The sequence below is a fragment of the Populus nigra genome, chromosome 7 (assembly GCF_951802175.1).
Source record: "Populus nigra chromosome 7, ddPopNigr1.1, whole genome shotgun sequence".
In the NCBI taxonomy this organism is placed as follows: Eukaryota; Viridiplantae; Streptophyta; class Magnoliopsida; order Malpighiales; family Salicaceae; genus Populus; species Populus nigra.
Genome location: NC_084858.1, coordinates 10,846,600 through 10,990,778, shown reverse-complemented (window position 1 = coordinate 10,990,778; position 144,179 = coordinate 10,846,600). Strand labels below are relative to the sequence as shown.

Genomic DNA, 144,179 nt, shown 5'->3' with positions numbered 1-144,179 from the left:
CTTTAAGATTGTTAAAATTGCTCATCAACAAACCCTTGGACTGTTACTCTCTCATTTTTGAACTGTCACTGTATGACCTCTCCCCAGATTTTTAACTATATTTAGAGTTATAGAACTCCGATTCAACGGAGATTAATCTCGTTGTCAAAATTGCTCATCAACAAACACTTTGACTGTTACTATCTCGTTTTTGAACTGTTATTGTCTGACCTCTCCCAGATTTATTACTATATATGGAGTTATAGAACTCCGATTCAAGGGAGATTAGTCTCGTTAGAAAGCTAAGACATGAGGCTACAAGTTATATGATTAAGAAGAACCTAGTTCTGCCTCTAAGATTGTCAAAATTGCTCATCAACAAACACTTGGATTGTTGTTGTCCACCTGTTACTGTCTCCTTTTTGAACTGTTACTGTCTGACCTCTCGCCAGATTATTAACTATATTTGGAGTTATAGAACTTCGATTCAAGCGAGATTAATCTCGTTGTAAACCTAAGAAATGAGGCTACGAGTTCTATGAATAAAGGATAACCGAGTTCTAAGTCTAAGATAGTCAAAATTGCTCATCAACAAACACTTGGATTATTACTATCTCGTTTTTTAACTGTTACTCTCTGACCTCTCCCCAGATTTTTAACTATATTTGGAGTTATAGAACTCCGATTCAAGGGAGATTAGTCTCGTCGAAAAACTAAGACATGAGGCTATAAGTTATATGATTAAGAAGATCCCAATTCTGCCTCTAAAACAGGCAAAATTTCTCATCAACAAACACTTTGACTGTTACTGTCCACCTGTTACTGTCTCGTTTTTGGATTGTTACTGTTCAACTATTACTGTGTTGTTTTTGAACTATTACTGTCTGACCTCTCCTCAGATTTTTAACTATATTTGGAGTTATAGAACTTCGATTCAAGCGAGATTAATCTCGTTGTAAAGCTAAGAAATGAGGCTTCAAGTTCTATGAATAAAGGAGAACCCACTTCTAACTCTAAGATTAATCTCGTTTTTGAATTGTTAATGTCTGAACTCTCCCCAGATTTTTAACTACATATGGAGTTATCGAACTCCGATTCAAGAGAGATTACTCGCATTGGAAAGCTAAGACATGAGGTTCGAAGTTATATTATTAATAAGAACCTAGTTCTGCCTTTAAGATTGTCACAATTTCTCTTCAACAACCACTTGGACTGTTACTGTCCACCTGTTCATGTCTCGTTTTTGAAGTGTTACTGTTTGACGTCTCCTGAGATTTTTAACAATATCTAGAGTTATAGAACTTCGATTCAAGCGAGATTAATCTCGTTGGAAAGCTAAGAAATGGGGCTACAAGTTCTATGAAAAAAAGAGAACCGAGTTCTAACTCTAAGATAGTCAAAATTGCTCATCAAAAACACTTGGATTGTTACTCTCTCGTTTTTGAACTGTTACTAACTGACCTCTCCCCAGATTTTTAACTATATTTAGAGTTATAAAACTCCGATTCAACAGAGATTATTGTTGTTGGAAAGCTAAGACGTGAGGCTACAAGTTATATGATTAAGAAGAACCCAGTTCTGCCTCTAAGATTGTCAAAATTGATCATCAACAAACACTTGGAATGTTACTCTCTCATTTTTGAACTGTTACTGTATGACCTCTCCCCATATTTTTTAACTATATTTGGAGTTATAGAACTCTGATTCAATGGAGATTAGTCTCATTGTCAAAATTGCTCATCAACAAACACTTGGACTGTTACTATCTCGTTTTTGAACTGTTACTGTCTGACCTCTCCCAGATTTATTACTATATATGGAGTTATAGAACTACGATTCAAGGGAGATTAGTCTCGTTGGAAAGCTAAGACATGAGGCTACAAGTTATATGATTAAGAAGAACCCAGTTCTGCCTTTAAGATAGTCAAAATTGCTCATCAACAAACACTTGGATTGTTGTTGTCCACCTGTTACTGTCTCCTTTTTGAAATGTTACTGTCTGACTTCTCCTCATATTTTTAACTATATTTGGAGTTATAGAACTTCCATTCAAGCGAGATTAATCTCGTTGTAAAGATAAGAAATGAGGCTACGAGTTTTATGAATAAAGGATAACCGAGTTCTAAGTCTAAGATAATCAAAATTGCTCATCAACAAACACTTGGACTGTTACTCTCTCGTTTTTTAACTGTTACTGTCTGACCTCTTTCCCAGATTTTTAACTATATTTGGAGTTATAGAACTCCGATTCAAGGGAGATTAGTCTCGTTGGAAAACTAAGACATGAGGCTAGAAGTTATATGATTAAGAAGAACCCAGTTCTGCCTCTAAAATTGGTAAAATTTCTCATCAACAAACACTTGTACGGTTACTGTCTCGTTTTTAAACTGTTACTATCTGACCTCTCCTTAGATTTTTAACTATATTTGGACTTATAGAACTTCGATTCAAGGGAGATTACTCTCGTTGGAAAGCTAAGAAATGAGGCTTCAAGTTCTATGAATAAAGGAGAACCTAGTTCTAACTCTAAGATAGTCAAAATTGCCCACCAACAAACACTTGGACTGTTACTTTCTCGTTTTTGAACAGTTACTTTCTGACCTCTCCTCATATTTTTAACTATATCTTGAGTTATAGAACTCCGATTCAAGGGAGATTAGTGTCGTTGGAAAGCTAAGACATGAGGCTACAAGTTACATGATTAAGAAGAACCCAGTTCTGCCTCTAAAATTGGCAAAATTTCTCATCAACAAACACTTGTACTGTTACTATCTCGTTTTTAAACGGTTACTGTCTGACCTCTCCTCAGATGTTTAAGTATATTTGGACATATAGAACTTCCATTCAAGGGAGATTACTCTCATTAGAAAGCTAAGAAATAAGGCTACAAGTTCTATAAATAAAGGAGATCTAGTTCTAACTCTAAGATAGTCAAAATTGCTCATCAACAAACACTTAGACTGTTACTCTCTCATTTTTGAACTGTTACTATCTGGCCTCTCCTTAGATTTTTAACTATATTTGGAGTTATAGAACTCCGATTCAACGGAGAGTAGTCTTGTTGTCAACATTGCTCATCAACAAACACTTGGACTATTACTCTCTCGTTTTTGAACTGTCACTGTCTGACATCTCCCTGGATTTTTAACTATATTTGGAGTTATAGAACTCCGATTCAATGGAGATTAGTCTCGTTGTCAAAATTACTCATCTACAAACACTTGGACTATTACTCTCTCGTTTTTGAACTATTACTGTCTGACCTCTCCCCAGATTTTTAACTATATTTGGAGTTATAAAACTCCGATTCAAGGGAGATCAGTCTCGTTGGAAAACTAAGACATGAGGCTAGAATTTATATGAATAAAAAAGAACCGAGTTCTAAGCCTGAGATAGTCCAAATTGCTCATCAACAAACACTTGGACTGTTACTCTCTCATTTTTTAAACATTACTGTCTGACCTCTCCCTAGATTTTTAACTATATTTGGAGTTATAGAACTCCGATTCAAGGGAGATTAGTCTCGTTGGAAAACTGACACATGAGGCTAGAAGTTATATGATTAAGAAGAACCTAGTTCTGCCTCTAAAAAAGGCAAAATTTGTCATCAACAAACACTTGGACTGTTACTGTCACGTTTTTGAACTGTTACTGTCTGACCTCTCCTAAGATTTTTAACTATATTTGGAATTATATAGCTCTGATTCAAGGGAGATTAGTCTCATTGGAAAACTAAGACATGAGGCTAGAAGTTATATGATTAAGAAGATCCCAGTTCTGCCTCTAAAAAAGGCAAAATTTCTCATCAACAAACATTTAGACTGTTACTGTCTCGTTTTTGAACTGTTACTCTCTGACCTCTCTTCAGATTTTTAACTATATTTGGAATTATAGAACTTCAATTCAAGGGAGATTACTCTCATTGGAAAGCTAAGAAATGAGGCTACAAATTCTATAAATAAAGGAGAACCTAGTTTTAACTCTAAGATAGTCAAGATTGCTCATCAACAAACATTTGGACTGTTACTCTCTCATTTTAAAATGTTACTGTCTGACCTCTCCCTAGATTTTTAACTATATTTGGAGTTATAGAACTCCGATTCAACGGAGAGTAGTCTCGTTGTCAAAATTGCTCATCAACAAACACATGGACTATTACTCTCTTGTTTTTGAACTATTACTGTCTGACGTCTCCCCAGATTTTTAACTATATTTGGAGTTATAAAACTCCGATTCAAGGGAGATTAGTCTCGTTGGAAAACTAAGACATGAGGCTAGAATTTATATGAATAAAAAAGAACCGAGTTCTAAGCCTGAGATAGTCCAAATTGCTCATCAACAAACACTTGGACTGTTACTCTCTCGTTTTTTAAACATTACTGTCTGACCTCTCCCTAGATTTTTAACTATATTTGGAGTTATAGAACTCTGATTCAAGGGAGATTAGTCTCGTTGGAAAACTGACACATGAGGCTAGAAGTTATATGATTAAGAAGAACGTAGTTCTACCTCTAAAAAAGGCAAAATTTGTCATCAACAAACACTTGGACTGTTACTGTCACGTTTTTGAACTGTTACTGTCTGACCTCTCCTAAGATTTTTAACTATATTTGGAATTATAGAGCTCTAATTCAAGGGAGATTAGTCTCATTGGAAAACTAAGACATGAGGCTAGAAGTTATATGATTAAGAAGACCCCAGTTCTGCCTCTAAAAAAGGCAAAATTTCTCATCAACAAACATTTAGACTGTTACTGTCTCGTTTTTGAACTGTTACTCTCTGACCTCTCTTCAGATTTTTAACTATATTTGGAATTATAGAACTTCAATTCAAGGGAGATTACTCTCATTGGAAAGCTAAGAAATGAGGCTACAAGTTCTATAAATAAAGGAGAACCTAGTTTTAACTCTAAGATAGTCAAGATTGCTCATCAACAAACATTTGGACTGTTACTCTCTCATTTTTGAAATGTTACTGTCTGACCTCTCCCTAGATTTTTAACTATATTTGGAGTTATAGAACTCCGATTCAACGGAGAGTAGTCTCGTTGTCAAAATTGCTCATCAACAAACACTTGGACTATTACTCTCTCGTTTTTGAACTGTTACTGTCTGACATCTCCCTGGATTTTTAACTATATTTGGAGTTATAGAACTCCGATTCAATGGAGATTAGTCTCGTTGTCCAAATTACTCATCAACAAACACTTGGACTATTACTCTCTCGTTTGTGAACTGTTATTGTATGACCTCTCCCCAGATTTTTAACTATATTTGGAGTGATAGAACTCCGATTCAACGGAGATTAGTCTCGTTGTCAAAATTGCTCATCAACAAACACTTGGACTGTTACTATCTCGTTTTTGAACTGTTATCGTCTGACCTCTCCCAGATTTATTACTATATCTGGAGTTATAGAACTCTCATTCAAGGGACATTAGTCTCGTTGGAAAGCTAAGACATGAGGCTACAAGTTATATAATTAAGAAGAACGCAGTTCTGCCTCTAAGATTGTCAAAATTGCTCATCAACAAACACTTGGATTGTTGTTGTCCACCTGTTACTGTCTTCTTTTTAAACTGTTACTGTCTGACCTCTCCTCAGATTTTTAACTATATTTGGAGTTATAGAGCTTCGATTCAAGCAAGATTAATCTCGTTGTAAACCTAAGAAATGAGGCTACGAGTTCTATGAATAAAGGATAATCGAGTTCTAAGTCTAAGATAGTCAAAATTGCTCATCAACAAACACTTGGACTGTTACTCTCTCGTTTTTTAACTGTTAATGTCTGACGTCTCCCCAGATTTTTAACTATATTTGGAGTTATAGAACTCCGATTTTAGGGAGATTAGTCTCGTTGGAAAACTAAGACATGAGGCTATAAGTTATATGATTTAGAAGAATGTAGTTCTGCCTTTAAAAAAGGCAAAATTTCTCATCAACAAACACTTGGGAGATTACTCTCGTTGCAAAGCTAAGAAATGAGGCTTCAAGTTCTATGAATAAAGGAGAACCTAGTTCTAACTCTAAGATAATCAAAATTGCCCACCAACAAACACTTGGATTGTTACTTTCTCGTTTTGAACAGTTACTTTCTGACCTCTCCTCATATTTTTAACTATATCTTGAGTTATAGAACTCCGATTCAAGGGAGATTAGTGTCGTTGGAAAGCTAAGACATGAGGCTACAAGTTACATGATTAAGCAGAACCTAGTTCTGCCTGTAAGATAGTCAGAATTGCTCATCAACAAATACATGGACTGTTACTGTCAATATGTTACAGTCTTGTTTTTGAACTGTTACTGGTTGACCTCTCCTCAGATTTTTAACTATGTCTAGGGTTATATAAATTCAATTCAAGCGAGATTAATCTCGTTGGAAAGCTAAGAAATGAGGCTACAAGTTTTATGAATAAAGGACAACCGAGTACTAACTCTAAGATAGTCAAAATTGCTCATCAACAAACAAATGGAGTGTTACTCTCTCGTTTTTGAATTGTTACTGTCTAACCTCTCCCCAGATTTTTAACTATATATGGAGTTATAGAACTCCGATTCAAGCGAGATTACTATCATTGGAAAGCTAAGACATGAGGTTAGAAGTTATATTATTAATAAGAACCTAGTTCTGCCTTTAAGATTGTCACAATTGCTCTTCAACAACCACTTGGACTATTACTGTCCACTTGTTCATGTCTCGTTTTTGAAGTGTTACTGTCTGACCTCTCTTGAGATTTTTAACTATATCTGGAGTTATAGAACTTCGATTCAACTGAGATTAATCTTGTTGGAAAGCTAAGAAATGAGGCTACAAGTTCTATGAATAAAAGAGAACCGAGTTCTAACTCTAAGATAGTCAAAATTGCTCATCAAAAACACTTGGATTGTTACTCTCTCGTTTTTGAACTGTTACTATCTGACCTCTCCCCAGATTTTTAACTATATTTAGAGTTATAGAACTCCGATTCAACGGAGATTATTGTCGTTGGAAAGCTAAGATGTGAGGCTACAAGTTATATGATTAAGAAGAACCCAGTTCTGCCTCTAAGATTGTCAAAATTGATCATCAACAAACACTTGGAATGTTACTCTCTCATTTTTGAACTGTTACTGTATGACCTCTCCCCATATTGTTTGACTATATTTGGAGTTATAGAACTCCGATTCAACGGAGATTAGTCTTGTTGTCAAAATTGCTCATCAACAAACACTTGGACTGTTACTATCTCGTTTTTGAACTATTACTGTCTGACCTCTCCCAGCTTTATTACTATATATGGAGTTATAGAAGTACGATTCAAGGGAGATTAGTCTCGTTGGAGAGCTAAGACAAGAGGCTACAAGTTCTATGAATAAAAGAGAACCAAGTTCTAACTCTAAGATAGTCTAAATTGCTCATCAAAAACACATGGATTGTTACTCTCTCGTTTTTGAACTGTTACTATTTGACCACTCCTCAGATTTTTAACTATATTTGGAGTTATAGAACTCCGATTCAATGGAGATTAGTCTCGTTAGAATGCTCAGATGTGAGGTTACAAGTTATATGATTAAGAAGAACCCAGTTCTGCTTCTAAGATAGTCAAAATTGCTCATCAACAAAAACTTGGATTGTTACTCTTTCGTTGTTGAACTGTTACTGTCTGACCTCTCCCCAGATTTTTAACTATATTTGAAGTTATTGAACTATGATTCAACGGAGATTTGTTTCGTTGTGAAAATTTCTCATCAACAAACATTTGGACTGTTACTCTCTCGTTTTTGAACCATTACTGTCTGACCTTTCCACAGATTTTTAACTATATTTTGAGTTATAGAACTCTGATTCAACGGAGATTAGTCTCGTTGGAAGGCTAAGACGTGATGTTACAAGTTATATGATTAAGAAGAACCCAATTTTGCCTCTAAGATTGTTAAAATTGCTCAACATCAAACACTTGGACTGTTACTGTTCACCTGTTTCTGTCTCATTTTTGAACTGTTACTGTCTAACCTCTCCTCAGATTTTTACCTATATTTGGAGTTATAGAACTTCAATTCAAAGAGATTAATCTTGTTGGAAAGCTAAGAAATGAGGCTACGAGTTCTATGAATAAAGGAGAACCGAGTTCTAACTCTAAGATAGTCAAAATTGCTCATCAACAAACACTTGGACTGTTAATCTCTCGTTTTTGAATCGTTACTGTCTGACCTTTCCCCATATTTTTAACTATATTTGGAGTTATAGAACTCCGATTCAAGGGAGATTACTCTCCTTGGAAAGCTAAGAAATGAGGCTTCAAGTTCTATGGATAAAGGAAAAACCATTTCTAACTCTAAGATATTCAAAATTGCTCATTAACAAACACGTGGACTGTTACTGTCTCGTTTTTGAACTGTTACTGTCTAACCTCTCCTCAGATTTTTAAATATATATGGAGTTTTAGAACTACGATTTAAGAGAGATTAGTCTCGTTAGAAAACTAAGACATGAGGCTACAAGTTATATGATTAAGAAGAACCGAGTTCAGCATCTGAAAAAGACAAAATTTCTCAACAACACACACTTGGACTGTTATTGTCCACCTGTTACTGTCTCGTTTTTGAACTGTTACTGTCTGACCTCTCCTAAGATTTTTAACTATATCTGAAGTTATAGAACTCAGATTCAACGGAGATTACTCTCGTTGGAAAGCTAAGAAATGAGGCTTCAAGTTCTATGAATAAAAGAGAACCCAGTTCTAACTCTAAGATAGTCAAAATTGCTCATGAACAAACACTTGAACTGTTACTTTTTCATTTTTGAACTATTACTGTCTGACCTCTCCCCGTATTTTTAAATATATATGGAGTTTTAGAAGTCCGATTCAAGGGAGATTAGTCTCGTTGGAAACCTAAGACATGACGCTATAAGTTATATGATTAAGAAGAACCCAGTTCTGCCTCTAAAAAAAGCTAAATTTCTCAACAACAAACACTTGGACCGTTACTGTCCATTTGTTACTATCTCGTTTTTAAACTGTTACTGTCTGACATCTCCTCGGATTTTTAACTATATTTGTAATTATAGAACTTCGATTCAAGGCGGATTACTCTCGTTGGAAAGCTAAGAAATGAGGCTTCAAGTTCTATGAATAAAGGAGAACCGAGTTCTAAGTCTAAGATAGTCAAAATTGCTCATCAACAAACAAATGGAGTGTTACTCTCTCGTTTTTGAATTGTTACTGTCTAACCTCTCCCCAGATTTTTAACTATATATGGAGTTATAGAACTCCGATTCAAGCGAGATTACTATCATTGGAAAGCTAAGACATGAGGTTAGAAGTTATATTATTAATAAGAACCTAGTTCTGCCTTTAAGATTGTCACAATTGCTCTTCAACAACCACTTGGACTATTACTGTCCACTTGTTCATGTCTCGTTTTTGAAGTGTTACTGTCTGACCTCTCTTGAGATTTTTAACTATATCTGGAGTTATAGAACTTCGATTCAACTGAGATTAATATTGTTGGAAAGCTAAGAAATGAGGCTACAAGTTCTATGAATAAAAGAGAACCGAGTTCTAACTCTAAGATAGTCAAAATTGCTCATCAAAAACACTTGGATTGTTACTCTCTCGTTTTTGAACTGTTACTATCTGACCTCTCCCCAGATTTTTAACTATATTTAGAGTTATAGAACTCCGATTCAACGGAGATTATTGTCGTTGGAAAGCTAAGATGTGAGGCTACAAGTTATATGATTAAGAAGAACCCAGTTCTGCCTCTAAGATTGTCAAAATTGATCATCAACAAACACTTGGAATGTTACTCTCTCATTTTTGAACTGTTACTGTATGACCTCTCCCCATATTGTTTGACTATATTTGGAGTTATAGAACTCCGATTCAACGGAGATTAGTCTTGTTGTCAAAATTGCTCATCAACAAACACTTGGACTGTTACTATCTCGTTTTTGAACTATTACTGTCTGACCTCTCCCAGCTTTATTACTATATATGGAGTTATAGAAGTACGATTCAAGGGAGATTAGTCTCGTTGGAGAGCTAAGACAAGAGGCTACAAGTTCTATGAATAAAAGAGAACCAAGTTCTAACTCTAAGATAGTCTAAATTGCTCATCAAAAACACATGGATTGTTACTCTCTCGTTTTTGAACTGTTACTATCTGACCACTCCTCAGATTTTTAACTATATTTGGAGTTATAGAACTCCGATTCAATGGAGATTAGTCTCGTTAGAATGCTCAGATGTGAGGTTACAAGTTATATGATTAAGAAGAACCCAGTTCTGCTTCTAAGATAGTCAAAATTGCTCATCAACAAAAACTTGGATTGTTACTCTTTCGTTGTTGAACTGTTACTGTCTGACCTCTCCCCAGATTTTTAACTATATTTGAAGTTATTGAACTATGATTCAACGGAGATTTGTTTCGTTGTGAAAATTTCTCATCAACAAACATTTGGACTGTTACTCTCTCGTTTTTGAACCATTACTGTCTGACCTTTCCACAGATTTTTAACTATATTTTGAGTTATAGAACTCCGATTCAACGGAGATTAGTCTCGTTGGAAGGCTAAGACGTGATGTTACAAGTTATATGATTAAGAAGAACCCAATTCTGCCTCTAAGATTGTTAAAATTGCTCAACATCAAACACTTGGACTGTTACTGTTCACCTGTTTCTGTCTCATTTTTGAACTGTTACTGTCTAACCTCTCCTCAGATTTTTACCTATATTTGGAGTTATAGAACTTCAATTCAAAGAGATTAATCTTGTTGGAAAGCTAAGAAATGAGGCTACGAGTTCTATGAATAAAGGAGAACCGAGTTCTAACTCTAAGATAGTCAAAATTGCTCATCAACAAACACTTGGACTGTTAATCTCTCGTTTTTGAATCGTTACTGTCTGACCTTTCCCCATATTTTTAACTATATTTGGAGTTATAGAACTCCGATTCAAGGGAGATTACTCTCCTTGGAAAGCTAAGAAATGAGGCTTCAAGTTCTATGGATAAAGGAAAAACCATTTCTAACTCTAAGATATTCAAAATTGCTCATTAACAAACACGTGGACTGTTACTGTCTCGTTTTTGAACTGTTACTGTCTAACCTCTCCTCAGATTTTTAAATATATATGGAGTTTTAGAACTACGATTTAAGAGAGATTAGTCTCGTTAGAAAACTAAGACATGAGGCTACAAGTTATATGATTAAGAAGAACCGAGTTCAGCATCTGAAAAAGACAAAATTTCTCAACAACACACACTTGGACTGTTATTGTCCACCTGTTACTGTCTCGTTTTTGAACTGTTACTGTCTGACCTCTCCTAAGATTTTTAACTATATCTGAAGTTATAGAACTCAGATTCAACGGAGATTACTCTCGTTGGAAAGCTAAGAAATGAGGCTTCAAGTTCTATGAATAAAAGAGAACCCAGTTCTAACTCTAAGATAGTCAAAATTGCTCATGAACAAACACTTGAACTGTTACTTTTTCATTTTTGAACTATTACTGTCTGACCTCTCCCCGTATTTTTAAATATATATGGAGTTTTAGAAGTCCGATTCAAGGGAGATTAGTCTCGTTGGAAACCTAAGACATGACGCTATAAGTTATATGATTAAGAAGAACCCAGTTCTGCCTCTAAAAAAAGCTAAATTTCTCAACAACAAACACTTGGACCGTTACTGTCCATTTGTTACTATCTCGTTTTTAAACTGTTACTGTCTGACATCTCCTCGGATTTTTAACTATATTTGTAATTATAGAACTTCGATTCAAGGCGGATTACTCTCGTTGGAAAGCTAAGAAATGAGGCTTCAAGTTCTATGAATAAAGGAGAACCGAGTTCTAAGTCTAAGATAGTCAAAATTGCTCATCAACAAACAAATGGAGTGTTACTCTCTCGTTTTTGAATTGTTACTGTCTAACCTCTCCCCAGATTTTTAACTATATATGGAGTTATAGAACTCCGATTCAAGCGAGATTACTATCATTGGAAAGCTAAGACATGAGGTTAGAAGTTATATTATTAATAAGAACCTAGTTCTGCCTTTAAGATTGTCACAATTGCTCTTCAACAACCACTTGGACTATTACTGTCCACTTGTTCATGTCTCGTTTTTGAAGTGTTACTGTCTGACCTCTCTTGAGATTTTTAACTATATCTGGAGTTATAGAACTTCGATTCAACTGAGATTAATCTTGTTGGAAAGCTAAGAAATGAGGCTACAAGTTCTATGAATAAAAGAGAACCGAGTTCTAACTCTAAGATAGTCAAAATTGCTCATCAAAAACACTTGGATTGTTACTCTCTCGTTTTTGAACTGTTACTATCTGACCTCTCCCCAGATTTTTAACTATATTTAGAGTTATAGAACTCCGATTCAACGGAGATTATTGTCGTTGGAAAGCTAAGATGTGAGGCTACAAGTTATATGATTAAGAAGAACCCAGTTCTGCCTCTAAGATTGTCAAAATTGATCATCAACAAACACTTGGAATGTTACTCTCTCATTTTTGAACTGTTACTGTATGACCTCTCCCCATATTGTTTGACTATATTTGGAGTTATAGAACTCCGATTCAACGGAGATTAGTCTTGTTGTCAAAATTGCTCATCAACAAACACTTGGACTGTTACTATCTCGTTTTTGAACTATTACTGTCTGACCTCTCCCAGCTTTATTACTATATATGGAGTTATAGAAGTACGATTCAAGGGAGATTAGTCTCGTTGGAGAGCTAAGACAAGAGGCTACAAGTTCTATGAATAAAAGAGAACCAAGTTCTAACTCTAAGATAGTCTAAATTGCTCATCAAAAACACATGGATTGTTACTCTCTCGTTTTTGAACTGTTACTATCTGACCACTCCTCAGATTTTTAACTATATTTGGAGTTATAGAACTCCGATTCAATGGAGATTAGTCTCGTTAGAATGCTCAGATGTGAGGTTACAAGTTATATGATTAAGAAGAACCCAGTTCTGCTTCTAAGATAGTCAAAATTGCTCATCAACAAAAACTTGGATTGTTACTCTTTCGTTGTTGAACTGTTACTGTCTGACCTCTCCCCAGATTTTTAACTATATTTGAAGTTATTGAACTATGATTCAACGGAGATTTGTTTCGTTGTGAAAATTTCTCATCAACAAACATTTGGACTGTTACTCTCTCGTTTTTGAACCATTACTGTCTGACCTTTCCACAGATTTTTAACTATATTTTGAGTTATAGAACTCCGATTCAACGGAGATTAGTCTCGTTGGAAGGCTAAGACGTGATGTTACAAGTTATATGATTAAGAAGAACCCAATTCTGCCTCTAAGATTGTTAAAATTGCTCAACATCAAACACTTGGACTGTTACTGTTCACCTGTTTCTGTCTCATTTTTGAACTGTTACTGTCTAACCTCTCCTCAGATTTTTACCTATATTTGGAGTTATAGAACTTCAATTCAAAGAGATTAATCTTGTTGGAAAGCTAAGAAATGAGGCTACGAGTTCTATGAATAAAGGAGAACCGAGTTCTAACTCTAAGATAGTCAAAATTGCTCATCAACAAACACTTGGACTGTTAATCTCTCGTTTTTGAATCGTTACTGTCTGACCTTTCCCCATATTTTTAACTATATTTGGAGTTATAGAACTCCGATTCAAGGGAGATTACTCTCCTTGGAAAGCTAAGAAATGAGGCTTCAAGTTCTATGGATAAAGGAAAAACCATTTCTAACTCTAAGATATTCAAAATTGCTCATTAACAAACACGTGGACTGTTACTGTCTCGTTTTTGAACTGTTACTGTCTAACCTCTCCTCAGATTTTTAAATATATATGGAGTTTTAGAACTACGATTTAAGAGAGATTAGTCTCGTTAGAAAACTAAGACATGAGGCTACAAGTTATATGATTAAGAAGAACCGAGTTCAGCATCTGAAAAAGACAAAATTTCTCAACAACACACACTTGGACTGTTATTGTCCACCTGTTACTGTCTCGTTTTTGAACTGTTACTGTCTGACCTCTCCTAAGATTTTTAACTATATCTGAAGTTATAGAACTCAGATTCAACGGAGATTACTCTCGTTGGAAAGCTAAGAAATGAGGCTTCAAGTTCTATGAATAAAAGAGAACCCAGTTCTAACTCTAAGATAGTCAAAATTGCTCATGAACAAACACTTGAACTGTTACTTTTTCATTTTTGAACTATTACTGTCTGACCTCTCCCCGTATTTTTAAATATATATGGAGTTTTAGAAGTCCGATTCAAGGGAGATTAGTCTCGTTGGAAACCTAAGACATGACGCTATAAGTTATATGATTAAGAAGAACCCAGTTCTGCCTCTAAAAAAAGCTAAATTTCTCAACAACAAACACTTGGACCGTTACTGTCCATTTGTTACTATCTCGTTTTTAAACTGTTACTGTCTGACATCTCCTCGGATTTTTAACTATATTTGTAATTATAGAACTTCGATTCAAGGCGGATTACTCTCGTTGGAAAGCTAAGAAATGAGGCTTCAAGTTCTATGAATAAAGGAGAACCGAGTTCTAAGTCTAAGATAGTCAAAATTGCTCATCAACAAACAAATGGAGTGTTACTCTCTCGTTTTTGAATTGTTACTGTCTAACCTCTCCCCAGATTTTTAACTATATATGGAGTTATAGAACTCCGATTCAAGCGAGATTACTATCATTGGAAAGCTAAGACATGAGGTTAGAAGTTATATTATTAATAAGAACCTAGTTCTGCCTTTAAGATTGTCACAATTGCTCTTCAACAACCACTTGGACTATTACTGTCCACTTGTTCATGTCTCGTTTTTGAAGTGTTACTGTCTGACCTCTCTTGAGATTTTTAACTATATCTGGAGTTATAGAACTTCGATTCAACTGAGATTAATATTGTTGGAAAGCTAAGAAATGAGGCTACAAGTTCTATGAATAAAAGAGAACCGAGTTCTAACTCTAAGATAGTCAAAATTGCTCATCAAAAACACTTGGATTGTTACTCTCTCGTTTTTGAACTGTTACTATCTGACCTCTCCCCAGATTTTTAACTATATTTAGAGTTATAGAACTCCGATTCAACGGAGATTATTGTCGTTGGAAAGCTAAGATGTGAGGCTACAAGTTATATGATTAAGAAGAACCCAGTTCTGCCTCTAAGATTGTCAAAATTGATCATCAACAAACACTTGGAATGTTACTCTCTCATTTTTGAACTGTTACTGTATGACCTCTCCCCATATTGTTTGACTATATTTGGAGTTATAGAACTCCGATTCAACGGAGATTAGTCTTGTTGTCAAAATTGCTCATCAACAAACACTTGGACTGTTACTATCTCGTTTTTGAACTATTACTGTCTGACCTCTCCCAGCTTTATTACTATATATGGAGTTATAGAAGTACGATTCAAGGGAGATTAGTCTCGTTGGAGAGCTAAGACAAGAGGCTACAAGTTCTATGAATAAAAGAGAACCAAGTTCTAACTCTAAGATAGTCTAAATTGCTCATCAAAAACACATGGATTGTTACTCTCTCGTTTTTGAACTGTTACTATCTGACCACTCCTCAGATTTTTAACTATATTTGGAGTTATAGAACTCCGATTCAATGGAGATTAGTCTCGTTAGAATGCTCAGATGTGAGGTTACAAGTTATATGATTAAGAAGAACCCAGTTCTGCTTCTAAGATAGTCAAAATTGCTCATCAACAAAAACTTGGATTGTTACTCTTTCGTTGTTGAACTGTTACTGTCTGACCTCTCCCCAGATTTTTAACTATATTTGAAGTTATTGAACTATGATTCAACGGAGATTTGTTTCGTTGTGAAAATTTCTCATCAACAAACATTTGGACTGTTACTCTCTCGTTTTTGAACCATTACTGTCTGACCTTTCCACAGATTTTTAACTATATTTTGAGTTATAGAACTCCGATTCAACGGAGATTAGTCTCGTTGGAAGGCTAAGACGTGATGTTACAAGTTATATGATTAAGAAGAACCCAATTCTGCCTCTAAGATTGTTAAAATTGCTCAACATCAAACACTTGGACTGTTACTGTTCACCTGTTTCTGTCTCATTTTTGAACTGTTACTGTCTAACCTCTCCTCAGATTTTTACCTATATTTGGAGTTATAGAACTTCAATTCAAAGAGATTAATCTTGTTGGAAAGCTAAGAAATGAGGCTACGAGTTCTATGAATAAAGGAGAACCGAGTTCTAACTCTAAGATAGTCAAAATTGCTCATCAACAAACACTTGGACTGTTAATCTCTCGTTTTTGAATCGTTACTGTCTGACCTTTCCCCATATTTTTAACTATATTTGGAGTTATAGAACTCCGATTCAAGGGAGATTACTCTCCTTGGAAAGCTAAGAAATGAGGCTTCAAGTTCTATGGATAAAGGAAAAACCATTTCTAACTCTAAGATATTCAAAATTGCTCATTAACAAACACGTGGACTGTTACTGTCTCGTTTTTGAACTGTTACTGTCTAACCTCTCCTCAGATTTTTAAATATATATGGAGTTTTAGAACTACGATTTAAGAGAGATTAGTCTCGTTAGAAAACTAAGACATGAGGCTACAAGTTATATGATTAAGAAGAACCGAGTTCAGCATCTGAAAAAGACAAAATTTCTCAACAACACACACTTGGACTGTTATTGTCCACCTGTTACTGTCTCGTTTTTGAACTGTTACTGTCTGACCTCTCCTAAGATTTTTAACTATATCTGAAGTTATAGAACTCAGATTCAACGGAGATTACTCTCGTTGGAAAGCTAAGAAATGAGGCTTCAAGTTCTATGAATAAAAGAGAACCCAGTTCTAACTCTAAGATAGTCAAAATTGCTCATGAACAAACACTTGAACTGTTACTTTTTCATTTTTGAACTATTACTGTCTGACCTCTCCCCGTATTTTTAAATATATATGGAGTTTTAGAAGTCCGATTCAAGGGAGATTAGTCTCGTTGGAAACCTAAGACATGACGCTATAAGTTATATGATTAAGAAGAACCCAGTTCTGCCTCTAAAAAAAGCTAAATTTCTCAACAACAAACACTTGGACCGTTACTGTCCATTTGTTACTATCTCGTTTTTAAACTGTTACTGTCTGACATCTCCTCGGATTTTTAACTATATTTGTAATTATAGAACTTCGATTCAAGGCGGATTACTCTCGTTGGAAAGCTAAGAAATGAGGCTTCAAGTTCTATGAATAAAGGAGAACCGAGTTCTAAGTCTAAGATAGTCAAAATTGCTCATCAACAAACAAATGGAGTGTTACTCTCTCGTTTTTGAATTGTTACTGTCTAACCTCTCCCCAGATTTTTAACTATATATGGAGTTATAGAACTCCGATTCAAGCGAGATTACTATCATTGGAAAGCTAAGACATGAGGTTAGAAGTTATATTATTAATAAGAACCTAGTTCTGCCTTTAAGATTGTCACAATTGCTCTTCAACAACCACTTGGACTATTACTGTCCACTTGTTCATGTCTCGTTTTTGAAGTGTTACTGTCTGACCTCTCTTGAGATTTTTAACTATATCTGGAGTTATAGAACTTCGATTCAACTGAGATTAATCTTGTTGGAAAGCTAAGAAATGAGGCTACAAGTTCTATGAATAAAAGAGAACCGAGTTCTAACTCTAAGATAGTCAAAATTGCTCATCAAAAACACTTGGATTGTTACTCTCTCGTTTTTGAACTGTTACTATCTGACCTCTCCCCAGATTTTTAACTATATTTAGAGTTATAGAACTCCGATTCAACGGAGATTATTGTCGTTGGAAAGCTAAGATGTGAGGCTACAAGTTATATGATTAAGAAGAACCCAGTTCTGCCTCTAAGATTGTCAAAATTGATCATCAACAAACACTTGGAATGTTACTCTCTCATTTTTGAACTGTTACTGTATGACCTCTCCCCATATTGTTTGACTATATTTGGAGTTATAGAACTCCGATTCAACGGAGATTAGTCTTGTTGTCAAAATTGCTCATCAACAAACACTTGGACTGTTACTATCTCGTTTTTGAACTATTACTGTCTGACCTCTCCCAGCTTTATTACTATATATGGAGTTATAGAAGTACGATTCAAGGGAGATTAGTCTCGTTGGAGAGCTAAGACAAGAGGCTACAAGTTCTATGAATAAAAGAGAACCAAGTTCTAACTCTAAGATAGTCTAAATTGCTCATCAAAAACACATGGATTGTTACTCTCTCGTTTTTGAACTGTTACTATCTGACCACTCCTCAGATTTTTAACTATATTTGGAGTTATAGAACTCCGATTCAATGGAGATTAGTCTCGTTAGAATGCTCAGATGTGAGGTTACAAGTTATATGATTAAGAAGAACCCAGTTCTGCTTCTAAGATAGTCAAAATTGCTCATCAACAAAAACTTGGATTGTTACTCTTTCGTTGTTGAACTGTTACTGTCTGACCTCTCCCCAGATTTTTAACTATATTTGAAGTTATTGAACTATGATTCAACGGAGATTTGTTTCGTTGTGAAAATTTCTCATCAACAAACATTTGGACTGTTACTCTCTCGTTTTTGAACCATTACTGTCTGACCTTTCCACAGATTTTTAACTATATTTTGAGTTATAGAACTCCGATTCAACGGAGATTAGTCTCGTTGGAAGGCTAAGACGTGATGTTACAAGTTATATGATTAAGAAGAACCCAATTCTGCCTCTAAGATTGTTAAAATTGCTCAACATCAAACACTTGGACTGTTACTGTTCACCTGTTTCTGTCTCATTTTTGAACTGTTACTGTCTAACCTCTCCTCAGATTTTTACCTATATTTGGAGTTATAGAACTTCAATTCAAAGAGATTAATCTTGTTGGAAAGCTAAGAAATGAGGCTACGAGTTCTATGAATAAAGGAGAACCGAGTTCTAACTCTAAGATAGTCAAAATTGCTCATCAACAAACACTTGGACTGTTAATCTCTCGTTTTTGAATCGTTACTGTCTGACCTTTCCCCATATTTTTAACTATATTTGGAGTTATAGAACTCCGATTCAAGGGAGATTACTCTCCTTGGAAAGCTAAGAAATGAGGCTTCAAGTTCTATGGATAAAGGAAAAACCATTTCTAACTCTAAGATATTCAAAATTGCTCATTAACAAACACGTGGACTGTTACTGTCTCGTTTTTGAACTGTTACTGTCTAACCTCTCCTCAGATTTTTAAATATATATGGAGTTTTAGAACTACGATTTAAGAGAGATTAGTCTCGTTAGAAAACTAAGACATGAGGCTACAAGTTATATGATTAAGAAGAACCGAGTTCAGCATCTGAAAAAGACAAAATTTCTCAACAACACACACTTGGACTGTTATTGTCCACCTGTTACTGTCTCGTTTTTGAACTGTTACTGTCTGACCTCTCCTAAGATTTTTAACTATATCTGAAGTTATAGAACTCAGATTCAACGGAGATTACTCTCGTTGGAAAGCTAAGAAATGAGGCTTCAAGTTCTATGAATAAAAGAGAACCCAGTTCTAACTCTAAGATAGTCAAAATTGCTCATGAACAAACACTTGAACTGTTACTTTTTCATTTTTGAACTATTACTGTCTGACCTCTCCCCGTATTTTTAAATATATATGGAGTTTTAGAAGTCCGATTCAAGGGAGATTAGTCTCGTTGGAAACCTAAGACATGACGCTATAAGTTATATGATTAAGAAGAACCCAGTTCTGCCTCTAAAAAAGACAAAATTTATCATCAAAAACACTTGGACTGTTACTGTCTCGTTTTTGAATTGTTACTATCTGACCTCTCCTCAGATTTTTAACTATATTTGGACTTATAAAACTTCGATTCAAGGGAGATTACTCTCGTTGGAAAGCTAAGAAATGAGGTTACAAGTTCTATGAATAAAGGAGAACCTAGTTCTAACTCTAAGATAGTCAAAATTGCCCACCAACAAACACTTGGACTGTTACTTTCTCGTTTTTGAACAATTACTTTCTGACCTCTCCTCAGATTTTTAACTATATATTGAGTTATAGAACTCCGATTCAAGGGAGATTAGTCTCGTTGGAAAACTAAGACGTGAGGCTAAAACTTATATAATTAAGAAGAACACAGTTATGCCTCTAAAAAATGCAAAATTGCTCATCAAAAAACACTTGGATTGTTACTCTCTCGTTTTTTAACTGTTACTCTCTGACCTCTCCCCAGATTTTTAACTATATTTGGAGTTATAGAACTCCGATTCAAGGGAGATTAGTCTTGTTAGAAAACTAAGACATGAGTCTATAAGTTATATGATTAAGAATAACCCAGTTCTGCCTCTAAAAAAGGTAAAATTTCTCATCAACAAACACTTGGACTGTTACTGTCTCATTTTTGAACTGTTACTATCTGACCTCTCCTTAGATTTTTAACTATATTTGGAATTATAGAACTTTAATTCAAGGGAGATTACTCTCATCGGAAAGCTAAGAAATGAGGCTACAAGTTCTATAAATAAAGGAGAACCTAGTTCTAACTCTAAGATACTCAAGATTGCTCATCAACAAACATTTTGAACTGTTACTATCTGACCTCTCATCAGATTTTTAACTATATTTGGAATTATAGAACTTCGATTCAAGCAAGATTAATCTCGTTGGAAACCTAAGAAATGAGGCTACGAGTTCTATGAATAAAGGAGAACTGAGTTCTAATTCTAAGATAGTCAAAATTGCTCATCAACAAATATTTGGATTGTTACTCTCTTGTTTTTGAACTGTTACTGTCTGACATGTCCCCAGATTTTTAACTATATTTGGAGTTATAGAATTCTGATTCAACGGAGATTAGTCTCGTTGTTAAAATTACTCATCAACAAACACTTGGACTGTTACTATCTCGTTTTTGAACTGTTACTATCTGACCTCTCCTTAGATTTTTAACTATATTTGGAATTATAGAACTTTAATTCAAGGGAGATTACTCTCATCGGAAAGCTAAGAAATGAGGCTACAAGTTCTATAAATAAAGGAGAACCTAGTTCTAACTCTAAGATACTGAAGATTGCTCATCAACAAACATTTTGAACTGTTACTGTCTGACCTCTCATCAGATTTTTAACTATATTTGGAATTATAGAACTTCGATTCAAGCAAGATTAATCTCGTTGGAAAGCTAAGAAATGAGGCTACGAGTTCTATGAATAAAGGAGAACTGAGTTCTAATTCTAAGATAGTCAAAATTGCTCATCAACAAACATTTGGATTGCTACTCTCTTGTTTTTGAACTGTTACTGTCTGACATGTCCCCAGATTTTTAACTATATTTGGAGTTATAGAATTCTGATTCAACGGAGATTAGTCTCGTTGTTAAAATTACTATCAACAAACACTTGGACTGTTACTATCTCGTTTTTGAAATGTTACTGTCTGACCTCTCTGCAGATTTTTAACTATATATGGAGTCATAGAACTCCGATTCAAGGGAGATTAGTATCGTTGGAAAGCTAAGACATGATGCTACAAGTTATATGATTAAGAAGAATCCAGTTCTGTGTCTAAGATAGGCAAAATTTCTCATCAACAAACACTTGGACTCTTATTGCCCACCTGTTACTGTCTTGTTTTTGAACTGTTACTGTCTGATCTCTCTTCAAACTTTTAACTATATCTGGAGTTATAGAACTCCGATTCAAGGGAGAATAATCTCATTGGAAAGCTAAGAAATGAGGCTACGAGTTCTATAAATAAAGAAGAACCTAGTTCTACCATTAAGATAGTCAAAATTGCTCATCAACAAACACTTGGACTGTTACTTTCTCGTTTTTGAATTGTTACTGTCTGACCTCTCCCCAGATTTTTAAATATATATGGAGTTTGAGAACTCCGATTCAAGGGAGATTAGTCTCGTTGGAAAACTAAGACATGAGGCTACAAGTTATATGATTAAGAAGAACCCAATTCTGCCTTTAAAAAAGGCAAAATTTCTCAACAACAAACACTTGGACTGTTACTTTCTCGTTTTTGAATTGTTACTGTCTGACCTCTCCCCAGATTTTTAAATATATATGGAGTTTGAGAACTCCGATTCAAGGGAGATTAGTCTCGTTGGAAAACTAAGACATGAGGCTACAAGTTACATGATTAAGAAGAACCTAATTCTGCCTTTAAAAAAGGCAAAATTTCTCAACAACAAACACTTGGACTGTTACTATCCACATGTTACTGTCTCGTTTTTGAACTATTACTGTCTGACCTCTCCTCAGATTTTTAACTATATTTGGAAATATAAAACTTCGATTCAAGCAAGATTAATCTCGTTGGAAAGCTAAGAAATGAGGCTACGAGTTCTATGAATAAAGGAGAACTGACTTCTAAGTCTAAGATAGTCACAATTGCTCATCAACAAACACTTGGACTGTTACTCTCTCGTTTTTTAACTGTTACTGTCTGACCTCTCCCTAGATTTTTAACTATATTTGCAGTTATAGAACTCTGATTCAACGGAGATTAGTCTCGTTGGAAAGCTAAGACATAAGGCTACAAGTTATGTTATTAAGAAGAACCTAGTTCTGCCTTTATGATAGTCACAATTGTTCTTCAATAACCACTTGGACTGTTACTATCTACCTGTTCACGTCACATTTTTGAAATGTTTATGTCTGACCTCTCCTGAGATTTTTAACTATATCTGGAGTTATAGAACTCTGATTCAAGGGAGATTAGTCTCGTTGGAAACCTAAGACGTGAGGCTACAAGTTATATGATTAAGAAGAACCCAGTTGATTGTGCATCAAAAGTATCATTAAGTCTCTTATTTTACATATGTATTTATTATTTTTATTTTGGTTTTTTATAATAATTGATGTGCTTTTTAGTAATGAAGCTTCTTTTAATGTTTCGATAGGTTTTTGGAGTTTAAATGAATTATTTCAGAAAATTCAACAACGGAATTCAGAACAAAGAATTGAAGAGAAATTTAGTTGAAGATTGAAGCAAATCTTGGTTCAAATAAGTGCTCCAAATTTGCCCCAAAAATCAATTCTAGTCCAATTCTAGAAAAGAATATCATATGATCTATTTCAAGCCCAAACATGCCTTATGTTGTGTGCAAACTTCAACAATCAAACACTCAAGGTTTCAATGTCAATCTTAGCCCAAATAATAGGTACATTTGTATCCTTATTTGATGCTTAAATTCAGCCCCAAATCAGCCCCAAATCACCTTCCAAATCAGGCCAAACACAATCCATGATCCTACATGTCCACACAACAAATAACATTTGATTTATTTGGGTAATTCATTGATCCAAGAGGGCAAGCACATGCATGGAAAGCTGGAGGGGACATTGTGACATTATTTTGGGTCAAAAGAAGAAAGAGACAACTCATAAAGGAGGAAGAAAAACGTGCACCAAAGTATTCTCCAAGCTGGCCTGGTTTGATTTTCCAGAACACCTTTCGGTGTTTTGCCCATAACTTTTGACTCAGATGTCCTAATGAGCTGTTCTTTAATGATCTGGAAAGCTAACAGAATTGCCTATAAATATGTCTCTAATAGCCATCTCCAGGAGAGGCTTCTAAGAGGGTCGAATTGCTGTCCAAAGTTAGAGTCAGATTTGTGTCTGAATTTTTACTGCAATTGTGTTGTGTTCTTCTTTATAAATTTTGGTTCTTTAGATTGTAAAACTTATTATTTCAGTTTGATTTAAGTTATTTCACATTTATTAAAGTGTTATTACATATAATCATGGTTGGCTAATCTCCTTCTTGGATCCAAATCAAGGATGATGGTGGTTGAGGTGAGTTCTTTAAAATATGAATAAATCTTAATGTCTATCTTTTCATTTTCTTCATGAATGTTTATTATTGCAAAGAAATTTTAGAAATCATTTAGGTAATGTTATAATCTTGAATTTTTATGCACAAACCTTAGTTTTGGTATAGATATTGCTTGATTCAATGTCTTACTAAATATGAAAGTACTTGTTCATTCTTAAGCAATAATCAATCTTCGTCTTTTTAAACTTCATTGTAATATCTTCCGATCTAATATCACCATCGTTGATATTAGGTTGAGTTATCTTATATATGTTGAAGGAATCACCAATACATCACTATTAAAATTGATTTGGACCAAGAATTACTTTTTCTTGTCATTCAAAATCTATTTACACTTTTCATCTTTGAAAACAAATCCATCAATTATTTTCAACCAAGTTATTCTTAATTTAATTTCTCTTGAGTTTTTTTTGTTACCTAGCTTAATTTCCAGATCTAGCTCTCTGTGGATATGACCTCGATCTTACTGAGTTAATTGCTACATCGCACACTCGTGCACTTGCGAGTTAAAACAAGCCGAACATAAAAAGCGGTTACTCATCAAACACTTGGACTGTTACTGTCTCGTTTTTAAACTGTTACTATCTGACCTCTCCTCAGATTTTTAACTATATTTGGAATTATAGAACTTCAATTCAAGGGAGATTACTCTCGTTGGAAAGCTAAGAAATGAGGCTACAAGTTCTATAAATAAATGAGAACCTAGTTCTAACTCTAAGATAGTCAAGATTGCTCATCAACAAACATTTTGAACTATTACTGTATGACCTCTCCTCGGATTTTTAACTATATTTGGAATTATACAACTTTGATTCAAGGGAGATTACTCTCGTTGGAAAGCTAAGAAATGAGGCTTCAAGTTCTATGAATAAAGGAGAACCTAGTTCAAACTCTAAGATAGTCAAAATTGTTCATCAACAAACACATGGACTGTTACTTTCTCGTTTTTGAATTGTTACTGTCTGACCTCTCCCCAGATTTTTAAATATATATGGAGTTTTAGAACTCCGATCCAAGGGAGATTAGTCTCGTTGGAAAATTAAGACATGAGGCTACAAGTTATATGATTAAAAAGAACCCAGTTCTGCCTCTAAAAAAAGCTAAATTTCTCAACAACAAACACTTGGACCGTTACTGTCAATTTGTTACTATCTCGTTTTTAAACTGTTACTGTCTGACATCTCCTCGGATTTTTAACTATATTTGTAATTATAGAACTTCGATTCAAGGCGGATTACTCTCGTTGGAAAGCTAAGAAATGAGGCTTCAAGTTCTATGAATAAAGGAGAACCGAGTTCTAAGTCTAAGATAGTCAAAATTGCTCATCAACAAACACTTGGACTGTTACTTTCTCGTTTTTGAATTGATACTGTCTGACCTCTCCCCAGATTTTTAACTATATGTGGAGTTATAGAACTCTGATTCAACGGAGATTAGTCTCGTTGGAAAACTAAGACATGAGGCTAAAAGTTATATGATTAAGAAAAACCCAGTTTTGCCTCTAAAAAGGCAAAATTTCTCAATAACAAACACTTGGACCGTTACAGTGTGACCTCTCCTCAGATTTTTAACTATAATTGGAATTATAGAACCTCGATTCAAGCAAGATTAATCTCGTTGGAAAGCTAAGAAATGAGGCTACGAGTTCTATGAATAAAGGAGAACCGAGTTCTAATTCTAAGATAGTCAAAATTGCTCATCAACAAACATTTGGATTGTTACTCTCTCGTTTTTGAACTGTTACTGTCTGACCTCTCCTTAGATTTTTAACTATATCTGGAGTTATAGAACTCCAATTCAAGGGAGATTAGTCTCGTAGGAAAGCAAAAACATGAGGCTACAAGTTATATGATTAAGAAGAACCCAATTCTGTCTATAAGATGTCAAAATTGCTCATCAACAAACACTTGGACTGTTACTGTCCACCTGTTACTGTCTCGTTTTTGAACTATTACTGTCTAACCTCTCCTCATATTTTTAACTATATCTGGAGTTATAGAACTCCGATTCAAGCGAGATTAATCTCGTTGGAAAGCTAAGAAATGAGGCTACGAGATCTATGAATAAAAGAGAATCGAGTTATAACTCTAAGATAGTTAAAATTGCTCATCAACAAACACTTGGACAATTACTCTCTCGTTTTTGAACTGTTACTATCCACCTGTTACTGTCTTATTTTTGAACTGTTACTCTCTGACCTCTCTTCAGATTTTTAACTATATCTGGAGTTATATTAAGTAGACAGTTTATATTGAAGTACTTCATTAACTATTTTCCTAAAAAAGGAGAAATTGTCTTGCCTGAAATCTTCAAGCTTTGACTTTAGAGGAGCTAAATTGATGAAATAAAAACTTAGATGTCGATTTAGATGCTTCAGAACACAATTTGGACTCATTTCTTCACAAAACCTGTTTGCTAGCAGAATTCAATTGTTATCTTTGAAAAATCATATCTCCCTCATATGACATCTTTTTTGGTTGAAATTTGGCGAGTGGATAGGTCTTTGAGTCAGGAGTCCAAAACAATTGACTTTGTGTCAATTGAACTTTTATAGCTCTAGCTACTCAAGTTAGAATGGCCAAAGGTCAACATTGATAAATAGCAAGATTTAACTTTGAAGTCTGCGATTTTCATGCTCTTTCTTATTTTATTTTCTTGCCTTAAATGTCCACAAAGGTATGGATGTAAGATTTTTAATGCCATTAGAATCACTTCAATTCGACCTCTAGAACTCACATTCTTCACCAAACATCGACTGAAGGTCAAATCTACTAATTACCTCCAATTTACTCCTTTTTGCATCTTTCATCCAAAAGTGCTTTCAAATTATAAAACAAAGAATAGCAAGGCATTTTACATATAAAACTTAGGCAAAACACTAGTTAAATGTGGGTGCAACTATTAAATAACATGGTTGCATTAAATACCCCCATACTTAGCTCTTGCTCATCCTCGAGAAATGATGTAACTATATTATTCGATAATTTCACCCACATCTAACTAATGTTTTGTCCATGTTTTATATATAAAATGCCTTGATATTCTTTGTTTTATGTTTTGAATGCACTTTTGGATGAAAGATGCAAAAAGGAGTAAATTGGAGGTAATTGGCAGATTTGACATTCAGTCGATGTTTTGTGCAGAGCGTGAGTTCTAGAGATTGAAATGAAGTGATTCCAGTGGCACTAAAAAGCTAACATCCATACCTTTCTGGAAATGTAATGCAAGAAAAATAAAAAGAGAAAGATCATGGAAATCACATCCTGTAAAGTCAAATCTTGTATTCTGCCAATGTTGACCTTTGGCCATTCAAAATTTAATATCTGGAGCTATAAAAGTCCAATTGATGCAAACTCAATTGTTTTGGATTCCTAATTCAAATACCTATCTACGCTCCAAATTTCAGACAAAAACAATGTCATATGAGGGAGATATGATTTTCCAAAGATGACAACTGAATTCTGCCAGCAAACAGGTTTCATGAAGAAACGAGTCCAAATTACATTCCTAAGCATCTAAACCGACATCCAAGTTTTTATATCAGCAATTTAGCTCCTCTAAGTCAGAGTTTGAAGATTTCATGCAAGGCTATTTCTTCTTTTTAGGGAAAATAGTTATTGAAGTACTTGAATGTAAACTGCCAACTTAAGGAAGGACTATTTTGTAAAATAGAGACTAGGGTTTCTTAGCATATAAAAAGAAAGAGAGAAGGGGCTAGCAGCCAGCAGAAAAGAGGGAGAGTAGAAGGAGGCAGCAGCCAGCAGAGAATAAACACAAATTCTCTCCTCTACAAACTCAAAAAAATCATGCTCTTTTAATTCTTTAGAAGTAGTTGTTCAATAGTTATGCAAGGCTAAGCTCTTTTTTTGGTTGCAAGGACACAACAAACCTTCGAATTTCAAGAACCGTGAGATTTATTCTTCCTTTTATTTTCAGTTTATGTTATGAATGAGTATGATTGTTTTCCTATGCATATTTCCTATTATTGTTGTTGATGATTGCTAGAGCGTACTCTAAGTTATTGTTGTAAACAATCTATTACTAAGTTTAATATCAAAACCGGAGTTGTGATATATGAACTTGTGAAGCAACTAAGCTTGATAATTGTGGCGGAACTACGTTATTGAACTTAGGGAGAACATTTGAACAAAGTGACACAAGCTGCGGACAACTTGTATGTTAATCTTGATGAAATTATCTAGTTCTTAAAGCTACCATTAAATTGAATCATTAGTGCGGACACTTTGATTATTTATTGGTTAGGATTAGTTATACGGCGGATTCGTTAATTAATCAACGTTAAGAAAAGAAAAAATTTTAGAACATAAACTACAATTTTCGTTTCAAGAATCGATTCTAATTTCCATTGGTGGATGTGTGCTTGCGACCAATGTTTTCTTGATAAGTTTTGGTTTTAATTGATTTTGTTTGCTAGTTTAATTGCTGCCATAGTTTACATAATCACAAACCAAATCCCCCCAATTACATAACGTACAACATAAAAATCTGACTTGAAACTTCCTCGTGGGATCGACCCCTTGCTTGCTCTATACTATCTTGTGTGTTTTAAGCTAGGGTAATTAATTTGTGCGACTGCGACATCGCAACAAATTTTGGTGCCGTTGTCGGGGAGGTAATTTTAGTTGATTCTTGTGCTTGTACTGTTATTTTTATTTGCTGTGATTCAAAAAAAAAAAGAGAAACAGAATTTTTGCTTGCGGCGGTACTATTCATTACAACAGCGGTACTATTCAAAACATATTTTTTGGTAGAATTAGGTATCAACCTTTTGTTTCCTAAAGGGAAACGAAGTTCTAAAAAGGACTAGTGATAACCACTAGCCCCACCCTATCGAGGCCAAATTCCGTTGTTTTCTAGTGTTTTTAGGCAGTTTTAGTTTTCTACCGTAGGATTTTCATACAATTTGCATTGTTTTCGATCTCTTGTGTGGTTACTTTCTTTTGAGTTTTCTTAGCAATTGATGCCTATGACTCGTTCTACTAATCAAATTCAAGTGCAAGTTGATCTTGAAATAGAAAGCACTTTATGTAGGTTAAGAAAGGAAGTTCGCCTCAACACCATGGCAGTTGCACGACAACAAACACTCAAGGACCTTGCTGCTCCTAACGTGGAAAATCAGCCATTGTGCATAAACATCGACAATAATGTAAACTTTGAGCTCAAATCTGGTTTTATACATTTGCTACCAACATTCAATGGTCTTGCAGGTGAAGATCCTCATACTCATCTCAAGGAATTCCATATGGTTTGCGTTGGCATGAAACCAAATGGAGTTGATGAAGAACAAGTTAAGTTGAAAGCTTTCCCTTTCTCTTTGAAGGGGGCAGCAAAGGCATGACTTTTCTCTATTCTTCCAGGATGTATTGGAACTTGGAATGCCATGAAGAAGATTTTCCTTGAGAAGTATTTCCCATCATCTCGAGTTGCCAACATAAAGAAAGAAATATGTGGGATACGACAATCTCATGGAGAGACACTCTCTGAATATTGGGAAAGATTTGAGCAACTCTGCATTCAATGTCCTCATCATCAAATACCCGATCAGCTGCTCATTCAATATTTCTATGAAGGATTGATGCCTACTAATCGTAGTATCATTGATGCTGCAAGTGGAGGCGCATTGGTGGATAAGACACTCGAGGCTGCACGCCAATTGATCTCAAACATGGCAGCCAACTCAAAACAGTTTGGCACTCGTGGAGACTTCTCTAACAAACGAGTAAACGAGGTAAGTATTTCTAACCTTGAAAATAAAGTTATGATCTTACTTCTCTTGTGCGTTCTTTGGCTTGTGGAAATGTGCAGCAAGTGAAAGTTTGTAGCATATGCTCCTTACAAGAACATGCTTCGGATATGTGCCCAACAATGCAAGAAGACTACATTGAACAAGCTCATGCAATTGATGGAACATTCAACGGACAGCCCCAGCGTAAATATGATCCCTTTTCCAACACGTACAATCCCGGATGGAGAGATCATCCCAACTTACGCTACGACAACCCATTCCAACAAGGCAATCAAGGCCGACAGTTCCATCCCCATGGATTTCAGCCCCAACAAAATTATCAAGCAAGACAACCCCCTCCATTCACAAACTCCAATGTTATGGGGTCATCATCCAATGATGATTTTCGTGAGATGATGAAAACTTTGGCTTCTAATACTGTTACCTTGCAACAAACTGTCATGTCTTTTCAACAGGAAACAAGGTTAAGTATTCACAACTTGGAAAAGCAAATGGGGCAAGTAGTTTCAAGTGTAAGGAAATTGGAAGCACAAATGAATGGAAAGTTGCCCTCCCAAGCATTAAATCCAAAAGAGAATGTTAGTGCTATCATGCTGCGAAGTGGGAAAGAACTTGAAGAGAAAAAGTTTAAACAAATTGAGATGGAGGAAGAAGAAGAGATAGAAACTGAATTGAGTACAAAGAAAGAACATCCTCCTCCTCCACAAACTGAAATAAAAACCAACACTCCAAAGGTAACTCCTCACTCAATTAATTCCAGTTTTAAAACAATTCCACCCTTTCTTGTGAGTTCTTCTAAGTCAAAGAAAGAAGACAAAGAAAAAGAGATTTTAGAGGTTTTCAAGAAAGTGGAACTCAACATTCCTTTGCTTGATGCTATCAAGCAAATTCCCAAGTATACAAAATTCTTGAAGGAGTTGTGTACTACCAAGAGAGCTTTCAAACTGAAAGGTCATGAAACGGTATGTATGGGTGAAGTTGTATCTACCGTTGTTCAAAAGAATCTGCCTTTGAAACAAAAAGACCTAGGTGCGTTTACTATCCCATGTGTTATTAGTAATGCTAGTTTTAAAAGAGCTTTATGCGATTTAGGTGCATCCATTAGTGTTATGCCCAAACATGTTTATGATTCTCTTAGTCTTGAGCCTTTGAATAAAACTAGCATTGTAATACAACTTGCGGATCGTAGTTTTGTTTACCCACTTGGTGTGATAGAAGATGTCCTAGTCAAGATTGATAGTTTGGTTATTCCATGTGATTTTTATATTCTTGATATGGAACATGATTCTTGTGATTCATCAACCAGCACTCCTATATTATTTGGGAGACCATTCTTGAAAACCGCCAACACAAAGATTGATTGTGGTAAGGATACCTTGTCTATGGAAGTAGGAGACGAAAAACTTGAATTCAATTTTCATGATGCAATGAAATATCCTTATAGCAATGTTTATTCTATCACATGCTATGACCAAATTGATAAGTGTGTGCAGCAAATTTGTGATATTGATTGCGAAGACGGATTAAGCATATCTTTGAGCTATGGCTATGATTTCACCAAGATAGAAGAGATGGAGAGGCACGTGTGTGTTCCCTAAAATGTGCACGAACCAGTATTGGCCTTACAAGCTTTGCAAACTGTTCCCTATGGTAATGTCTTTGTTGATTTAGTACTTTCACATAAAAAGCTATACCATGCCAAAGTGATAGGTCCTTTCATTGATATTGTAACATCCCTAGTTTCGGGATAAAAACAACAATCTCATATCCAAAAAACAGAGTAAATATTTTTTTTTCTATATATATATTCATGGTCTTCATATTAAAATCTACCGAAATTTCGACGGAGTCTCCCCTATACCGGAAGGTCCCAAGTTATCAACATGTAACCTGTTTACACTTCTAATAATTCGCATCTCCTGACTCAATCCCGACCCAATCATCCTGGGTTTCAAATCCATAAATATTATCACACCTATCAACCACAATATTTATGATATACATTATATAACAAAATATCATTATAGATGGATAAAAATATATATACACATACATGAAATATGGTTATATGAACTACAAAGTTAAGTTCATTTAATTAAGTTTAAACATTAATTATACAAATTAAGTTATACAAAAATTTTCATGTTTACAAAATACAAGGGTATACTCCCTAAAACCTAGATTACAAGAAGAGAACATAAGCTAGGATCTACTCCTGTCATGCATGTGATGGTCCTGAAACAAAATACATATTATTGAAACATGAATATCACAATAAATATAACAACACGAATATCTAACAATTTAAAAAGGGTAACATGCATTCATATTTTATTCACTTCTCCCTTCTGGTTTTCATTAGAATCTCTTGCTTGTTCAACTATTAATAATTGTTTCCTCTCCCATTATTAACCTCCATTTCAGATTTTATAAGATCAATCATGATTATTTTTGCTTAACGCATTACCAATACCACTTTCACTGGTATCATCATCATCACCCCGTAGGAGTCGATGCAAGATGATCTCCTTACTCGGGATCCTAACATACACTAAATGTTAGCTAGTTCACGCCCTAAATCACACTTCTCATATTTCCTTTGTCAGTGATAATTTCATCACTTGGCAATTCACACAACAACCTTTCACCTTGAATACATATATATTCAGTAACTCATATTTTACATCGGTAATATATTAAATCATGGAATTTAACTAGAAAGTATAGGTGCGATTCACCTACCTGCAATAGAAACTCTACTTATGCTCCCCTGCTGCTGCTGTTACACCACACCTGTGGTCCCTCCTGCAAATCACAGGTTTATCTCATAAATTTTCCTCACTCAAGGATATATTTTATAATAACCATATCAACAGCTAATAAGTCTATCTTTTATTTATTTTTTAATATTTTACATTTTTCACATTACACCCATTATTATTGTTGTTCTTTGTCCAACCATAGTTATCATTCCTTTCTTTATATTTGAATTGTTTATGTTTAAATCTTGAACTGTTACTATCTAGATATTGAATTGTTACTATCCAACCCTCCTCATATTTTTAACTTTATCTAGAGTTACAGAACTCCGTTTCAAGCGAGATTGGTCTCGTTGGAAAGCTAAAACATGAGGCTACAAGTTCTCTAAAGGAAGGAGAGCCCGGTTCTTCCTCCAAGATAGTCAAAATTGCTCATGAACAAATATTTGGACTGTTACTGTCCAACTGTTACTGTCTTGTTTTTGAACCGTTACTGTCTAACCTCTCCTTAGATGTTTAACTATATCTAGAGTTATAGAACTCCATTTCAAGCTAGATTGGTCTCATTGGAAAGCTAAGACATAAGGATACAAGTTCTCTGAAGGAAGGAGAACCCATTTCAGCCTCCAAGACAGTCAAAATTGGTCATCAACAAACATTTGGACTGTTACTAACCAACTGTTACAGTCTTGTTTTTGAACCATTACTGTCCGACCTCTCCTCATATTTTTACTATATCTAGAGTTACAAAACTCCATTTCAAACGAGATTGGTCTCGTTCGAAAGTTAAAACATGAGGCTACAAGTTCTTTGAAGGAAGGAGAACCCAGTTCTCCCTCCAAGACAGTTAAAATTGCTCTTCAACAATCATTTGGACTATTAGTGTTCAATTGTTACTGTCTGGACATTGAACTGTTATTTGCATTTAGTCCCCATTTTCTTTAAGTGTATTCTTTTTTCCTTTACATCTTTTTAGTTTAGTTTATTTTTTTTAATTTAATCCAGCCTTGATTTTTCCCGGGATTTACATTCTCCCCTCCTAGTAAAAATTTCATCCTTGAAATTCAAGTTACGTACCTATGTTGGAGAATAAGTGCAAAAACTTCTCCTTCATCTTAGATTCTCTTTCCCATGTTTCTTCTTCTATTCGAGAGCTTCTTCACAATACTATCACCAAGGGAACTCTCTTATTCCTCAACAACTTCTAATCTCGATCTAAGATCTTGATGGGTTTAGCTTTCATGGTTAGATCCCCTTTAATCTTCATAGGAACTTGTGGCAATACCCGTAAGGGGTCTATCTTGGCCTTTCGCAGCAATGACACATGAAACACATTGTGAATCTTATCAAAATATACAAGCAATTCTAATCGATAAACAACTGGCCCAATTCTTTCCTTTATCTCAAAAGGGCCAATATATTTCAGGGCTAATTTCCCTTTTACTCCAAATCGATTGATGCCTTTCCAAGGTGCCACCTTTAAAAATACCTTATGCCCCACTTGGAATTCCAAAAGCCTTCTTCGGCTATCTGCATAACTTTTTTGTCTATCCTAGGCTTCCTTCATCCTCTTTCTGATCACCCTCACCTTATGAGTTGTCAATTGCACCATTTCAGGTCCCAAAAGCTTCCTTTCTCCTGGTTCCTCCCAACAAATTGGGGTACAACATTTCCTCATACAATGCTTCATATGGAGACATACCAATAGTAATTTGATGACTATTATTATAAGTAAACTCCATCAATGGCAGGAGATCAACCCAATTCCCTCCAAACTCTAGCATACAGGACCTCAGGGGATCCTCAAGAGTTTGAATGGTCCTTTCAAATTGATCGTCCATTCGAGGATAAAATGTCATGCTCAGATGCCCGTTGTAAGCTAGGCCACAATCTCGATGTGAACCTTGGATCATGATCCGATATAATTGAAACTGGCACTCCATGAAGTATGATTACTTCATCAACATACAATTTTGCTAGCTTATCCACCAAATCAGTCATCTTCATAGAAAAAAACAAAGTAGATTTTGTTAGTCAATCCACGACCACCATATGACATCATTCCCCTTCTTTCCCCTGGGTAATCCCGTCACAAAATCCATAAAAATATCCTTCCATTTCCATTTTGAAATTGATAATGACTGTAATTCCCATGTAGGTTTTTGGTTTTCTATCTTTACTTGTTGACAGATCTCACAGTTCGACACAAATTCTGTTATTTTCCTCTTCATATTTGGCCACCAGTAGTATTCCTTTAAATCCCTATACATCTTTGTACTCCTAGGATGAGTAGTAAATCAAAATTCATGAGCTTCTCGTAATACTTCATCTTTCAAAGTCTTATCCTCTTGCAAATAAATTCATCTACCCATAGCTATTAGCCCATCGAATAACATTTGAAATGATGTCTTTATACCCTTGTTTACCCTCTTCTTGATCTCTTTTACTTTCCCATTTGCTTGTTGAGCCACCAAGACCTTGTCTCGAAGCACAAATCAGATCTTTAACTGAGCTAACAGTGATCCTTCGGGCCCTACACTTAGCCACAAGCCCATTTTCTTCAATTCCACTATACTTTCCTGTTCCTGAATCTCCATATCATTCAAAACTGTTTTTCCCTTCCTACTCAAGGCATCGGCTACTACATTAGCCTTACCAGGATGGTAGTCAATAACACAATCGTAAACTTTTATTAACTCTACCCATCTTCTCCGTCACATGTTCAACTCCTTCTGTGACATCAAATACTTCAAACTTTTATGGTCTGTAAAGATTTGAACTTATGTCCCATACAAATAATGTCTCCACACTCTTAAGGCAAACACCACCACTGCAAGTTCTAGGTCATGAACCAGGTAATTCACCTCATGCGACTTTAGCTGTCTTGATGCATAAGCAATCACACGCCCGTGTTGCATCAATACACATCCCAGACCCCTTTGTAAGGCATCATTATATACCATAAACCCTTTTATCCCTGATGGAAGGGCCAACATAGGAGCAGAAGTGAGCGTCTCCTTAGTTCTCGAAAGCTCGCTTCACACTCTTCCGACCAAACAAACCTGACTTCCTTGTGGGCCAACTTAGTTAAAGGTGATGCTATGGTGGAGAACCCCTCAATAAACCTTTAGTAATTTCCAGCAAGACCCAAGAAACTTCGGATTTCTATCACATTGGTAGACCTTTCCCATTTTAACATGGCCTCAACCTTTCTTGGATCCACAAATATTCCTTCTACGGATATTACATGGCCCAAAAAAATACTACTTCCTTGAGCCAAAACTCACACTTATCCAGCTTTGCATATAATTGATTCTCCCTTAAAGTCTGTAGCACAACCCTTAAATGTTATTCATCCTCCAAGTGAGAGTTTGAATACACCAAGATATCATCAATAAATACAACCATATATTGGTCCTAGTAAGGCTGAAACACCCGATTAATCAAGTCCATAAACATGGTCGGAGCATTGGTTAATTCAAAAGGCATCATAAAAAACTCTTAATGCCCATAACGGGTTCAGAATGTAGTGTTTTATGTCTTGTTCCTTGATTCTCAACTGGTGGTATCCAGATCTCAAATCTATCTTAGAGAACACTCTAGCACCCTTCAACTGATCAAACAAGTCATCTATTCATGGGAGGGGGTACCTGTTCTTCACCGTCACTTTATTCAATTGACGATAATCAATGCACAAATGAAGGGTGCCATCCTTCTTCTTTACAAACAATACCGAAGCTTCTCAGAGTGAGTTGCTAGGCATGAAGCCTTTATCTAACAATTACTAAATCTGGACCTTCAGTTCTGCCAATTCCATAGGTGTCATCCTATAAGGAGACTGGGCTTTAAGAGAAACTCCTGGAATAGCTTCTATGGAAACTTCAATTTCTCTAACTAGAGGTAATCCAGGCAACTTTTTTGGGAATACATCTCGAAACTCCCTCACAACAGGAATACTAGCCAAATCTATGCTACCCTTTTGCAGCTTTCTTACATGGGCTAACCAAGCAGAACAACCCTTCCTCGGTAATTTTCTAGCCACCAAGACTGAGATTTCACAACTTGGAATTACTTTTCTTTCCCCTTTAAACACTACTCTTTTATCACATATTCCTTGGATTGTCAGCGTCTTGGTGAAACAATCCACTTGTGCCTTATATTTACTTAGCCAATCTATGCCCAGAATCAAGTTAAAATCATATAGCTCTAATAGCGTAAGATCTACCCTCAACTTTAACCCTCCATTATATAGTTTTACCCCTCTATAAATATCATCAATATGTATATTTTCTCCTGGGGGTGTACTAATTGTCACTCCTACACCCAAGTTACTAGATAACACATGCAAGTTATTCGCAATTCTATAAGATACAAAGGAATGACTAGCTCCAGGATCAATTAAAGCATAAACTTACATTGTATCTAATTGTAAAGTACCTGCCACCACATCAAGTACAGCTCCCACATCCTCATAGGTCATGTGATATACCTGACCCTGAGTCCTCCCCTCCTAATTTCTGGGCCTCCCACGAGTAGCACTCATCCCTAACTGGGTAGGCCTGATAGGACGATCGATTGTCATTGATTATTGCTGGCTCTGAACCTCAATCCTCTGACCATGGGCTCCCTTGGTAGTTCTACGAGGACAATCCTTCTTCTTGTGCCTCGTGTCCCTACAATAGTAACAACCTCTACCTACATATGGGCACTCTCTCCATCATTGCCCCTCTCCACTACAAATATAACATCTCCCCGGCATCACAGAGTAATCTCCAGGGTGTCGCTGCTCACACTTCTGATAGAATGGATATACCGGTCCTTTTTGCTCTGTAGACCCTCTAACAGTTATGTTATTATCTATTTCTTTATTTGTAGTTTATACAGTTAACCTCCCTATGGTTCGACCTGGTCTTGCCGGGTTATTTATTACTTCGACACTCCTACACTTGGGAGAAGACATCAACTCTTTGGTTGTGTCAAGTTTTTAGCACCGTTGCTGGGGAGATTTTGAAGATACTCATGCAAAATTCACATCAGCTCTCAGTTTTCAAGAGAAAAGGATTTTGGCCAGCTCATAGCCTAAGCTCGCTATATGGGTTCAAAATACATTGTGTTATAAATTATTACTTGAAAAAAAAAGATAATCACCCCAACTCAAGGAAGTTAACCTTAAACATTAGAACAAAAATTTTTTTCTTCCAAGTAAAGCCCCATAACTATGTGTTGATATATTGAACACAAAAGAAAGGTTTATTAATATCTTGGTAAAGAGGTATTGAGCAGACATATAAATCGAATGAGAGTTTGTTTATCTAAATAGATTAATGGAAGTTGAATGATGAATGCATTGCTTTGTGGAACTTGGATATTGTTTTTCTATTTTACCGCTTTAATTACTAGGGACTAGTAATAAGCTAGTTGGGGGGGTAATTAGTACTTAAAAGTGGATTTTTATCAAGGTTTTATATCATCATGTTGCACTTGAAGTATCAATAACTCCTTAACTAGAGCAAGTTTTATAATAACATGTCTAATAATATAAGATACTTTTAATTATGGTAAATGTTCATCTTAAATGCAGGTCTATCATATAAATCAAAGGATTGATTGATGAGTTTAACTACTAAAATTGAGAAGACAAAGAGAAGGCTACGTTTCAAAAAGAGATGCTGGTTCAGTCCAAACTAGAACACCATTCGGTTATTAGATCCTAATAGAAGATGTAGAACTTAAATTTAGGGAGGACTATTTTGTAAAATAGAGACTAGGGTTTCCTAGGGATATAAAAAGAAAGAGAGAAGGATAGAACATAGAGAAGAGGAGAACGGTCAGCCAAGGGAAAAATGCATGAGAAAGGATTGCCTGGAATTATTAATCATTTTGGTTGGTGTACCTGGGATGCCTTTAATCAAGAAGTGACTCAAGAAGGGGTAGAAGCTGGGCTATAAAGTCTTGCTTCTAGTGGTACCCCACCAAAATTTATGATCATTGATGATGGATGGCAATCAGATAGTGGTGACCTAGAAGAGGAAACCAATGGTCAAGATGTGAAGAAATAAGATCAGCAAATGTTGCTTAGGTTGACTGGGTGATTAGTACTTAAAAGTGCATTTTTATGAAGGTTTAATATCATTTTGCAGTTGAAGTATCAATATCTCCTTAACTAGAGCATGTTTTATAATAACATATTTATTAATATAAGATATGATTAGTACTTAAAAGTGCATTTATATCAAGGTTTTATAGCATCATTTTGCACTTGAAGTATCAATAACTCCTTAACTAGAGCATGTTTTATAATATCATATCTAATAATATAAGATACCTTTAATTTATGGTAAATGTTCATTTTAAATACAGGCCTATCACATAAATCAAGGGATTGATTGATGAATTTAACTACTGAAATTAAGAAGACAAAGAGAGGGTTAAGATTAGAAAAGAGATGTTGGTTTAGTCCAAACTGTAACACTGTTCAGTCATTGGGTCATATCTAGAGCTATAGATCTTGGATTTCAATTTTGTTTATATGACTAGAAAGCTAAGACATAGGCCTAAAACATTTATGTGAGTCTAAGACTCAATTCTGCTATTTGGAAGTCCAAATCTTAGCAACAATGGAGAAGTTAAAATATGTCCTACAGCCCAGACATTGTTCAGTGTTTAGCACATATCTCGAGTTCTAGAAGTCCAAATGCACTTATTCTTTTTTTATTGGAAAGATGAGACAAATTCCTAAAACTTTCATGGGACAATCTGTTCAAATTCTGATGTTAGCAATGACATTTCATTAAGATAAGAAGATAAGGATTGTCACCAAGTCAAGATGTGGCCACCCACTCAACAATTAGTCATCAAATCAATAATTACAAATTTTAGCCTATAAAAGGAGGCATTTGTCATGCATTTAGGCATCTTAGTTTTCAGATCAAGATCATGTTCTTGCTCTCTCTCTTTATATTTTTGTAATACTTAAGTTTTGTTTATATTAATCTCTTATTTATGCTTTCATTTCCTTTCCTTTACTTAGTTAACTTATATCTTATTTATGTTCTTATCTTGTTTATTTATGTTTCTCTCTTTCATTATGTTTAGCTAAGTTTATTATGTCAAGGTGAAAAAGTTACACTAATGGTGTAAGAATAAGTATAGTATAAACTCAACATGGACTTTAATATTTGATACTAATATGTTTTGTATTTATTATCTTGTTCATTTTTTATACTTTACTTATTAAATGGTTAATCTAGATTTATGTTGTATAACCGTTGGTATAACAAATACTTGGCACTTTTATAGCCCAACCGTATGGTATAACCAATATCTGTGCTATGAAAGGAACTTGATTTGTTGTTAACATAAGTTATAATCATGAATACCTAACAACATTTACAAGTATTAGCATTATTCGAATAAGATAACTAATGTAATCATGTTAACAATTTATAATCTGATTGGAACCTTCTTTTTGTGTGGTTTCCAGTTGACTAATAAAAAGAGTTTATACTATACTTGCTTGAAATACCATTAGTAGATCCTCTAACCTTGGCAATTATTTTATCCTTGTTTAATCTTTATATCAATATCATATCTCAAAGCTCTCTTCAACTCCTTTTCCATTATTATCTATTTTTTTATTTGTAGTTTATATAGTTAACCTCCATGTGGTTCGACCCCGGTCTTGCCGGGTTATTTATTACTTCAACACTCCTACACTTGGGAGAAGACATCAACTCTTTGGTCATATCAAGATACTTTAATTTATGGTAAATGTTCATCTTAAATGCATGTCTATCACATAAATCAAAGGATTGATTGATGAGTTTAACTACTGAAATTGAGAAGACAAAGAGAGGGCTAAGCTTAGAAAAGAGATGCAAGTTCAGTTCAAACTAGAACACCATTCGGTTATTGGATCATAACTAGAGCTGTAGAACTTGGATTTAGGTATGGTTTATATGTATAAAAAGCTAAGACATAGGCCTAAACCTTTCATGAAGGGTCCAAGATTCAAAAGGACCATTTTCAAGTTCAAATTGCAGCAACAACAGAGAAGTCGGAATTTATCGTGCAGCCCAGACACTATTCATTGTTTAGCCCATATCTCGAGTTCTAGAAGTCTAAATGCATAGATTATTTTTTTGATGGAAAACGGGGACAATTTCCCATAACTTTCATGAAGACTATCTGTTCAAATTCTAATGTTAGCAATGACCTTTTTTGCAGACAATAAGATAAGGATTGTTACCAAGTCAAGAGGTGGCCACCCACTCAACAATTAGTCATCAAATCAATTGTTCTGAATTTTGACCTATAAAAGGAGGCATTTGCCATGCATTTAGGCATCTTGGTTTTCATATCAAGATTATTTCTTCACTTGCTTTCTTTCTTTGTATTTGGTAATGTTTAAGTTTTATTTCATGTTATATTTTCCTTAATCTCTTGTTTATGCTTTTCATTTCCTTTACTATACTTATCTTCTTATGTTGTTTATTTATGTTTCTCTTTTTCATTATGTTTAGTTAAGTTTATTATGTCAAGGTGAAAAGGTTACACTAATGGTGTAAGAATAAGTATAGTATAAACTCAACATGGACTTTAATATTTGACACTAACATGTTTTGTATTTGTTATCTTGTTCACTTTTAGTACTTTGCTTGTTAAATGGTTAATCTAAATTTATGTTGTATAACCCTTGGTACAACAAATACTTGGCACTTTCATAGCCCAACCGTATGGTATAACCGGCGTGGAAGACCTTCCAAACACTCCTCCTCGGCTGACTCCAGGATTCAGGGCAACACCCCCTCTTCCTCCCTTTGAATTATTATACTCTTATGGATTTAGGCCAAATCATATATCCTTGTGTCTGGGTTTACTTCTTTTGTATATTGTTGTTGCCTTCTTAGGCCTGTCTTATTGTTGGTGCAGATTTGCTGGTTGGGATTGTTTGTTGAATTTGCCAGCCTTTTATTGTTGGTTTGTTGCCTCTGTTTTCTGCAGTTGGTTTGCATGTTTTGTGGCTGCTGGTCGGGTTTGGTATAAGCCCTGTTTTGCTACTGTTTCTTGCTATTTGGCATGTTGTTGTCTAGATATGCTTGTGGCCCTACTGGTTGAGTTGGTTTGAAGCTCTTTGGTGTTGCTCTTTTGCTCCAGATTAGGAGGCTGCTTTTCAGATCCTGGTGTGCCTTGTTGAGGGGCTTTGGCTGCATATTGCTGCATTTCTTGTTAGGCGTAGTGGGAGCATGTTTCCCCTAGGTTTTTTTTATTTCTACTTTGCCCTGCAGTGAGGGCTGTTCATGTTTTTGTATATGGGATCCTATTTCCTACCTTTCGGGAGCCTGTTCCCCTTGGTGAGGCATTGGATGCCCTTTGCTGTTAGTTGGTTGTCTGTGGGTCCAGGCTGCAGCTTGATTCACTTCTGGTTGTTGCTGCTATATGCATGGCTCATGCAAATTGGCTTCACGTGGTTTTTTTTTTTTTTGCTGCAGAGCCCTCCCGCTAGGCCCTCTTTTCCCTTGGAAGGTTTTTCCCTGCATGAGGGATGTTCATGCTATTTGAATATGGGATCATGTTCCCTTGGTTCATTCTTTAGGGAGCATGTTCCCTTCGGCTATTAAGCTTTGTTATTATGCCTACTATGGTATGTTCAAGGGAGTCTGTTCCCTTTATTCCTGTATGTACTGTTCTGCTGGTTTCCAGCTTGTATCGCAAGCTTGTCTTGCTATTTTTTATCTATACAATACTTACATTTGTTCCCAAAAAAAAAGAAACTTGATTTGTTGTTAACATATGTTATAATCATGAATATCTGACAACATTTACAAGTATTAGCATTATTCGAATAAAATAACTAATGTAATCATGTTAACAATTTATAATCCGATTATCTTGGATACACAACTTGTTGAAGCATGTAATTTAATTCCAATTATTTTAGGATGTCTGTTTCTTGCAACTTCTAATGCATTGATTAATTGTAGGGATGGACTGATGAAGCTATCATTTGGAAACATGATATTGGAGATGAATATTTTCAACATTTGCAAGCAACCTGGAGATGATAGTGATTTACAGGAAGTAGATCTTATTGAAAAATTAGTTTATGATCAATTTGAATCTACCTTGAGTAAAACTGAGTTTGATGAATCTGAAGAATTGTAAATGATTTATTCTCAGGAAGAAATCAAGGACAAGAAAGGCACCGATAATTTTGTCGCAAATCATTTGTCAAAATTGATAATAGATTCGACATCTGACATCCCACCAATCGATGATTACTTTCCTGATAAATCCTTACTTTCCCTTAGTCCAATGCCTTGGTCTAATAATTTTGTCAATTTTCTTGCTTTAAGATATTTTCTAGCTCATTGGAGTACCCATGACAAAAGAAAGTTTTTGAACGAAGTGAAGAACTTTTATTGGGATGACCCTTACTTATTCAAATATTGTCCTGATCAAATATTTTGAAGATGCATTCCTGACAATGAGGTAAGTAATGTCATTAAATTTTATCACTCTAAGGCATGTGGAGGTCATTTCTCATCAAAGAAGACAACTGTGAAAATCTTACAAAATGGATTTTATTAGCCCACCATGTTCAAAGACACGCATGCATATTGCAAAACTTGTGAAAATTGTCAAAAAATTGATACTAGTCAAAAAGTTTTGCTTTATAATTCTCGACTCCATTTATTTCTTGGAAAGCTAAGATCAAGATGGAGCGGTCCATTTATTGTGAAACATGTGTATCCATATGGGGCCTGTGATATCGAGAATCCAAAGAATAGTAATGTTTTCAAGTCTCTCACCCCGGTCAAATGGCAGATAACGGTACTCCATGACTCTTAAGTTGGTTCTTTCAGTTTCCCATGATAATTGATATCTGTGTATATATTTGTGCAATTCTTTGCTCTTTCTCCTTTCTTTGTATCTCTTTTCCACTTCTCATCTAAAAAAATTGACACCACTCTTGAAAAATTAAAAAAGTATTTTCCCGTTTTGCCTCCAAATGCAATTGCAAAAATTTACCGTGCTAGGAGTGAAAGATTAAGGTTATTAATGAACCATGGAATTTCTAAAGATATTCGCTAGCTAATTGAAGCAAATGTCTGATTATCAGGTGAGTCTTCCAATTCTTTCACTTCATACATGCCTGGAATAGGTAAAAGCACTTTTGCGAAGAAACGTCGTGCAAAACGACTGAAAGTTTTCACCAATGTGCCAAATGGACTTTTAATGCACAATGTCGTTCTTTAGGAATGATATCTATAAACCGTGAAGATAAAATACAATTCATTAAGTATGGCTGAGTAAGGGATCTTTAGATAATCTTCTATTGACTCTTGAGACACACCCTAATAGAGATGTGCATCGTGGAATTCATGATTTATGGCCCCATTTTCATAAAGAATATGATCGACTTAGTCTTGGAAATCTGACTAAAGAAGACCCTATTTGTCAGTTTTTAAAAAAACTGGATGGGAAGCTTATCCCCAACCCATAGAAAGCGTTTAAGTTGTTCTTGGACGTAAAACCAAGGGAAGATGTGAGCCATAATCACAACTATTTTTACATACACATTTTCTAAAAAACAGAGAAAGAAAGATCTTGTGCCTTTTGGTTTTATTAATAGCATATTATTTTGTTTTGTTATTTCTTATATTTGTTTAAGTGTATTTCAGGTTTGTCAGTAGTTGCTATTTCAGGTGATGTCTTCTATACTCTATCTTTCTACCTTATAACATTAAGGACAATGTTTCATTTTGGTTGAGGGGAGAGGGTAGTAATTGATATTAAAAAATATTAACTAACCGTGTTTTGTATTATTAAAACCATTTGCAAAACTGTTGTTACTAGGATGGAAAAGTAAAGGAGGAACTTTAGTGACTCTTAAGACGCATCTTAGTAAACATTCTTAACAAGGTCTATGATTAGTACTTAAAAGTGTATTTTTATCAAGGTTTTATATCATCATTTTGCACTTAAAGTATCAATAACTCCTTAACTAAAGCATGTTTTATAATAACATATCTAATTATATAAGATACCTTTAATTTATGGTAAATGTTCATCTTAAATGCAGGCCTATCACATAAATGAAAGAATTGATTGATGAGTTGAAGTACTGAAATTGAAAGGACAAAGAGATGGCCAAACTTAGAAAAGAGATGCTGGTGCAGTCCAAACTTGAACACTGTTCGGTAATTGGGTCATATCTGGAGCTGTAGATCTTTGATTTAGGTCCATTTTATATGGATGGAAAGATAAGACATAGGCCTACAACTTTCATGTGGAGCCCAAGATTTAAAAAGGCCGTTTTCAAGTCCAAATTGTAGCAACAACGAAGAAGTCCGAATCTGTCCTGCAACCCAGACACTGTTCAGTGTTCGGCCCATATCTCGAGTTCTAGAAGTCCAAATGATCTCAAATGTTTACCCTGGAAAGATGAGACAATTTCCTAGAACTTTCATGATTCAAGTTTGTTCAAATTATGACGTCATTAATGACGTTTTTGGCAGACAAGAAGATAAGAATTGTCACCAAGTCAAGATGTGGCCACCCACTCATCAATTAGTCAACAAATCAATAGTTCCGAATTTTGGCCTATAAAAGGAGGCATTTGCCATGTATTTAGGCATCTTGGTTTTCAGATCAAGATCATGCTTTTGCTCTCTCTTTATATTTTGTAATGCTTAAGTTTTGCTTATAATTAATCTCTTGCTTATGCTTTTCATTTCCTTTCCTTGTTTATTTATGTTTCTTTCTTTCATTATGTTTAGTTAAGTTAATTATGTCAAGGTGAAAAGGGTACACTAATGGTGTAAGAATAAGTATAATATAAACTTAACATGGACCTTAACGTTGGATACTAACATGCTTTATATTTGCTATCTTGTTCACTTTTAATACTTTGCTTGTTAAATGGTTAATCTAGATTTATGTTGTATAACACTTGGTACAACAAATACTTGGCACTTTCATAGCCCATACTGTATGGTATAACCGACACCTGAGCTATGAAAGGAACTTGATTTGTTGTTAACATAAGTTATAATCATGAATGCCTGACAACATTTACAAGTATTAGCATTATTCGAATAAGATAACTAATTTAATCATGTTAACAATTTATAATCCGATTGGAACCTCCTTTGTGTGTGGTTTCCAATTGAATAATAAGAGTTTATACTATACTTGTTTGAAGTACCATTAGTGGATCCTCTAACCTTGACATTTGTTGTTATCATTGTTTAATCCTTACGTTAATCTTCCATCTCAAAGTTCTCATCGACTTCTTCCTCTTCTTCTTCCCTATTATTATTATCACTATTATTATTATTATTATTATTGTTGTTACTATTGTTGTAGTATTATTGTTGCTTATAATTTATACAAGTAACCTCCCTGTGGTTCGATCCCGGTCTTGCCGGGTTATTTATTACTTCAACACTCCTGCACTTGGGAAAAGATATCAATCTTTTGGTCGTGTCAGTCTATCAGAATACTTCTTGAAATATTCAGGTTTACAAACTCGCATTGTTATCACTTGATTCTGCCCATATACTCATTTAACAAGTATTCTTAAACCTTCATTTTCACACACATACTTTAACATATGATTGTGGGTTACACATTGAATTATTACATTATTTATGTTTTTTTGTTAAAGGTAACAACTAAGTAAAAGGGATAGTAAATAATTTGCAAAAAAAAAAACCAAATTAATGATAATAAAAACATAGATAAGTTTGGTTTCGTAGCCTCCCTAACCTAAGCAATTAAGCCTAAAGGGGTGTTTTAACACCTAATACCCTGAAGTCAACTGACTTAGGAGCTATAGGCCCAATTCTTGTTACATGGGTTAAGGAGAAAAGCTTAAGCGAATCAAACATTGCACTATCTACATATTAGTATCTACAACCCGAGTTACTAAGCTCGTAAGGGTGTTTCAACACCTAATGCCCTAAAACCAACTGGTTTGGGAGTCATTAGCCGAAAGCTTGTTACATGGGTTAAAGATGCATTGTGTTTTCTTAGAAAGTTAAACTTAGAAAAACATTAGAACAGAATATTGTTTTCTTCCAATAAAAGCCCCATCATCTATGTTTTCATACATTGAGCACATAAAAAGAAAGTCTATTAATATCTTGTTTCAACAATATGAAGCAGATATATAAATTTAGTGAGAGTTTGTTTATTTGGATAAATTAATGGAAGTTGAATGATGAATGCATTGCTTTGTAGAACTTGCAAATTTTTTTTCTATTTTAACACTTTAATTACTAGGGACTAGTAATAAGCTAGTTGAGGGTGTGATTAGTACTTAAAAGTGCATTTTTGTCAAGGTTTTATATCATTATTTTGCACTTGAAATATCAATATCTCCTTAACTAAAGCATGTTTTATAATAACATATCTAATAATATAAGATACCTTTAATTTATGGTAAATGTTCATCTTAAATGCAGGCCTATCACATAAATCAAAGGATTGATTGATGAGTTTAACTACTGAAATTGAGAAGACAAAGAGAGGGCTAAGCTTAGAAAAGAGATGTTGGTTGAGTCCAAACTAGAACACCATTCGGTTATTGGATCATAACTGGAGCTGTAGAACTTGGATTTAGGTATGGTTTATATGTATGGAAAGCTAAGACATAAGCCTAAACCTTTCATGAAGAGTCCAAGATTAAAAAGGACCGCTTTCAAGTTAAAATTATAGCAACAACAGAGAAGTCAGAATCTGTCCTACAGCCCAGACACTATTCAGTGTTCAGCCCATAACTTGAGTTCTAGAAGTCCAAATGTACCGATTCTTGTTTTGTTGGAAAGCGGAGATAATTTCCCATAACTTTCATGAAGACTATCTGTTCAAATTTTAATGTTAGCAATGACTTTTTTGTAGACAATAAGATAAGGATTGTTAACAAGTCAAGAGGTGGCCACCCACTCAACAATTAGTCATCAAATCAATTGTTCTGAATTTTGACCTATAAAAGGAGGCATTTGCCATGCATAAGCATCTTCGTTTTCAGATCAAGATCATTTCTTCGCTTGCTTTCTTTCTTTGTATTTGGTAATGTTTAAGTTTTATTTCGTGTTATATTTTTCTTAATCTCTTGTTTATGCTTTTCATTTCCTTTACTATACTTATCTTCTTATGTTGTTTATTTATGTTTCTCTCTTTCATTATGTTTAGCTAAGTTTATTATGTCAAGGTGAAAAGGCTACACTAATGGTGTAAGAATAAGTATAGTATAAACTCAACATGGATTTTAATGTTTGATACTAACATGTTTTGTATTTGTTATCTTGTTCACTTTTAGTACTTTGCTTGTTAAATGGTTAATCTAGATTTATGTTGTATAACCCTTGGTACAACAAATACTTGGCACTTTCATAGCCCAACCGTATGGTATAACCGACACCTGTGCTATGAAAGGAACTTGATTTGTTATTAACATAAGTTATAATCATGAATATCTGACAACATTTACAGGTATTAGCATTATTCAAAAAAGATAACTAATGTAATCATGTTAACAATCAATAATCCGATTAGAACTTCCTTTGTGTGTGGTTTCTAGTTGAGTAATAAAAAGAGTTTATACTATACTTATTTGAAATATCATTAGTGGATCCTCTAACCTTGACAATTGTTTTATCCTTGTTTAATCTTTTCATCATTATCGCATCTCAAAATTCTCTTCAACATCAATATCATTTTATTATTTGTAATTTATATAGTTCACCTCCTTATAGTTTGACCCCGGTCTTGCTGAGTTATTTATTACTTTGACAATGCTGCACTTGAAAGAAAACATCAATTTTTTGATCGTGTCACTAGTATTAAAGAGAATGCAAAGTTCTAGTAGAAAGATGATCTAGCAGCGGGGATCAAGAGCATAGTAAATATATCTAAAGAAAAACACGAGTTAAAATATATGTATGTGTGGCATACTATTACTGGTTATTGGGATGGGGTCCGTACAGGAGTCAAGGAGATGGAGGAATATGGGTCAATGATGAAGTATCCAATGGTGTCAAAGGGGGTGGTGGAGAATAAGCCTACATTGAAAAACGATGCATTGGCGTTACAGGGATTAGGGTTAGTAAATCCAAAAAATGTGTACAAGTTTTATAATGAGTTACATAGTTATTTGGCAGCAGCTGCTATCGATGGGGTTAAGGTGGATATTCAATGTATTTTCGAGACACTTGGTGCTGGATTAGGAGGAAGGGTTGAATTAACTAGGCAATATCATCAGGCCCTTGATGCTTCTGTTGCTAGGAACTTCCTTGATAATGGCTGCATTGCTTGCATGAGCCACAATACTGATGCCTTGTACTGGTAAGTTTCCTTTTCTTCTTTACCTTGTTTATTTTTTGGTAAGCTTTGAGCTTTTTCTTGATGTGATGTGGTGCTAATTGAAATGTTATGGCGCAGCTCCAAACAAACAGCAGTAGTGAGAGCATCAGATTGTTTCTACCTGCGTGATCCAGTATCACACACCATTCATATAGTAGTAGTGTCATATAACAGTGTTTCTTGGGACAGTTCATGCTGCCTGATTGGGACATGTTCCATTCTCTACATGCAGCTGCAGAGTATCATGCTTCTGCTAGGGCTATCAATGGTGGACCCATCTATATCAGGTAATAAATCCTAGTCCTTCATCATCAATCAAAATTTCAATGTTAAATTAAGATATCATCAAATATTTTTGTGCTATGTCATTTGCTAAATGTTTGTGGTAACATTTTTTATGAGCAGTGATGCACCTGGAAAACACAACTTTGAGCTACTAAAGAAGGTGGTACTTCCAGATGGGTTTATTCTTCGAGCTTGTTTGTTTGGAAGGCCCACCTCTAATTGCTTGTTCTCTTACCTTGCCTGTGATGGAGTGAGGTAAGTCTTTCTTCTTGATAGTTTTGTCATCTAAGCTAACTAGCATGATGAAAATATTTCCATCTGAATTTTAGCTAATTTCTTATCCCAGCAATGTTGCATTATGAAGAATTTTCTTAAACAGTTTTCCTTTTATTGCAGCTTATTGAAAATATTGAGCATGAACAATATCACAAGGGTCCTAAGTGTCTACAATTTCCAAGGAGTAGCTTGGAGCAACACTGAAAGAAAGAACGCTTTCCACCAAACAACAACTGAGGCACAGGGGTCGTGATGTTCACCTCACCGCTAAAGCTGCCACAGACCCTAATTGGGATGAAATTGTGTTTTCTATTGTCACCGAACAGGAGAACTAATCACCCTCCCTTGCAATGCAGCCTTGCCAGTGTCATTTAAAGTCCTTGAGCATGACATATTCACTGTAACACATATCATGGTTTTAGCAACTGGGTTCAGCTTTGCACCCAGGGGCTAACCAACATGTTTAACGCAGGTGGAGCCATCGAGAGGCTGAAGTATAAAATGAAAGGTGGTGCTGAATTATCATAGCTTAATAATGGATATAGGGGTGAAAATAGTGGTGTGACTGAAAAGAGGGTGGGGAACTATAGCAATGAATTGGTAGCGAAAGTTTGCATAGAGGCTTAAGGATGTGGCAAGTTTGGTGCTTATTCATCTGCTAAGCCAAGGAAGTTGACACAATCAAAAGATTGATGTCTTATCACAAGTGTTAAAGTGTCGAAGTAATAAATAACTCGGCAAGACCAGAATTGAACCATAGAGAGGTGAACTATATAAAATTATAAACAACAAATTAAAAAGAGTTGAAGAGAACTTTTGAGATGTGATATTGATGTGAGTATTAATCAAAGATAAAAGCAATTGTCAAGGGTAAAGGATCCACTAATAGTATTAAAAATAAGTATAGTATGAACTCTTTCTATTATCAGGAAACCATACTTTTAGTAACACAAAGGAGGTTACTTTTAGAGGATCCACTAATAGTATGAACTAGAAAACATAAACAAAGGAGGTTCCAATAAGATGATTTATCCTTAATAGTTCATTATAAATTTTTAACATGATCATATTAATTATCTTATTTTAGTAACACCATACTTTTAAATATTATCAGGAATTCATGATATTAACTTATGTTAACAACAAATCAAGTTCTTGTTATAGCACAGGTGTCGGTTATACCATATAGTAGGCTATGAAAGTGCCAAGTATTTGTTGTACCAAGGATTGTACAACACAAATCTAGATTAATCATTTAACAAGCAAGGTATTAAGAATTAGTAAGATAAAAAGATAAGACATGTTAATAACAAACTTTATTGGATATAAACATTGAAATCCATATTGAGTTTGTATTATACTTATTCTAACACCATTAGTGAAACCTTTTCACCTTGACATAATAAACTTAGCTAAACATTGTGAATAAGAGAAACATAAATAAATTAGATAAGAACATAGTTATGATGAAAAGCATAAACAAGAGATTAATGAAAGCAAAACTTAAACATTACAAAAATACAAAGAAAAAAAGCAAGAATATGATCTTGATCTGAAAACCAATATGCCTAAATGCATGGCAAATGCCTCCTTTTATAGGCCAAGATTAAGAATTATTGATTTGATGACTAATTGTTGAGTGGGTGGTCACCTCTTGACTTGGTAACAATCTTTATCTTCTTATCTGCAGAAAATGTCATTGCTAACATCATAATTTGAAGAGATAGTCTTCATGAAAGTTCTGGGTCATGGTCTCAGCTTTCCAACAAAACAAGAATGAGGTCATTTGGAGTTCTAAAATTCGAGATAAGGGTTGAATACTGAACAATGTCAGGGCTACAAGACATATTCCGACTTTTCCGTTGTTGCTACAATTTGAACTTGAAAACGGTACTTTTAAATCTTGGACTCTTCATGAAAGTTTTAGACCTATGTCTTAGCTTTCTATCCATATAAACCAGACCTAAATCCAAGTTCTACAGCTCCAGTTATGATCCAATAACCGAATAGTATTCCAATTTGAATTCAACCAGCATCTTTTTTCTAAGCTTAGCCCTCTCTTTGTCTTCTCAATTTCAGTAGTTAAACTCATCAATTAATCCTTTGATATATATGATAGGCCTGCATTTAAAATGAACATTTACCATAATTAAATGTATCTTATATTATCAGACTTGTTATTATAAAACATGCTCTAGTTAAGGTGATATTGAATTAAATGTATATATCTTATATTATCAGACTTATTATTATAAAACATGCTCTAGTTAAGGAGATATTGATACTTCAAGTGCAAAATGATAATATAAAACCTTAATAAAAATATACTTTTAAATACTAATCAGAAATGCATTGTGGATTTAAATGTGGTTGATTTTGTGTATGATTTGAATTCTGGATTGGTTGGTTTTAGCTTGGATAGCTTGCCTGAAAAGGGCAAACTTCATGTTGAGATTGAGCAATAGAAAAATTGTTGAGATTGAGTAATAGAAAAATTCTATTAGAATAGAGTTAATGGCTACATGGAAAGTTTGGATATTTATTGTACTTGCATGTTCCCCTCTAATTTTCTTCCCTCCGTAGTTTACTAGTTTATGTAATCATGTGGGGGAATTGAGGGGGAATGATCATCTAAGAATTCTACTACCTACCTGTTTAATTAATACTTCGTTCTGGACTAAGCTCAAACAAACTTATTGATGATGAAACGTATTGAATAATCATGAGATGGTTGTTACACTAATATGAATCCAGTGGACCAAAACAAACGACAGAAAACCAATCTGAACTTTATCTGCACTTAAAATCAATAATTATTCAATCATCAAAACTAGACATTGATGGCATGAACAGAAAAAAAAAATCTTCTTGGTACCGGGAAGGTGGGACAAGGGGCCTAATGGAACTGGAAAAGCTAGGTTTATAGACTTCATGAGGATGCAGACCAATGGCACAGAAAAAAATTAAAAATGACTCTAATTGTTTCAAGATGCTATTCTCAACATATACTGACACACGTTTTCTACGGAGAGATCCTTTTTGTGTTTTGATAATAAATACAGTAACTTGATTACATTCATCATCCTCTTGTTTTTGTTGTAGCTGTTCTTCAATTAGTTGCAGTTCCAGTTGATGACTAAATTCATCACCAAAATCATCATCGTGTTGTTCATTTTTTTTGTGCTGTGGTTGATGTTGTTGCTCATCTTTCAGAGCATGACGTTGATTCAGTCCTGTTTGCTGATAAAACACTTGCCTTTGGACGTTCCAGTTCTCTGTGATCCTCTCAACTTCATCTCCAATAAATTCCCTATCATCTGATATATGCTTGTATGTTTTGGACATCTACTGCCTTGCTTGCTTCTGAAAAAAAAAAGTGGTAAATTAAATACGTCATTAGATACTGAAAGAATTTTGAAAGGGAAATATAAAATGGAGACCCCATGATATCTGGACCAAGCATATTTAACATGGTTTAGATAGTATTAATTGATATGTGCTTCAAAGTTTATACAGCACCATAAATGATGTGGATAGGAATCAGAGAGAAATTTTTGGGTTGAGTAACAAATCGACAATAAGAATAAACACAAACTCTTATGGAAATAACTAAGCAATCAAATATATTTAGAAAAACTCTACCACCCCTGCCATTTATCCTAGTAAAAATTGGAGAGCATAACAAAAAATTCAACAATTAGATAAATTCAAAAAATCACGGCCAAGTAAATGTAGCTTCTTAGTGTTAGTGAATTGATAAACTAGTTTCGCATCTGGTAATGGCTAGAATCACTAGCTCTGCTAGGCAGTACAGATACAGGTATATTAAGGAAGAAAACACATGTTACTTTCACGATTTGATGCTTATTCAGTCTATAACTTTTAAATAAGGACATGAGATGGATAAAAGAACATACCTCTGATGACATGTTTCTTCGCCTCTGCATATTCTGTTAACATTTTCTTGAGCATCTCTAAATCAAATTACATACCCTGCAGAAAAAGATGCAATTCAATCCACAAGCTTATTCAGAAGAAGGAAAAAAAAAAGGAGGAAAACCATGGCACCAACTGTGAGCATTGTACACAATCATTATACCTACAGGTATCTATTTTCAAAATAGGAAAAGAAGGCGGGGCCTATTTGCAACTATTGATCTAGTGGAACCTGAGTAAAACCTTTACATGAGTTATGCAACATACCACCATGTCCATATGGAGGAATTGCTCAATCCGAATATCATCAAACAACCTGTTATAAAGAAAGCAGTGGAGCAATAAGAGGATCCATAGAATGTTTTGAAACCTGAAACCTGACTAATCATGCTATTATATTAGATTGGAATAAATTATATCATTCTTAGAAAACATACTTCTTATATGCAACTTGCACACGGGCATCTTGCAATTCTGTGAGTTGGTTCACTGCCTCACTGACAGAACCTTCATGTAAATCCACAAACCCAAAGAGAAACATGTTCTTTTCTAGCATCCTTTTGACCAAAGCAGGTACTACTTTTATTCCATGTTCTTTTGCATTTATAACAAGGGTCTTGAGTTTCTTCAACTCTCCTGACAGATAACATGAAGAAATAAGATGGTGAAAAGGAGAAGGAAAAACAAAACTTCAGTTAATCATAACTTCATTATTACTATCATCACTAAATTCACCTCAACATGATCAAGCATGATCAAGAGCAATAAAATGCTTCCAAATGAGAGAGTTCACACAAAGAAAAACCCTTAAGCATGTTCACTTCAAACCTAAAAGTCCAACCAATGAAAGAAATTAATCACAACAACACTGACAATACAATGCAAAAACCCAGATTGTTCATGGCTGAATACAAGAGTGGCCCCAGAAAGAAAAGAATGGAAAAGATGAGTCATGACACCAATAATGATAAATTAGAATAAGACCTAGCAGAAGTAGTTTGTCTGAGGTAACTTCCAATTTTAATAAAATATTATTGTGTAAAAATCATTCAAAACAACCAAAAGTCACACAGTAATATGTAATCAATTAGTTCTAGTAAGAAGGATAAAAGAATTAATTTGAAAGCCAATTTGCACATCACCTGCCATTCAGATAAGCAAAGAGAATTAGAGCAAAAGCTTCATAATATGGCATGGCACATAGTACAACCTCATCAAAATAAACTAAACCTCAAAATTAAGTACATTAAAGATAAAGTTCATGCAGAAAGTGCAGATATACCAAGAGAGAAGTACATTTTGAGAGGAGGCTTGAATGGTTGAGTCTCATAAAGACAGTAAAGGCAGTACATGCCTCCTAGCCTTTGTGATAAAGAAGAAGTGCTAATCATGTGACCTGCAATTGATTACATGTTGGTTAGCAAAATTTGCATTAGAAATTGAATTAAAAAAAAAATCCTTGATTTACTTTCAAGGAGACAATCATCTAAATTCACTATGAGCATGGTAAGATTAAACAAGCTCTCGCTTACATATGCCTCAAGAAATATGATGAGATGGCAACATGATCCAAAAACTATCCAGCCCCAGATGGGACTTGTCCATTACCAGAAACGGGCTTTATAAAATATAACCAGGGCAACAATTTTTAAACTGAAGAAAAACTCACAACGACAACAGGATTCTAGCAGAGACATTATTTGCTTCAATGACAATACAAAAATCAAGTCGGTGAGAGCTCACCAATTGTATGAGCATACAACGACTGCATAAAGAAGGCCAATTTGGTAGGAGAACTAGCTTCAAGATGTAGGTAAACTTCCTGGAAAGCCATACTCTTTTCATATCAGCCAAAGTTGTAAACTCACCCTAACAGTTCCCGAACACCACAACTGTTAAAACAGTCAAAACATAATAACCTTCCTGAAAAACAATAGCTAAACAAAGCATAAACAGCCCAACATAACAAATCCAAGTAAACACCTCAACAAACTCATTTATAAGCTCATCAATGTCCAACTTGAATGGAGACAGATCCATAGCGCCAGAGACTCTTCAAATCTTAAAACACAGAGACAGTATTAATTCCAGTAACCCTTTGGAATTACAAAACAATATCAACAAGAAAAATAAGAACCCAAGTAACTATTGAGTTCAATTTCAAGATTTTAAACGGAGAAAGAAAGCAAGAAAGGGACTCAATTCATATCTCTAATTGAACAAGAATAAACCCATTTTAAGAATTGAATAAGCAATATCCTCGAATGAGTAAGCACTGACATACACCATAGAAAGGATCAAAAAAGAGGATTGTTTTGCCATAAAGATCCTATCTTTATTTAAATAATCTTTCTTTTTATGTTAACCTAAAAACACAATTAAAACAGAGAGAAACTTTAAAAAAGACAGAGAAGAAGAGAAGGTTTTTGTGGTGCTTTGGTTTTAGATTGTTTCAAACGACGGTGCTAATTTTCTCATGTTGAGTGTTTTTAACCTTACAGGTTATGGTCTCTCATTGAATGTTTTTCAATCTCCATCCTCTAAAGTGGTTGGATCCAAGCAGAGTTGAGGCACATCTTAAGCCACAACATAAAGCCACGGCTTGCAAGGACAAGAGAAAATAGTCCAGCAAGTTTGTTTTATTGATTTTAACCTTTTTTTTTTTGTCTTAGAATATAACATATCACATTTAACGTAATATTGGTTGATTCCCCGCGCGCTGCCACGGGCAATCTTGCTGCAGCTTTCTTGCCAATTATAAATTCATGAAACCTAAATCACATAGCAAGAGGGGAAATGAAGAACTTTCCTAGCATGCAAGTAGAATCTAGATTCATTAAAAGGCAATGAATGCAGTGGTTAAGCAATAATATCTTTAATTAAAAGTATTTGTCATCCAATGATTCTAGAACAAGAAGCGCTTAATAAATTAAAAAGAGTTGCATATAGCAGTGCTAGCAAGAGTCAAGTTGAATGCTTTTAAGGAAGTGAGTTTTAGCAAAAGTTGCAAAACAATATCCAGTGCATGCATGGCATGACCGTCCATGGCTACATGTCCTGTAAATGAAAAATGAATCATCAAGCAACTAAAATAAAAAAGTTTGAGCAAAAAAATTAGAAGCTTCGTATTTCTTTGAAAAGATCTCAAGGATAAAAGATTTCAATGTATGTCATCACAAAAAAAATATAATTAATTCTATGGCATACAAAAAGAACTGGAAATGAAATTAAATCATCAATGACACCAAAAATATCAAGAGCATGTTGATCCTCTGATTTGTTAAAGCTTAAAAACAGTGTTCGACAGATCAAAACAAAGATTCCACCATGCATTCTATTAATTTCTCACTGCATAATAGAGCAATGAAACCACAAAACACAATTCAAATACAAATCATTTGATATTCAACCAATATCCAAAAACCTAATGCCACCAAACTAAAAGCAGAGACATAAAAAAAATGGTTGACTTATTAGAGCCTGCAAAAACATACAGAATTGCCAATAAAGCAAGTCTATAGAATGTTTTCTTGTAATATCAGAAATGAGAATACAACATGGAAACAAATATAATTGCAATCATGGTTATCAAGTAAGATAAATGGAAATTTCTTAGAAAGGCTTAAATAACTTATTAGGACTTGAAAGATTTTGAGCAAGAGAAACTGACAGCACAGTCCTAAACCAGCAGAAGCAGTGGATAAATTATGCCAGAAAAACAGATATGGTAAAGCATAAACTTGAGAAGCCATAATCCATCAAAGTAATTGATATAGCTAAAGTGATATGGATTAAAGAAAAAGAATGCTAGGCTAGTTGTCAAGCCAATAGTTAAGCCTAACCAATTAAAGCTAGGTACAGTATGTTGTAAAAAGTTAGAAGCCTACGCAAAACTTGGTAGTGAGATAGCATATGAAATATGGTTATCTCAACAGCCAAAGACCGGAAAAAAGAGAGCAAGGTGTTGTAGTTGATTTAGTAGTAAATTATTATGGACCGAAGGTATAAGAAAAATGAAAAGGTAAACAAAAATGAATCAAATATGCAATGGCAGTCAATAGAGTTGAGATCTAGATTATTACCTGTACAGTTGCATTTAACAAAACAAGCTACAGTCGAATCTTAGTTGCCCCGTCTCAATAAAGAAATTTTAATCCTTTAGAAATAATACTAGAAAGGCAACTAAGATAATTTAAGTTTCTCACTCTTTTCTTCTTAATTCCAGATTCAAAGGCGTAAAAAGACGAAACTGAAAATCAAACCATTGAAATAACCAACACAAAAAAAAACTTCAAATGTATGAAAAGAAATAATCTCATTTTCAAAGGCTAAATTCAAAAGTATAAATTCTGTTGAATTCTCAAAACAGGAGAAAGCAAAACAACCTTGCAACATGTGAGGAAAAAAAAAAGCGTGTCAAACTTATGGAGTATGGGTCCCTATAACGAGTTGATTAAAACCATGCACAAATAACAGCACACCTAGCACCTCTCGCTATTAGAACAAAAAAACCAAATTGTGAAAAGGCAAGATGAGGACATAAAAAATACTTTTCATGTAATATATGAAACTTATTCACTCGAATGAAAATACCTAAAGCACTGCACTCTTATAATATAGAGACAGTAGAACACTGAGTCAAATATTTCACCAAGATGAGCACTCCCACCTGAATACCATCCACTTATGGAAGAAAAAAAACTTTAAAAAAATGGTTGATTAAGAGCCACTGGATAATGCAATAATTTAATCCTGGATGGTTCATTGTAAAATAATTATGGGCACAATAACCAAAAGATATATCAGAGACAAAAAGGGGGAAGACCAATAAATATAATAGTAGTAATTAGAATCAAAGAATATTAAACTAAGGTTATAATTGACAATGACACTAAAAGTTTTGATTCACATTGCCTTCATTATTATCTCAAAAATAATCCATGAAAACTAAAAAAGAAATTAAAATTGTGAACGATAAAAAAATCACTCCCCGGAAAGATTCAAAATCATATTTCAAAGTCTATTTAAACTGTAGTCATAGATGTGCTCAAACCCTGGCTTATCTGTCGAATTGAACTTCAATCTAAAATAATTTGTGAATCATTTCTACTTTCAAATGTTTAACTTGAACATTTAGATCCAAATCGGAAATAAGCATATAATGACAAAGAATCCAATAAAATTGTTAGGAAAGCTTAACAAAATCACATACTTGGCCTCAACAAAGCATCACTAATTTCTCAAGCTTCTTTATAGCATATATATTCGACTTTTCTCTACAAACTCTAACCTGCAATTTATAAAGGAGAAGTTTAAGAAAAATTACTAAATAAATTATGAATTGGTTAAAAAAGCATCACCACTACAAACACTCAAACGTAAATTTCAAGAAATAGATCCTCGCTAACATTCATTTCACTCCAAAAAACAAAAACCCAAGAAACAATATATCTGATATTAATAGATTCAAAGATTCCATTTTCTATTAATTCAAAGAGACCCGGAAGATGAAAAATCAAAATCAGTAGTTTTTCTCACCCGACTTGGCCTTCCTTGTTTCTCTCTCTTCTGTCTTCAACTCCTAAAAAAAGATGCAATGACAAATCAACCATAATTTCAATGAATGTATGATCTAAAAGAAAAAGGATTTGCCTGTAACCTAAAATAGAACAGGAAATTTCCAATTTGTGGTCAAATGAAGAAGAGAGCACCCTCGTAGCCTTTGTTTCTCCTGTTACAGGTTTGATTCTCAATTATGTGGTTAGCTGGACATCAATAATTAGTCCCAGCACCTGTTAATATTTAGCCTTGACAATAAATAATTGCTAAGCCACAGCAAACAAACTACAAGGAACTCATAAAATCAGAAAAGCTACTGTAAAAACTGAAGTTCTCGTGTTCAAGCAATCTAGATCAAAATCTAGCCTAATGTAAAAGTAGAAGATTATAATCGAGACTAACAAGGAACCTATAGTCAGAGACACTGAGCACTAAGATCTAAGATCCTCTACTTTCACAAGAGCATTAGAAACTTCTGTAGCAGATCTGTACTGAAGCCAGTCCTTTGCACATACAAGGGCTTCCACGGTTTCAGGTCTCAAAGAACTCCGATACTCATCCAGCTCTTTGATCTCGGTATCAAATACAGAGTCAGGATCAGCAGTAGACACCTGCATGGTCAATATATCACGAGCCATTTTTGAAAGAACTGGATACTGGAGCTTGTTCTCTTCCCACCATTTCAGTACATCCATCTCTTGGAAGCGAGGCAACAAAGACTCTTCTAAATACTGCTCCAGCTCCGACTTCTTATTTTGACTAGTAGTCTCCACATACGCATCAAAATCTGTGAGCTCATTGTATGAAATTTCTTCAGTCTTCATGTTCTCAAAATTTCCATCTTCAGCATGAGCTGGCGTAAGAGGGAGAGGAAGCGCCGCATATTCGAGAAAAAGCTCACGGAGAGCATCATCAACAATCTTAATGTATGTGCTAGCTTCTTTACCATAGAATTTCACAAAACTGAACTCGATCAACTTCATCCTAAACCGAGGATCCAAGACTACAGCAATTGCCAAAGCTAGGATGCACTCCTTCAAATATTTGTCTATCTTTTCTTGCATTATTTCAGCAAGACTGATGACAAAGGGATCCCCATGACTTGTAATAGAATGATACAGCTCATGCATCTTCCAGACTTCGTGGAAGAATGTCTTCTGGTTTGGGTTAGTTCTAGAGGCAAGGAAGTTGGCTGCATCAAAAAGAGGTTTCAAGTACGTGCATAGAATGTCAACCTGCTTCCAGTCTTCCATGGATGGAGCCTCTTTGTAATCAGGATCGGAAGTATCTAGGCAAGAAAATACTTCCTTCAACTCTGAAGCAGCCACCAGCATCTGATACGTTGTGTTCCATTGAGCTTGGTTGTCAAGAGATAGGTCTTTTTCACTGGGGACTTGAAGCTGTTCCTTGAGCTCAAGGAACTTTTGCTCATGAAATTCTGAGGTCTTCACATACTTTACACTGTAACGGACTTTCTTAATGATCTCTCGCCCTGCCCATAGCACTTCTTTTGCAAAGTTGCTTAAAGTACGAGCACTGCAGTTCCCAAGGATTAACTGACCGTTGATGATAAGGGGATTTTTTACAGAGAGTAGAGATCTGAGGTTTTGAAGCCCAGGTTCACCCACTGGCTGATTGAAAGTGATAGAAAATAGCTTGCCTTCCAAACTCCAATCAGATAGGCAAGTAGCAACAGCATGGCTAAGAGCTGCATCTGAGTTAGGGTTCGGTTCCATCACAACATTGAGAATCCGCCTCTGTGGCTTCCAATAACCATCAATGAAGTGTCCTGTTATAAACACATAACCTAAGCTTTGGCTAGATGTCCATACATCCAATGTAAGGCAAACACGTCCGGGCAAACCCTCAATGAACTTCATAACATTTTGCTTTTCCCTCAAGTAACTTGAGACACAATCTCCTTGGACAATATTAAAGCTCACCATGTCAAATCTGGGTTCAAGACTCTTGAGAAAAGTTACAAATCCAGAATGTTCAACCATGTGAAGAGGGTAATCATGGATAATCATCATTCTGGCAATTTCAGGGCGGCAACGATCTGAATCAAATGAAATGTAGGCTGAGCTATGGGATCTGTAGTGACGTCTTGGTGGATCAGACATACTGCCATTTCCATTGATCCCTGGCGCACCAGGTGTTTGTTGATTCCCCTGATTGCGTAGTAGTGCTAGACAAGTTCCCTTGGCAATGTGACGTTTAAGATGGCTGGTACCAGCTACTTTTGAACCTGTGCTGTATGCAAAGCTTTGCTTGCACTGCTTACAGAATGCCCTTCTACTATCAGCACTTACAGTTTCTATGGTGAAGTGTTCCCAAACCATGGACTTCCTTTTCCTCCTCTTGTTAGGCTGTGTTTCAGGAGCAGGCATAGAATGATTTTTTTCTTCAAATGTTTCCATCTGGTATTCTGGAGTAGTAATCAGCTGATTATTCTCTTCAAGGGTTGCCAGCTGGTATTCTGGAGTAGTAATCAAGTGATTCTTGTCTTCAAGGGTTGCCATCTGGTTTTCTGGAGGTGTCATCAGCTGATTATTCTCTTCAAGTGTTGCAATCTGGTTAAAGAAAAAAGAATTCCTACTTTATACAGCAAAATGAAACGTGACTGCACATTTATTATAAGATTTGAACACGGCATAAAATACTGATTTCAATGTGGTGATATCACAAATGGATTTCATGCAGGAAGCACGGACAATTTAAATTGCAAGGAGATATACTCATACAGAATATTTTCAACATGCTATGCAGACAACCACTGATACGAATGAACGGAGGCAAACAAACTAGAGAGAGATCAATTTTGGGCTTGGAAGCAAACCCAAAACCCTAATTGGACCTAAAAGGGAAACACTTTGTTTAAGGATTCGAAACTTTTAAGGAGATAGGCAAGCATGATAGTTTTTTTTTTTTTTTCTTATGAGTATATATATATGGACTTTAGCCTTTAGGATACATGGTTGATGTTAAATACTATACTAGAATTAAAATTATTGTGACTCGGCCCACCGTCCCTTCAATTGGTACGTGTGACTTTAGGACTTTTTCTTCTTTCAGAAACGGGCATTTAGCCCACATTTGACCCCCCCCCCCCCCTTTTTTATTATCATTGTGATTCTTTTCACAATATGGTAAACCCTAAAAATAACAAAGCAAAATTCTAAATAAATAAAATATTGAGGGGTGAAATTGAATAAAAAAAAGTATCCAAAACAAAAGAAATAACAATTAAAAGAATGTAGATTAAATTTGATAGAAAAAAAATTGAAATTGAATATTAAGGGACTAAGAAGAGGGAGGTATCAAAAAATGAAATGGGTCGGAATGGATTTCTTTTAGTATCATACCAGCTCACAGAAAATTCCAAACACAGCATAGTAGGGAAAACATCCAGGTGGTACATTGTTAATAGATTGAAACAGATACCTAAATGGGTATTATGAGATGGTAATTCATTCCCAAAATAATCTATTTATACATTGATGCAAACATGATTAGGATTCAAGTAAGCAATTCCAGGATCATTTTCAATGGCATAACAATACAATCTAGTAAATACATTGCTGAGTTAACAGCTTCCCAACTTACATATGGCAGGATAGAAGACCAAATCTAGCTCAAGAAATCAACAGAAACAAACAATGACAGTATGATACTAATACAAGACTGAAATGACAGACCAAATTACTCCATTGAATTTCAATACAATAAAATATGCACACGTAAATTATCAAAGAAATAACTATCATATAAAACTATCCAATGCCCACAACTCCAAGTGTGTCTCAGAGATGACCTCTGCAATGCTGAACACTTGTGGAATTATACCCGTGATTGCTACTGTGAAAGCAGGAGCAGATTCTTATGACTGTACATCGCATCCTTTCACAATGAACTAAATGTATAGACTGCATCACAACTAGAAATCTCTTGCTCTCAAAATCTAACATGTAAAATTCAATTCAGCAACATAATTTTTCCCTTCGAAATCACTATCCTCTGATAATTAAAGAACAAACCCATCTTCACACAGAGCCAAAACCAAACTAATAGCACTGCCTCCCTCCAGCCAATATTACAAAAACATAACAAAAATAACATACCTCAATGTTATTAAGCACTTCAAGCAACTTCTTTGGATCTGGATAACCATCTCTACTATACTCCGCAATAGCAATATCATGAAGCACCTAATAAAGCATAACCCAGAGATTACAAACTTAAGTGGAACGAGAAAAAACGAAAAGAAGAGAAAATTCTCACATCAATTACATATTCCAAATACCCTAATACATTGCATAACTTCAGCATTCGCGTGCCTGCCTAGATACTGTCCTTACATATTCCAAATACCCTAATGCATTGCATATAAAATTCAATTCAGCAACATAATTTTTCCCTTCAAAATCACTATCCTCTGATAATTAAAGAACAAACCCATCTTCACACAGAGCCAAAACCAAACTAATAGCACTGCCTCCCTCCAGCCAATATTACAAAAACATAACAAAAATAACATACCTCAATGTTATTAAGCACTTCAAGCAACTTCTTTGGATCTGGATAACCATCTCTACTATACTCCGCAATAGCAATATTACGAAGTACCTAATAAAGCATAACCCAGAGATTACAAACTTAAAAGGAACGAGAAAAAACGAAAAGAAGAGAAAATTCTCACATCAATTACATATTCCAAATACCCTAATACATTGCATAACTTCAGCATTCGCGTGCCCGCCTAGATACTGTCCTTAAATTTGAACTAACTAAATAAAGTGCAAAATTAAGCTTTTCAAGTTAATTAACTAACTTAATCTAAAAAAATACTAAGAAATAAAAAGTAGCAACTAAATTAAGTGAATGAATAATTAACTAACTTAATCTAAAATTCATTAAAATTAAAAGGCAGCAACTCAATTAAGTGAGTTAAATCACAAAATTAACAGTCCATTACAACATTTTACTCGAAGTTAACTTAATTTCTAATCAAATAAAATCCGACAAAAAAAATAAGTGACTTTATATTATTTGTGTAATTATCACCTTTGGATCGTCTTCCTTTTTCTGCTTTAGCTGATACAAAACCTCGAGGCACTCATTGAAACGGCGAGAGTTAAAGTGTAACCATGCGTCTTTGGCAAGCGTGGCAGTGACGGAAAGGATAGGATCCTCTTCTCCTCCTCCGACGCCGGTGGTGGTGACGCCGGTGGTGGTGCCGCTGCCGCCGCTCGACGAGACGTCTCGGTTCGATGTCGAATCTCGTGCGTCCATGATCAGATCCAAAAAAAACCTAACGGTCACGATTTGCGTCTTTTTTTTGGTTTATTTGAACTCTCGCTATCTAATCCTAATCTATCAATGTGTATTGTGACTGAACCGTATGGAAATGTAAAAACCCCTAACTTATGGAAATTGAGATTTAAAAAAAAAAAAAAACAAAAGAGGAAGTTTTTTTAAGTTTTTGGGAGTGTTGAAAATACAGAAAGAGCCTAGGGTTTTTGGGATTTTGCAGAGAAGGACAGTTAGCGAAGAGGGAGAGAACTCAAATGTGAGATAAGGATAGAAAGAGGAAAGTACTTAATTTTTATTTTTATTTTTTTTAGATTGAGGTTAGAAAAGGGGTTTGAGAGAGAGTTTGGTAGTGTGGTAGTGATTATTTTTCAAATAATATTTTGCATTTAAAATGCATGCTAATGATTTTTTTATTTTTAAAAAATTATTTTTGACATCAGCATATCAAAACGATTCAAAACATACAAAACATATTAAATTTTAGCAAAAAAATTGAATTTTTTTAGAACACGATTTGCACCGCATTCCTAAACACATTCTAAAAGAGTTTTAATTGGGTATTTTAGTGGAGTAAGTGTGGAAGCATGATTGATTTTATTTTTTATTTTGTGTTTTTTATTTTACTTACAAGCTTTGAATTTTTCAATAATAATAATAATAAATTTGTTAACAAACAACGAGTTAATATGAAAATATAAAGTTTTATGAATTGAAGAATATATTTTCTTGAAAAACATGGTAAACTAAGAGAATATTAAGTTATAGGAGACTTAGTGAAATTAACCTTATTTTTTAAATATTTTTTTCTCTGTCTTAATTTCTTTTTTTCTTATTTTTTTCGCTTCTCTTGTAAAAACTCAAGTAGGAAAATCCAAAAAAAAGAGTCTTTCACTTTTCTTGCTAATTTAACAACCTTGATTATAATGAATTTTTTTGAGAATTATGAGATTGATATGAAAGGCTTTAAACTATATTCATTAAAGTTGAACATTTTAGAATCTATAAGGATTAAAATAAAGTTTACCATTTTTTGTAAATAACTATTTAATAAGGAATGAGGTATGGGTAAGATTGGCTTCATGGTATGGGCTATTTTAGGGTTGGATTAGACTAGTTTTTTGAGGTATGGTTCAAACTTCAAAGGCATATAAACTTTTAATGGGCAAGAGAGAGAGTAATTGATGATTTTAGTAGGGCATGTTCTTCCAACTTTAGACTAGTACTGTTATTTTGAGATTGTTTTCAAAAGAAGTAAAAGTCTTAATAATTTGTTGAGGGAAATTTATCATGTGTGCTAATCTTTGGGAAATTTGTCATGTGTGCTAATCTTTTATATCATATGCTATTGTAGTTTTCTTGGCAAATGAGAAACAAGGGGAAGCAATTTTGCATATCCAAAAACAAACTATGTTTTTGTGCGTATTTAGTATTTAATATTTTAGTGCGAAGTGTTTTTTACTTGAAAGCACTAAAAAATACAAATTTAATGTTTTTTAAGTTAAATATTTTAAACGTAATTCCAAATCCAAAAATAAAAGTGTCCAAATAACAAAATTCAAGATTTGATGTGGTTTTGAAAACGACAGAATTTGCAATGAAAAAGATGGAGCTGCTTAATTTGGAGATTCCATGCTTGCATTTAGGGTAGGAAAAAAATATTAAACATCAAGAAAAAAAATTACATGAAACTTTAGACTAGCATTGTTATTTTGAGACTGTTTTCAAAAGAAGTAAAAGTCCTAATAATTTGTTGAGGGGAATTTGTCACATGTGCTAATCTTTTATATCATATGCTATTGTAGTTTTCTTGGCTGATGAGAAAAGAGAGGAAGCAATTTTGCATATCCAAAAACAAACTATGTTTTTGTGCGTATTTAGTATTTAGTATTTTAATGCGAAGTGTTTTTTACTTGAAAGCACTAAAAAAATACAAATTTAATGTTTTTTCAAGTTAAATATTTTAAACGTAATTCCAAATCCAAAAAAAAAGGTGTTGAAATAGCAAAATTCAAGATTTGATGTGGTTTTGAAAACGACAGAATTTGCAATGAAAAAGATGGAGCTACTTAATTTGGAGATTCCATGCTCGCATTTAGGGTAGGAAAAAAATATTGAACATCAAGAAAAAAAATTACATGAATTGTTGAATTGAAAGTTGTCAAAAATATTTTTTTAACATGACACAGAATATACAATATAAACTCGAATAGTAAAATTGTAGGTAAAATATTTTAACTAATTATATATTGATAATTTCAGTCAAGTAATAAATAATAATATAGCATAATTAAAATAAAACGTTAAATAAACAATATAGAAGTCCTAACACCTTAAAACACATAGTTCAAATAAAAATTCATACATAGTTTAAATAACTTAAAAATACAATACAATTGTGTCCATAAAATTTCATTAACTAAAAATTAACAAACTTAAAACATGTAAAAACAACTAATCTAATGAATATCTCTCTTTTAGATGAGATTTTAAATACCAATGCAACTACATCACAATCTAAGTAAAGAAACTCACCTTAACTCCCCTACTCTTTTTAATATACTATGACACAATGACAATTCTATTGGGTGTTGCTTGTGCTTTAGCAAAGATGACTTCAACTTTATCTGAGCTATAATAGCTAGTATGACTGTATGAGTGAAAAAAAAATAACATTGTTGCTCTCTATTTGGCTACCCATTCTAACACTATGAACAATACTCGTTATATAAAGCGAGTATTGTAGCACTCTTCGGTTGGTAGCGAGAAAGAAGGTGATCGCTGGAAAGGAAAGAGTGGAGGATGGGGTTGTGCTTCTAGTTTTTGTTTATGTTGCTGCTCAGTCTATGGTGGTGGTTGAAATGTTATGGTGTTGCGTGGGATGAGTTTGAGCTATTTTTTTTAATGATTTTTTTTAAAATTATCTTTGTCGATTTTATTTTTTTAATATTGAGTTGGTTGAGAATTTAGCTTTGTAGTTTTTTTTCTTTAAAACACTGTGGATTGCTACAGTGTTTCCCTACATGGTTTTTTTTTTGCTTTTTTTTTATTTTTTTTATGATTTTTTCCAAAATTGTCTTTGTTGATTTTATTTTTTTTATATTGAGTTGGTTGAGAATTTAACATTGTAGTTTTTTTTTCCTTTCAAACACTGTGGATTGCTGACATAACCAAAAGATTGATGTCTTCTTCCAAGTGTAAGAGTGTCGAAGTAATAAATAACCCAACAAGACCGAGGTTGAACCATAGGGAGGTTAACTATATAAATTATAAATAATGATGATGGTGGTAGTGGTGATGATTAGTTAAAGAGGACTTTGAGATGTAAGATTAATGTGAAGATTAAACAATGATAAAAACAGTTGTCAATGTTAGAGGATCCACTAATGATATTTCAAATAAGTATAATATAAACTTTTTTTATTACTCAACTAGAAACCACACACAAAGGAGGTTCCAATCGGATGATTTGTCATTAATAGCTCATTATAAATTATTAACATGATCATATTAATTATCTTATTTAATAACACCGAACTTTTAAATACTGTCAAGAATTCATGATGCTAACTTATGTTAATAACAAATCAAATTCCTTTCATAGCACAGGTGTAGGTTATACCATACGGTTGGCTATAAAAGTGTCAAGCATTTGTTGTACCAAGTGTCATACAATACAAATTTAGATTAATTATTTAACAAGCAATGTATTAAGAATTAATAAGATAAAAATAATAAGACATGTTAATAGTAGGTTGTTTAAGATATAATCATTGAAGTTCATATTGAGTTTATATTATACTTATCCTAACACCATTAGTGAAACCTTTTCACCTTGACAATAATAAACTTAGCTAAACATATTGAAGAAGAGAAAAACATAGATAAACAAGAGGAGAACATGATTATATAAGTATAGTAAAGAAAATGAAAGGCATAAACAAGATATTAATGAAACTATCACATGAAATAAAACTAGAACATTAAAACTACAAAGAAAGAAAGCAAGGAAATGATCTTGATATAAAAACCATGATGCCTAAATGCATGACAAATGCCTCCTTTTATAGGCCAAAATTTGGTACTATTGATTTGATGACTAATTGTTGAGTAGGTGGCCACATCTTGACTTGGTGACATTCTTTATCTTCTTGTCTGAACAAAACGGCATTGCTAACATCAGAATTTAAACAAATTGTCCCATGAAAGTTCTAAGAATTGTCTCAGCTTTTCAACATAAAAAATATCAGTGCATTTGGACTTCTAGAACTTGAGATATGGGCTAAACACTGAACAATGTTTGGGTTACAGGACAGATTCAGACTTCTCTTTTGATGCTAAGATTTGGACTTCCAAACAGCATAATTGAGTCTTGGACTGTCCTAAATCTTTTAGGCCTATGTCTTAGCTTTCTAGCCATATAAACCAAACTAAAATCTAAGATCTACAACTTCAGATATGACCCAATGACTGAACAGTGTTCTAGTTTGGATTGAACCAGCATCTCTTTTCTACGTTTAGCCCTCTCCTTGTTTTCTCAATTTCAGTAGTTAAACTCATGAATCAATCCCTTCATTTATATGATAGGCCTGCATTTAAGATGAATATTTACCATAAATTAAAGGTATCTTATAGTATGAGACATGATATTATAAAACATGCTCTAGTTAATGAGTTATTGATACTTTAAGTGCAAAATGATGATATAAAACCTTGATAAAAATGCATTTTTAAGTACGAATCACACCCCCCAACAAGCTTATTACTAGTCCCTAGTAATTAAAGCGTTAAAATAGAAAAACAATTTGCAAGTTCCACAAAGCAAGGCATTCATCATTCAATTTCCATTAATTTATCCTGATAAACAAACTCTCATTAAATTTATATATTTGCTCAATACCTCTAAAACAAAATATTAATAAACCTTCCTTTTTATGTGCTCAATGTATGAAAACATAGATGATGGGGCTCTTATGGAAAGAAAATAATATTCTGTTCACAATGTTCAGTCCATTCAAAAATATTTTCCTTTGATAGAAGGTTACTCAAGGGCTTAGATATTACACTAAAATCTTTGATGAACATTCTATAAAAACCACCATGTCCTAAGAATGATCTAATATCTTTAATAAATTTTGGTGTTAGCAAGTTAGCAATTAACTCAATTTTAGATTTGTCAACCTCAATTCCTTTCGATGAAATAATGTGATCGCGATGTCGCAACAAATTTTGGCGCCGTTGCAGGGGAAGTAATTTTAGTTGATTCTTATGCTATTATTTCTATTTGCAATTATTGTTATTTATTTTTTTGAAAAAAAAAGAGAAACAAAATTTTTCCTTGCTACGGTACTGTTCAAAACAGATTTTTTGGTGAAATTAGTTATCGACTTTTTGTTTCCTAAAAGGAAACGACATTCTAAACAGGACTTGTGGTATGCCACTAGCCCCACCCTATCGAGACCAAATTCCTTTGTTTTCTAGGGTTTTTAGGCAGTTTTATTTTTCTAGCATAGGATTTTTGTACAATTTGCATTATTTTCGATCTCTTGTGTGGTTGGTTTTTTTTTAGTTTTCTTAACGATTTATGATTGTAACCCGTTCTACTAACCAGATTCAAGTGCAGGTGGATCTCGAAATAGAAAACACTTTACGTAGGTTATGAAAGGAACCTCACATCAACACCATGACTGTTGAACGACAATAAACACTCAAGGAGCTTGCTGCTCCTAACGTGGAAAATCAATCATTGTGCATTAACATCGACAATAATGTAAACTTTGAGCTCAAATTTGATTTTATACATTTGCTACCAACATTCAATGGTCTTGCAGGTGAAGATCCCCATACTCATCTCAAGGAGTTCCATATGGTTTGCGTTGGCATGAAACCAAATGGAGTTGATGAAGAACAGGTTAAGTTGAAAGCTTTCCCTTTCTCTTTAAAAGGGGCAGCAAATGCATGGTTTTTCTCTATTCTCCTAGGTTCCATTGGAACTTGACATGCCATGAAGAAGATTTTCCTTGAAAAGTATTTCCCGGCATCTTGAGTTGCCAACATAAGGAAAGAAATATGTGGGATTCGACAATCGGAGAGACATTTTCCAAGTATTGGGAAAGATTTGAGCAACTGTGCATTCAATGCCCTCATCATCAAATACCTGATCAACTGTTCATTCAATATTTCTATGAAGGATTCATGCCTCTGACCATCGTATCATTGATGCTGCAAGTGGAGGGGCATTGATAGATAAGACACCCGAGGTTGCATGCTAATTGATCTCAAACATGACAGCCAACTCGAAACAATTTGGCACGCGTGGAGACTTCGCAAACAAACGAGTAAATGAGGTAAGTATTTCTAACCTTGAAAATAAAGTTAATGATCTTACTTCTCTTATGCGTTTTTTGGCTTGTGGAAATGTAGAGCAGGTAAAAGTTTATAGCATATGTTTTTTATAAGGATATACCTCAGATATGTGCCCAACAATGCAAGAAGATTACATTGAACAGGTTCATGCAGTTGATGGAGGATTCAACGGACAACCCTAGTGTAAACATGATCCTTTTTCCAACATGTACAATCCCGGATGGAGAGATCATCCAAACTTATGTTATGGGATCCCACCTCAACAAGGCAATCAAGGCCGACAGTTCCATCCCCATGGGTTTCAATCCCAACAGAATTATCAAGCAAGACAACCCCCTCCATTCACAAACTCCAATGTTATGGGGTCATCATCCAGTGATGATCTTCGTGAGATGATAAAAACTTTGGCTTCTAACACTGTGACCTTGCAACAAAATGTCATGACTCTAAGTTATTATTGTAGACAATCTATTGCTAAGTTTGATATCAAAACTAGAGTTGTGATATATGAACTTGTGAAGCTACTAAGTTTAATAATTATGGCGGATCTACGTTATTAATCTTAGGGAGAACATTAAATCAAATAAAACATAAACTATGGACTTTTCTTGATTAATCAACTTATCTAGTTCTTAAGGCTGCCATTGAATTAAATTATTAATGCGAACACTATGGTTATTTGATGGTTAGGGTTAGTTATACGACAGATCTGTTAACTAACCAATGTTAAAAAGAGATAAATATTAAGCATATAAAATTAAAGTTTCGTTTCCATGATCAGTTTTGATTTCTATAAGTGGATGTGTGCTTGCGACCAAGGTTTGTTCTCTTGATAATTTTTTGATTTTATTTAATTTCGCTTGATAGTTTTCTATTTTCTTTTGCTTTAGCCTAGATAACATCCAAACCCCCCCAAATTGCATATCATCTAGCATAAAAATCTGACTTGAACCTTCCTCGTGGGATCGACCCCTTGCTTGCTCTATATTATCTTGTGTGTTGTGTTTAAAGCTAGGGTAATGAATTTGTGCGGCCGCGACATCGCAACATTGACCACTCTTTTTCAATTCTAGTGCCTCGACTTTTCTAGCTAAAGATGCAAACATGGCTTGGAGGTTATGATCTTCCCTAAGGTTGTACATTCCTCCACTAGATGTATGCGGTTGAGTTTTATTTGGTGCCTCATAAGTGCCTATAGTGTCCTAATTTTGAGCATTTTCAGCTAGCAAGTCTAGGTACTCCATTGCTTCATTAGGGTCTTAATCTTCAAAAGTTCCATTGCACATCAATTCCACCATTTGTCTATCTTTAGGTGTTAACCTTTCATAAAAATGTAAAACCAATCTCTATGTTTCAAAACCATGATGAGGGCTGACACGACCAAAAGATTGATGTCTTTTCCCAAGTGTAGGAGCGTCGATGTAATAAATAACCCAACAAGACTGAGGTCGAACCACAAGAAGGTTAACTATATAAATTATAAATAACAACAACAACAACAACGATAACAATAACAACAACAACAACAACAATAATAACAAGAAGAAGAAGAGAGCTTTGTGATGTGATATTGTTATAAGGATTAAACAAAGATAAAAACAATTATCAAGATTAGAGAATCCACTAATGATATTTCAAACAAGTATTGTATACACTGTTATTATTCAACTGGAAACCATACACAAAGGAGGTTCCAATCAGATTATAAACTGTTAACATGATTGCATTAGTTATCTCATTCGAATAATGCTAATACTTGTAAATGTTATCAGGCATTCATGATTACAACTTATGTTAACAACAAATCAAGTTCCTTTCATAGCACAGATGTCGGTTATACTATAGGGTTTGGGCTATGAAAGTGCCACGTATTTGTTGTACAAAGGATTATACAACATAAATCTAGATTAATCATTTAACAAGTAAAGTATTAAAAGTAAACAAGATAACAAATATAAAACATGTTACTATGAAACATTAAAGTTCATGTTGAGTTTAACACTATACTTATTCTTACACCATTAGTGTAACCTTTTTACCTTGACATGATAAACTTAACTAAACATAATGAAGAAGAGAAACATAAATAAACAAGATAAGAACATAAATAAGATATAAGTTAACTAAGTAAAGGAAAGGAAATGAAAAGCACAAACAAGAGATTAATATAAACAAAACTTAAACATTATAAAAATATAAAGAGAGAGCAAGAACATGATCTTGATCTGAAAACCAAGATGCCTAAATAGGTGGCAAATGCCTCCTTTTATAGGCCAAAATTTAGAACTATTGATTTGATGACTAATTATTGAGTGGGTGGCCACATCTTGACATGGTGACAATCCTTATCTTCTTATCTAAACTAAACGTCATTGCTAACATCATAATTTGAACCGATTGTCTCATGAAAGTTCTAGGAAATTGTCTCAGCTTTCCAACAAAAAAGGAATCAGTGCATTTGGACTTCTAGAACTTGAGATATGGGCTGAACACTAAACAATATCTAGGCTGTAGGACATATTCCGACTTCTCCGTTGTTGCTACAATTTGGACTTGAAAACGGCCTTTTTAAATCTTGGACTCCACATGAAAGTTTTAGGCCTATGTCTTAGCTTTCCATCCATATAAATCACACCTAAATCCAAGATCTACAGCTCCAAATATGACCCGATGACCGAACAATGTTCTAGTTTAAACTAAACCAACATCTTTTTTCTAAGCTTGGCCCTCTCTTTGTCCTTTGAATTTCAGTACTTAAACTCATCAATTAATTGTTTCATTTATGTGATAGGGCTGCATTTAAGATGAACATTTACCATAAATTAAAGGTATCTTATGGTATCAAACTTGTTATTATAAAACATGCTTTAGTTAAGGAGTTATTAATACTTCAAGTGCAAAATGATGATATAAAACCTTGATAAAAATAAACTTTTAAGTACTAATCACACCCCCCCTTATTACTAGTCCTTAGTAATCAAAGTGTTAAAATAGAAAAACAATTTGCAAGTTCCACAAAGCAAGGCATTTATCATTCAATTTCCATTAATTTATCCAGATAAACAAACTCTCATTAAATTTATATATATGCTCAATACCTCTTAAACAAAATAGTAATTAACCTTTCTTTTTATGTGCTCAATGTATGAAAACATAGATGATGAGGCTTTTATAGGAAGGAAACAATATTATGTTCTAATGTTTAAGGTTAACTTCCTTGGGTTGGGATTACTATCTTTTTTTTTTCTTTTTTTTTCTCTTTTTAATATATATACATATAACTTAAAACACAATGCATCTTTAACCCATATAATGAGCTTTCGGTTAATGACTCCCAGACCAGTTGGTTAAGACATTAGGTGTTGAGAAACTCCTACGAGCTTAGTAACTCGGGTTGTAGATACTGATACGTAGATAGTGTAATGTTTGATTCCCTTAAGCTTTTCTCCTTAACCCATGTAACAAGCTTTGGACCAATAGCTCCCAAATCAGTTGACTTTAGGGTATTAGGTGTTAAAACATCCTTTCGGGCTTAATTGCTTAGGTTAGGGAGGCCACAAAACCAAACTTATCTACGTTTTTATTATCATCAATATAATCAATTTGTTTGTGTTTTTTTTTTTGCAAATTATATACTATCCCTTTCCCTTAGTTGTTACCTTTAACAAATGAACATAAATAATGTAATATCCAATATGCAATCTACAATCATATGTTAGAGTGTGTGTGTGAAAATGAAGGTTTAAGAATACTTGTTAAATGAGTATATGAGCAGAATCAAGTGATAATACTACGAGAGTTTGTAAACCTGAATATTTCAAGAAGTATTCTAATAGACCTTGATAAGAATATTTACTAAGATGCGTCTCAAGAGTCAATAAAATTCCTCCTTACTCTACCATCCTAATAATAGTTTTGTCAAATGGTTTTAATAATAGCAAAAACTGTTAGAAGTTAGTTTTTTTATGTCAACTACTACCCTCTCTCCCCCAACTAGAACGAGACATTGTCCTCAATGTCCTAAGGTAGAAAGATAGAGTATAGAAGACATCACCTAAAACAGCAAACACTGACAAACTTGAAATAAACTTAAACAAATATAAGAAATAATAAAACAAAACAAAATGCTATTAATAAAACCAAAGGACACAAGGTTTCACAAACGAAGGCTCAAATCCAATCTAAGCTTTTTACGGTTTTCCTTAGTTGACCAATTTATACGACTAATAGAGGGATCAATTACAGGGATGAAAGATTGTAGTTGGTCAATCAATTGTTCAGTAGTAACAGCAGAGATTATGATTTTTCGTGCCGAAGATGTTAGAAATTGATGTTCCACAGCTTGATAAAGAAAAGACAACAAATTATCATAAAAACTATTAACATTTAACAGACCTATGAGTTTATGGTGAATATGTAGTTGGGCCTAAGAGAAAATATGAAAGATCTCTTCCAATATACCCAGACCACCTGGTAAAGCAATGAAGGGATCAGCATAAGCTTTATGTTGAAGTTCCACAGGCAAGTGACAAGGTTTTTCATAGACTAATCTATAAGGTGACATACCTAATGATGTTTTATAAGCAGTTTGATAAGCCCAAAGTGCATCATTAAGTCTTAAAGACCTGTCTTTCCTACTAGGGTTTACTGTTTTCTCCAAGATTTGTTTGATCTCCCTATTAGCAAGCTCTACTTGTCCACTTGTCTTAGGGTGATAAGGGGTGGAAACTTTGTGTTTGATTTCATATTTCTTCATTAAAGACTCAAATGACTTGTTGTAGAAATGTGTTCCACCATCACTTATCATGGCTCGAGAGATTCCAAATCGACTCAAAATATTTTCTTTCAAAAACTTTATCACTGTTTTGTGGTTATTGTTTCGACTTGGAATTGCCTTTATCCATTTTGAAACATAATCTACTGCAACTAATATGTACAAGAAACCAAATGATGGAGTGATTAGTACTTAAAAGTGCATTTTTATTAAGGTTCTATATCATCATTTTGCACTTGAAGTATCAATAACTCCTTAACTAAAGCATGTTTTATAATAACATATCTAATAATATAAGATACCTTTAATTCATGGTAAATGTTCATCTTAAATGCAGGCCTATCACATAAATGAAAGAATTGATTGATGAGTTGAAGTATTGAAATTGAAAGGGCAAAGAGATGGCTAAACATAGAAAAAAGATGTTGGTGTAGTCCAAACTGGAACATTGTTCGGTAATCAAGTTATATCTAGAGCTGTAGATCTCGGATTTAGGTCTACTTTATATGGATAGAAAGGTAAGACATAGGCCTACAACTTTCATGCGAAGTCCAAGATTTAACAAGGTTGTTTTCAAGTCCAAATTATAGCAACAACGAAGAAGTTCAAATCTATCCTGCAGCCCAGACACTGTTCAGTGTTCAGCCCATATCTCGAGTTCTAGAAGTCCAAATGATCTCCAATTTTACCCTAGAAAGATGAGACAATTCCATAGAACTTTCATGATTTAAGTTTGTTCAAATTATGATGTTATCAATGACGTTTTAGACAGACAAGAAGATAAGAATTGTCACCAAGTCAAGATGTGGCCACTCACTCATCAATTAGTCAACAAATCAATAGTTTCGAATTTTGGCCTATAAAAAGAGGTATTTGCCATGTATTTAGGCATCTTGGTGTTCAAATCAAGGTCATACTTTTGCTCTCTCTTTTGTATTACTTAAGTTTTGTTTATATTAATCTCTTGTTTATGCCTTTCATTTCCTTTTCTTTACTTAGTTAACTTCTTTCTCATTTATGTACTTATCTTGTTTATTTATGTTTCTTTCCTTCATTATGTCTAGCTAAGTTAATTATGTCAAGGTGAAAAGGGTACACTAATGGTGTAAGAATAAGTATAATATAAACTTAACATGGACCTTAATGTTGGATACTAACATGCTTTGTATTTGTTATCTTGTTCACTTTTAATACTTTGCTTGTTAAATGGTTAATCTAGATTTATGTTGTATAACACTTGGTACAACAAATACTTGGCACTTTCATAGCCCATACTGTATGGTATAATCGACACCTGAGCTCTGAAAGGAACTTGATTTGTTGTTAACATAAGTTATAATCATGAATGCCTGACAACATTTACAAGTATTAGCATTATTCGAATAAGATAACTAATGTAATCATGTTAACAATTTATAATCTGATTGGAACCTCCTTGTGTGTGGTTTGCAATTGAATAATAAGAGTTTATACTATACTTGTTTGAAATACCATTAGTGGATCCTCTAACCTTGACATTTGTTGTTATCATTGTTTAATCCTTACGTTAATCTTCCATCTCAAAGTTCTCATCGACTTCTTCCTCTTCTTCTTCACTATTATTGTTGTTGTTGTTGTTGTTGTTGTTGTTGTTGTTGTTGTTGTTGTTGTTACTTTTGTATTATTGTTATCTATAATTTATACAATTAACCTCCATGTGGTTCGACCCCAGTCTTGCCGGGTTATTTATTATTATCAACTTCTTCTTCTTCATCTTTATTATTATCATTATTAATAGTATTATTGGTATTATTATTATTATTATTACTACTAGTACTAGTACTAGTATTATTATTATTATTATTATTATTATTATTATTATTGTCATTGTTATTGTTGTTACTATTGTTGTTGTATTATTGTTGTTTATAATTTATACAATTAACCTCCATGTAGTTCGACCCCGGTCTTGCCGGGTTATTTATTACTTCGACACTCCTGTACTTGGGAGAAGACATCAATCTTTTGGTCATGTCAAGCTTTTGGCGCCGTTGCCGGGGAGTTAAATTCTTGTACAAATTATAGTATTTATTTTATTTTCTCTTTTCACTTTTCTTGTATCTAACTTTGTTTTTTTTTTTTGTTTTGTTTTCTTCTTCTTTTTATTCTCTTTTTACACGTGCATGAAAGTTTGGTCATGTACATTAAATGGTAGACTTTGTAGGGTACCTCATCAATTTCAGAAAATATGGCCGAAGAAGATAACCAATCGCTTCATAATGAGAATAATGAGAATATCCGGGTTAGAATACTTAGAGACCACATGAATCCCACAAGAACAAGTGCACCCTTATGCATAGTGTTTCCACCTGACGCATCTCATTTTAATTTTAAGCTAGACATTATTCAACATTTACCTTCTTTTCATGGTTTAGATTTAGAAAATCCATACTTGAATTTAAGGGAATTTGAGGAGGTCTGTAACACCTATAATGACTCAAATTGTAGCATGAACACCATTAGGTTAAAGCTTTTTCCTTTTTCATTAAAAGATAAAGCTTTGGCTACAAAATTTGAGACTTGGATCCATTCGTGCATGTGATGAAATGCAACAACAATTTTTAAAGAAGTTTTTTCTGTCCCACAAAACAAACTCTTTCAAAAGACAAATAATCACTTTCACTCAAAAACTAGGAGAAACATTTTACCAATGTTGGGATAGGTATCGAGACTTTCTTAATACTTGCCCTCATCATGGTTTTGAAACATGGAGATTGGTGTCACATTTTTATGAAGGGTTAACTCCTAGAGATAGACAAATGGTTGAATTGATGTGCAATGGAACTTTTGAGGATAAAGACCCTAATGAAGCAATGGAATACCTAGACTTGCTAGCTGAAAATGCGCAAAATTGGGACATTACAGGAACTTATGAGGCACCAAGTAAAACCCAACCTCATACATCTAGTGGAGGTATTTACAACCTTAGGGAAGATCATGACCTCCAAGCCAAGTTTGCATCTTTAGCTAGAAAAGTTGAGGCACTAGAATTAAAAAAGAGTGGTCAACTAAAATCTGTTCAAGACATTGTGTGTCAAATCTATGAAACCAATGAACATTCAACCAATGACTGTCCAACTTTGCCTTCTTTTAAGGAATGTCTCCATGAACAGGCCCATGCTTTAAATAGTTTCTAAAGGCCCAATCATAACCCATACTTGCAAACATATAACCCTGGTTGGAGAAATCACCCAAATTTCAATTGGAAGAGTGATAACAATAATGCACAAACTTCACAGCCACCGTTTCAAGCACACCATAATTTCTAAAATTCTCATGGATATGCACCTCCTTATGCTCCACCTCTTAGAAGAAATCTTGAGGAAACATTGCATGCATTTATGGAAAAGCAAGAGGCAATCAACACTCAACTTGCTCAAAGTATGACAGATTTCAAAGATACTCTTGCAAAATTCACATCTGCTCTCAGTTTTCAAGAGAAAGGTAAATTTCCATCTCAACCACAACAAAATCTCAAGGGGCAATACAATGTGAATGGAAGTAGTTCTGGAAGCCAACACATGGATCAAGCCAAATCAGTCATCACTCTTCGCAGTGGTAAGGTTATTGAAAAACCCATTCTTGAACCTTGTGAGAAAGATGATGAGTCAATCTCTGAGGGTAAGGAAGAGGTTAAATCTGAACATTGCGAAGAAAAGACTGATTCCCCGCCAGCACTTCCATTTTCTCATGCCATGACCAAACAAAGGAAAGTCAATCACAACTCTGAAATCTTTAAAACTTTCAAACAGGTAAGGATCAATATACCTTTGTTGGATGCTATTAAATAGGTTCCTTCTTATGCTAAATTTTTGAAAGATCTGTGCACTGTGAAGAGAAAACTGAATGTGAAAAAGAAAGCCTTTTTAGCCGAACAAGTAAGTGCTATTCTTCAAAACAATAATGCATTGAAATATAAAGACCTTGGTTGTCCTACAATTTCTTGCTTTATTGGAGAACATAAAATTGAAAGAGCCTTACTTGATCTTGGAGCTAGTGTGAATTTACTTCCATATTCAATTTTTCAAAGTCTCAATCTAGGTGAGTTAAAACCAACTTCTGTAACTCTTTTACTTACTGATAGATCTATAAAAGTGCCTAGAGGAATAGTTGAAGATGTGTTAGTACAAGTCGATAAGTTCATTTATCCTGTGGATTTTATTGTCTTGAACACACAACCTGTTGAAGCATGTAATTCATTTCCTATTATTTTAGGACGTCCATTTCTTGCAACTTCTAATGCATTGATTAATTGTAGGAATGGACTGATGAAGCTATCATTTGGGAACATGACATTGGAGATGAATATTTTCAACATTTGTAAGCAACTTGGAGATGATAATGATTTACAAGAAGTGGACTTTACTGAAAAATTAGTTTATGATCAACTTGAATCTACTTTGAGTAAAATTGAGTTGGATGAATCTGAAGATTTGTAAATGATTTATTCTTAAGAAGAAATCATGGATGAAAAAGACACCAAAAATGTTGATGCGAATCTTTTGTCAAGAGTGACAACAGATTCAACATCTGACATCACACCAATCGACGATTACTTTCCTGATGAATCCTTACTTTCTCTTAGTTCATTGTCTTGATTTGCTAAAAATATCAATTTTCTTGCTACAAGAGATTTGCCAACTCACTGGAGTACCGAAGATAAAGGTAAGTTTTTGAACGAAGTGAAGAAATTTTATTGGGATGACCCTTACTTATTCGAATATTGTCCTGATCAAATATTTTGAAGATGCATTCCTGACAATGAGGTAAGTAATGTCATTAAACTTTGTCATTCTGAAGCATGTGGGAGTCATTTCTCGTAAAAAAAACAGCTGTGAAAATCTTGCAAAATTGATTTTATTGGCCCACCATGTTCAAGGACACACATGCATTCTGCAAAACTTGTGAAAATTGTTAAAAAGTTGATACTGGTCAAAAAGTTTTGCTTTATAATTCTCGACTCCATTTATTTCCTAGAAAGCTAAGATCAAGATGGAGCAGTCCTTTTATTGTGAAACATGTGTATCTATATGGGGCCTGTGATATCGAGAATCCAAAGAATGACAATGTTTTCAAGGTAAATGGACATCATTTGAAAGTTTACTTTGACAATTTTTCAGTTGAAAATGACTCTATTGAATTGAGTGATCCTGTATATAAAGAATGATTCTTTTTCTCACATTGTTTTGTGTTTTGTTTTGGTATGAACTTTGTTTTGCTAGTCTCTCTCACCCCGGTCAAATGGTGGATAACGGTACTCTGTGACTTTAGTCGGTTCTTTCAGTTTCCCATAATAACTAATATATGTATATATTTGTGCAATACTTTGCTCTTTCTCCCTTCTTTGACTCTCTTCTCCAATTCTCATTTGAAAATGGACACCACTCTTGAAAAATTAAAAAAGTACTTTCCCGCTCTGCCTCAAAATGCGATTACAAAAATTTACCGTGCTAAGTGTGCAAGATTGAAGTTGTTAATGAATCATGGAATTCTTGAAGATATTCGATGGCTGATTGAAGCAAAGGTCCGATTATCAGGTGAGTCCTCCAATTCTTTCATTTAACACATGCCTGGAACAGGTAAAAGCACTTTTGCAAAGAAATGTCGTGCAAAACGACTGAAAGTCTCGCACAGATGTGCCAGATGGACTTGTAATGTAACATGTCGTTCTTTAGGAATGGTCTCTATAAACCGTGAAGATAAAATACAATTCATTAAGGATGGCCCGTCTAAGGGGTCTTTAGATAATCTTCTATTAACCCTTGAGACGCATCTTAGTGGAGATGTGCATCGTGCTATTCATGATTTATGGCCACAATTCTATAAAGAACATGATCGACTTAGTTTTGGGAATCTAACTATAAAAGACCCTGTTTGCCAGTTTTTAAGAAAACTGGATGGGAAGCCTATCCCTGACCCATAGAGGGCGTTTAAGCCGTTCTTGGACGTAAAACCAAGGGAAGATGTGAGCCATAATCACAACTACCTGTACATACACATACTTTTTCAAAATAAATAAATAAATAAAGAGAGAGAGAGAGAGAAAGAGTGTGTGAGACTCCAGCTGGCCTACATATAGGTGGTATGATTACATCTTCAATTTCTTATCTATAAAATCTTCTCTTCCTTCCCCTCATTTCTACTCATCCCTTACATTAGACAGATATATAAGTGTGTAGAAATGGCAGGTTCCTCAAGTTATCACATAAAAAATATTTGTGTTTTCGGTGGATCCAGTCTTGGAAAGGAAATAGCGTTTTTAGAATCAGCAAATCATCTTGGTCAAGTACTAGGTGAGAGAAAGATTCATTTAGTGTATGGGGGAGGCAGCCTTGGGTTAATGGGGGGGGGGTGTGTGTCAATAACTGCATTTTTAGGAGGAAGTCAAGTTTTGGGGGTCGTCCCCAAAGCTTTAGCAAAAGGGGACATCATTGGGAAAACAATTGGAGAGGAACTACAGGTCTCCACAATGTTTGATCGAATGAATGCAATGTTTAACCATGCTGACGCCTTCATTGCCTTACCAGGTGGTCTAGGCACATTGGAAGAGATCTTTCATAATTTCCTCTTGGGCCCAACTTCACATTCACCATAAACCTATAGGTTTGCTCAATGTTAATGGTTTTTATGATAATTTGTTGTCTTTTCTTGATCAAGCTGTGGAACAGGAATTTCTAACATCTTCGGCACGACAAATCATAATCTCTACTGCTACTGCTGAACAATTGATCGACCAACTACAATATTTCACCCCTGTAATTGATCCTTCCATGAGTCGCATAAATTGGTCAACTAAGGAAAGCCGTAAAAAGCTTAGATTGGATTTGAGCCTTTGTTTGTGAATCCTTGTGTCTTTTGGTTTTATTAATAGCATATTATTTTGTGTTGTTATTTCTTATATTTGTTTAAGTGTGTTTCAGGTTTGTCAGTGTTCGTTATTTCAGGTGATGTCTTATATACTCTATCTTTCTATCTTATGACATTGAGGACAATGTCTTGTTCTGGTTAGGGGGAGAGGGTAGTAGTTGGCATTAAAAAAAAAATTAACTTACTAACTGTTTTTGCTATTATTAAAGCCATTTGACAAAACTGTTATTACTAGGATGACAGAGTAAGGAGGAATTTTAGTGACTCTTGAGACGCATCTTAGTGAACATTTTCCAATGGTTATTTGCAATATTCATAACAAGGCCTATTAGAATACTTCTTGAAATATTCAGGTTTACAAACTCTCGTATTATTATCACTTGATTCAGCTCATATACTCATTTAACAACTATTCTTAAACCTTCATTTTCACACACACACTTTAACATATGATTGTGGGTTGCACATTGGATTATTACATTATTTATGTTCTTTTGTTAAAGGTAACAACTAAGGGATAAGGATAGTCTATAATTTGCAAAAAAATAAAAAACCAACAAAAAGAAAATGATGATAATAAAAACGTAGATAAGTTTGGTTTTGTGGCCTCCCTAACCTAAGCAATTAAGCCCGAAAGGATGTTTTAACACCTAATACCCTAAAGTCAATTGACTTGGGAGCTATTGGCCCAAAGCTTGTTACATGGGTTAAGGAGAAAAGCTTAAGGGAATCAAACATTGCACTATCTACGTATCAGTATCTGCAACCCGAGTTACTAAGCTCGTAGGGGTGTCTTAACACCTAATGCCCTAAGATCAAGTGGTCTGGGAGTCATTAGCCGAAAGCTCGATACATGGGTTAAAGATGCATTGTGTTTTAAGTTATATGTATATATATTAAAAAAAAGAAAAAAATAATAAAATAAAATAAAATAATCTCAACCCAAGGAAGTTAACCTTAAACATTAGAACAAAATATTGTTTTCTTCCAATGAAAGCCCCATCATCTTTGTTTAAGAGGTATTGAGCAGATATATAAACTTAATGAGAGTTTGTTTATCTGGATAGATTAATGGAAGTTGAATGATGAAGCCTTGCTTTGTGGAATTTGCAAATTGTTTTTCTATTTTAACGCTTTGATTATTAGGAACTAGTAATAAGCTGGTTGGGGGGTGTGATTAGTACTTAAAAGTGCATTTTTATCAAGGTTCTATATCATCTTTTTGCACTTGAAGTATCAATAACTCCTTAACTAAAGCATGTTTTATAATAACATATCTAATAATATAAGATACCTTTAATTCATCGTAAATATTCATCTTAAATGCAGGCCTATCACATAAATAAAAGAATTGATTGATGAGTTGAAGTACTGAAATTGAAAGGACAAAGAGATGGCCAAACATAAAAAAGAGATGTTGGTGTAGTCCAAACTAGAACATTGTTCGGTAATCGGGTCATATCTGGAGCTTTAGATCTAGGATTTAGGTCTACTTTATATGGATAGAAAGATAAGACATAGGCCTACAACTTTCATGAGGAGTCCAAGATTTAACAAGGTCGTTCTCAAGTCCAAATTGTAGCAACAACAAAAAAAGTCCGAATCTATCCTACAGCCCAGACACTGTTCAGTGTTCAGCCCATATCTCGAGTTCTAGAAGTCCAAATGATCTCAAATTGTTACCCTGGAAAGCTGAGACAATTCCCTCGAACTTTCATGTTTAAGTTTGTTCAAATTATGACGTTATCAATGACATTTTTGGCAGACAAGAAGATAAGAATTGTCACCAAGTCAAGATGTGGCCACTCACTCATCAATTAGTCAACAAATCAATAGTTTCAAATTTTGGCCTATAAAAGGAGGCATTTGCCATGTATTTAGGCATCTTGGTGTTCAGATCAAGATCATGCTCTTGCTCTCTCTTTTGTAATGCTTAAGTTTTGTTTATATTAATCTCTTGTTTATGCCTTTCATTTCCTTTTCTTTACTTAGTTAACTTCTTTCTCATGATTTAATACTTTGCTTGTTAAATGATTAATCTAGATTTATGTTGTATAACACTTGGTACTATAAATACTTGGCACTTTCATAGCCCATACTGTATGGTATAACCGACACCTAAGCTCTGAAAGGAACTTGATTTGTTGTTAACATAAGTTATAATCATAAATGCCTGACAACATTTACAAGTATTAGCATTATTCGAATAAGATAATTAATGTAATCATGTTAACAATTTATAATCTGATTGGAACCTCCTTGTGTGTGATTTGCAATTGAATAATAAGAGTTTATACTATACTTGTTTGAAATACCATTAGTGGATCCTCTAACCTTGACATTTGTTGTTATCATTGTTTAATCCTTACGTTAATCTTCCATCTCAAAGTTCTCATCAACTTCTTCTTCTTCATCTTTATTATTATCATTATTAATAGTATTATTGGTATTATTATTATTACTACTACTACTACTAGTACTATTATTATGATTATTATTATTATTATGATTATTATTATTATTATTATTGTCATTGTTATTGTTGTTACTATTGTTGTTGTATTATTGTTGTTTATAATTTATACAATTAACCTCCCTGTGGTTCGACCCCGATCTTGCCGGGTTATTTATTACTTCGACACTCCTGCACTTGGGAGAAGACATCAATCTTTTGGTCGTGTCATGGAGGAAATGGACCCATGAAATCTATACCCCAACAGTCAAAGATCTCAAAGACAAGAATAGGATTTAAAGGCATCATGTGACATTTTGAAATAGATCCCAACTTTTGACAATTTTCACAAGTCTTGCAGAATGCATGTGAGTCCTTGAACATGGTGGGCCAGTAAAATCCACTTTGTAAGATTTTTGCAGTTGTGTTTCTTATGAGAAATGGCCCCCACAAGCCTCAGAATGACAAAATTTAATGACACTACTTACCTCATTGTCAGGAATGCATCTTCGAAATATTTGATCATGACATTATTTGAATAGATAAAGGTCATCCCAATAAAAGTTATTCACTTCGTTTAAGAACTTTCTTTTATCTTAGGTTCTCCAATGAGCTGACAATTGTCCCGAAATAAGAACATTGACAATATTAGCAAATCAAGGCATTGTAGAGACAGATAGTAAAGATTCATTAGGAAAGTAGTCATCGATTGGTGTGATGTCAGATTTCAAATCTGTCATCAATCTTGACAAATGATCTGCGACAACATTTTCGATGCATTTCTTGTCTTTGATTATGATATCAAATTCTTGAAGTAACAAAATCCACCGCACCAATCTAGCCTTAGAATCTTTCTTAGAAAGAAGATATTTCAATGCAGCATGATCACTAAAAACAACAACAGATGAGCCAACAAGATAAGACCTGAATTTTTCACAAGCAAATACTATTGCAAGTAATTCTTTTTCAGTGGTAGTGTAATTCATTTGAGCACTATTTAAAGTTTTACTTGCATAGTAAATCACATAAGGTTTCTTATCTTTTCTTTGTCCTAAGACAACACCCACAACATAATTACTAGCGTCACATATTATTTCAAAAGGTAGTGACCAATAAGGAGGTGGAATGACAAGAGCAGAAGTAAGTAAGTTTTTAAGTTTAACAAAAGCCTCTTCATAATGTTCAGTCGATTTAAAAATATTATATTATCCTTTGTTAGAAGGTTACTCAAGGGCTTAGATATTACACTAAAATCTTTGATGAACCTTTTATAAAAACCAACATATTCTAAGAATGATCTAACATCTTTAATAGATTTTTGTGTTGGCATGTTAACAATTAACTCAATTTTAGATTTGTCAACCTCAATTCCTTTCGATGAAACAATGTGATCAAGCACAATGCTGTTTGTTATCATAAAGTGATATTTTTCCCAATTCAATACAAGATTCTTCTCTTGACACCTGCTCAAAACCTTTTCCCAATCATCAAATGAATTTTAATTTAGTTGTAACCTGAATAGCCATCTAGGAAACAATAAAATTCATTACCTACAACTCTTTCTAGGATTTGATCCATAAAGGTAAAGGAAAATGATCTTTTCTAGTCATTGAATTAAGTTTCCTATAGTCAATGCACATGCGCCAATCAGTAACATGCTTAGTTGGAATTAACTCATTTTTCTCATTTGTTATCACAATGACTCCAGACTTCTTGGGTACAACTTGGGTAGGACTAACCCATTTGCTGTCAGAAATAGGATAAATGATCCCATTATCTAGAAGCTTAATGACTTTATTTTTCACTACTTCTTTCATATTAGGATTAAGCCTTCGTTGCATTTCTCTAGAGAGTTTAGCATTTTTCTCTAAATAAATCTTGTGTGTGAAAATCAAAGGACTAATTCCTTTTATGTCAGCTATGGTCCATCCTTGGTATGGACTCAATTGATCATGGTGGCAATTTCTCAATTTTTGGTCTCCAACTATTTGCCTTTGATTCTTTCTGAAAATAAACCATTTGCAAATCATCAGATTCATCAATCTCACTTTCACTGAAAGTGGTTTGAAATTGATCATGAATTAATTTTTTAGTAAAGTCCACTTCCTGTAAATCATTATTATCTCCAGGTTGCTTGTAAATGTTGAAAATATTAATCTCCAATGTCATGTTTCCAAAAGATAGCTTCATCAGTCCATTCCTACAATTGATTAATCCATTAGAAGTTGCAAGAAATGAATGTCCTAAAATAACAAGAAATGAATTATATGCTTCAATAGGTTGTGTGTCCAAGACAATAAAATCCACAAGATAAATGAATTTATCGACTTGTACTAACACATCTTCAATTATTCTTCTAGGCATTTTTACAGATCTATCGACAAGTAAAAGAGTTATAGAAGTTGGTTTTAACTCACCTAGATTGAGACTTTGATAAACTAAATATGGAAATAAATTCACACTAGCTCCAAGATCAAGTAAAGCTCTTTCAATTTTATGTTCTCCAATAAAGTAAGAAATTGTAGGACAACCAGGGTCTTTATATTTCAAAGCATTATTGTAGGACACTTATTTGTTCGACTAAAAAGGCTTTCTTTTTCACATTCAGTTTTCTCTTCATAGTGCACAAATCTTTCAAAAATTTAGCATAAGAAGGTACCTGTTTAATAGCATCCAACAAGGTCTATTGATGCTTACCTGTTTGAAAGTTTTAAAGATTTTAGAGTTGTGATTGACTTTCCTTTGTTTGGTCATGGCATGAGAAAATGAAAGTGTTGGCAAAGAATCAATCTTTTCTTTACAATGTTCAGATTCAACTTCTTTCTTACCCTCAAAGATTAACTCATCATCTTTCTCATAAGGTTCAAGAATGAGTTTTTCAATAACCTTACCACTGCGAAGAGTGATGACTAATTTGGCTTGATCCATGTGTTGGCTTCCGAAACTACTTGCATTTACATTGTATTGCCCCTTTGGATTTCGTTGTGGATGAGATGGAAACTTACCTTTCTCTTGAAAACTGAGAGCAGATGTCAATTTTGCAAGAGTATCTTTAAAATCTGTCATGCTTTGAGCAAGTTGAGTGTTGATTGTCTCCTGCTTTTTAATGAATGGATGCAATGTTTCCTCAAGATTTCTTCTAGGAGGTGGAGCATAAGGAGGTGCATATCTATGAGAATTTTAGAAATTATGGTGTGCTTGAAATGGTGGCTGTGAAGTTTGTGCATTATTGTTATCACTCTTCCAACTGAAATTTTGGTGATTTCTCCAACTAGGGTTGTATGTATGCAAGCATGAGTTATGATTGGGCCTTTGGAAACTATTTAAAGCATGGGCTTGTTCATGGAGGCATTCCTTGAAAGAAGGCAAAGTTAGACAATCATTGGTTGAGTGTTCATTGGTTTCACATATTTGACACACAATATCTTGAACAGATTTTAATTGACCACTTTTTTTCGATTCTAGTGCCTCGACTTTTCTAGCTAAAGATGCAAACTTGGGTTGGAGGTCATGATCTTCTATAAGGTTGTACATAACTCCACTAGATATATGTGGTTGGGTTTTACTTGGTGTCTCATAAGTGTATGTAGTGTCCCATTTTTGAGCATTTTCAGTTAGCAAGTCTAGGTACTCCATTGCTTCATTAGGGTCTTTATCCTCAAAAGTTCTATTGCACATCAATTTCACCATTTGTCTATCTCTAGGAGTTAACACTTCATAAAAATGTAAAACCAATCTCTATGTTTCAAAACCATGATGAGGGCAAGTTTTAAGCAAGTCTCGATACCTATCCCAACATTGGTAAAATGTTTTTCCTAGTTTTTGAGTGAAAGTGGTGATTTATCTTTTGAAAGAGTTCGTTCTGTGAGATGGAAAAAACTTCTTTAAAAATTATTGTTGCATTTTATCCCAAACACGAATAGATCCTCGTCTCAAATTTTGTAGCCATGTTTTAGCTTTATCTTTTAATGAAAAAGGAAAAAGCTTTAATATAATGGTTTTCATGCTACAATTTGAGTTATTATAGGTGTTACAGACTTCTTCAAATTCCCTTAAATGCAAGTATAGATTTTCTAGATCGAAGCCATGAAAAGAAGGTAAAAGTTGAATAATGTCTAGCTTAAAATTAAAATGAGATGCATCAGGGGGGGAAAACTATGCATAAGGGTGCACTTGTTGTTATGGGATTCATGTGGTCTTTAAGTATTCTAATACGGTTATTCTCATTATTCTCTAAAGCGACTGGTTATCTTTCTTCGGCCATATTTTTTGAAAATGACGAGGATACCCTACAAAGTCTACCACTTAATATATGTGACCAAACTCTCATGCACGTGTAGGAAGAGAATAAAATGGAAGAAGAAAACAAAAGAAAAAGAAATAAAACAAAAAGAAACAAAGTTAGATACAAGAAAAGTGAAAAGAGAAAATAAAATAACTATTATAATTTATACAGGAATTTACGTTCCTGGCAACGACGCCAAAAACTTGACACGACCAAAAGATTGATGTCTTCTCCTAAGTGTAGGAGTGTCGAAGTAATAAATAATCCAGCAAGACCAGGGGCAAACAACAAAGAGGTTAACTATATAAATTATAAATAATGATGATGATGATGATGATGAGTTAAAGAGGACTTTGAGATGTAAGATTAATATGAAGATTAAACAATGATAAAAACAGTTGTCAAGGTTAGATGATCTACTAATGGTATTTCAAATAAGTATAATATAAACTCCTTTTATTACTCAACTAGAAACCACATACAAAGGAGGTTCCAATCGGATGATTTGTCATTAATAGCTCATTATAAATTATTAACATGATCATATTAATTATCTTATTTAAGTAACACCAAACTTTTAAATATTGTCAGTAATTCATGATGCTAACTTATGTTAACAATAAATCAAGTTCCTTTCACAGCACAGGTGTAGGTTATACCATACAGTTGGCTATAAAAGTGTTAAGCATTTGTTGTACAAAGTGTCATACAACACAAATTTAGATTAACCATTTAACAAGCAAGGTATTAAGAATTAATAATATAAAAATGATAAGACATGTTAATAGGAGGTTGTTTAGGATATAATCATTGAAGTCCATATTGAGTTTATATTATACTTATCTTAACACCATTAGTGAAACCTTTTCACCTTGACATAATAAACTTAGCTAAACATATTGAAGAAGAGAAACATAAATAAACAAGAGGAGAACATGATTATATAAGTATAGTAAAGGAAATGAAAGGCATAAACAAGATATTAATGAAACTATCACATGAAATAAAACTAGAAGATTAAAACTACAAAGAAAGAAAGCAAGTAAGGAAATGATCTTGTTCTAAAAACCAAGATGCCTAAATGCATGACAAATGCCTCCTTTTATAGGCCAAAATTTGGAACTATTGATTTGATGACTAATTGTTGAGTGGTGGTCACATCTTGACTTGGTGACAATCCTTATCTTCTTGTCTGAACAAAACGTCATTGCTAACGTCATAATTTGAACAGATTGTCTCCATAAAAGTTTTAGGAAATTGTCTCAGCTTTCCAACAAAAAAAGAATAAGTGCATTTGGACTTCTAGAACTTGAGATATGGGCTGAACACTGAACAGTGTCTGGGCTGCAGGACAGATTCAGACTTCTCTTTTAATACTAAGATTTGGACTTCCAAACAACATAATTGAGTCTGGGATTGCTCTTAAATGTTTGAGGCCTATATCTTAGCTTTCTAGCCATATAAACCAAACTAAAATCCAAGATCTACAACTCCAGATATGATCGAATGACTGAACAATGTTCCAGTTTGGATTGAACCAGCATCTTTTTTCTACGCTTAGCCCTCTATTTGTCTTCTCAATTTCAGTAGTTAAACTTATCAATCAATCCCTTCATTTATGTGATAGGCCTGCATTTAAGATGAATATTTACCATAAATTAAAGGTATCTTATAGTATTAGACATGATATTATAAAACATGCTCTAGTTAAGGAGTTATTGATACCTTAAGTGCAACATGATGATATAAAACCTTGATAAAAATGCACTTTTAAGTACTAATCAATTGCTACAGTGTTTCCTAGGGGTGAGCAAAAAAACTGAAAAACTGATTAAACCGAGAAAACTGAAAAACAATAACCGAAAAAACCAAACAGTGTAAAAAACCGATTAAACCGATTAGAATTTTCAAAAAACTAACCGGTTTGGTTTCGGTTTTATAAGCTTGAAACCGAAAAAATCAAAAAAACTAAATCGAACAGAAACCAAGCCAAACCGAACCAAACCAAATTGAATAGGTTTTTTCTCTAAAATAACCGAACCACACCGAAATCGGTCAGTTTGAACCACTTTTGGTTTTTTTTAAAAAAACCAGTTTGGCCACTTTTTTAAAAAAAACTGAACCGAACCGAAAATGATCGCCCCTAGTGTTTCCCCACATGTTTTTTTTAATGATTTTTTCTAAAATTGTCTTTGTCGATTTTATTTTCTTGATATTGAGTTGGTTTAGAATTACAACTGTAGCTTTCTTCACAATACACTATGGATTGCTACAATGTTTTTTTTTATGAATTTTTTTCAAAATTCTTTATCGATTTTATTTTTTTAATATTGAGTTGATTGGGAATTTAGCTTTGTATTTTTTCCATTTTATTAACATAAAAGCTAAATCATGTAGCAAAAAACTAAATCATGTGGGGAAAGCATTGTAGTTTTCCTCATAAAACACTGTGGATTGCTACAACTCATTCTATGTGGTTTCTAAGTTTTTTTTATCACTAATGTCACACCCGGACATCGTGGCGATCTATTAAAAAATTAATCTCTCGACTGGAAAAAGAACCGATATCTGACATCATGTTCTTTTAGAGGAAAAGGTCTTGTTCAAGGAGTCACTACCTAATATAATGGTCACTAGGAACCCTAACTGATCAATAGAGATTCTATGGTACGAGACTGGTTACGCGAAAGGGAAGATATTATCACCCTTTAAGCGTCCTACCTGAGACAAATTGTATTGCTGGTTTTGTCTTAAATTGCTAAAGGTTTGTTTGTGTTATGTTCTTATGGTCATCCTATAATATTCCCGACTCTAGCATTAGTGAATACCTATGAATATTTCCAACTCTGACGTTGGTAAATATTGTGCAACCCACAATATACGGTATTCCTGACTCTAACGCCAGTGAATAAATCTACAAAATATATATTACAAGAAAAAGAAACGATTTTTGTTTTTATATATATATTGTTGTTTTTTTTATGGTCTAGTAAAAAAAAGAAAAAAAAAGCATTGTTGCATGCATGTGTGAGTAATTCACGCATGCATGTAACAATAACAAACTAATTAATCTAGGAAAATAGAAAGAAGAAGAAGTTACCTGGTTGTTGTAAGCCGAGGGCGATGGTGATCCAGGCATAAGGCTACTGGTCGGAAAAGAACTCTCTCCTCTATTTCTTCTCATCTTGTGCCACCCTGACTCTCATTTGTGTTTCTTTGTATTCGTCCTCTCTCTACTATGAAGAGAAGGTTGTTGCTGCTATGGTTAGTACATGCTCACGGTGCACGGTGTTGGTTGTTGGATGTTGATGGAGCTAGAAGAGGCACGCAATGCTGTTTGCTAGATGTTGCTGGACTGCTGCTGGAGTTGGTGATGGTGCCATGACAGTATGAGAGCTGCTGTTTTCATTTGGGATGATAAAGACTCCACCGTTCCCGTGATTGTAAGTAACCAAGCCTTACTGCTGCTACTAAGAGGGGCTGCTGTTGTTACCGGTTTGGTTGGTCTTGAGGGAGAGGAAAAGAAAAGCAATAGAGGGCTTGCTCTGTTTGTTCTTAGTGATTGCGGAAGAAGAGGAGGAAAGAAAATCGATGAAGGGGGGTGGCGACAAAGAGTAGAGAGTGGAATGACAGCCCCCCTTCCCTTTCAGATTGTTTCTTTTTTTTTCTTTTAGGTTTTTCTTGTAATGACCTCCTCTTGGGGTTTTTTTGTGTATCCCCCCTCTAGGGTTTCCTCTATTTTTTTGCTATATCCTCCTCCCTTTTGTGCATACATTGAGATCTGTATTTATAGTGTCAGAGTCCCTTTGCGTGTAAGAAACAAAGTTTCAATCAAACTCATTCTCTTCTTTGAAGTTTGAATTTGATTAAGAATCAAATTTGAAAGTGGATAACTATCATTATCTTGAAGACAAGGATTATTTTGAAGATAAGGATAGAATGACAAATGCACATTGTAGTCCCTAGTTTTCACACAAGTTAACAAATCACACTTTTCATTGAAATAAATCTCTGATATTTTAATTTTACATTTTAAACCCTGTAAAATTAAATTAAAACAAAATTAGGTTACAACAACCAATATAATTTTTTTCTCTCATAGAATATTGGCTCCATCACACATTCAGTTTCTATTACTTATCTATAAATTTTACATTAAAAAATAATAATCATTAAGAAAAAACAAATTTTACATGAATTATTGGATCAAAATCTTATAATGTGTCTCATAGATCAGTTATCATGTTCCCTGTCTTTGGATGAGTAAGAAAACATATTTATTAGAAGAGAAAAATAAACAAATTGAAGTAAAAGTTTTTTTATTTTTCCTGTAAGAGTTTTTGTTGTTAGAAGCAACCTGATTTGTTTCACAACCATGGTTTTGTTTCTTGATGCGATCCAATCTCTCTTGGACATGGACCAACTTGGATCCGAGTAATGATTTGGTTATGGTATCAAGGTCTGAACAATAAAGCCCTGCTATGATTGGGCTACAATGTTTCAGCCCGCATATGCTTCAACTTTCTAGTCCTGAATTTGAAGGATATATTTTTTTATGAAAATTGGGTTCATTGTTCCTTTCTAGAAAGAGACGCCAAAAAGCAAGTACGTGGACACATATCAGTACTAATAATGGTTTATGGTGCACTAAAAGAAACAAAAATCAACCCACACACGATACATTGTATTCTCCATGCACCCAAACCCTAACCACCACCTGTACATGCTCAAAACATTACATGTCAAGCAAAGAGCCATAAATTCATAGAAAAAACGTAAACCTTGTTGTGAAGGAATGATAGTCCACGTTCTTATAACTAAGTAAGTGGACTAGTATTTTGTGGATTTGATGTGGCATATAAATTTACCATTAGAGTCTTAATAAGGTCTTATCTATACCATTGGTAATAATAAAAGCTGTTTTTTGGCATTAAGAAATCCAAGAAAGAAGGATCCTAATCTCATACAAAGACAATAAACCACAACAGAGAATTTTAGCTAATTTCGTATCCTAGAAATGTTACATTATAAGGAATTTCTTAAACAGTTTTTCTTTGATTGCAACCTATGGAAAATATATAGCATGAACAAGTTCACAGGGGTCCTAGGTGTCTATAATTGCCAAGGAGCAGTACTGAAAGAAAGAACGTTTTTCACCAAACCACAATTGAGGCCCTAACAGGCACTATTAGGGGCCGTGATGTTCACCTCGTTACTGAAGCTGCCACGGACCCTAACTGGGATGACAATTGTGCTTTCTATTATCACCAGACAGGAGAACTAATCACCCTCCCTTACAATGTAGCATTGTTAATGTCACTCAAAGTCCTTGAGCATGACATTTTCACTGTAACACCCAATCAAGGTTTTAGCACCTGGGTTTAGCTTTGTACCCCTGGGGCTAATTAAAATGTTCAATATAGGTAGAGCCATTGAGGGGCTAAAGTTTGAAGTGAAAGGTGGTGCTGAATTATCAGAGCTTGATGATGGATACATGGGTGAAAGTAGTGGTGTGAATGAAGAGAGGGTGGGGAACTATAGCGATGAATTGGTTGCGAAAGTTTGCATAGAGGTTAAAAGATGTGGCAAGTTTGATGTTTATTTATCTTCTAAGCCAAGGAAGTGCATTGTGGACTCAAATGTGGTTGATTTTGTGTATAATTTGAATTCTGGGTTGGTTGGTTTTAGCTTGGATAGCTTGCGTGAGGAGGGCAAACTTCATGTTGTTGAGATTGAGTCATAGGAAAATTCTGTTTGAATAGAGTTAAGGGCTATATGGACGGTTTGGGTATTGGGGTATTTATTGTACTTGCATGTTTCCCTTCAAATTTTCTTCCCTCTATAGTTTACTAGTTCATGTAATCATGTGAGGAATTGAGGGGGAAAGGTCAAATAAGAATTTTGCTATCTACCTGTTTAATCAATACTCTGTTCTAGGCTAAGCTTAAATAACTTACTCTTGCAAAAATCCATCTCCATGCCATTTCATATAATCTGAATCATTGAAAATGGTGATGGTCAACAAAAAACTATTGTTTCCTCCTTTCATTAATCAAACATAAACGAGAACAGCCGGAAACCATAAAAGAAAAAGGAATACACTTCAATTGCTTCCTTCAGTGAAACATGATTCACGAGTTATTGATAATGAAACGCATTGAATAATCCAAAAATGATTGTGACACAGTAACTTGAATCCAATAGACTAAAATAAACGAGAGAAAACCAATCTGAACTTTTAATTGCACTTAAAATCAATAATTAATCAATCATGAAAACTAGACATGGATGACATTAGCAACAAAACAATCTTCTTGGTGCTAAGAGGGTGGGACAAAGGGCCTAATGGAACTGGAAAAGCTAGGTTTATAGACTTCATAAGGATGCAGACCAATGGCAAAGAAGAACGATAAAAATTATCCAACTGTTTCAAGATGCCATTTTGAACATATATTGACAAATTTTTTCTACAAAGATATCTTTTTTGTGTTTTGATAATAAATTCAGTGACTTGAAAAACCTACCTAGAAAACCCAACAGCTTTCTCTTTCATAAACTGAAAAGGTTCTGGGATGGTCTTAAAGGGAGGTTAGAATTGCAGCAGTCTAATCACAAAATTCCGCAGCATCCTCAATTGGAATGATCACCTTGCTAGATAATTATGTCCTAAACCATGGGATTCCTACTTGTCCTGGTTTTTGTAACATAATTCCTCACCATTTTGTTGCAACATTATTAGGGTTGTTTTATAGAAAGTTACAACTCCAATTCATGATCCTCTTGTTTTTGTTGTAGCTATTCTTCTTCAATTAGTTGCAGTTCCAGTTGATGACTAAATTCATCACCAAAATCATCATCTTGTTGTTCATGTTTTTTGTGTTGTGGTTGATGTTGTTGTTCATCGTTTTGAGCATGGGGTTGATTTAGTCCTATTTGTTGATAAAACACTTGCCTTTAGACATTTCAATTCTCTGTGATCATCTCAACTTCATCTCCAATAAATTCCCTATCATCTAATATATGCTGTATGTTTTGGACATCTAGTACCTTGCTTGCTTTTGTTAAAAAAAAAACACAAAAACAAGCAGAAGTGTGGTAAATAAATTACGTTATTAGACACTGAATGAATTTTGAAAGGGAAATTTAAACTATAAATGATATGTGCTTTAAAATTTATACAACTCCATAAATGATGTAGATAAGAAATCACAGAGAAATTTTTGGGTTGAGTAACAAATCAACAGTAAGAATAAACACAAATTGTTAAGGAAATAACTAGGTAATCAAATATATTTAGAAAAACTCTACCACCCCGGCCATTTATCTTAGAAAAAATTAGAGAGTATAACAAAAAATTCAATAATTAGATAAATTCAAAAAATCACTGACAAGTAAATGTAGCTTCTTAATGTTAAAAAAAAGTGAATTGATAAACTAGTTTCGCATTTGGTAACAGTTAAAATCACTAGCTCTGCTAGGCAGTACAGATACAAGTTTATTGAGGAAGATTACATATGTTACTTTCACGATTTGATGCTTATTCAATCTCTATCATATAAATAAGGACATGAGACAGATAAAAGAACATATCTCTTGACACGATCAAAAGATTGATGTCTTATCCCAAGTGTAGGAATATCGAAGTAATAAATAACCCGGCAAAACCGGGGTCGAACCATAGGGAGGTGAACTATATAAAATTATAAACAACAAATGAAAAGGAGTTGAAGAGAACTTTTGAGATGTGATATTGATGTAAGGATTAAACAAGGCTACAATAATTGTCAAGGTTAGAGGATCCACTAATGGTATTTCAAATAAGTATAGTATAAACTCTTTTTATTACTCAACTGGAAACCACACATAAAGGAGGTTCCAATCAGATTATAAATTATTAACATGATTATATTAATTATCTTATTTGAGTAATACCAATACTTATAAATATGGTCAGGTATTCATAGTGATAACTTATGTTAACAACAAATCAAGTTCCTTTCATAGCACAAGTGTCGGTTATACCATACAATAGGCTATGAAAGTGTCAAGTATTTGTTGTACTAAGGGTTGTACAACACAAATCTAGATTAACCATTTAACAAGCAAGGTATTAAGAGTGAATAAGATAACAAATACAAAACATGTTAGTATCAAACATTAAAGTTCATGTTGAGTTTATATTATACTTATTCTTACACTATTAGTGTACCCTTTTCACACTGACAAAATTAACTTAGCTAAACATAATGAAAAAGAAAAACATAAATAAACAATATAAGAACATAAACATGATAAAAGTTAACTAAGTATAGTAAAGGAATGAAAAGCATAAACAAGATATTAATATAACATAAAATAAAACTTGAACATTACAAAATACAAAGAGAGAGAGAGTGATCTTGATCTGAACACCAAGATGTCTAAATATATGACAAAATCCTCCTTTTATAGGCTAAAATTTGAAACTATTGATTTGATCACTAATTATTGAGTGGGTAACCACTTCTTGACTTGGTGACAACCATTATCTTCTTGTCTGAACAAAACATCATTGCTAACGTCATAATTTGAACAGATAATCTTAATGAAAGTTCTGGCATTTGTCTCAGCTTTCCAACAAAACAAGAATGAGCTTATTTGGACTTTTAGAACTCGAGATATGGGCTGAACACTGAACAGTGTCTGGGCTACATGACAGATTCTGACTTCTCTTTTGTTGCTACTATTTGAACTTAAAAACGACCGTTCTGAATCTTGGACTTGTCATGAAAGTTTTAGGCCTATGTCTTAGCTTTTCATCCATATAACCAGACCTAAATCCATGTTCTACAGCTCCAGTTATGATCCAATAACCGAATGATGTTTCAATTTGAATTGAACCAACATCTCTTCTTTAAGCTTAACCCTCTCTTTGTCTTTTCACTTTTAATAATTAAACACATCAATCAATCCTTTAAATTGTGAGATATGTCTACATTCAAAATGAATATTTACTATAAATTAAAGATATCTTATGTTATTTAACTTGTTATTATAAAACATGCTCAAGTTAGAGAATTTAATGATACTTTAAGTACAATATGATTATATAAAACCTTAATGAAAATGCACTTTTAAGTACTAATCACCTCTGATGCTATGTTTCTTCGCCTCTGCATATTCTGTTGACATTTTCTTAAGCATGTCTAAATCAAATTCCATACCCTGCACATGCAGTTCAATCCACAAGCTTATTCAGAAGAAAAAAGAAGAAGAGAGGAAGACCATGGAACTAATTGTGAGCATCGTAAAATCATTATACCTACAAGAAACTATTTTCAAAATATGAAAAGAAGGCATGTCCTATTTGCAACTACTAATGTAATAGAGCTCAAGTAAAACCTTCACATGAGGAGTTATGCAACATACCATGTCCATATGGAAGAACTGCTCATTCTGAGTATCATCAAATAACCTATTATAAAGAAAGCAATGGAGTAATAAGAGGATCCATAGAATATTTTGAAACTTGAAACCTGACTAATCATGTTATTAGGTTGGAATAAATTATATCATTTTTAGGAAACATACTTCTTATATACAACTTGCACATGGGCATCTTGTAATTCTGTGAGTTATTTCACTGTCTCATTGACAAAACCTTTATATAAGTCCACAAACCCAAAGAGAAACAAGTGTCTTGAGTTTTATTCCATGTGCAACATTCACATGGGCATCTTGCAATTCTTTTCTAGCATCCTTTTGACCAATGCAGGTACTACTTTTATTCCATGTTCTTTTGCATTTATAACAAGTGTCTTGAGTTTCTTTAACTCTCCTGTCAGATAACAAGACGAAACAAGATGGTAAAAAAGAAAAGAAAAAACAAAACTTCAGTTAATCATAACTTCATTATTACTATCATCACTAAATTCACCTCAACATGATCAAGCATGATTAAGAGCAATAAAATGCTTTTAAATAGGAGAGAGTTCACACAAAGAAAAACCCTTAACCATGTTCACTTTAAACTAATAAAAGAAATTAATCACAAGGACACTGACAATATAGTGTAAAAACCATGTTTGTTCATGGTTGAATACAAGAGTGCCCTATAAAGAAAGGAATGGAAAAGATGATTCATGACACCAATAATGATGAGTAAGAATAAGACCTTGCAGAAGTAGTTTGTTTGGGATAACTTTCAATTTTAATAAAATATTATTGTGCAAAAATCATTCAAAACAACCAAAAGTCACACAGTAATATGTAATCAATTAGTTCTTGTAAGAAGGATAAAAGAATTAATTTGAAAGCCAATTTGCACATCACCTGCCATTCAGATAAGCAAAGAGAATTAGAGCAAAAGCTTCATAACATGGCATGGCACATAGTACAACCTCATCAAAATAAACTAAACCTCAAAATTAAGTACATTAAAGATAAAGTTCATGCAAAAAGTGCAGATATACCAAGAGAGAAGTACATTTTGAGAGGAGGCTTGAATGGTTGAGTCTCATAAAGACAATAAAGGCACTTATTAAGGATTTATATCATCATATTGCACTTAAAGTATCATTAAATTCCCTAACTTAAGCATGTTTTATAATAACAAGTCTGCTAAGATAAGATAGCTTTAATTTATGGTAAATGTTCATTTTAAATGCAGGTATATCTCACAATTCAAAGGATTGTTTGATGTGATTAATTATTGAAAGTGAAAGAACACAGAAAGGGCTAAGTTTAGAAAAGAGATGTTGGTTCAATTCAAACTAGAACACCATTTAATCATTAGTTCATATCTAGAGATGTAGATCTTGGATTTCAGTTTGGTTTATACAGATAAAAAGCTAAGACATAGACCTAAAACATTTATGAAGAGTCCAAGACTTAATTTTTCTGTTTTGGAGTCAAAATCGTAGCATCAAAAGAGAAGTCTGAATCTGTCCTACAGCCCAGACACTATTCAGTCTATATCTTGGGTTCTAGAAGTCCAAATGAGATCATTCTTTTTTTTTATGGAAAGCTGATACAGATACCTACAACTTGTATGAAAACCACTTTGCCAAATTCGGATTGTGGAAATGTCATTTCGTCCAGAAAACAAATCCAAACCTAAATCATCAAGTCCACTAAGTTATTAGTTGGCCATTAATTCAATAGTTAATTACCAAATGAATAGTTCTTTTTAGCCTATAAAAAGAGGCATTTGTCATACATTTAGGCATCTTGGTTTTCATATCAAGATCATTTTCTTTCTTTCTCTTTTTGTAATGTTCAAGTTTTCTTTCATGTTATATTAATATCTTATCTATGCTTTTCATTTCCTTTCCTATACTTAGTTAACTTGTATCATAACTATGTTCTTAACTTGTTTATTTATGTTTCTCTTCTTCATAATGTTTAGCTAAGTTTAATTTGTCAAGGTGAAAATGTTTTACTAATAGTGTTAGAATATGTATAATATAAACTCAACATGAACTTCAATGTTTATATCCAAGAAAGTTTGTTATTAATATGTATTATCTTTTTATCTTACTAATTCTTAATACATTACTTGTTAAATGATTAATCTAGATTTGTGTTGTATAACACTTGGTACAATAAATGCTTGATCCTTTATAGTCTTCGGCCGACATCGTTGTTATGAGAGGAACTTGATTTGTTGTAAACATAAGTTAACATCATGAATTCCTGATAATATTTAGAAGTATGATGTTACTAAAATAAGATAATTAATATGATCATGTTAAAAATTTATAATGAACTATTAAGGATAAATAATTCGATTGAAACCTTCTTTATGTATGGTTTCCAGTTGAGTAATAAAAAAGAGTTTATACTATACTTATTTTTAATACCATTAGTGGATCCTCTAACCTTAATAATTGTTTTTGTCATTGTTTAATCCTCACATTAATCTCACATCTCAAAGATCTTTTTAACTCTTTGTTAAATTATATATATTATTTATAATTTATATAGTTGATATCTCTGTGGATCGAGCCTGGTTTTGCCGGGTTATTTATTATATTGACACTCCTGCACTTGGAATAAGACATCAACTCTTTAATCGTGTTAAGTTTTTGGCACTATTGCCAAGGAGGTAAATTATTGTATAAATTTTATTTTATTTGATTTTCTTTTCACTTTTCTCTTATCTAACTTCTGTTTCTGTTTCTTTTTTATTTATCTTATCTAACCCTTTGGAACAACAAAACAACATCAACAATAAAAATAAAAACCTAAGTAACTATTGAGTTCAATTTCAAGATTTTAAATGGAGAAAGAAAGTGAGGGACTAAATTCATATCTCTATTTGAACAAGAACAAACCCATGTTAAGAATTGAATAAGCAATATCTTTGAATGAGCAAAAATTGAAATACACTTTCAGAAAGGATCCAAAAAGAGGATCGCCTGTAAATTTTAGATACCTATGAAAGGAATGTTTTATGTAATTGGTGTAAAGGAATGTTTTATGTAATTGGTGTAAAGGATTAAAATATGTAATGTATAATACAATTTAGAAGCGAAGAAAGCAGGAAACCCACAAACTTACTAGGAATGGTAAGAACGACTTGCGGTTCTGTCTGCTGGCTTGTTTAATTTAAGAAGAGGATTGTTAATGTTACCTCAATTTTCAAGAAAGGTACTTCCTGCTATCGGTGTTTTGATTTTGTCTGCTAGAAGGGCTAAGAATCACTAATTCAAGAGCATGTAGCTAAAAAAAAGAAAAACTTAAACTCAGACATAGAGCTAAGTCTGTTGGATAGTTTTGATCACCCCAAATTCGATTTCTTATGCGAGATAGAGGTAGACGATATAAAGGTCAATCGTAGGTTAACTACTTTTTTGGGGCTGAGATAGAAATACGGCAAGCTATCTCCATAAGGTGTTGTTAATTTTTTTTTTCTTCGTCGACTACTTCACTTAATTTCCTCTGCAGTATTGGGCTTTGGCAGTATAGGCCTAATGGTAGAGATTAACTAGGCTATAGAGCGAGACTCCTCATACGCCCTATACACCCATCCTTTGAAGAAAGCGTAATAGCTCAATGGTCCAGCTCCATGGCACCGAAAATGTATCAGGGCTCAAGTGATTCACCGAAGCAATGAGACCTTTTTTCAAGTGTCAATAGCGGGAGTTCTGTCAATTGGGGAAGGTTAACAGAATCAGCCAATGCCAAGACACTTTTCATTTGACGCGGATCCGATTTTACACCTTTTGTGATTTCGATAGGCATCGTACCCTCACCTCAGGATTAGAGGGCTTGTTTGAGCGCTGCGCTAGTGGCACTACAGAACGGAGAGTGTACGAGCGCCCTTTTGCTTTGTTCGAGCTTTTTTTCTTTGTTCGCCATATAGGCTACACATAAGTCACGGAACTCTTTTTTAGAGAGTAAAAAAAGTAGCAATAGCGGCATTCGGACCTAAAGGTAAAGGGCGGACCTTACTTCAGTAAATTAGTTTTTAGGGGATAGGCAGGGCAAGACTTGCTCTTAAAAAAAAAATTAGGCCTGACTTCGCGCCCCTCAGTCCAAGACGAACGTTAATGCCATGACGAGGGTGCGACGGGTTGCCAAAGGTCTATGACCGATATGGGTGAGTTTATGCCACTTTGAATCAATTTAATGGGATCTTTGCTTCTGTCATTATCTCATTAGATGGACCCTTTTCCATTAATATGAAATAGGTGTTGGCGAGAATATCTGAGCATATCTTTTAAAGATAAGGATGCTTCGGTTAATTTTTACATTAAAAATAAAAATAAAATTTATCAATGTTTTATTATAGATTGTGCATGGTATAACAATGATAAGTTATATAGTGACAAAAAAAACACATGCTGAGATCTAAAATTGTATTTTCAACACTATATAATTATTCTCATGCCCTTGAAAAAAAAACATAGTTAATGTTTAAAGGATATTTTTTAGATTTTCACTTTTTTATATAGTGTAATTACTATATAACTCTAGGGGTTAATTTTTTTGCCTAAAGTCAAGGGATATTTTAGGTTTTTAACCTCAGTTTCTTGAAATCATCCCGATATCAAAGATGTTATGATCTTTCTATAATTAAACTAGTGAGAGATTGATTTTGAGCTTGGAAGCAAATCCAAAACCCTAATTATACCTAAAAGGAAAACATTTTGTTTAAGTATTTGAAATTTGTAAGGAGATAGGAAATCATGATAGCTTCTCTCTTTTTTCTTCTTCTTATGAGTGTGTGTATGGACTTTAGCCTTTAGGATCCATGGTTGCTGTTAAATACTATTTTTTTGGGATATTTTCTCTTTTTTATTATTATTTTCATTGTGATTCTTTTCAATCCAATTAGGGTTGGATCTAATTTATTATAACTTAGTATTTCTAATTTATTTAAATAAATTAATTAATTCTTATAATGTAAGATAATCTTTTTTATTGGTGTTGATTATGTTTAATTAAGTAATATTTTTTAAAAAAAAAAACTAATTTGCTTTTCAAGAAATCTCTTCAAAAAAAAAAAAAAACAAAGAGAGAGTTGACCTGGTCAATAACTTGTATTTGTTAATGTCACTTAAAACTTTGACCTATGCTTTCTCGTTATATCTTCGTGGAGAAACTTATGAGTTCATCTAGCAGAAAGAACTCAATCTTGATATGTTACAACATAACATAATAACATATTTGTGAATATTTTGACTTAAAATCATGATTTATAATTTTGCTAAAAATAAGTCAATTTTTTTTTAAAAAAAATTAATTTAATGTACAAAAATTATTATAAGATAATTGTTTTTTTAAAAAATTATTTTTACTAAGTATGAAGAATGAAAAGAACCTCTGTTATTACGATATTTTAATACAATGACACTATAATTACACTTTTTTTAGAAAACAAAGTTATTGTTAATATCTCTGCCACTATAATTACGCTACTATATTGTATTATCTATTAATACTCATCATTTGTTTTCATATTGGAGTTGCTTTAGGATAATTTAAAAGTGAGCTAATAAAAAACATTTCATTATCAGTATACTAAATAAATGCAAGAAACAATACAATCTGGTATTACTAATTATTGTTTTGATGAGTATATTAGTATTCTAATTAATATTTTTTAAAAAATTACCTAAGAAAAAAATTAATAAATTAAGAAATCCTTAATTAATGCATAATGTTTTTTTTAAAACAACTCAACTAAAAATATATATTAGAGAATTACATATTATATAAGGGACATAATAGATACAATTAAAAACATATGGACATATCTCCAATGATCACGAGTTTAAGTCCCCTCAAAACCACTAGAGACTTACGTGGTCGTTAACTTCAAGCCCTAAGGGATTAGTTGAGGTGCGTGCAAGCTGGTCTGGACATCCACGTTAATAAAAAAACTATTTTTGAAAATCATAACAGTATTTTAATAAATGTAATTATTATTACTATTACTTTGTGCATTGGAATGTTTGTTAAGACTTAAATTATATAATTTCATGTCTCACGATATGAATTTCAATCCTCTCATATTCTTAAAATATAATCGGTCATATTTCAAGTGTGATATTTTTTTAATTCATTGATGAATTAATTGAGATAAATAAAATATTTAAAAGTTAAATTATTATTATTATTATTATTATTATTATTATTATAAACTAGATCATGATCATTCAATTTAAACTTAATGATTCCAATTAAATAAATAAAAAAACTAATTGGGGGTAGTGAAGTCACTATGCACTTAGACTTAATGCATTGTGTACAAGAATAGTGTAATTACTTTATCAACCTTAAAATAATTTCATTAGGACCAATCAATCATTATTATATTGATCGAGATTAAAGAATTACTTTTTACTCTTTTTTATACAATGTAATGACTAGAATATCCTTGAAATCAAAATAAATCTAACTTAGATTTAGGGGAAAATTCATCTTTTTGCTTAAAAATGCAAGATGAATTTAATTAGTTACCATTGGAATTAGAGTTTTTTTAACTGGATCTAAGGGCTTATTCATCTTTTCATTATGGTTTTTTTGTGATTATCAAGTCAAGTTAGGTGCAATTTTGTATTTTCAAAAGACTAAATAATATTTTAAAAGAAAAGTTGTTGGTGATGCACGCACCGACATGTGATGCCACTTGGCACACTTTAAGTGATGTGTGCTGATGAACCATCTTATTCGATAGTTTCACCCATATTTAACTAGTGTTTTTCCTATGTTTTATATATAAAATGTCTTGATATTATTTGTTTTATGTTTTGAAGGTAATTTTGGATGAAAGATGCAAAAATGAGTAAATTAAAGGTAATTGGCAGATTTGACCTTCAGTCGATGTTTTGTGCAGAGCATGAGCTCTAGAGGTTGAAATGAAGTGATTCAAGTGGCATTAAAAAGCTAACATCCAAGGCAAGAAAATAAAATAATAAAGAGCATGGAAATCGTAGCCTTCAAAGTCAAATCTCGCAATCTATCAATACCTTTGGCCATTCCAACTTGAGTAGTTGTAGCTACAGAAGTCCAATTTATGCAAACTTAATTGTTTTGGATTCCTAACTCAAATAGCTATCCACGCTCCAAATTTCAGGAAAAAATGATGTCATATGAAGGAGATATAAATTTTCAAAGATGAAAACTGAATTCTGCTAACATTAGCTCATCTAAGTCAAAGCTTGAAGATTTCATGCAAGGTAATTTCTTCTATTTTAGGAAAATAGTTAGTGAAGTACTTAAATGTAAACTGTCTACTTAAGGGAGGACTATTTTGTAAAATAGAGATTAGGGTTTCCTAGGATATAAAAAGAAAGAGAGAAGGGAGAAGAGGGGATGGCCAGAAGAGAAAAATGCCCCCTTCCTCTAACAAATCCGAATTCATGTTTTCTTCCTTCTTTTCGATTAATTGTTTAATAGACATATAAGGCTAAACTCTTTTTCTTGGTTGCAAGGACATAGAAACCTTCAGATTTCAAGAACTGTGAGATCTATTTTACCTTTTCTTTTCAGTGTATATGATAAATGAATATGTTTGTTTCTCCTATGCTTATTTTCTATGATTGTTTATTTTAATTGCTAGAGCGGGCTCTAAGTTATTATTGTGAAAAATCTATTGCTAAGTTTGCTATCAAAACCGGAGTTGTCGTATAAAAACTTGTGAAGCAACTGAGATTAATAATTGTGGCGGATCCAAATTAGTAATCTTAGGGAGAACATTCGATTTTATTTAGTTTTCGCTTGATAGTTTTTTTGTTTTCTTTTGCTTTAGCCTAGATAACTTCCAAACCCCCCCCCCCCCAAATTGCATATCATATTGCATAAAACTCTGACTTGAACCTTCCTCATGGGATCGACCCCTTACTTGCTCTATACTATCTTGTGTGTTGTGTTTTAAACTAGTGTAATTAATTTGTGCAACTGCAACATCGCAACAAATTTTGGTGTTGTTGTTGGGGAAGTAATTTTAGTTGATTCTTGTGCTATTATTTTTATTTATTATGATTTTTATTTATTTTTTAGAGAAAAAAAAAGAGAAACAAAATTTTTGCTTGCTGAGGTATTGTTCATTTACGGTAGCGGTACTCTTCAAAACAATTTTTTTAATGGAATTAGGACTTAGCCTTTTGTTTCCTAAAGGGAAACGACATTTTGAACAAGACTAGTGGTTTTTAACCACTAGCCCCACCCTATCGAGGCCAAATTCTGCTGTTTTCTAGGCTTTTTAGGTAGTTTTAGTTTTCTAGCGTAGGATTTTCGTTCAAATTACATTGTTTTCAATCTCTTGTGTGGCCGCTTTCTTTTGGGTTTTCTTTACGATTTATGCTTATAACCCATTCTACTAACCAAAGACAAGTGCAGGTAAATCTTGAAATTAAAAACACTTTACGCAGGTTACAAAAAGAAGCTCGTGTCAACACCATAGTTGTTGCACAATAGGAAACACTCAAAGAGCTTGCTGCTCCTAAGTGGAAAATCAACCATTGTGCATAAACATCGACAATAATGTCAACTTCGAGCTTAAATCTGGTTTTATACATTTGCTACCAATATTCAATGGTTTTGTAGGAGAAGATCCTCATACTCATCTCAAGGAGTTCTATATGGTTTGCGTTGGCATGAAACCAAATGGAGTTGACGAAGAACAGGTTAAATTGAAAGCTTTTCCTTTATCTTTAAAAGGGGCAGCAAAGGCATGGTTTTTCTCTATTCTCCCAAGTTCCATTAGAACTTGGAATGGCATGAAGAAGATCTTTCTTGAAAAATATTCCAGCATCTCGAGTTGCCAACATAAGGAAAGAAATATATGGGATTCGGCAATTTCATGGAGAGACACTCTCCGAATATTGGGAAATATTTGAGCAACTCTGCATTCAATATCCTCATCATCAAATACCCAATCAGCTGCTCACTCAATATTTCTATGAAGGATTGATGCTTACTGACTATAGTATCATTGATGCTGCAAGTGGAGGGGCATAGGTAGATAAGACACTTGAGGCTGCATGCCAATTGATCTCAAATATGGTAGCCAACTCGAAACAATTTCGCACCCGTGGAGACTTCTCAAACAAATGAGTAAATGAGGCAAATATTTCTAACCTTGAAAATAAAGTCAATGATCTTACTTTTCTTATGCGTTCTTTGGCTTGTGGAAATGTACAGCGGGTGAAAGTTTGTAGCATATGTTCCTTATAAGGACATACCTTAGATATGTGCCCAACAATGCAATAAGATTATATTGAACATGCTCATGCAGTTGATGGAGCATTCAACGGACAGCCCCAATGTAAATATGATCCCTTTTCCAACATGTACAAGCCTAAATGGAGAGATCATCCCAACTTACACTATGAGAACCCGCCTCAACAAGGCAGTCAAGGTCAACAGTTTTATCTTCATGGATTTCAATCCCAACAGAATTATCAAACAAGACAACCCCTTCCATTCATAAACTCCAATGTTATGAGGTCGTCATCCAATGATGATCTTCGTGTGATGATGAAAACTTTGGCTTCTAACACAGTGACCTTGTAACAAAATATCATGTATTTTCAACAGGAAACAAGGTCAAGTATTCATAAATTAAAGAAGCAAATAAGGCAAATAGCTTCAAGTGTAAGGAAATTGAAAGCATAAATAATGGAAAATTGCCCTCCCAAGCATTGAATCCAAAGGAGAATGTTAGTGTGATCATGCTACGAAGTGGGAAAGAACTTGAAAGGCAAAGGTCGAAACAAATTGAGATGGAGGAAGAACAAGAGATAGAAACTGAATTGAGTACAAAGAAGAAACATCCTCCTCCTCCACAAATTAAAACAACGACCAACACTCCAAAGGTAAGCCCTCATTGAATTCCAATTTTAAAACAATTCCACCCTTTCCTACGAGTTCTTCTAGGTCTAAGGAAGAGGACAAAGAAAAAGAGATTTTAGGTTTTGAAGAAAGTGGAACTCAACATTCCTTTTATTGATGATATCAAGCAAATTCCCAAGCATGCCAGATTCTTGAAGGAGTTGTGTACTACCAAGAGAGCCTTCAAGCTAAAAGGCCATGAAATGGTAAGTATGGGTAAAGTTGTATTTGTTGTTGTTCAAAAGAATATGCCTTTGAAGCAAAAAGACTCAGGTGCGTTTACTATCCCATGTGTTATTGGTAATGCTAGTTTTAAAAGGGCCTTATGCGATTTAGGTGCATTCATTAGTGTTATGCCTAAACATGTTTGTGATTCTCTTAGTCTTGAACCTTTGAATAAAACTAGTATTGTAATACTAGTCCTTCATCATCAATCAAAATTTCAAAGTTAAATTAAGATATCATCAAATATTTTTGTGCTATGTCATTTGCCAAATGTTTGTGGTAACTTTTTTTATGAGCAGTGATGCACCTGGGAAGCGCAACTTTAAGCTACTAAAAAATGTGGTACTTCCCGATGGGTCTATTCTTCGAGCTTGTTTGCTTGGAAGGCCCACCTTTGACTACTTGTTCTTTGACCCTGCTCGTGATGGAGTGCAATAAATCTTTTTTTTCTTGATAGTTTTGTCATCTAAGCTAGCTAGCATGATGAAAATATTTTCATATGAATTTTAGCTAATTTCTTATCCTAGAAATGTTGCATTATGGAGAATTTTCTTAAACGGATTTTCTTTGATTGCAGCTTATTGAAAATATTGAGCATGAACAAGTTCACAGGGTCCTAGGTGTTTACAATTGCCAAGGTGCAGCTTGGTGCAACACTAAAAGAAAGAACGCTTACCACCAAACCACAACTAAGGCCCTAACAAGCACTATTAGGGGTCGTGATGTTCACCTCATTGCTGAAGCTGCCACGGACCTCAACTAGTGTCGCATGTCACCTGCGCGGTGTCTGTTTGGCGATTTTTGATTCGTTTGCTTGTTGGTTCTTGGGAGTCGCCACCTATTATTTACTTGAGGGTTACTAGGAAACCCGGATATACTGGTCTTTATCAGAGATTCACGGGTAAGGGACTAGTTATGGTTAGAGAAGATATTAGCACCCCTAACACACCCTACTTGGGGTAAGCTGATTCGCGATTTGATATAATTTAAAAGGTTTTGAAAGTTGTCTTGCCAATGATTTCTTAAAAAGAGAAAAAAAGTTCTCCTCAGTAAGGAGATCCTTATCTTATTGGATAAAAAAACATAATTGCTCTAGTATCAATAAAAACAAAACAAACTTTTCTATTTAATATCAAAAATGCATCTTACGTATAAGATTATAATCTAGATACCAAAAGAAAAAATATTTTTTGATATTTTTTGAAATATGAACCAAATTCAATGCAAATTAAAACATTTAATTTTTTTCTTTTTTTTCTTTTAGTTTTAACATAAACAACACATACATAAAAAAATAATAACAAAACACCCACTCTAACACTTTCTTTTCATTATGTTTAAGCACACACCCATTACATGATTACAAATCAATCACAAATTCAAAATAAACCAAACAACACATTAAACAATTTTAAATTTACGAAATGAACCCTAAAAAATTCAGGAACAGTAGCGGCGTGTTACTCCATGCGCCACCACCACTGGTGGCGCGTGGGTTCACACGCCGCCACCAATTAAGGCAACAGAATCGTGGATCGAGAACGTCTTCCTCTTCTTTTTCTTCCTACGCCGTCTGTGAAGGTCACCGCCACTTGCAACAAGGAGAAAAACACACAAACATTTGATTTTAGGTTTTTATTTCTTTGTTTTTCAGATTTGTCTCTCTCCTTTCAGATCCGTTTCACCTCAGATCCTTCTTTGGTTTCCGTCTTCTTCCCCTTCGTTTCGGGTGGTAGGCGGCTCCCAGGCTGAACGGTCGAGAGGGGGTGTTGCAGTTGGGTTGGCTTTGGGTTGTTGTTTTGGTCGTTTGCTGTTGAGAAGACCGAAGAAGAAGATGATGCCAAGAAGGGAGCTTCTGTGTTGTTGGGTCTGTGGGCACTAGAGGAACGACTGGAGGAGGGGAGCTTGTCCGATGTGGGAGATGGAGGTGCAGCGGCGGCCGACTTCTATGGGTGAAGAAGAAGAGCAAGCCGGGGGAGAGAAGAGGATAGAGGGAATGCTGGTTGTTGTGGAGGAAAATGGGGTTGTTGTGCTGTATGTTGAAAATGAGAGGAAATGGGGGGAAGGAAATGGAGAGTGGCTTGTGGGGCTGCTTTCCTTTGGCTGGTTTTGGGAGAGAAACCAAAGGAAGAGGGCAAAGGCCTGCACTGTGAAGGTTTAGGTATAGGGTTTTTTTTTTTCAAAATTGCCCCCTCCCTTTTTTATGTGTTGAAAACTCCTATTTATAAGCAAAAATGTTGCTAGGTCACCAAACTTAGTCCCTCAATTTTATTTTATTTTTGTAAATTTAGTTTTTCTTATTTTTTTAGATTTTTCTTATCAACATTGACTCGAAATGAGAAAAATCATTGATTTTTTAAAAATAACGCCTTAAAAGTTAAACGCGCTCTAAAGACCTTTGAAAAATTAAATTCTTTGGAGACAATGCTGAAAATGCTAAAAATGATGCAAATATATTAAAAAACGTATTTTTTGGATTTTCATTGTTTTTTGCTATTTTTGAATTTTTCTGAAAAATTTATCAAAACATGGGTCAAAAATTGAGTAGCAACAACTGGGATGACAATTGTGTTTTCTATTGTCACCGGACGGGATAACTAATCACCCTCCCTTACAATGCAGCCATACTAGTGTCACTCAAAGTCCTTGAGCATGACATATTCACTGTAACACTCATCAAGGTTTTAGCAACTGGGTTCAGCTTTGCACCCCTGGGGCTAACCAACATGTTCAATGCAGGTGGAGCCATTAAGGGGCTAAAGTTTGAAGTGAAAGGTGGTGTTGAATTATCAGAGCTTGATGATAGATACAGGGGTGAAAGTAGTGGTGTGACTGAAGAGGGTGGGGAACTATAGCGATGAATTAGTTATGAAAGTTTGCATAGAGGTTAAAGGGTGTGGCGAGTTTGGTGCTTATTCATCTGCTAAGCCAAGGAAGTGTATTGTGGACTCAAATGTGGTTGATTTTGTGTATAATTTGAACTCTGGGTTGGTTGGTTTTAACTTGGATAGCTTGCCTAAGAAGGGCAAATTTCATTTTGTTGAGATTGAGTCATAGGAAAATTATGTTAGAAAAGAGTTAATGGCTACTTGGAAGGTTTGGGTATTGGGATATTTATTATACTTACATGTTTCCCCTCTAATTTTTTTGCTTTTGTAGTTTACTAGTTCATGTAATCATGTGAGGAATTGAGGGGGAATGGTCAATTAAGAATTCTGCTATCTAACAGTTTAATTAATACTCTGCTCTGAACTAAGCTCAAACAACTTAAAAGACTTGCAAAAATCCATCTCCATGCCGTTTGATATAATCTGAATCATTGAAAATGGTGATAATCAACCCACAACTAATGTTCTCTTTTTATTAATCAATATAAAAGAGAACAGCTGAAAACCATAAAAGAAAAGGGAATACACTTCAATTGCTTCCTTCAGTAAAGCATGATTCATGAGGTATTGATAATGAAACGTATTGAATAATCCTGAGATGATTGTGACACTAACATGAATCCAGCGCACCAAAATAAACGACAGAAACCCAATCTGAACTTTATCTGCACTTAAAATCAATAATTATTCAATCATCAAAAGTAGACATGTATGGCATGAACAGGAAAAAAAAAATCTTCTTGGTACTGGAAGGGTGGGACAAGTGGCCTAACGGTACTGGAAAAGCTAGGTTTATAGACTTCATGGGGATGCAGACCAATGGCAAAGAAGAACATTAAAAATGACTCTAGTTGTTTCAAGATGCCATTCTCAACATATACTGACAAACGTTTTATACAGAGATCCTTTTTGTGTTTTGATAATAAATACAGTGGCTTGAGAAACCTATCCAGAAAACCAATCAGTTTTCTCTTTCATAAACTGAAAAAGTCCTGGGGATAGTCTTGAAGGGAGGTTCAAATTGCAGCAGTCTAATCACAAAATTCCGCAGATTGGAATGATCACCTTGCTAGATAATTATGTCCTAAACCATGGGATTCCTATTTGTCCTGGTTTTTGTAGTAGCATAATTCCTCACCATTTTGTTGCTACATTATTAGGGTTGTTTTACAGAAAGTTACAGCTCCAATTCATGATTACATTCATCATCCTCTTGTTTTTGTTGTAGCTGTTCTTCTTCAATTAGTTGCAGTTCCAGTTGATGACTAAATTCATCACCAAAATCATCATCGTGTTGTTCATTTTTTTTGTGCTGTGGTTGATGTTGTTGCTCATCTTTCAGAGCATGACGTTGATTCAGTCCTGTTTGCTGATAAAACACTTGCCTTTGGACGTTCCAGTTCTCTGTGATCCTCTCAACTTCATCTCCAATAAATTCCCTATCATCTGATATATGCTGTATGTTTTGGACATCTACTGCCTTGCTTGCTTCTGAAAAAAAAAAGTGGTAAATTAAATACGTCATTAGATACTGAAAGAATTTTGAAAGGGAAATATAAAATGGAGACCCCATGATATCTGGACCAAGCATATTTAACATGGTTTAGATGGTATTAATTGATATGTGCTTCAAAGTTTATACAGCACCATAAATGATGTGGATAGGAATCAGAGAGAAATTTTTGGGTTGAGTAACAAATCGACAATAAGAATAAACACAAACTCTTATGGAAATAACTAATCAATCAAATATATTTAGAAAAACTCTACCACCCCTGCCATTTATCCTAGTAAAAATTGGAGAGCATAACAAAAAATTCAACAATTAGATAAATTCAAAAAATCACGGCCAAGTAAATGTAGCTTCTTAGTGTTAGTGAATTGATAAACTAGTTTCGCATCTGGTAATGGCTAGAATCACTAGCTCTGCTAGGCAGTACAGATACAGGTATATTAAGGAAGAAAACACATGTTACTTTCACGATTTGATGCTTATTCAGTCTATAACTTTTAAATAAGGACATGAGATGGATAAAAGAACATACCTCTGATGACATGTTTCTTCGCCTCTGCATATTCTGTTAACATTTTCTTGAGCATCTCTAAATCAAATTACATACCCTGCAGAAAAAGATGCAATTCAATCCACAAGCTTATTCAGAAGAAGGAAAAAAAAAAGGAGGAAAACCATGGCACCAACTGTGAGCATTGTACACAATCATTATACCTACAGGTATCTATTTTCAAAATAGGAAAAGAAGGCGGGGCCTATTTGCAACTATTGATCTAGTGGAACCTGAGTAAAACCTTTACATGAGTTATGCAACATACCACCATGTCCATATGGAGGAATTGCTCAATCCGAATATCATCAAACAACCTGTTATAAAGAAAGCGGTGGAGCAATAAGAGGATCCATAGAATGTTTTGAAACCTGAAACCTGACTAATCATGCTATTATATTAGATTGGAATAAATTATATCATTCTTAGAAAACATACTTCTTATATGCAACTTGCACACGGGCATCTTGCAATTCTGTGAGTTGGTTCCCTGCCTCACTGACAGAACCTTCATGTAAATCCACAAACCCAAAGAGAAACATGTTCTTTTCTAGCATCCTTTTGACCAAAGCAGGTACTACTTTTATTCCATGTTCTTTTGCATTTATAACAAGGGTCTTGAGTTTCTTCAACTCTCCTGACAGATAACATGAAGAAATAAGATGGTGAAAAGGAGAAGGAAAAACAAAACTTCAGTTAATCATAACTTCATTATTACTATCATCACTAAATTCACCTCAACATGATCAAGCATGATCAAGAGCAATAAAATGCTTCCAAATGAGAGAGTTCACACAAAGAAAAACCCTTACGCATGTTCACTTCAAACCTAAAAGCCCAACAAATGAAAGAAATTAATCACAACGACACTGACAATACAATGCAAAACCCAAGTTGAATACAAGAGTGGCCCCATAAAGAAGGGACTTGTCCAGTACCAGAAAAAATCCTTGATTTACTTTCAAGGAGACAATCATCTAAATTCACTATGAGCATGGTGAGAGAGCAATAAAATGCTTCCAAATGAGAGAGTTTACACAAAGAAAAACCCTTACATGCTCACTTTAAACCTAAAAGTCCAACCAATGAAAGAAATTAATCACAACGACACTGACAATACAATGCAAAACCCAAGTTGAAGACAAGAGTGGCCCCATAAAGAAGGGACTAGTCCAGTACCAGAAAAAATCCTTGATTTACTTTCAAGGAGACAATCATTTAAATTCACTATGAGCATGGTGAGAGAGCAATAAAATGCTTCCAAATGAGAGAGTTTACACAAAGAAAAACCCTTACATGCTCACTTTAAACCTAAAAGTCCAACCAATGAAAGAAATTAATCACAACGACACTGACAATACAATGCAAAACCCAAGTTGAAGACAAGAGTGGCCCCATAAAGAAGGGACTAGTCCAGTACCAGAAAAAATCCTTGATTTACTTTCAAGGAGACAATCATCTAAATTCACTATGAGCAAGGTTGTCAAAATCGCGATTCAACTCGTAAAATCGTACGATTTTACGAGTTGATATACGCTTTACGTGCTAAATCGCTTGCAAAACTCGAAAATGGGTAAAATCGGGTCAAAATCGGGTAAAATCGTTAAAATCGGGTAAAATCGCGTAAAATCGCGATTTTACCACCGATTTAACGATTTTGCCCGCAGGAAAAAAAAGCCATGTGTCTGCCAGGTGTCGACCGCCTATTGGATTTAACAAAGCAAATGCAAAATTGCAAATGCAATTGCAATGTTTCTCTTCAGTCTTCTTCGCATTTCAGTTCATCATTCATATTCAGAACCAAAAAAAATCCCTAAATTGAAATCCCTAAATTCCAGTTCCAGCCGTCCCTAAACTGAGGATTCCTCAGTCACTCAGTGTCTTAGTCTCTACTCTCTATCTCTTTCTCTCAGCCGTCCACGATTCCAGTTCATCATTAACAACAGCCCTCGCCCCTCATCGACGACGTCCTTTTCACCAGCCACCGTAAGAACCAGAGTCCACCCAACAACAACGGCGTCTCTCCAGTCTCCACCAGGTAAGTTACTCTGTTCATCTTGTTTCTCTGGTTCTCTCTTCTCTGTTGGTAACTACCAGCGGCTGGGGGTGCTTTTTTCCCCTGCCCGTTTCTTACTCTAATGCAGTAAGCCAGTAATGCTAATATTTGTTTAATTGGATTTGCAGGCTCCAAGTTTGACTGCAATATTGATCTCCTCGGTGCTCACTGCTCAGAACAGAGGTAAGAGTTTCTTACCATGTCTTTTTCTTACCTTGTTTGTAATCTGTCGTGGCTGTTGTTTAGGACCATTAGGTGCTTTAATCTTTATAGTTTAATGATGTTAAAGATTGAGATTTTGATTCAAAGTTTCTGTGACTGTCTATTATTGAGATATTGAAAATCAATTGGATTAAACCGTGCGGTGTGTGTGTGTGTGTGTGTGTGACTCTGTGAGTCTGTGACTCTGTTTTTTCACATAAATCAATTGTCTCTGTTTCTTGATCTGAACAAGTTGGAGTCAGGTTAGTAATCCATGTGCAATTTCGTTAGTCCTTGTTAGTTGTTAGTAATCTGTCGTGACTGTTAGTTGCTAGTGAATTGGGCTGTGAAGCCTGTGATTATGTTGAAAATGCATGTTGCTTCTGTGTGCCTATGCACCGGCACCCAGCATGCATTTGCTATCATGTATTGGGTGTTTGATGTTTATGTTGAAAATGCATGTTTGATGTTTCTGTTGCTTCTGGCTTTTATTTCTATTTTTTTTTTTGGAAGCTGTAATGGTTACCTTATATGCATAAAATGTTTGGATTGATTACAGGGTTGATTTGAATTGATTCTTGAATTGTTGAACTTATGGCATCTAGGAAAAATTCTTCTGGTAATAGACTTGATGTGGGATGGCAATATGGTATAGATATTGATAAGAATTCTAGAAAAGTTCAGTGCAAGTATTGTCAAAAAATTATCAGTGGAGGTATTTTTCGTTTTAAACAGCATTTGGCTTGCACCCGTAAGGATGTTGAACCATGTCAACAAGTACCAGAAAATGTTAAGCAGATGATTTTAGGTGTTTTGGTGAAAAATCTAGAAGCAACTGAAAAGAAAAGAAAGGCCCGTCAATATAGTGTAAATGATGATGATGATGATGAAATAAAAGAAATTAGCTCCAGGGACAAAGGAAAGAGAGTAGCTAGTGGGAGTGGAAGTACACAAACAACTCTAAATCAATTGCTAAAAAAAGATATTAGAGAAGAAGCATGTCGACAAATTGCAAGGTTTTTTTACACTAGTGCAATTCCATTTAATTGTGTAAAAAACCCTGAGTTTCTTAAGGCACTTGATTTGGTTGCAAAGCATGGGCCAGGTTTCAAGCCTCCATCATACCATGATATTAGAGAGAAGTATTTGAAGCAAGAAGTGGACCAAACTATGAATTTGCTTGAGGATTACAAGCTAGAATGGAAAAAAACTGGTTGTTCAATAATGTCTGATGGATGGACAGATAAAAAAAGACGTTGTATTTGTAATTTTTTGGTTAATAGTCCTAAAGGGACAGTTTTTTTATCATCGGTTGATACTTCTAATATGTCCAAAACTGCTGATAAGGTATTTGAGATGTTAGATGCCATTGTGGAGAGGATTGGGGAGGAAAATGTTGTCCAAGTAGTCACCGATAATGCTGCAAATTATAAGGCAGCGGGACAATTATTGATGGAAAAAAGAAAGAGTTTGTTTTGGACACCATGTGCTGCCCATTGTATTGACTTGATATTAGAGGATTTTGAGAAGAAGTTAGAGATTCATCAAGTAACTATTGCTAAGGGGAGGAGAATCACCTCATATATTTATTCAAGAACTATTCTTATTTCCATGCTAAGACACTTTACGAAAGGAAGGGATTTGATTAGGCCTGCTGCCACACGGTTTGCTACTGCATATTTGACTTTGGGATGTTTGAATGATCATAAAATGCAGTTGATGACTATGTTTACTTCCAATCAGTGGAGTTCATGTAGGTTTGCAAGAATAGAAGAAGGGAAACGAATTCAAAATTGTGTTTTGGACAGCAGGTTTTGGCATGATGTTACTATATGTATTAAGGCAGCGTATCCTCTAATTAAAGTTCTTCGAGTAGTTGATTCTGATGAGAAACCAGCTATGGGTTTTATATATAAAGCAATGGATGAAGCAAAAGAGAAGATACAAGTGAATTTTGGTTCCGTGAAAAAAAGGTATATATCTTGCTAATTTCTATTTTAAATGTTGTCATCTATTAATATGAATGTCTTTAGAGATACTTTCAATTGAGATATTCCTTTAGTGTAATGATATTTTTATTGTTTTTTTTATATAGTTATATACCTATATGGAATATTGTTGATGCAAGATGGGAACTTCAACTCCACAGACCCTTACATGCAGCAGCTTATTATTTGAATCCTCATTATCATTATAATCCCAATTTTAAGGTTAATGCCAACATTAAAATTGGATTATATCAATGCTTAGAAAGGATGGTGCCTAATGCAAGTGAAAGGTGCAAAATTGACTTGCAACTTGAATCATTCAAGGATGCAAAAGGGTTGTTTGGCATTGAGGCTGCCAAGACAGCAAGAGATAAAAAAACTCCAGCTCAATGGTGGGATTCTTATGGAGATGAATGTCCAGAATTACAAAGGTTTGCAATCCGAGTTCTAAGCTTGACTTGTACTTCATCTGGATGTGAGCGTAATTGGAGTGCATTTGAAATGGTGAGTTTTTTTTATTTTATTATTTTAAATGTTGAAATATTTGATAAAAATCTTATAAATTTGAATTGAATTATTTATTTAGGTTCATACAAAACGAAGAAATCGTTTGCACCAGAGAAAAATGAATGACTTGGTATTTGTAATGTGCAATCTGAAATTGAATAATAATCAAGTCAAAAAGCAAGCAGATGATTTTGGTGTAGAAGATGATCTTTCATCTGATGATGATTGGATAACCGAGGGAGAAAAACATTCAAACATTGATTTGCTTGGTGCTATTGACAATGCAACACGAAGAAAAAATGGTAATGAAGATGAAAGTGATGAAGAAGAAATTCCTAATGATGCTGAAATAGAGATTCATGGTACCGAAGATGATTTGGAGATTCAAATTGATGATATTGGTGTTGGTACTAGTAGTAGCACTAATGCTCATAATATTGGTGTTGGTACTAGTAGTGACACTAATAATCCTCTTGATGAGTGTCTGAGGAATAATGAGGAAGATGAAGGCAATGAAGCTGGTTTTAGTTTACATGACATACCAGCAGATTATTTGTTTTAAGTTTGTTAATTATTAGCTAATGAATAGTTATTTAAATTATGTATGGATTTTTATTTGAACCATGTATTTTAAGATGCTTGAATTATGTATGGATTTTTATTTGAAGCATGTATTAACCATGTATTTTAAAGTGCTTGAACTATGTATGGATTTTTATTTGAAGCATATATTTTAAGGTGCTATGAATTTTTATTTGAAACATAATTTTTTTTTAATGTATTTTAAAATTCCTTACGATTTTACGATCCGTTTTTACGATCCGAGTTTGGTTTGCATGTTCCGTACCGTGTCAAAATCGCGATTTTGACAACCTTGACTATGAGCATGGTGAGATTAAACAAGCTCTCGCTTACATATGTCTCAAGAAATATGATGAGATGGCAACATGATCCAAAAACTATCCAGCCCCAGATGGGACTTGTCCATTACAAGAAACGGGCTTTATAAAATATAACCAGGGCAACAATTTTTTAACTGAAGAAAAACTCACGACGACAACTGGATTCTAGCACAGAACATTATTTGCTTCAATGACAATACAAAAATCAAGTCGGTGAGAGCTCACCAATTGTATGAGCATACAACGACTGCATAAAGAAGGCCAATTTGGTAGGAGAACTAGCTTCAAGATGTAGGTAAACTTCCTGGAAAGCCATACTCTTTTCATATCAGCCAAAGTTGTAAACTCACCCTAACAGTTCCCGAACACCACAACTGTTAAAACAATCAAAACATAATAACCTTCCTGAAAAACAATAGCTAAACAAAGCAAAAACAGCCCAAGATAACAAATCCAAGTAAACACCTCAACAAACTCATTATAAGCTCATCAATGTCCAACTTGAATGGAGACAGATCCATAATGCCAGAGACTCTTCAAATCTTAAAACACAGACAGTACTAATTCCAGTAACCCTTTGGAATTACAAAACAATATCAACAAGAAGAATAAGAGCCCAAGTAACTATTGAGTTCAATTTCAAGATTTTAAACGGAGAAAGAAAGCAAGAAAGGGACTAAATTCATATCTCTAATTGTACAAGAATAAACCCATTTTAAGAATTGAATACGCAATATCCTTGAATGAGTAAGCACTGACATACACCATAGGATAAAAAAAGAGGATTTTTTGGCCATCAAGGTCCTATATTTATTTGAATAATCTTTCTTTTTATGTTAACCTAAAAAAACAAAATTAAAACTCAGAGAAACCTTAAAAAAGACAGAAAAGAAGAGAAGGTTTTTGTGTTGCTTTGGTTTTAGATTGTTTCAAACGATGGTGCTAATTTTCTCATGTGGAGTGTTTTTTACCTTACAGGTTATGGTCCCTCATTGAATGTTTTTCAATCTCCATCCTCTAAAGTGGTTTGATCCAAGCAGAGTTGAGGCGCATCTTAAGCCACAATATAAAGTCGTGGCTTGCAAGGACAAGAGAAAATAGTCCAGCAAGTTTGTTTTATTGATTTTAACTACTTTTTTTTGTCTTAGAATATAATTATCTTATGTATGGAAAGAAATAGTCAAGGCCTATGTCTTTTATTTATTTCATTAACAACCCCCCCCTCCCCATTTTTCTTTTATCAGGTATACATATCTTGTGGGATGCAAAGTGCGTATGGATCTAAAAGTGATGTCATTTTCAAAGGCTAAATTCAAAAGTATAAATTCTGTTGAATTCTCAAACATGAGAAAGCAAAACAACCTTGCAACATGTGAAAAAAAAAGGCATTTCAAACTTATGGAGTATGGTCCCTATAAGGAGTTGATTAAAACCATGCACAAATAACAGCACACCTAGCACCTCCAGCTATTAGAACAAAAAAACCAAATTGTGAAAAGGCAAGACGAGGACATAAAAAATATTTTTCATGTAATATATGAAACTTGTTCATTCGAATGAAAATACCTAAAGCACTGCACTCTTATAATATAGAGCCAGTAGCACACTGAGTCAAATATTTCAACAATATGAACACCCCACCTGAATACCATCCACTTATGGAAGAAAAAAAAACTTCAAAAAAATGGTTGATTAAGAGCCACTGGATAATGCAATAATTTAATCCTGGATGGTTCATTGTAAAATAATTATGGGCACAATAACCAAAAGACATATCAGAGACAAAAAGGGAAAAAACCAATAAATATATCAGTAGTCATTAGAATCAAAGAAGATTAAACTAAGGTTATAAGTGACAATGACACTAAAAATTTTGATTCACATTGCCTTCATTATTATCTCAAAAACAATCCATGAAAACTAAAAAGAAATTAAAATTGTGAACAATAAAAAAATCACTCCCTGTAAAGATTCAAAATCATATTTCAAAGTCTATTTAAATTGTAGTCACAGATGTGCTCAAACCCTGGCTTATCTGTCGAATTGAGAACTTCAATCTAAAATAATTTGTGAATCATTTCTACTTTCAAATGTTTAACTTGAATATTTAGTTCCAAATCGGAAATAAGCATATAATGAAAAAGAAATCCAATAAAATTGTTAGGAAAGCTTAACAAAATCACATACCTGGCCTCAACAAGGCATCTCTAATTTCTCAAGCTTCCCTTTTAGCATATATATATGATCTGTCGACTTTTCTCTACAGACTCTAACCTGCAATTTATAAAGGAGAAGTTTAAAAAAAAATTACTAAATAAATTATGAATTGGTTAAAAAAGCATCACCACTACAAACACCCAAATGTAAATTAAAAAAAAAAATAGATCCTGGCTAATGTTCACTTCACTCCAAAAAACAAAAACCCAAGAAACAATATATCTGATATTAATAGATTCAAAGATTCCATTTTCTATTAATTCAAAGATACCCGACTTGGCCTTCCTTGCTTCTCTCTCTTCTGTCTTTAACTCCTAAAAAAAGATGCAAAGACAAATCAACCATAATTTCAATGAATGTATGATCTAAAAGAAAAAGGATTTGCCTGTAACCTGAAATAGAACAGGAAATTTCCAATATGTGGTCAAATGAAAAAGAGAGCACCCTCAAAGCCTTTGTTTCTCCTGTTACAGGTTTGATTCTCAATTATGTGGTTAGTTGGACATCAATAATTAGTCCCAGCACCTGTTAATATTTATCCTTGACAGTAGATAATTGCTAAGCCACAGCAAACAAAGTAGAAGGAACTCATAGAATCAGAAAAGCTACTGTAAAAACTGAAGTTCTTGTGTTCAAACAATCTAGATCAAAATCTAGCCTAATGTAGAAGTAGAAGATTATAATCAAGACTAACAAGGAACCTATAGTCAGAGACACTAAGCACTAAGATCTAAGATCCTCTACTTTCACAAGAGCATTAGAAACTTGCGTAGAAGATCTGTACTGAAGCCAGTCCTTTGCACACACAAGGGCTTCCACGGCTTCAGGTCTCAAAGAACTCCGATACTCATCCAGCTCTTTGATCTCGGTATCAAATACAGAGTCAGGATCAGCAGTAGACACCTGCATGGTCAATATATCACGAGCCATTTTTGAAAGAACTGGATATTGGAGCTTGTTCTCTTCCCACCATTTCAGTACATCCATCTCTTGGAAGCGAGGCAACAAAGACTCTTCTAAATACTGCTCCAGCTCCGACTTCATATTTTGGCTAGTAGTCTCCACATACGCATCAAAATCTGTGAGCTCATTGTATGAAATTTCTTCAGTCTTCATGTTCTCAAAATTTCCATCTTCAGCATGAGCTGGCGTAAGAGGGAGAGGAAGCGCCGCATATTCGAGAAAAAGCTCATGGAGCGCATCATCAACAATCTTAATGTATTTTCTAGCTTCTTTACCATAGAATTTCACAAAACTGAACTCGATCAACTTCATCCTAAACCGAGGATCCAAGACTACAGCAATTGCCAAAGCTAGGATGCACTCCTTCAAATATTTGTCTATCTTTTCTTGCATTATTTCAGCAAGACTGATGACGAAGGGATCCCCATGACTTGTAATAGAATGATACAGCTCATGCATCTTCCAAACTTCGTGGAAGAATGTCTTCTGGTTTGGGTTAGTTCTAGAGGCAAGGAAGTTGGCTGCATCAAAAAGAGGTTTCAAGTACGTGCATATAATGTCAACCCGCTTCCAGTCTTCCATGGATGGAGCCTCTTTGTAATCAGGATCAGAAGTATCTAGGCAAGAAAATACTACCTTCAACTCTGAAGCAGCCACCAGCATCTGATACGTTGTGTTCCATTGAGCTTGGTTGTCAAGAGATAGGTCTTTTTCACTGGGGACTTGAAGCTGTTCCTTGAGCTCAAGGAACTTTTGCTCATGAAATTCTGAGGTCTTCACATACTTTACACTGTAACGGACTTTCTTAATGATCTCTCGCCCTGCCCATAGCACTTCTTTTGCAAAGTTGCTTAAAGTACGAGCACTGCAGTTCCCAAGGATTAACTGACCGTTGATGATAAGGGGATTTTTTACAGAGAGTAGAGATCTGAGGTTTTGAAGCCCAGGTTCACCCACTGGATGATTGAAAGTGATAGAAAATAGCTTGCCTTCCAAACTCCAATCAGATAGGCAAGTAGCAACAGCATGGCTAAGAGCTGCATCTGAGTTAGGGTTCGGTTCCATCACAACATTGAGAATCCGCCTCTGTGGCTTCCAATAACCATCAATGAAGTGTCCTGTTATAAACACATAACCTAAGCTTTGGCTAGATGTCCATACATCCAGTGTAAGGCAAACACGTCCGGGCAAACCCTCAATGAACTTCATAACATTTTGCTTTTCCCTCAAGTAACTTGAGACACAATCTCCTTGGACAATATTGAAGCTCACCATGTCAAATCTAGGTTCAAGACTCTTGAGAAAAGTTACAAATCCAGAATGTTCGACCATGTGAAGAGGGTAATCATGGATTATCATCATTCTGGCAATTTCAGGGCGGCAACGGTCTGAATCAAATGAAATGTAGGCTGAGCTATGGGATCTGTAGTGACGTCTTGGTGGATCAGACATACTGCCATTTCCATTCATCCTTGGTGTACCAGGGGTTTGTTGATTCCCCTGATTGCGTAGTAGTGCTAGACAAGTTCCCTTGGCAATGTGACGTTTAAGATGGCTGGTACCAGCTACTTTCGAACCTGTGCTGTATGCAAAGCCTTGCTTGCACTGCTTACAGAATGCCCTTCTACTTTCAGCGCTTACAGTTTCTATGGTGAAGTGTTCCCAAACCATGGACTTCCTTTTCCTCCTCTTGTTAGGCTGTGTTTCAGGAGCAGGCATGGAATGATTGTTTTCTTCAAATGTTTCCATCTGGTATTCTGGAGTAGTAATCAGCTGATTATTCTCTTCAAGGGTTGCCAGCTGGTATTCTGGAGTAGTAATCAAGTGATTGTTGTCTTCAAGGGTTGCCATCTGGTTTTCTGGAGGTGTCATCAGCTGATTATTCTCTTCAAGTGTTGCAATCTGGTTAAAGAAAAAAGAATTCTTACTTTATGCAGCAAAATGAAACGTGACTGCACATTTATTATAAGATTTGACCACGGCATAAAATACTGATTTCAATGTGGTGATATCACAAATGGATTTCATGCAGGAAGCATCGACAATTTAAATTGCAAGGAGATATACTCATACAGAATATTTTCAACATGCTATGCAGACAACCACTGATACGAATGAACGGAGGCAAACAAACTAGAGAGAGATCGATTTTGGGCTTGGAAGCAAACCCAAAACCCTAATTGGACCTAAAAGGGAAACACTTTGTGACTCGGCCCACCGTCCCTTCAATTGGTACGTGTGACTTTAGGACTTCTTCTTCTTTCGGAAACAGGCATTTAGTTTAGCCCACATTTGGAACCCCCCCCCCCCCCCCCCCTCCTTTTTATTATCATTGTGATTCTTTTCACAATATGGCAAACCCTAAAAATAACAAAGCAAAATTCTAAATAAATAAAATATTAAGGGGTGAAATTGAATAAAAAAAAGTATCCAAAACAAAAGAAATAACAATTAAAAGAATGTAGATTAAATTTGATAGAAAAAAAAATTGAAATTGAATATTAAGGGAATAAGAAGAGGGGGGTATCAAAAAATGAAATGGATCGGAATGGATTTCTTTTAGTATCATACCAGCTCACAGAAAATTCCAAACACAGCATAGTAGGGAAAACATCCAGGTGGTACATTGTTAATAGATTGAAACAGATACCTAAATGGGTATTATGAGATGGTAATTCATTCCCAAAATAATCTATTTATACATTGATGCAAACATGATTAGGATTCAAGTAAGCAATTCCAGGATCATTTTCAATGGCATAAAAATACAATCTAGTAAATACATTGCTGAGTTAACAGCTTTCCAACTTACATATGGCAGGATAGAAGACCAAATCTAGCTCAAGAAATCAACAGAAACAAACAATGACATTATGATACTAATACAAGACTGAAATGAGACCAAATTACTCCATTGAATTTCAATACAATAAAATATGCACACGTAAATTATCAAAGAAATAACTATCATATAAAACTATCCAATGCCCACAACTCCAAGTGTGTCTCAGAGATGACCTCTGCAATGCTGAACACTTGTGGAATTATACCCGTGATTGCTACTGTGAAAGCAGGAGCAGATTCTTATGACTGTACATCGCATCCTTTCACAATGAACTAAATGTATAGACTGCAGCACCACTAGAAATCTCTTGCTCTCAAAATCTAACATGTAAAATTCAATTCAGCAACATAATTTTTCCCTTCGAAATCACTATCCTCTGATAATTAAAGACCAAACCCATTTTCACACAGAGCCAAAACCAAACTAATAGCACTGCCTCCCTCCAGCCAATATTACAAAAACATAACAAAAATAACATACCTCAATGTTATTAAGCACTTCAAGCAACTTCTTTGGATCTGGATAACCATCTCTACTATACTCCGCAATAGCAATATTATGAAGAACCTAATAAAGCATTACCCAGAGATTACAAACTTAAAAGGAACGAGAAAAAACGAAAAGAAGAGAAAATTCTCACATCAATTACATATTCCAAATACCCTAATACATTGCATAACTTCAGCATTCGCGTGCCCGCCTAGATACTGTCCTTACATATTCCAAATACCCTAATGCATTGCATGTAAAATTCAATTCAGCAACATAATTTTTCCCTTCGAAATCACTATCCTCTGATAATTAAAGAACAAACCCATCTTCACATAGAGCCAAAACCAAACTAATAGCACTGCCTCCCTCCAGCCAATATTACAAAAACATAACAAAAATAACATACCTCAATGCTATTAAGCACTTCAAGCAACTTCTTTGGATCTGGATAACCATCTCTACTATACTCCGCAATAGCAATATTATGAAGAACCTAATAAAGCATAACCCAGCTATTACAAACTTAAAAGGAACGAGAAAAAACGAAAAGAAGAGAAAATTATCACATCAATTACATATTCCAAATACCCTAATACATTGCATAACTTCAGCATTCGCGTGCCCGCCTAGATACTGTCCTTAAATTTGAACTAAATAAATAAAGTGCAAAATTAAGGTTTTCAAGTTAATTAACTAACTTAATCTAAAAAAATACTAAGAAATTAAAAGTAGCAACTAAATTAAGTGAGTTAATAATTAACTAACTTAATCAAAAATTCATTAAAATTAAAAGGCAGCAACTCAATTAAGTGAGTTAAATCACAAAATTAACAGTCCATTACAACATTTTACTCGAAGTTAACCTAATTTCTAATAAAAAAAATCCGACAAAAAAAAATAAGTGACTTTATATTATTTGTGTAATTATCACCTTTGGATCGTCTTCCTTTTTCTGCTTTAGCTGATACAAAACCTCGAGGCACTCATTGAACCGGCGAGAGTTAAAGTGTAACCAAGCGTCTTTGGCAAGCGTGGCAGTGACGGAAAGGATAGGATCCTCTTCTCCTCCTCCAACGCCGGTGGTGGTGCCGCTGCCGCCGCTCGACGAGACGTCTCGGTTCGATGTCGAATCTCGTGCGTCCATGATCAGATCCAAAAAAAACCTAACGGTCACGATTTGCGTCTTTTTTTTGGTTTATTTGAACTCTCGCTATCTAATCCTAATCTATCAATGTGTAATTGTGACTGAACCGTATGGAAATCTAAAAACCCCTAACTTATGGAAATTGAGATAAAAAAAAAAAAAGAGGAAGTTTTTTTTAGTTTTTGGGAGTGTTGAAAATACAGAAAGGGCCCTAGGTTTTTTGGGATTTTGCAGAGAAGGACAGTTAGCGAAGAGGGAGAGAACTCAAATGTGAGATAAGGATAGAAAGAGGAAAGTACTTAATTTTTATTTTTATTTTTTCTAGAATGATTTTGTTTTTGATTTTGTGTTTTTGTTATTTGGAATTATTTTTTTGGTTAAGTTATGTTTTAGTCCCTCTTGATTCAACAATGCTTCATTTTAGCTCTTACAAGCTTTGAATTTTTCAATAATAATAACTACAAATTTGTTAACAAACAGGGAGTTAATATAAAAATATAAAATATTATGAATTGAAGAATATATTTTCTTCAAAAACATGGTAAACTAAGAGAATATTTAAGTTGTAGGAGACTTAGTGAAATTAACCTTATTTTTTAAATATTATTTTTGTTCGTCTTAATTTCTCTTTTTCCTATTTCTCTCGTAAAAACTTAAGTGAGAAAATCCAAAAAAATGATCTTGCCAGCTGCTTGCTAATTTAACAACCATGATTATAATGCTACTTTTTGAGAATTATGAGATTGATATGAAAGGCTTTAAACTATATTCATTAAAGTTAAACATTTTAGAATCTATAAGGATTAAAATAAAATTTACCATTTTTTTTTGTAAATTACTGTTTAATAAGGAATGAGGTAGGGGCAAGATTGACTTTCAGCCCGTTTGAAAACGCGGGTCTAAAAAATTTAATTTTTTTAACTAAAAATTAATTTTTTTATATGTTTTAGATCGTTTTGATACATTGATCTCAAAAATAATTTTTTAAAAAAAAAACATCATTTTGATGCATTTCAGTATGAAAAACATTTTGAAAAGCAACCACAACCACACTGCCAAACAGGTTGAAATGATATGGATTATTTTAGGGTTGGATTTGACTAGTTTTTAGAGGGATGGTTCAAACTTCAAAGGCATATAAACTTTTAATGGGCAAGGGAGAGAGTAATAGATGATTTTGGGAGGGCATGTGCTTCCAACTTTAGACTAGTACTGTTATTTTGAGGTTGTTTTCAAAAAAAGTAAAAGTCTGAACAATTTGTTGAGGGAAATTTGTCATGTGTGCTAATCTTTTATATCATATGCGGGGGGAAGCAATTTTGCATATCCAAACACAAACTATTTTTTTGCGTGTATTTAGTATTCTAGTACGAAGTGTTTTTTACTTGAAAATATATCAAAATGATTTTTTTAACTTTTAATATCAGCAAATTAAAATTATTGAAAGCACTAAAAAAATACAAATTTAATTTTTTTTCAAGTTAAATATTTTAAACGTAATTCCAAATCCAAAAATAAAGGTGTCAAAATAGCAAAATTTAAGATTTGATGTCGTTTTGAAAATGACAAAATTTGCAATGAAAAAGGTGGAGCTGTTTAATTTGGAGATTCCTTGCTTGCATTTAGGATAGGAAAAAAAATATTAAACATCAAGAAAAAAAATAAAATTTTACATGAATTGTTGAATCCAAAGATGTCAAAAATGCTTTTTTGACATGACACGAAATATATATTATAAAATTGAATCGTAAACTCAAATTGTAAAATCATAAAATCATAGGTAAAATAATTTAACTAATTATATATTGATAATTTCTGTCAAGTAATAAATAATAATATAGCATAATTAAAATAAAAAGTGAAATAAACAATATAGAAGTCCTAACACCTTAAAATACGTAGTTTAAATAACTTAAAAATACAATACAATTGTGTCCATAAAATTTCATTAACTAAAAATTAACAAACTTAAAACATGTAAAAATAACTAATCTAAGGAATATCTCTCTTTTAGATTTTATTTTAAACACCAATGCAATTACATCAAAATCTAAGCAAAGAAACTCACCTCAACTCCCCCACTATTTTTAATATACTATGACACAATGATAATTCCATTTGTTGTTGCTTGTGCTTTAGCAAGGATGGCTTCAACTTCACCTGAGCTATAATAGCTAGTATGACTGTATGAGTGAAAAAAAAAAGAATAACATTGTTAGATTTGGCTACCCATTCTAACACTATGAACATTACTCACTATATGAACCGAGTATTGTAGCACTCCTCAAATGGTAGCGAGAAAGAAGGTGATCACGAGAAAGGAAAGAGTGGAGAATAGGGTTGTGCTTCTAGTTTCTGTTTCAGTTGCTGCTCAGTCTATGGTGTTGGTTGAAATGTTATGGTGTTGTGTGGGATGAGTTGGAGATATTTGTTTTTTTTTTTATGATTGTTTTTGTTTTTTATAATGATTTTTTTCAAAATTATCTTTGTCAATTTTATTTTTTAAATATTGAGTTAGTTGAGAATTTAGCTTCTTAGTTTTTTTCTTTTAAAACATTATGGATTGCTATAGTGTTTCCCTACATAGTTTTTTTTTTTTGCTTTGTTTTTTTTGTATGATTTTTTTCAAAATTGTCTTTGTTGATTTTATTTTTTTAATATTGAGTTGGTTTCTTTAAAACACTGTGAGTTGTTATAGTGTTTCTTAAGGGCGAGCAAAAAATTTGAAAAACCGATTAAACGAAAAAAAAAATAACCGAAAAATCAAATCGTGAAAAAAATCCGGTTAAACCAATTAGAATTTTCTAAAAACCGACTGGTTCGATTTCAGTTTTATAAGCCTGAAACCGAAAAAACCGAACAGAATCGAAATCAAGCCAAACCAAACCAAACCGGTTTGAACTGGTTTTTGCTCTAAAATAACCGAACCAAACCGAAAATGACCTGGCTGATATTTTCCCCACATTTTTTTTTTATGATTTTTTCCAAAATTTTCTTTGTCGATTTTTATTTTATTGATATTAAGCTGGTTGAGAATTACAATTGTAGCTTTCCTCACAAAACATCATGCATTGCTACAGTGTTTTCCTACATGGTTTTTTTTTCTTTGATTGCAACCTATTGAAAATATGGAGCATGAATAAGTTCGCAAGAGGTCCTAGGTGTCTACAATTGCCAAGGAGCAGCACTGAAAGAAAGAACGCTTTCCACCAAACCACAATTGAGGCCTTAACAGGCACTATTAGGGGCCGTGATGTTCACCTCATCATTGAAGCTGCTACAGACCCTAATTGGGATGACAATTGTGCTTTCTATTATCAACGGATAGGAGAACTAATCACCCTCCCTTACAATGCAACATTTCCAGTGTCACTCTTAAAGTCCTTGAGCATGACATTTTCATTGTAACACCTATCAAGGTTTTAGCACCTGGGTTCAGCTTTGCACCCCTGGGGCTAAGCAACATGTTCAATGCAGGTGGAGCCATTGAAAGGCTAAAGTATGAAGTGAAAGGTGGTGCTGAATTATCAGAGTTTGATGATGGATACCCGTGAAAGTAGTGGTGTGATTGAAGAGAGGGTGGGGAACTATAGCGATGAATTGGTTGCAATATTTTGCATAGAGGTTAAAGAGTGTGGCAAGTTTGCTGCTTATTTATCTACTAAGCCAAGGAAGTGCATTGTGGACTCAAACATGGTCGAATTTGTGTATGATTTGAATTCTGGGTTAGTTGATTTTAGCTTGGATAGCTTGTCTGATGAGGCAAACTTCATGTTGTTGAGATTGAGTCATAGGAAAATTATGTTTGAATAGAGTAAAGGGCTACATGGAAACTTTGGGTATTGGGGTATTTATTGTACTTGCATGTTTCCCCTCAAATTTTCTTCCTTCTGTAGTTTACTAGTTTATGTAATCATGTAAGGAATTGAGAGGGAATGGTCAAATAAGAATTCTGCTATCTACCTGTTTAATCAATACTCTGTTCTGGGCTAAGTTCAAATAACTTACTCTTGCAAAAATCCATCTCCATGCCATTTCATATAATCTGAATCATAAAAAATGGTGATGATCAATAAAAAAAACTAATGTTTCCTCCTTTCATTAATCAAACATAAACGAGAACAGCTAGAAACCAGAAAAGAAAAAGGAATACACTTTAATTGCTTCCTTCAGTGAAACATGATTCATGGGGTATTGATAATGAAATGCATTGAATAATCCAAAGATGATTATGACAATAACTTGAATCCAGTGGACTAAAATAAACAAGAGAAAACCAATTCGAACCTTTATCTGCACTTAAAATCAATAATTATTCAATCATCAAAACTAGACATGGATGGCATGAACAGAAACAAAAAATCTTCTTGGTACTGGGAGGGTGGGAAAAGGGGCCTAATGGAACTGGAAAAGCTAGGTTTATAGACTGATTTCATGCATCAACTATAAATTCATTTTCACAAACGATTTTTGAGTCGACAATCACTCTGTTTCCATCGATGATTTCTGAACCAGCAATGAATTGTGTTTGCTGACGATCTCTAATTCGAAAGCAATTGAGTTTTTCTTGATGATTTTTGAACCAGCAGTGAATTGTGTTCGATGACGATTCCAGGCATCACCCGTGAATTGATTTTCGCTAACGGATTTTGAGTCGACAACAGCTCAATTTTCATTGATGACTTCTAAATCAGCAGTCAATTGTGTTTGTTGACGATTCCTTGCATCAACCGTCTATTCATTTTTGCTAACGAGTTTGGATTGGATAGTGACTCAGTTTTCAATGATGATTTCTGATTCAACAGTGAATTGTGTTTGCTGATGATTCCATATTTCAGCCATAAATTCGTTTTCGCTGATGATTTTTAATTTGGCTGCGACTTAGTTTCCATTTATGATTTTGAACTTGTAGTGGATTCGCTTGATGACGATTCCTTGCGTCAGCGGTGAATTCGTTATCGATGATGAATTTTGAGCCGACAATGACTTAGTTTGCGTGATGATTTCTAAACCAGCAATGAATTTTGTTTGCTAACGATTCCATGTGCCAGCCATAAATTTGTTGTCGGTGATAATTTATGACTCGACAACAACTTAGTTTTCATTGATGATGTTTGAACTAGCAGTGAATTGTGTTCGTTGATGATTCCATGCATTGCCTTAAATTCATTTTCACTGACACATTTTGAGTCCACAACGACTCAGTTTCTGTCAACAATTTCTAAACCAGTAGTGAATTGTGTTTGCTGACATTCCACGCGTCAGCTGTGAATTCCTTGTCGCTGCCTATTTCTATTTATGATTTCTGAACCTTGAGTGGATTGTTCTCGCTGATGATTCTGTGTTAGCGGTGAATTTTGTTTCTGATGATTAATTTTAAGTCGATAATGACTCAGTTACCGTCGAGGATTTCTGAACTAACAGTGAATTGTGTTTACTGACTATTACATGCGTCCGCCATGAATTCGTTGTTGCTGATGATTTTTTTGTCGGCTGCGACTCAGTTTCCATTGACGATTACGAAACCTATAGTGGATTGTGTTCGGTGATGATTTCATGCATCAGCTGTGAATTCGTTTTCGCTAACGATTTCAGATTCGATTGTGATGATTTGTGAACCAGTAGGGAATTGTGTTAGCTAACAATTCCATCTATTAGCAATGCATTCGTTTTCACTGATGAATTTTGAGTAGGCAGTGACTTAGTTTTCGTCGATAATTTCTTAACCAGTAGTGAATTGTGTTTGCTAATTGATTAGTACTTAAAAGTGCATTTTTATCAAGGTTTTATATCATCATTTTGCACTTGAAGTATCAATAACTCCTTTACTAAAGCATGTTTTATAATACACAAGTCTAATACTATAAAATACCTTTTAATTTATGGTAAATGTTTATCTTAAATGCAGGTCTATCACATAAATCAAAGGATTGATTGATTGATGAGTTTAACTACTGAAATTGAGAAGACAAAGAAAGGGCTAAACTTAGAAAAGAGATGTTGGTTCAGTCTAAACTGGAATACCATTCGGTTATTGGATCATAACTGGAGCTGTAGAACTTGGATTTAGGTCTAGTTTATATGTATGGAGAGCTAAGACATAGGCCTAAAACTTTCATGAAGAGTCCAAGATTTAAAAGTGTCATTTTCGAGTTCAAATGGTAGCAACAATGGAGAAGTCAGAATCTGTCCTATAGCCTAGACACTGTTCAGTGTTCAACCTATATCTCAAGTTCTTGAAGTCCAAATACACCGATTCTTGTTTTGTTGGAAAGCTGAGACAATTTTCTAGAACTTACATGCGGATATGTTCAAATTCTGATGTTAGCAATGATGTTTTGTTCAGACAAGAAGATAAGGATTGTCACTAAGTCAAGATGTGGTCAGCCACTCATCAATTAGTCATCAAATCAATAGTTCTGAATTTTGGCCTATAAAAGAAGGCATTTGCCATGCATTTAGGCATCTTGGTTTTCAGATTAAGATCATGTTTTTGTGCTCTTTCTTTATATTTTTGTAATGCTTAAGTTTTGCTTTCATTAATCTCTTGTTTATGCCTTTCATTTCCTTTACTATACTTATATAATCATGTTCTCCTCTTGTTTATTTATGTTTCTCTTCTTCATTATGTTTCGCTAAGTTTATCATGTCAAGGTGAAAAAGGTACATTAATGGTGTAAGAATAAGTATAATATAAAATCAACATGGACTTTAATATTTGATACTAACATGTTTTATATTTGTTATCTTATTCACTTTTAATAATTTGTTTGTTAAATGGTTAATATAGATTTATGTTGTATAACCCTTGGTACAACAAATACTTGGCACTTTCATAGCCCAACTATATGGTATAACCGACACATGTGCTATGAAAGGAACTTGATTTGTTGTTAACATAAATTAACATCATGAATACTTGACAACATTTACATGTATTAGCATTATTCGAATAAGATAACTAATGTAATCATGTTAACAATTTACTCCTTTATGTGTGGTTTCCAGTTGAGTAATAAAAAGAGTTTATACTATACTTCTTTGAAATACCATTTGTGGATCCTCTAACCTTAACAATTATTTTATCTTTGTTTAATCTTTACATCAATATCACATCTCAAAAGTTCTCTTTAACTCCTTTTCATTTATTCTTTATAATTTTATATAGTTCACTTCTCTGTGGTTCGACCCCGGTTTTGCTAGGTTATTTATTACTTCGACACTCCTGCACTTGAGATAAGACACCAACTCTTTGATCGTGTCAAGTTTTTGGCGCTGTTGTCGGGGAAGTAAATTCTTGTATAAATTATAATATTTATTTTATTTTCTCTTTTCACTTTTCATTTTATCTAACTTTTATTTCTTTTGTTTTGTTTTGTTTCCTTTTTCTTCTCTTTTCTTCCTTTTATTCTCTTCCTACACATGCATGAGAGTTTGGACACGCACATTAAGTGGTAGAATTTCTAGGAAATCCTCATCATTTTTAGAAAATATGGCCCAAGAAGATAACCAATCGCTTCATAATGAGAATAATCGAGTTAGAATACTTAGAGACCATATGAATCCTACAAGAACAAGTGCACCCTCATGCATAGTTTTCCCCCCTAATGCATCTCATTTTAATTTTAAGCCAGACATTATTCAACTTTTACCTTCTTTTCACAGCTTAGATCTAGAAAATTCATACTTACATTTAAGAGAATTTGAAGAAGTTTGTAACACCTATAATGACTTAAATTGTAGAATGAATACCATCAGATTAAAGCTTTTTTCCTTTTTCTTTAAAAGATAAAGCTAAAACATGGCTACAAAATCTTAGGTCAGGATCCATTCGTGCTCAGGATGAAATGCAACAACAATTTTTGAAGAAGTTTTTTCCATCTCATAGAACAAACTTTTTTAAAAGACAAATCACCACATTCAATCAAAAGCTAGGAGAAATATTTTACCAGTGTTAAGATAGGTATCGAGGCTTGCTTAATACTTGCTCTCGTCATGGTTTTGAAACATGGAGATTGGTGTCACATTTTTATAAAGGGTTAACACCTATAGATAGATAAATGGTGGAATTGATGTGCAATGAAACTTTTGAAGATAAAGACCTTAATGAAGCAATGGAGTATCTAGACTTGCTAGCTAAAAATGCTCAAAATTAGGACACTACAGGCATTTATGAGGCACCAAGTAAAACTCAACCTCATACATCTAGTGGAGAAATGAACAACCTTAGGGAAGATCATGACCTCCAAGCCAACTTTGCATCTTTAGCTAGAAAAGTCGAGGCACTAGAATTGAAAAAGAGTGGTCAATTAAAATCTATTCAAGAAATTGTATGTCAAATCTATGAAACCAATGAACACTTAACAAATGATTGTTCAGCTTTGCCTTCTTTTAGGGAATGCCTCCATGAACAAGTTCATACTTTAAACAGTTTCCAAAGACCCAATCATAACCCATACTCACAAACGCATAATCCTGGTTGGAGAAATCACCCAAATTTCAGTTGGAAGAGTGATGCACAAACTTCACAGCCACCGTTTCAAGCACACCATAATTTCTAAAATTCTCATGAATATACACTTTCTTATGCTCCACCTTCGAAAATAAATCTTGAGGAAACATTGCATGCATTCATTGAAAAGCAAGAGACAATCAACATTCAACTTGCTCAAAGTATGACATATTTTAAAGATACTCTTGCAAAATTCACATCTGCTCTCAATTTTCAAGAGAAAGGTAAGTTTCCATTTTAATAACAACAAAATCTAAAGGGGCAATACAATGCAAATGCAAGTAGATCCGAAAGCCAACACATGGATAAAGTCAAATCGGTTATCACTCCTCGCAGTAGTAAGGTTATTGAAAAACCCACTCTTGAATCTTGTGAGAAAGATGACAAGTCAATCTCTGAGGGTAAGGAACGGGTTGAATCTGAACATTGTAAAAAAAAAGAAAGATTGATTCCCCACCAGCACTTCCATTTCCTCATGCCATGATCAAACAAAGAAAAGTCAATCACAACTCTGAAATCTTTAAAACTTTCAAGCAGGTAAAGATCAATTTAGTATTAAGAGTATTAAGAAGAACATACCTTCATGATAAGGCATCGACGACCACATTTTCATGACCTTGCTTGTATTTAATCACATATGGAAAAGTTTCAATAAACTCAACCCATTTAGCATGTCTCCTACTTAACTTACCTTGACCCTTTAAATGTTTCAATGATTGATGATCAGTTTGTATGAGAAACTCTCAGGGCCACTAATAATGTTGCCAAGTCTTCAAAGCCTGCACTACTGCATACAACTCTTTATCATAAGTGGGATACTTAAGAGTTGCACCATTAAGTTTCTCACTAAAATAAGTGATGAGCCGTTTTTCTTGTATTAAAACAGCTCCAATACCTATTCCTGAAGCATCACATTCAATCTCAAAAGCTTTATTAAAATCAGGTAAAGATAGTAAAGGTGCCGAAATCAATTTTGATTTTAACAAGTGAAAAGCATTTTCTTATTCTTCTCCCCACTTGAAACCCATGGCTTTCTTAACAATTTCAGTCAATGGAGAGGCTATCGTACTAAAGTTTTTAACAAATCTCCTATAAAAACTAGACAAACCATGAAAACTCCTAACGTTTGTTATAGATTTTGGTGTAGGTCATTCTTGAATAGCCTTAACCTTAGCCTCATCCATTTCTATACCTTTTGCACTAACCACATATCCAAGAAAAACAATCATATCCATGCAAAAGTCACACTTTTTCAAATTAACATATAAGAACCCTAGCGAAATTTAATGGTATTCGCGACCCCAAGATCAATCTAACCCAAGTTTGTTGAGATTTGAATGAGTTTATCATAATGGAAGACTTGCTCCAAGGCAACAAGACTATAAACTAACTTGATCACAACGCCTATACTTGGAGACGAGCGAAGGAAGTATAAATTCACAACAAAGAATGGTTAATTCTTTGAAGAGTTGAAAGTTCAATCAATAACCAAGATTGAGAAACCAAAAGTCGGCTACAATGCTAAAAATATCATCAAAAGTCTAACCTAAAATTATTCCTAAAGAGTATTTAAACTCCAAGCCAAAACCCTAGTTTCCCTAATGGGTCTTACATAAACCCAATTTAAATAATAATCAACCCAAGCTAAAACTAGCCCAAACTAATTAAAATAAACAAAATAAAAAAGTCTAAAACCCAAACAAATTGTCTCCTCTCAAAATAATTAAAGTTTGATAGCTCAACTAATTAAATAAGACAAGTTCGTTGTTTCCGCATTCTATTTAGCAGCAGTAAGGTCCAATTTAAAATGGATGGTTCTCTCTTGTCTTAATGAATTAAAAGACATGCCGTATATCGTTGGAAAGGTATGGAAGTCTAGTTTCTAGAAAAACTAGAATCATATCAAAATTAGATCTGTAACTCATGTTATGACCAAAAGAGTAACTAAAGGTCAAACTGTCCGAATCTAGTCTTCATCTCCCAATCCTTGTGTAATGGTCTTGGTTCAACCAACAAGCCCCTCTTGAACATGAATCAGATTAATCAAGACTTGCTCTTTATTATTACAAATTCTCTTGAAGTCCACCTTAGCCCATTGAAAGCTTCTTTGAATTTCTTAGCTCTAAGCCTAGTAACTGGACCAACTAGAACCTCCAATGGATCCTTTGATGGTTGGATCGCATCACTATTCCATAATTGTCAAAGCAAGTTAAAAAAAAATATATATATCAAAATAATGTGTTCATAATAAATGTGATAAGATCTTGTCACGAATCTATTTAAAAATTTTAAAAGTAAAAAATTGATTTTAAATGAACATTCATGAACAATTTATTATTTCTATTTTTTCTTTGCATGTTAGGTACATAATAATAAAAAAATAATTGTTTATATTCTAATAAAAACCTATAATATTATTTAAGAATCATGTCAAAAATAGAAAAGTAGGTGAATTATCATAAGAAATAATTTAATTTAGAAAAAAAAACAAAGAAAGGGTCAAGCCTAGCGCCTGGTCCAAGCAGAAAACGTTCACATGTATTTGGGTCTGTAGGTCAACTCTACATGTCTAGCCTTAGTTATTTTATTTATTTTTAAAAGGTTTTTTCCTTTAAATAAGTGCAAAAGATGTGTTGTCTACTAGCATAAATTTTAGTCACTCGAGGGTGACTAGAAAATCAGGCTGGGTGTTTTTTGATTCATTAACAATTTTATTTTTAACATATTTTAACCCAAAAACACCTAAGAAACCTCAACAAACTAATCTCTCAACTAAAAAACGCTTAAATTTATTAGCAAACATAAAATCGAACAAAAACAAATTCTCCCTTGAGCCTGATCTAGTTTTTTCAAGCAAGAATAAGGCAAAAGCTATCATTATCGAACTCTTCTCGTCGAATGAAACCCTTTAACACCAAACTTGACCATTTTTTATTGTCGAAATCATAGCAATCAACATCTTTCTCTCTCTTTTTTGTTTATGTTTTTTAATGACTTTCTCTCTCCTCTCTCAACTTAAGGATTGAAAAATGAACAAAATAGATTTTTGGACCAAAATAATTTTTTTTGAATTTGGAATTAACCAAGTATTTTCTCTATTTTTATAATTCAATCATCTTTCTTTTAATTTGGTATTTTTATCATAATTACAAATCTAATTTCATTTAATTAGGTTATAAAAGGATTTAATTGAAATAGAAAAAAAGTTTAAAAATATATATAAAAAAGTTTAAGTGATTTAATGGTCTTGTAATGAAGCACCATAAGATTTCCTCTTTCTTTCTGTTAGTATATTATATAATTTTCCACCGAATTTGTACATTAATTCAAATTTAGAAAACTTATCATATTTAACTACGATATCTTTTCCAAAAAACCGATGATAACACTTCGACCCCAGATCCTTATTCTTACCACCTAACCAATCTCGGGAGCAACAAATTGAAGCTAGCTGCCGTGTATCATAATTTTACAACCACCCTTGCTGGTAGTATCAAGCTAAGGGTGATTCCGCGGGTGGACGAGCATCCCCAAATCTAATTTTTAATCCCATACAGAATTACTTCCTTTTGCCAAGTGAAGTTAAACAATTTCTAGCATGTGAGCTTCCTTCCAAGATCAGATGTAAATATATATTACGCATGCAGCTATTATTTATGCATAAAGTGGTAGACTTTGTTCTGCAAAATGAAAAAATCGTAAAGTATTTTGGCATGATAATAAATTGCAATCATGTCCATCTGCCGTACTAATAAAATGCAAAAAAATAAATAAACAAAAACAAAATATGTAACAATCTCCTACCTCAACTATAAAACCAGTAAAGGTGCGGTTCATAAATAAGATGCGTTTGCTAGAAAAAATCATAAATAAGATACGATATGGCGCAATTGATTTGAGCTTTGGAAGCTTTGATATATATATATATATATATATATATATATATATATATATATATATATATATATATATTTTTTTTTCTCTATGGCATTTTTTCAATGCTGATTTGCATGCCTTGTGCGTGTAAATTTGGTATGGAAAGGAGCTTGAGGACTGCTCGTATTTATGGAAGATGCAGCAGCCATTGAAGTTGGAAAAGAACTCAAATTAAGGTTTGTGTGGTACAGAACTCGAGACTTTGTAATTTTAGATTAAGATAAAGAAATATATATCTGACATCTTGTTATCAGAGAGAAAAGAGTTTAGTTTAAAAAAATAATCACTTAATATTATGATTATTAGGAATACTATCACTTCAATCCTTGAGAGAAATTAGATTCTTATCTTCCTGGGATCATGATCTTATATGAAGATAAAATTTGCTCCGTATTTGGTGGGATTAGAATACCAATAGTTCTGTCATTGTTGGATTTTTGGTGATGGGTTTTCTTGATGTTAATGGCACATCCACGAGGGGGGGCCTCAAATTGGGATTTGTAGTAGACCATTTGATCTATATTCTGGCTTGGATTTGGTGTGAATTTGGTGGGTAATTGGGGTCTAGCCGATACCATTTTTGGAAATTTTCTCGGGTAGATTTTTCTTTATTTTAGAGGAAGGGGAGAGTGAACAGTTGATTAAACAACATCGTTTTAGGCTAAGATGATCATTCTTCAATTTATCTCCTGAAGTTCTGACATCATACAATCGAGACTTTATTTTTAATTTCACCCCTGAATCAAATGCTATTGGACCTCTGGATTTCTCTGTCATTTACAAAATATTCCTTGGTTTTAAAATTAATCAATTCAGTCCTTAATTGACTACTCACACTATTAATTCTTTCAAAATTACCCAGATAATATCAATTAATAATATCAGCACCAATTCACTTCGGTCACTGGAATTTAATTTCTTGCAATTTTGACCTAAATTGACCTTGAACTTTGATATTTCCCCAATTAAGCCCCTGATTATGCATAAGAAAGATATTATTTTAGTGCATTCTATTTAAGGTAAGCTATATTATTCATTGATTGTTTTTTTCAAGTCATATTTCTATTTGTTGGTCTGTCTAAGGTTCACTCAAAAAGATTTTGTAGTTGTTGTCATTTTATATAACGATTAGCTCGAAGTGATTCTAAAAAAACAGTCATTTTATAGAGTGACAATCTTGAAGTGATTTTAAACTTTTAATTATTTTATAGAATAATCTTATTTCTATTTGTTGGTCTGTCGAAGGTTCACTCAAAAAGATTTTGTACTTGTTGTCATTTTATATAGTGATTAGCTCGAAGTGATTCTAAAAAAACAGTCATTTTATAGAGTGACAATCTCGAAGTGACTTTAAACTTTTAATTATTTTATAGAATAATCTTATTTCTATTTGTTGTTCTGTCTAAGGTTCATTCAAAGTGATATTTTACTTATCGTCATTTTATATAGTGATTAGCTTGAAGTGATTTTAAAAAACAGTCATTTTAAAGAGTGACAACCTCGAAGTGATTTTAAACTAGTAATTATTTTATAGAACAACACAATTTCTATTTATTGATATATCTAAGGTTCACTCAAAGTGATTTTTTTACTTGTCATTTTATATGGCGATTAGCTCGAAGTGATTTTAAAAAATAGTCATTATATAAAGTGACAATCTCGAAGTGATTTTAAACTTTTAATTTTTTATATAACAAAGAGCACTAAGTGATTTTGAAAAATATTTTTTTTTATAGAGTAACAAACTCGAAGTAATTTTTAACAATTTAGAAGAATTTATTTTGTTACAATAACAAATTCTAATTTTATTTCTGAATGATGAAAACTCTTAGAGCCAAGAGGAAGAGCAAATTGCATATTTTTGAATGTTATATCTGTCTCATATGCATTTTTGAAAATCTTTGTCTTTGGATGCATCACAAATTGTCATTAGCTTGCCTAAAATATTCAAGTAAAATAAGTGCTTTTTAGGCTCAATATGATTTTTTTCCCATGATTTTTAATTTTGATCATTAGATGGGTATAATTCATCCATCCTTCTAGTCGATGCCATTTATTTATTTTATTTCTCTTTTCACTTTTTATTTTATCTAACTTTTGTTTCTTTTCTTTTCTTTTGTTTATTTTATTATCTTCCTACACGTGCATGAGAGTTTAGTCACGTACATTAAGTAGTTGACTTTGTAGGGTATCCTCATTATTTTCAGAAAATATGGCTGAAGAAGATAATCAATCGCTTCATAATGAGAATAACTGAGTTAGAACACTTAGAGACCGCATGAATCTTACAAGAACAAGTGCACCCTCATGCATAGTTTCCCCCCCTGATGCATCTAATTTTAATTTTAAGCCAAACATTATTCAACTTTTACTTCCTTTTCATGGCTTAGATCTAGAAAATCCATACTTGTATTTGAGAGAATTTAAAGAGGTCTGTAACATCTATAATGACTTAAATTGTAGCATGAACACCATCAGATTAAAGCTTTTTTCCTTTTTCATTAAAAGATAAAGTTAAAACATGGCTACAAAATTTGAGACCAGGATCCATTCGTGCTTGGGATGAAATGCAATAACAATTTTCAAAGAAGTTTTTTCCATCTCATAGAACAAACTCTTTCAAAAGACAAATCACCACTTTCACTCAAAAACCAGGAGAAATATTTTACCAATGTTGGGATAGGTATCGAGACTTGCTTAATACTCGCCCTCATCATGGTTTTGAAACATGGAGATTGGTTTCACATTTTTATGAAGGGTTAACACCTAGAGATATGCACTTTTACAAATCTAGCAGCAAGTAAAAGAGTTACAGTAGTTGGTTTTAACTCACCTAAATTGAGACTTTGAAAAACCAAATATGAAAGTAAATTCACACTAGCTTTTTCAATTTTATGTTCTCCAATAAAGCATGAAATTGTAGGACAACCAGAGTCTTTATATTTCAAAGCATTATTGTTTTGAAGAATAACACTTACTTGTTCGGCTAAAAAGGCTTTTTATGTTCTCCAATAAAGGATTAGGGTCTTTATCTTCAAAAGTTTCATTGCACATCAATTCAACCATTTGCCTATCTCTAGGTGTTAACCCTTCATAAAAATGTGAAACCAATCTCCATGTTTCAAAACCATGATAAGGGCAAGTATTAAGTAAGTCTCGATACCTATCCCAACATTGGTAAAATGTTTCTCCTGGGTTTTGAGTGAATGCAGTGATTTGTCTTTTGAAAGAGTTTGTTTTGTGAGACGGAAAAAACTTCTTTAAAAATTATTGTTGCATTTCATCCCAGGCACGAATAGATCCTATTCTCAAATTTTATAGCCATGTTTTAGCTTTATCTTTTAATGAAAAAGGAAAAAGCTTTAATATGGAGGTGTTCATACTATAATTTGAGTCATTATAGGTTAACTATATAAATTATAAATAACAACAATACAACTACAACAATAACAATAGTAGTAGTAGTAATAATAATAATAATAATAATAATAATAATAATAATAATAATAGTAATAGTAATAATAACAACAACAACAAGAAGAAGTTGATGAGAACTTTGAGATGGAAGATTAATGTGAGGATTAAACAATGATAAAAGCAATTGTTAAGGTTAGAGGATCTACTAATGGTATTTCAAACAAGTATAGTATAAACTCTTATTATTCAACTGGAAACCACACATAAAGGAGGTTCCAATCGGATTATAAATTGTTAACATGATTACATTAGTTATCTTATTCAAATAATGCTAATACTTGTAAATGTTGTCAGGCATTCATGATTATAACTTATGTTAACAACAAATCAAGTTCCTTTCATAGCTTAGGTATCGGTTATACCATATGGTCTGGGCTATGAAAGTGCCAAGTATTTGTTGTACCAAGGGTTATACAACATAAATCTAGATTAACCATTTAACAGGAAAAGTATTAAAAGTAAACAAGATAACAAATATAAAACATGTTAGTATCAACATTAAGATCCATATTGAGTTTATACTATACTTATTCTTACACCATTAGTGTAAGCTTTTCACATTGACATAATTAACTTAGCTAAACATAATGAAGAAAAGAAAAATAAATAAAAAAGATAAGAACATAAATAAGATATAAGTTAACTAAGTAAAGGAAATGAAATGAAAAGCATAAACAAGAGATTAATATAAACAAAACTTAAGCATTAAAACAATATAAAGAAAGAGCAAGAACATGATCTTGATTTAAAAACCAAGATGCCTAAATGCATGGCAAATGCCTCTATTTATAGACCAAAATTTGGAACTATTGATTTGATAACTAATTGTTAAGTGGGTGGCCACATCTTGACTAGGTGACAATCCTTATCTTCTTGTCTGAACAAAACATCATTGATAACGTCAGAATTTGAACCGATTGTCCTCATGAAAGTTCTAAGAAATTGTCTCAGCTTTCCAGGAAAAAACAATTGAGGTCATTTGGACTCCTCATGAAAGTTTTAGGCCTATGTCTTAGCTTTTCATCCATATAAAGTAGACCTAAATCCAAGATCTACAACTCCAAATATGACCCGATGATCGAAAGTGTTCCAGTTTGGACTGAACCAACATCTCTTTTCTAAGTTTGACACTCTCTTTGTCTTTTCAATTTCAGTACTTAAACTCATCAATCAATCCTTTGATTTATGTGATAGGCCTATATTTAAGATGAACATTTACCATAAATTAAAGGTATCTTATGGTATCAAACTTGTTATTACAAAACATGCTTTAGTTAAGGAGTTATTGATACTTAAGTGCAAAATAATAATATAAAACCTTGATAAAAATGCACTTTTAAGTACTAATCAGTATTTCAAATAAGTATAATATAAACTCTTTTATTATTCAACTGGAAACCACACACAAAGGAGGTTTCAATCGGATTATAATTTATTAACATGATTGTATTAATTATCTTATTTGAGTAATGCTAATACTTGTAAATCTTGTCAGGTATTCATGGTGATAACTTATGTTAACAACAATCAAGTTCTTTTCATAGCACAGGTGTTGGTTATACCATACAGTTGGGCTATGAAAGTGCTAAGTAT

At 33.8% G+C, this 144,179-nt stretch overlaps 3 protein-coding genes, 1 long non-coding RNA gene and 4 pseudogenes across 8 annotated transcripts; 4 read left to right on the top strand and 4 right to left on the bottom strand.

The window, feature by feature from the left end:
• The first annotated feature begins 38,170 nt into the window (after window positions 1-38,170).
• Window positions 38,171-94,590, top strand: LOC133700048 (probable galactinol--sucrose galactosyltransferase 6; annotated as a pseudogene).
• Window positions 52,033-58,990, bottom strand: LOC133699881 (uncharacterized; annotated as a pseudogene).
• LOC133699879 (zinc finger BED domain-containing protein DAYSLEEPER-like) lies at window positions 59,051-64,337 on the bottom strand. 2 transcript variants are annotated; one of them, XM_062123384.1, is made up of 4 exons: window positions 63,819-64,337; window positions 63,294-63,380; window positions 62,876-62,962; window positions 59,051-61,327 (listed from the first exon to the last, which is right to left on the bottom strand). In XM_062123384.1, exons 1-4 carry the CDS (start codon window positions 64,044-64,046, stop codon window positions 59,186-59,188), a joined length of 2,544 nt encoding a protein of 847 aa, XP_061979368.1. In that variant the 5' UTR covers window positions 64,047-64,337; the 3' UTR covers window positions 59,051-59,185. The 2 variants fall into 2 exon arrangements, with proteins under 2 accessions (XP_061979368.1, XP_061979369.1); XM_062123385.1 differs by lacking the exon at window positions 63,294-63,380.
• Window positions 94,591-108,368: 13,778 nt separating the features above from the next.
• On the top strand, window positions 108,369-111,452 carry LOC133700047 (probable galactinol--sucrose galactosyltransferase 6; annotated as a pseudogene).
• A 968-nt stretch (window positions 111,453-112,420) lies between these two features.
• On the bottom strand, window positions 112,421-114,174 carry LOC133700202 (uncharacterized). Its single transcript, XR_009843357.1, has 5 exons — window positions 114,083-114,174; window positions 113,785-113,983; window positions 113,615-113,663; window positions 113,329-113,404; window positions 112,421-112,774 (listed from the first exon to the last, which is right to left on the bottom strand). It is a non-coding gene; the product is annotated as an uncharacterized LOC133700202 (long non-coding RNA).
• A 741-nt stretch (window positions 114,175-114,915) lies between these two features.
• On the top strand, window positions 114,916-118,660 carry LOC133700046 (uncharacterized). The gene is made up of 8 exons (XM_062123614.1): window positions 114,916-114,959; window positions 115,260-115,384; window positions 115,531-115,585; window positions 116,209-116,475; window positions 116,656-117,576; window positions 117,699-118,004; window positions 118,056-118,095; window positions 118,178-118,660. The coding sequence occupies exons 1-8, from the start codon at window positions 114,916-114,918 to the stop codon at window positions 118,658-118,660; spliced, it is 2,241 nt and encodes a 746-aa protein (XP_061979598.1).
• Window positions 118,661-119,016: 356 nt separating this feature from the next.
• Window positions 119,017-126,880, bottom strand: LOC133699041 (zinc finger BED domain-containing protein DAYSLEEPER-like). Of its 4 annotated transcripts, none has more exons than XM_062122167.1 (6): window positions 126,449-126,880; window positions 125,924-126,010; window positions 125,506-125,592; window positions 121,987-124,082; window positions 121,188-121,274; window positions 119,017-119,374 (listed from the first exon to the last, which is right to left on the bottom strand). In XM_062122167.1, the coding sequence occupies exons 1-5, from the start codon at window positions 126,659-126,661 to the stop codon at window positions 121,229-121,231; spliced, it is 2,529 nt and encodes an 842-aa protein (XP_061978151.1). In that variant the 5' UTR covers window positions 126,662-126,880; the 3' UTR covers window positions 119,017-119,374; window positions 121,188-121,228. The 4 variants fall into 4 exon arrangements, with proteins under 4 accessions (XP_061978151.1, XP_061978152.1, XP_061978150.1 ...); XM_062122168.1 differs by having other exon boundaries at window positions 119,017-119,351; XM_062122166.1 differs by having other exon boundaries at window positions 119,017-121,274.
• Window positions 126,881-129,778: 2,898 nt separating this feature from the next.
• On the top strand, window positions 129,779-130,215 carry LOC133700045 (probable galactinol--sucrose galactosyltransferase 6; annotated as a pseudogene).
• The last annotated feature ends 13,964 nt before the right edge of the window (window positions 130,216-144,179 follow it).

What these genes read in the sequence shown, in the direction of transcription:
- LOC133699879 (XM_062123384.1), bottom strand. Translation starts at nt 64,046, where the DNA reads ATGGACGCACGAGATTCGACATCGAACCGAGACGTCTCGTCGAGCGGC. An exon ending in AAGTGCTTAATAACATTGAG is followed by an intron (nt 62,963 to 63,293) that starts GTATGTTATTTT and finishes ATGCTTTATTAG; the next exon opens with GTGCTTCATGATATTGCTAT. An exon ending in AAGTGCTTAATAACATTGAG is followed by an intron (nt 61,328 to 62,875) that starts GTATGTTATTTT and finishes TTCTTTAACCAG; the next exon opens with ATTGCAACACTTGAAGAGAA.
- LOC133700046 (XM_062123614.1), top strand. Translation starts at nt 114,916, where the DNA reads ATGGGTAAAATCGGGTCAAAATCGGGTAAAATCGTTAAAATCGG. An exon ending in GCTCACTGCTCAGAACAGAG is followed by an intron (nt 115,586 to 116,208) that starts GTAAGAGTTTCT and finishes TATGGCATCTAG; the next exon opens with GAAAAATTCTTCTGGTAATA. An exon ending in GCCCGTCAATATAGTGTAAA is followed by an intron (nt 116,476 to 116,655) that starts TGATGATGATGA and finishes ATTTAATTGTGT; the next exon opens with AAAAAACCCTGAGTTTCTTA.
- LOC133699041 (XM_062122166.1), bottom strand. Translation starts at nt 126,661, where the DNA reads ATGGACGCACGAGATTCGACATCGAACCGAGACGTCTCGTCGAGCGGC. An exon ending in AAAAGGAAGACGATCCAAAG is followed by an intron (nt 126,011 to 126,448) that starts GTGATAATTACA and finishes ATGCTTTATTAG; the next exon opens with GTTCTTCATAATATTGCTAT. An exon ending in AAGTGCTTAATAGCATTGAG is followed by an intron (nt 125,593 to 125,923) that starts GTATGTTATTTT and finishes ATGCTTTATTAG; the next exon opens with GTTCTTCATAATATTGCTAT.